General features: G+C 38.5%; 2 protein-coding genes and 1 pseudogene across 2 annotated transcripts; 2 read left to right on the top strand and 1 right to left on the bottom strand.

The window, feature by feature from the left end:
- Positions 1-26,250: 26,250 nt before the first annotated feature.
- EIF3H (eukaryotic translation initiation factor 3 subunit H) lies at positions 26,251-119,105 on the bottom strand. The gene is made up of 8 exons (XM_045805762.2): positions 118,947-119,105; positions 96,967-97,123; positions 40,459-40,626; positions 38,840-38,939; positions 37,468-37,617; positions 29,987-30,107; positions 27,855-27,987; positions 26,251-26,465 (listed from the first exon to the last, which is right to left on the bottom strand). The coding sequence occupies exons 1-8, from the start codon at positions 119,076-119,078 to the stop codon at positions 26,368-26,370; spliced, it is 1,059 nt and encodes a 352-aa protein (XP_045661718.1). The 5' UTR covers positions 119,079-119,105; the 3' UTR covers positions 26,251-26,367.
- Positions 119,106-126,524: 7,419 nt separating this feature from the next.
- On the top strand, positions 126,525-127,099 carry LOC123797662 (large ribosomal subunit protein eL34-like; annotated as a pseudogene).
- Positions 127,100-130,111: 3,012 nt separating this feature from the next.
- Positions 130,112-134,942, top strand: UTP23 (UTP23 small subunit processome component). Its single transcript, XM_045805761.1, has 3 exons — positions 130,112-130,366; positions 133,384-133,558; positions 134,454-134,942. Exons 1-3 carry the CDS (start codon positions 130,179-130,181, stop codon positions 134,835-134,837), a joined length of 747 nt encoding a protein of 248 aa, XP_045661717.1. The 5' UTR covers positions 130,112-130,178; the 3' UTR covers positions 134,838-134,942.
- Positions 134,943-144,179: the final 9,237 nt, after the last annotated feature.

Below are 144,179 nucleotides of genomic sequence, written 5' to 3'. Positions count from 1 at the left end.
CATTTGACCCAACCTTCCCTTCTTCTCTCCTTCACTTGGAGTCAGACTTGCATCATGGTCTGCCAACTCTCCCAAGCTTTTCCAGCTCCCTCCCCATTTTCTCTAACAAACATTTCTCCTAAGAAAATTCTAGCACATTTAATCCTGTCTTGGCATCCGCTTCTTGGGGAATCTGGACTAACATACCAGGCAACATCAGGTACCATGTTCAAGAAAGAACACCAAGCTGGCAAGTAGGAGACTCAGATCATTGTCCCGGTTCTGCCTCTTCCTAGCTGTGTCATTTCCTCACCTGCCAAATGAATTCGCTGGTTTAGATATCTCTAAATCCTTTCCTGACTTCAACGGCCTGGATTCCATAGCTCCCGTCAAGCCATTTATGACTACAGTGTTTCTGGCATCCTAGGAGACAGTATCTCCCAGCATGGTGACATCTCAGATGAGGAGTCACATTTCCATCTACGCCCTTGACCAAGAGAAAACTAAGAGGTGCCCAAGCCCTCGGCAGGTAGTGTTGGGCTGGGCCCTCCTAGAGAACCAAGTGAGTGCAAGATACATTTTGTAGTTCAAGTTGTTGTGCAATACCAGGGCATTGGTATGCTACCCAGCTTGAAGAGATGGTACCCACCTTTAAGAGATGCTTCCCACCTCAGGGAGAGATGAGATGTGCCCCCTTCTGAGCCCCTAGAACCCCACGTCAGACCCTTCTTCAAACATTTAGCACATGAACCTCATGAAGACCTTGGGGTAGGCCAGCTGTAAGGTAAAATCATCGGTGTGCCAGTGAGAGGTGATATCATTTAGGACTAGTATGGCCACCTGTGAGAAGAAAGCCCAAATTAACAGCAGCTTCAACACCCTCGATTTTGTTCTCTCACAAAAAAAGTAGGACTAATGGGGAGGTCTAGGTCCTAGAATCCAGGGTATCTAACCAGCAGGGGCAAACATGAGCGTACCATGTCCTGGAAGAAGCAGGAAAGAATTTGAGGGGGGAAAAGATTAACAGAAAGATGCAGCACAGATCCCTTGCTCTCCTTACTATCTTCTCAAGAGTATTTCAGAATGTAGAGCCCTTCCATCAACATGGCGGTAATGCAGAGATGAGCATCTCCTCCAGACTGATGGGAAGGGATGCAAAACTCTTACGCCTTTTGCGGGGCCAGCTTAGCTTATTCCCTTTGAAGCGACACTTGTTAACAAGTTGGCATTCATCTTACTCTTGTGAGTTTATTTTATCACAGACTCACTGAAGGAAAAAAAAAAAACATCACAACTTACCACAGTAAAGTAAATATCACAAGATAAATGACAATGTTGGAATGGAAACCACTTAGGGCCTCAGAACGGTCAGTCGCAAACAGTTTCTAGACTATTAGCTGTTAAAGGTTATGCCTTATGTCACCCAAAAGGGTTTTCCCCTAGATTTATAGCATGGTCTCGAGGAAGATTTATTGCCATCTTAATTTTTTACCCCATTTTAACTTTGTGAACCGTCAGCCTGGAATTCCTCCTAAGTTATTTAAGAATGAGGAGTCGCTGGTTTTTAAGAAATGCTTGTGGTACATTTTCTGCGCTGTTAGTATCCTTCTTATGAATCAGATTATAATGCACTTGAGCGGGGACCAAACCATCCTCCTTTTCCCCTCCAGTTTCACTCTATGACATTTTCCATCCTGCTCCCTGTCCCAGGAAACTAACCGGCAAAGACACAGAAGCAGCTCTCTTGCCTTTGGCTTCCAGGCGGGTGCAGAACCCAGGAGAACTGGCCAGATGTGGAAAGAAGGGAGGAGTTGGGCTTGAGGCATTTATCCCCCCAAATCCCTCCTCTGTGCTCCATGGCTGGCTGCACCCTGGCCGCAAAGTGGCAGCTCCCACCAGGCAGCCCTCGCCTCACAGTACTGTCTCCAGTTTCCGGTAACCACTCCCTTCCTTTTGTATCATTTGTTCACAGATTCCCACTTTCTCTCTCCAGGCAGATTACCCCACCCCACTGATTTGAGACGGCCATTTGACTTGCTTTGGCCAATGGAACATAAGCAGGCGGGCCGCTCTCTTCCAAGCAGAAGCATTTGGAGTGCTTTTGCGCGGTTGGGTTCTGCCCCTCTCCTTCTGCCCTCTGTAATGGGAACAGCATGTCTCAATAAGAAACCACCATGGGCCTGGGCTCTCAAATAAGAAGATATGTGCAGCTTGGCTACGTCAGCCACACCTAGCTAAGCCCACTTGAGCCCAACCGAACCCAGCTGAGCCTGGCAGAGTCAAGCAGAAACACAGCCTAGAGCCCTCAGTAACGGTAAGCACAGGAAACCCATGTTTGTTGCCATAAGCCACTGAGATATTGCGGTTGTCTGTTATCACAGCAAAAATCAACCGATATGTTCTCAGTGCCCCTTCAGATCTAGGGGCATTACTGGCACCTGCTTCCTCTGGTTTACTAACCCTTTATAAATAGAGCCTTTATTAAAGACTCTTCAATTTACCTAATATGATAATATCATCTGTTTTTTGCTGAGACCCTGACTGATACATGTCCTGTTTAGAGCAGAGAGGAAACCACAAAGAGACTTGATATAGGTTGATGTCTACCAAACTCTACAAATAAATAATACTAAGGAGAAAAAGAAGGGGAGGAGGGAGGAAGAAGAGAAGGAGGAGGAAGAGGAGGAGGAGGAACACAAGGAGAAGGAGAAGAAAGATGGGGGAGGAGGGAAAGGAGAAGAAGAGGCAGAGAAATCACGGAGAACAGGGAGGGTAAGGAGGGATAAGTGGCAGGTACGGGGGTTTCCTCTGTGTCAGACACTGAGCTGAGAACTTAGAGATGGCCTCCCTGCTACTATTAATGATGTTCCTTTTGTAAAGAAAGAAGATAGAGTAAGCAGCTTCTTCAAGGTTACTCTCAGCAAAGCCCAGATAAATTGTTCTAGAGCCTCGAGAGAGAAAACATCTGGTAACGGGTGGTGGGAAGGCCTCATGATGACAGCATCTGAGAGGGCCTTCAAGGATGGTGGCGCGAGGCGGGTTATTCACAGCTCTTGGGCACTGCATGCCAGAAGGCTGTGCTAGCCCAGGGAAGTACACCAAAACTACGGTTTGCAAAATACCAACAGAGAAGCAAGTCAGGCTCTTGCTTTTCATAAAGTTTGAGTCTCCGGGTACATCCAGAATTCACGGGTCCTGCGAAGGAAGCTCCATTAAACTGCCAGATACGTGCCCGGGATGAGCTTCTTGTGATGCTGGGACCGTCCACTGCCGAGCAAACTAAAGTGAATCCCGGGGCTCTCCTCTGAGTCAGGAATTCACAGACACGTTCCCGCTGTCCCTTGCAGCCTTATTGCTGCTTCAAGATTGTCCTCACGAAAGTGACAGTTTAAAAGAGGCCTCCACCTTGAACCCCCAGTCACACGCTGTCCCTTCACTAGTCTTGCATGGATGTCCGTCTCTACAAGTACGGGCCGGTGAGCCATTATTCGATTCTAATGAGCCTTTTGGAGGAAGCCACGCCCCATCAGCTCTGCCGTGTCACAAACGGCCACCTACAACCAGCACCACATTATCCACGGAGCTGCGGACTCCGCTGTTGGGATCACGTGAATCCTTGATCCCGTTCAGTTTCGCATCCTGGCTTGTAAAGGCTTCGTCACTAGTACATCTGCCACACTCCTCCACCTTCAAAGTGCCACCCCAGCCCCCGGACGAGTCCCTACCGAGCTGGGCTCAGTGCCGGTAACCCCAGCCCTGCGACTGACCCACTGTGTGGCCAGACGCAAGTCACTTCACTCCTCTTTGGCTCAGTTTCCTCATCTAATGCATTTTAAACGTTGAGGACTAAGCCAAAGAGCGTTTAAGTCCTCTGGACCCAGTAAGGCATTAATGCGCACCTCACAGGGTTGTCCTAAGAAAGAAATGTTACTCTACGCAGAGAGCTCAGAACAGCGCCTGGCACACGGTGCGTGCCGTTGAAATGTGTGCTGTTATTCGCGTTTACCTGAGCTCCTAAAAACTGGGCTCATTCGGTCTGTCTTTCCAGAGAGACTTCGGGAGGGATTCCGTGTGTCTTACGCATCTCCGTACCCCTAGCTCCTTGCCTGGTATGTAGTAGGTTTGGGGTTAGTATTTCTTCTCTGCTGGTGATTTTGAGCCTCACTCGGCCTCTCCCCGGGCCCCACGCTGGCGCTGGCCCCTCCAGCCTCCTGGGGAAACCGAACACGTCAGGCCGCTTTGAGGTACGACAGACCACGCGGATCTGATGACAGCTAACCCACCCAAGCACAGTCTTCCCTTTTTGAGACAAATCATCACCCTGCTACTCTAGCTACTCCTGGGTGGACCACGTGTGCTATGTCTCAAACCCAGAGGCCTGCAGGGGCCAGGAAGGAAACATGCTGGAGCGCGCCAGGATGGATGAGGACGGTGGCAAGCGGGCAAGTGGGGGGCTGCCCGGCGAAGGCAGCTCCCGCTCACCTCCAGCTCCTCACCGCCAGAAAAGTCTCCTGGTCTGACGGTGCCGTACTCTGATGTTTCAAGAGAAGCCACGTTTATGGGCCAACTCCTGATGTTTAAATATTTGGGACAAGGTCAAAAAGTTTGAAAGTATTTTGGAGATCAAATAACACACATCTGGGAAAAATATAAATCTGTAAGATGACAGATGGGTTCATTAGCTGGGGGGGGATTCCTTTTATAATATGTAAGTATATCGAATCATCACAGTGTATACTTTAAGTAGCTTACCACTTTATTTGTCAATTATTCCTCAGTAAAGCTGGAAAAAAAAATTACACACCTCCGTACTAGTTAGCAACTTGTGATTTAGTAGCAGTAGCTACTAACCAGCCCAGGTACAGTCTGAGTACATAGCACCTAACTGCCAGCACAGGACCCACCTTCAGGTCCAATGCTAACGGACTGACAAACTAGTTCTGAAGATAGCCTGGTTCTGCACTCAAGGTCTTACTCTGTCCTGGGGCATACAGCCCCTCCCAGCAAATGCCAGTGATTTTATTTACCTTTGTTCACAGCCCCGTTTTTCTCTCACTCTTTATTTTGCTCAGTATTTACTGAGCAACTACTACGTGCTGGATTTTAGAAACTAGGAATGTAGCAGCATACACAACAGATGATCTGTGGCCACAGAAAGCTGGCAGTTTCAAATAATAGGCTTCTGTGTCTTGTTCCTCATTTTTAAATACTGATAACAAATTTAAAAAGATGAAAAGTCTTCTATGAACCAAACGTATTTTTTAAATCTATAATCCCAAAAATATTTCCTGAAATCCTAATACATGAACAAGGTGGGAAGACAGATTTTTCTATGGAAAATATATTTATAAATATCCCGGAAATTCTCAGTAGTACAGGTTAGCATAAAAAGCCCACGAAAAGGGTTAGAGAAAAGAAAAAGGTTTTGCTTTATCTAATCCAGCATTTCCCATTTACTTGTCCAGGGAACTCTGCTTCCCTTGAATGCCAGTTAACTTTTGATGTATAACAAATCATCCCTGAAGTGAGATTTTTAACAATAACCATTGATTTGGTGGGTGATTCTGCATATCAGAAATCTGGGCGGGGCTCATGTGAACGGTTCCAGTCTCAGCTGACCTTGCTCATGAGTCCGAGGTTACCTGCCAGGTGAACAGGTGGCTGGCTGATCTAGGATGGCCTCGATGGGAACAACTTCCCTTTCCTCCATGTGGTCGCTCATCTCCCAGCAAGCTAGTGCTGGTGGCTGGGCAGAGCTCCATAGAGCAGCTGGAAGCATGCAAGGACTACTCTTGAGACGTAAGCTCACAACTGGGACAGTATCACTTCTTCTGCATTCTAGGGACCAAAGCAAAGCAGAGGGCTGGTGCAAGTTCAATGGGAGGAAAAATACATTTCATCTCTTGATGGGAGAAGCTCAAAGTCACGTTGCAAAGGACATGATATAGGGAGGAGTCAAGAATGACGACCACGTTTGCCCTCTACCGTGTCACGCCATACCTATAAACGGGCCTTGGAACCTACCTTATGTGGAAACCATACTGAGAAACCCTTGTCTAATTCATTTTCAAAGGAAGTTGTTTTTTTTTTTTAATATTTTATTTATTTATTTGACAGAGAGAAAGACAGCCAGAGAGAGAGGGAACACAAGCAGGGGGAGTGGGAGAGGAAGAAGCAGGCTCCCAGTGGAGGAGCCTGACGCGGGGCTTGATCCCATAACGCCGGGATCACGCTCTGAGTCGAAGGCAGACGCTTAATGACTGAGCCACCCAGGCGCCCCTCAAAGGAAGTTTTGATATATAATTATTCTGCTTGGGACCAGTGGTTTTTCAACCACCCCCAATAACAGCTTAAATATTCTTCCACCATGTCTGCTCCAAAATACCTATGAAATAACCCTGTGCACAGAGGAAATATATAATCCTCAATTCTTTTCTGCTGAAAAACCCTTGGGTCCAGCTGACAGCATTCCAAATAAGCAGACATATAACTAAGCAAAGATGCAGTGAAGAAACATGAGAGCTTATTTTCACTTTGTGTGTGTTTTTTAAAAATAATTAATTAATTAATTTGACAGAGGGAGAGTTGGGGGAGGGCTAGAGGGGAAGAGGGAGAGAATATCCAGCAGACTCCTTAGTGAGCGTGGAGCCCGATGTGGGATAGATCCCATGACCCTGGGAGAGATCATGACCCCAGCTGAAACCAAGAGTGGGACGCTGAACCGACAAAGCCACCTAGGCGCCCCACCTTGTGGGTTTTTTTTTTTTTTAATTTTTTTTTAATGGAACACATCTCCGGTTCATTACTAGATCATTTCTCTTAACAGTTTTATCCAAATTGAATATATGCTCTGAAAATTGGGAAAAGTAGAACTCTGATTCAGGAGGAGGGGGAGAAACATAACATTGGTTGACTGCTGGGTGTGTACACCCCTCTGTCTACAATCTCCCTGGATCCTCAACAACCCTGAGAGGAAGATATTATTGCCTTCATTTTACCAATGCGGAGGCAGGATCACGGAGGTTAGGTAACCCCACAGTAGCACAGCTCCTGGTGTTACTACTGCATGCTCCTGCCCCAGTACAGACTACAGGGCACCGGCCATGCACCTGCCAAGTCTAAGGCCAGAATTGTCCTGGGGGTGGTAAAGCCTCATGGTCATCCATACTGATATTCAAAAGCATCTAATGCCCTCCTTGGAGAAAGATTTATTTCCCTGCCCTGTTGGCAGTGGCTTTGGCCATGGGACTCGATGTTGCCAGAGAAACATGAGCAGAAAAGATGTGTGACATTTCCAAGCAGAAAGGCCAGCTTAGAGTTCCCCGTATAAACAACACAACTTTCAAGGTCGAGGCTGTTCCATCAGCCTGGGTCATGCAGTGATGCTGCCCACGAGGAACATGAAGCATGACTGCAAGATAAGCCACTGGCTCGCAGATCACTGAGATGGGGTCATTCGTCACTGCAGCATGACCCAGACTATTCAGGTCTTGGAAACTCCAACGGGCAGATCTACTGCCTGACGTTTGTTAGTCATCTTTTTTAAATGTATGATAAATACTAGAGTGGGCCCCGGGTCGACAGGTTGAGTTGGGTCTGAATCCTAAACTTGCCATCTTTGCCCTGCGCCATCTTGGCAAGCTGTGCAGCCCTTCTTAGCCTTCATTTCCTCATGTATAAAAATGAGAGTAATAATGCCGACTACATACACATTTGAGGTGAAGTCTAAATGAGATAACAAACGGAGAGCCCCTTGCTCTGTCTCTGGTACTCCAGAAACATCCCCTCAACCTTTCTCCATCCCAAGTGCCACCCCAGCTCACAAACACGTGTGCACATGTGCACAGCCGCATACCTTCTTCCGGTTCTCACAGCACCTCCCTTTGCCTGTGAGCCCTTTCTTCCCTGTCCTGTCCGAATGACCAGTGCTCAGGCCATCCCTGTCCTCCTCTACACTTGGGGAATTTCTCTCCTGTTGCCTCTCTCTTTCCTAGCACTTCGCTGTTCTCTGCACGCACACCCAGACACTCATCTTCCTTCTGACGCCTTCCCTTCCTCCCTCCTCTGGCAACAACTGTCTTACTTGAGAGCCTCGACCTCCTTCCCCGCATCTGTAATCATCAGTGAAATGCTGAGCACAGCTGGATTTTCAAAGCCAATGGTTAATTGCAGGGAGCTGAGGGTGACCCAATGGCAGTTTCAAGTATTTGGAGTGTGAAATAATGAAGACGCTGGTGAGCAGACAGCCTGAAAATCAGCGTAAACCCCCCCTGAACAGCTTCCAAGGGTTCTGATGAAAGCTGCCTCTCCCCAGCTGCTGAGGCTTGTGCTCGAGCTGGGAGGCAGACAAGAGCCAGAGACCACCCCAGGGAGACGTGCGGCAGGAGAGTGCATCCTCAGACCTGCAGAAGGATTTTGATAACTTCCCAGTTACCATGGTAGCTGGGCTCGGAGAGGATTACACAGGAACTAGCAGCAGAATCTTTAATGAGGTGCTGACCTTGAGGACCTAGGTCTCCTCTAGCCACAACAGTGATCTCTTGATCCCCATCACCGTTAATGAGTGACCCTCCCTAAGACCCTCCACCCAAAGAACGGGCCTCACCGCGTCACGGATGACGGGGGAGCCTAATCAATCATGTCATTACCTTGGCTCTGTACTCTCAAAACCAGGAGGACCACCAGTCTGCACCCCCATCATATCTTTCTTTGCCCAGTCCACAATCCAGATTGACAGTGGGCAAATACCCCAAAAGACCACTCTACAGGCCATCATGTGGTCCTGTGGGTTTATATACACAGACGGAATTTCCTGAAGAGTCTTCAACTTCGAAGACACAGCATTGTGTTAAGTATTTTTACTCTGTGCCAGCACTGGGGACAAAACAATGAAAATATCTAGGTCCCTGCTTTCAGGGGGGTTATAGTCGAAGGGAAAGAAACACAAACCAACAAGCAATTTTAATAGTGAGGTAAGCCCCAGGTGTTGAGCGTGGGGAGAGGCAAAAAGTCCTGATCATATATGATAAGTGCTCAGTAAATGGAATCAACACACCGGGCACCTCCTACCACAGAATATTTGTACTTGTTATTCCTCTGTCTGGAACATTCTCCCCCATTACCTGTGTAAGGGCTTCCTATTGTTGCTTTACCACCTCCTAGAGGCCATCGATACTCCTTGACTCCTGGCTGGTCCTCACATCACTTCAGCTTCTTACTTTGGTCATAATATCTCCTACCTCTCTGACTCTGACTCTTTTTGTCTTCCTCTTATAAGCACCCTTGATGACACTGGGTCCGCCAAGAAAATCCAAAACCAACGGCCCATCTCAAACCTTTCATTGAATCACATCTGCACAGTCCCTTTACCATGTAAGGTAATAGTCACAGGTTGTGGAGACTGGGATGTGGACATACTTGGGGGGCCGTTATTCGGTGTATAGCAACCCTCATGACTCCTGGACTTAAAATCTCTGTTTAGACACTACTTATTTCTGAGGGCTTTTTGGCCAAAGTAGCATAAAACATAGACACACCACCCTTTCCTCTGGCACTCCCTGTCTTGCCCACCTTGATTAATTTTTCTCCACTTTTTACATCCCTATCTGCAGTACTATTATATGCTCATTTATCTATTTTTGACCCCTCTCCCCCCAACTAGAATGTAAGTTCCATGAAGGTAGGTACTTGGTTGGCTCTGTGTCACCAGAGCCTAGAACAGTGCCTGGCAGTTAAAATGAAAGACCCTAACCTACAGATATGATGGCATTGATGAGAACTCACCCAGGCAAAAGGGTAGTAAAGAGAAAAAGGGGGTGGGGAGGGCCACAGGCAAAGAGAAAACATGAACATGCAAGAAACATCGTGCGTTCCACAGACAGAAAGAGATTCGGCATCACTCTGAGGTGGACACTTTTGGTTGCCCAACCACCATCCATTTCCCCACACCCCTTCTAGTAGAAGCCCAATTGTGAGCACATGGACACACGCACCCAACACAACTCAACCCAACACTGACCCCAGGCTTTGTCTTTATCACTCAGGCCTGGCCCCTGGAGGCTGCATTTCCCAGCTTCTGTGTCAACAATTGGTTTGACCCATGGGAGGTCCTGGTAGGAGACAGAAAGCATCATGGACTGGAGTGTTTCCCCTCAAAATGCAGATGTGGAAGCCCTAACCCCCGAAGTGATTGTATCTGGAGGTAGGGCCCCGAGATGAAAGGGTAGGGCCTTAATCTGAAAGGACTGGTGTTCATATAGGAGGAAGGGACTCCAGAGCATTCATTCTCTCTCTCTCACTCTCTCTCTCTCTCTCTCTCTCTCTCTCTCTCTCTCTCTCCGCACACAGGGGAAAGGCCAGGTGGTCTTAGACACCCAGCCTCTAGGACTGTGAGAAAATAAATGTCTGTTGTGTAAGCCACCCCGTTTGTGGTATTCTGTTATGGCAGCCCGAGCTAACCGAGACAGGAAGGAAGGAGAAAGAAAAAGCCAGCATATTTCTCTCTCTCTCTCTCTGCTTCCCTGACTCGGGCAGCTCTGTCTCATCAGTGACTTCTGCTGGACAGGCTTACATGATCTCGGCCTCTGCCAGGTGACCAAGGCCCAATTTGCGGCCTTTGTCCCTACACCTATGCCTTTCTGTTTGCTAATATCTTGAGAGCCACACCACCCTCTGTTAGCTTCTCAGCCCTCCTTTACCGATGGAGGTAATTCCCTGCATACAATGCCTTCTGTTGTAAGAACTCACAGAGTTCCAACTTCCCTGGTTGGACCCCGCTCGACACCTCATAGGCACAGTAGGTGTGTGTGAGGGAAGCAGGGCCAGAGGATGGTGAAGGGCACTGCGGGGGGCAGTTCACCGAGTTCCTTGCCTCTGAAATTGCAGGGGACACTGTCAGATCTCAGAGTGGGGCATATCCAGGGGCCATGGGAGTCGACACAGAACACCTTCAGCAGGGGGAAGGCCATCTGAAGGTTCTGTTTCAGAAAGATCATGTCATAAAAGGCATCAACCTCCACCACCTGGAGAATTACTCTGTGGGGCTTACATTTTCCATCTGGTTTCTCTAATGCTGTGTAGACACCACCTAAGGCTTGTCTTCCAGAAGGAATGGTAGTGGGAAAGAGAAAAGAGACAACTAAGTGAACAGAGGTGAGAGCTGGCCCTCCCACCCTCTCTGGATCTAGACTGTGTCTAAACCACCATTTACATGGCGGGGCGCACCGCAGAAACCAAGGTATCCCCACGCCCACCCTCCCTCCCTTACAAACCCCAGATTCTTGTGCTTCGAAGCCAAGCAGGGGCTGAGAAAATGCAAGCCAGAAACATCCCAGTCAGCACTTTAAATACAGAATTTATCTGTTCCAAATACGGGTGTCATATGGGTGATGCAGCGAGCGCCAGCTGGTAGCTGTAACTCAAAAGGCCAGCGTCTTGGTCGGCACCATCAATCACACGCAGCAGGCAGAGGCCGACTGGCTCTTTGTCATTCTTCAGCGAAACCGCTCTCTCCCTCTCTCTTACTTGCTTTGCTTTTCTCCCTTTCTTTCCTCTTCCCTTTCGTTCTTTTTTCTTTTTAAAATATTCTTGGAAACACTTTTCTGCCAATCACTGTCAGCGGCTACTCAGGCCTGGGTAAAGCAACAGCAGATGCACGACGAGATGCGCAGACTTGGAAACGAGCTACGGAGGGTGCGTGGGAGGGAGTAGTCCTCTCTCACCAGAAAGAGCAGCTAAAACACGAGACGCTAATACAGCCGAAGACAGATTCTAATCTAATGAGAATCATTCTTCAGGTGCGCAGGCGGCGGAGAACCGAATTGAACGCTTCATCACACGGAGCTGATTTCTTTTAAGTAATATTAAAAATGTTATTCTCCTACAAGAGAAGGCTGAGATTTATACATATTGCTAATATATTTAAGGCAGAAGAGGAAAAGACAACGGTCTCCAACAGGGGCACAGAAACTGAATGGAAACAATGTCAGAGGTCAAGGTAGGGCCTCCTGTCCCAAAGGGCCAGGAATCATCCGAGACACTCTGATGACTGGCGTCCTTGATTATCCAGGTCAGAGGGTCCGGCTGGGGCATTTAGGTGAAGGAAAGCAGGTTTTAAGGGTACTAGCCTATTTTAGAAATCAGCTAAGGTTTCTAGTGTTTAAGAAAAGCCATGGATTTCAGAGAAAGTCTCATAGGAAAATCAGGAGATCTCTCTCTCTCTCCTGGCCCGACTCACTCAACACCGACCCGCGTGAATCTGGGCCCCTTCTGTCATCTCCGCGACCCGCGCAGAGCTACCCCACACGGAGGACCGGACAGAGCCTGTGGCTGGGAGGCCGCAGGGGGTCAGGTGGACAGGACACCATCAACCTCATGCTTAGACTCTCGCTGTCCATCTTCCAACATTAAAGTGGCATATTGTGTCCTTGAGATACACCCACAGGACTAATTTATAACCTATTTCTGCACTTCATCACTTTTCAATACAGGGGAGATGACTGGAGCCTCTCCTCAACACCGAGAGGACCTTGGTATCAGTGGCCTGATAAATTCTTCATCAATAAGGCCAGCATGTCCTAGTCCCCCAAGAAGTGGATAAATGCAGACTTCTTTGATAGTTGATGTATAAAGTCTCAGTTGGGTCTCCTTAACAATGTATGCTTGGTAGGGCAGGGGCCAGTTCTCTTTTCCAGGAAAAAAAAATGCCACCATTCAATCCCAAAGGAAAGAACATTAGGAAATAACAGAAATGATCCTTTTTTGAGCCCCCAGAATTTCCAGGGCCATTTGTCAGACATCAAGTCTACTGTCTCTCCCTGGAACACCTCTCACTCTGTCTGGAATATGTCGCCAGCCCCTCTCCACCTGGCCAAACTCTGCTTGTCTTTCTAACCTCGGTCCCAGGAAATCCTTTCCTCTAGGAAGTCTTCCCAACCTTTCATATCAGGCTCTCTGTGATACCGTCTCATGGTCTCCTGGGCTTCTCTTCCGTGGCTCCAACCACAGCTGCGAATAATGCATCGTTTCTGCGATGATTTGTTTAATGCCTGTCTCCCCCTCCAAACTGCAAACTTTACGAAGGCAGAGTGGCAGCCCTAAAAATGGGCCACCCGAGTCTCCCGCGGCCCCAGCTGCTGTGCTCCAAATCCGCCAAAGTGCTGTGCCTCGGCCTCGCTTCCCACAGGCTACGCCCAGCCACTGACCTGGGAAGCACCGAACGCAGGTCATTCCTGCCAGATGGGGGACTCCTCTGACAGGCCAAAATGTTCTTAGAACTGGGCAGCAGTCTGAGACTCTTGCTACCCATGTTCCTTCCTTTTCTCTCTCCTTCACAGGGCTCTCTGAAGGCTCTCCCCATCCCTCCAGCTCCCTCCCCTTTTTCTCTCAAAGGGCATCTGCTTCCCTGAGCGCCCGGAGGACTCACACTTCTGCAGGCAGTAACTCCCTCTTGTTCCCCAGTTTCTCCTGGGCCTGTCACAAGGCCTGGAGTGTAAGAGCTAATCAATTAACATGCATAAAATGAATATATGCTTGCAGACATGGTGAAGCCTGAGCAAATCTAACTCATCCTCTGGGACATCAACTCCAAGGACACACCCTACAGAGCTGATATCAAATGCCCCATTTTTTAGAGCCTTTATAAGTGACCACAACAATGGCTGAAGGAACACGCTGTCCTCAACACTGTAACGTGGTGTTCACACGGTACCAACATGGCTACCTTTTACTGAGCACCTTGTACATAGAAGGCATTGACAACGCAATTCATAAACGTGAATTCACTGAATTCTCACAACGGCCCTATGAGGTTAATCTTACTCCCATTTTGCAGATGAGAAAATGAAGGTTCAGTAAGTCAGAACAGTTTAAGTTTTGCTGTGGTGACAAGAACTCCCAAATCTTGGTGGCTTGAAACTATTGTATGTAAATACGAGTTCTCCACCTCCTGCTAAACTTTCAAAGAAGTCAAACAAGCTTTGAACAGCACCAGGTGCTAAGTGTGACCTCTACATCCCGAGTTGGTGAGGCCCTGCTTCTCCTGGACCTCGCATCACCCCAGGAACATCTACAACTTCCTTGCTGGAATTAAGCTTCGGGGATCTGCAGTCATGGCAACAGATCTGCCCTGACACTCCCAACTCTCACAAGGTCTGGCCAACCCAGATCAGCTGGCTTTCTAAACACAATGCAAAGCCCACTCATGAACCATTCTTGTCACTGGTGAAAGCTGGGACAGCCCTTTCAAAGACATGGCATTTTATTATTTTTAGTCTTCACATTATTGCTGTGACTGTGTCCAGAATCCCCATCTCTGGGCTTGTTGTTTCAGCCAGGCAACTTGAAAAGAGTCTATTTTTATTTCAGTCTTTTTTTTTTTCCCTTAATAAACATTAAAATCTCCCAGTCTCCCAACAATTTTTAGAATGACTGGTTATCCCAAGTGGCCAAGAAAATCTGAATGAGCTTCACTTTTGGTCATTCACGCAGGCAAACGCCAAGACGGGCAAATCACAAAACCAACAGATTCTCTTTATAATGTCCAAAGTACGAAATTAGACTATACTATCACGTAAGTTTGTTGGAACTACACCGTATACACGTCCCGCTCCCCCAGCCCCTTGGGGCCCCTGTGGGAGGGTCTGACACGCCCTCCTGGTCAGTGACCCCACCACAGACTGCGGTCAAGGGTGAGACATTTTGCTCCACCTCTGGACATGCTTAGTGAAACTGAGAGTGACAAATGATACCACAACCTTCTAGACAGGAATCCACTTTGGTTTCAGGATGTGTCTCCACTGAGAGGCAACCTCGATATGGGCCACTCCAGGGACACTAGAAACCAGCTAGCGAAAGGAAGAAGCGAGACCCAGCTTCCACACGTCCAGCTTGTCCCTGACAGACTGCAGCCCGGGACTTAGAGCTCTGACGCTGCCGGAGCTCTTGCGCCCTGAAGCAACATCTGGTTTTCCTGATTCAAGCCTCTCTTTGTCAAAACACGTTCTCTCCCGGCAGGGTCTCGAGCCCCTCTAATATTTCTTAAGCCTAATTGGAGGCGGGGGTCTGAGAAGCCTCAGCCATTCTTGAGAGTCAGGGAGTCCCAGGGAGGGAGACCTTGGTCCCATTCCTAGGACCTGCCAATTGTGTTGGCCAGAGTCCTACATCCAGCAACTTGTGATCTGAGCCAATCCCATAACCAATTTCAGTACCTCAGTTTCCCTACCCATAAAACTTAGCTCTGGGACTTGGGAGCCTTAATGAGCACTGGCCTTTCCTGGATAAATTAACCAGGTGCCGGAAACATCTGTGGCTGGAGGCAGAGTCTGCTGTATAAACAGAATATAGTATTCTTATACACAAGACTGCAGCTAGAGCTCCAATACCTACCCAGCCTGACTTCATCCTAAGTCCTAGTCAGGAAGTATCTTGGGAAAAGTCAGTCCCTTCTCTGTGCTAACGTTCTATTTGAAGAACTCACCTCCTCGTTTACCTTTCTCTATTCTTCTCAAGACAAAGGGTTTTCTGTAAAAAGTGAAGTCAATAATTCTTATAGCACCACTTTCCATTTAAATCATAACAACACTCCAAAAATGAATAGCCCAAGAGAACGCATGCTCTGTATGGACAAGGGCAATATCTTATTCACAAACATACCCACGAAGTACTGATCCGTAGAGGATACTAAAAAAGAACTTGTTGAACAAATGAATTAAGTGAAGAGATAATAGCCCTACAAAAATACTGCCATCTGTCTGCAGAGGTTTTAGACTGCCTTTCCGGCATCTCCTTCCCTGCTGTCCTTAGTTTATGACTTTATTGGGGCAGAAAATACAAAGTCACTTGGTAAGCCAGATAAGGCTCAAAGAAGTCAACTTGACAGGCAGTGGCAGATCTGGAAACAAAATCTAGCTCTCCAAACACCCAATTCAGTCTTCTTATCTTTACAACTCACTGTTTTCCTTTACCTAAAGTGAGGGTCAGAAGACTATAGACCGGGGGCCAAAGACAGACCAGTGCCTGATTTTTATGAATAAAGTTTTATTGGAACACAGCCACACCCGCCTTCTTACATATGATCTGTGGCTGTTTTCCCACTGTAATAGCAGGGCTGAGTCGTTGCCATAGAGACCTTCTGGCCCACAAAGCCTAAAACATTTACTATGTGGTTCTTTATAGAAGAAAGCATTCTGACCCCAGCTCTCAAGCAACCTTCCCTGGAATCCACAGCCGTCCCTGGAGCTACTGCTGGAGATGAGGGCTGGTTGGTCACATTGCTTTGGTCACATAGTCCACACAACACTAGTCCATGAATGCTTGCTTCTGTGAGTGTGAAGAGCTTTACACCCATCACCTTGTGCAATTCTCCCAACAATCCTATGTGCTGGGCATCACTCTACACATACATAGTATGCTAATGGAACTGGGCTGAATCAGGTGTAATCGCCATTTATTGTTGGCCGAATCCTAGCAATTTCCATTTTGAAGATACGAAAACATCAGCAGAGCTAAGTGAAAGTACTCAGATGCTAACCAGCTCTGTGCCAAGGGCAGCCAGAGCTATACTGTTGCTTCCCGAAACTTTACACTTCGCTTTTTGTATTAAAGGCTGTGCGAATCCTGAAGAACCCAATCTAATGCTGTTTAAGCAAGCTTTTCCCAAGTTTATGTGGCCGGAAAAGTTCTCGGGATTTCCTCCCCAGGTAGCACCTATAAATATCCCACAAAACTAGTCTTCCTTGGGACACATTAGGGCAACACCTCCAGTCCCTCCATCCCCATCTGAGAGGCTGCAACATTTCATAGGAGCTGCAGTCCCCGTCCCCCTGAATGCCACCATCTCCTGCTCCCCTTAGAACGCCCACACAACTGCTTGGGGCATGACCAATTTGAGACACACTGTACCTTGCTCCTCGGGCAAATGGAACTCCATTTTCACTAAAGTAACCTGAATAGTCCATGCTGTTGCTGCAGGTTAATTCCATTTACAGGAATAATGAAACTCCACCCTTGTGTGGTGTTGGGTGTTCATTTAATACACTTTAACCACCCCATACCTCCCATTTGTAATGCAAATAAACTGCATCTTCCATCAGAACTGCTCACTCTCCCTCTAAGTCCAAGTTCTTAGGATTTATGTGCCGAATCAGTTGCAGGCTTTTTTCCAAAGGTAGTATCCAAAATCCGAGGCTGCCTTTTAGTCCAGGTCAATTAAACAATGTGCTTGGCTGTTTTCCCCTCACTTTTTAAGAGAATAATTGCTAGTATATGTAAAGTTTACAGTTGGGGCCTCATTTATTACAAATTTTGTCCAGGAATAATATTTAATTCCATAACTTATCATAAGCATCCTCCCCTACCCCCCTCCTAAAATATCAACTTGGTAGGGAGGTTAGAAATCTATCATAACCAATGACAGACATTCATGCACAAAAATAGCAAGTCTCAAGTTTAATATTTTATTGCCATATTTTGAAACAACTGGTTAGGCAGCTGCTACTGTTATCTTCCAATTATTTCTCATTTTTCCAGAGTTTTAAATGCAAGCTGTAACAAATTAAATCTAAATTTCTATATGCTTCCTTAAAAAAAAAAAAGACAGTTTCAGAAAACACTACAAAAAAAGTTGAAGTAGAGAGGAAGAAAGGGGTATTGGCAGCAAGAAAGAGAACTCTATTTTTAATGTCTACAATGATTTGTTTCTATTGCCTCCAGGTATGTGGATATGCCTTCCCACAGGTGGCCCATGCAGACTCCATTCTGAATAGGCTCTTAGGCTGAGACTTTGCAGTTTGCTAAAAATGCATTTCTCACTGCCATTTTTCTTAAGGTGAAGAAATCCCTTCACTGAATGTTGAGTATTTTGCATGCTCTGGTGTCACACTACCAATGGTGTTCAAATACCTAAGAAATTTCTCCCAAGAATAAATGGGTCATATTTTGGCGATATCAGGTCCAACAGGATTGCATGTGATTTTGAATAAATACAATGGCAGAGAACAGTGTGATTATTTTTTTTTCCAACATCAACATGCTTTTCATCATAAATTATGGGCCTTGGGTTTAACAATTACATTTTTGCTAAAAATAATAATAATAATAATTAATACCTATTTGAATCTTGTTTTGTTTCCTTTTGAAAAATAACTGTCTCCTTGACCCTAATTAGGGAAAGCCAAGTGTGAACATAGGAGGCAGACTGTCACAGTGCCTCTCCCTCCCGCTGCCAAGATTCAACAGAGATTTCATGTCACTGCGGCTTTGTTGAGCGCAAGGCTGCGGAGTGGCTCACACTTGCTATTCTTGCTGGTTTACATGACGTGGCTGCTTGCAGGTGGCCCCTGAGATCACTGTCGGGTAAACGAAGCCCTGCTATTGTATCAGGTTCCTTGTACGCCTGGTTTCAAATGCTGGTGACTCCGGGAGAAGGCCCCCTGGCACGGCACACAAGTCCCTGGACCCGTAACACCTTCCACCCTTTGTCTCCTCCCCCCCCAGGCCCGAGTTCTTTCTGCTCGAATCCCCTTCCTTCTCCATGACCTGGCCTGTTACTCTCCACTTCCAACAGAAGTGGCTACTCTATACTATATTGCAATGTTTTCCCCAAATCATCCCTGGCAACTTAAAAAACAAAACAAAGCAGAAAAACAAAACGAACAAAGAGATTCCCAGGCCTTATTTCACTGACTACTTAAAAAACTCTCCGGGCATTGACCCCAGAGCCAGACTCCGGAACCACTGCTCCGGAGCAAACTCCACCAAGCAAGGAATCACCCTGGGTGGCTGTCACAGTGCAGGTTTGAGCATGCGCATTGCGGACAAGCTCTGGGTGACGCTCCTCCAGGGGCCACACTTAGGGAAACACTTGTCCTTGGGTAAACCCCCTGAGGGTCAGGACACGTACTACCCTATCATTCCCAGTGCTGAATGGGATCTGGCACATTTGTCTGATGAACCCCGGAAGCTGCTCTGTCATTAATACGGCACCCAGGACAACCCATGGTGATCCCCATTTTTAAAGGGTTAAGTCTATGATTGTACTTTCATCCCACAGTGATGCTCCACTTGCAGATCTAAAACCCAGTTACCAATTTAGAATAAAGAGAAACTCAAAAGTGCTCAACGGACAGGGTAAGCAACACTCGATTCTCTTTAAGGAAAAATGCCACTCTTGTTGGTTGGCTGGTAGGTTGGTTGACTTTTCTTCTGAGAGGTAATGAGAGGCAAGCGTCTAGTACATGAAAGCATCAGGAGAAAAATATCGTTTTGTCCAAGTGTGCTTTAAATCGGGAGCAATGATTTACTGCTAACACTGCATTTATTCAGAATCCTGGGAGGATTTGCATGGCCAGCCTCTAATCACTTTCAGCAGAGCGCCCCACGACTGCCACAGTCCACTAAAACAAAATGAGAGATTGTCATCTGAGATTTGCCACATTAGGGCTTCATGAAAATACAAAATCAACACCTTTCTTTTCTCCCTCTCCTACCCCAGATGATTTCTGAATTTCTGTACATTTGTGAATTCACAGAAGCATGAACAGAATGACGTGAACATCACAAATGCAAATGTCTTTGTTCCTAACAAATTGCTCTAGCTTCCCTCCTTCCCTAAGTTTGGGAGTGGGAGGGAATGGACTCTACACAGCGTTTCATCTTAAGTTCAGAAGGCAAAGGCAAAGGCGAGTTATACTTTTCTAAAGCGTTTTGTTAGGAGTAGCTCTTACACACACACACACACACACACACCCTCAACTATTTTTTTTTGCAATGCTGCTTTGTACTTATAAAACTGACATCTGCATCTCTAAAGAAATAGTTTACTGTCAAAAGAATCTAGCTTAGTTGCATTTGCCTGAAATGTTTTCATCTCAGACCAAATTTAGAATACCCCACCACCTGTTTACACCACCAATCTCCAGCAAAGAAGCAAAAACTCACCTCTTCCATCCACTTCCCAGATGCAACAGTCAAGGTGACTCAGATATCCAAGAGGTTTTTAATTAGCCCCTAACTCCTTCTTGAGAATGTGCAACCTTTGTGCTCCAAACATTGCAGAAACACACATCTACTCCACAGTGCATCAGAGAGCATTTCCCTAACGGAAAGGTTCAGTGTATACTGGGCAGCATTTGAGCTCTCTACGAAATGCTGACGGGGGTACAACAGGGTTAGCAAACCGGGCGTAAGGGGTCAAAAGGTACAGTTATAAGTAAAGTCACGGGGATGTCATTTACAGCTTGGTGGCTACAGTTCATACTATATTGTATATTTCAAAGATCCTGACAGAATAGATCTTAAAGTCTTCACCACAAGAAAAAAAAATTTTCTATGTATGGTGACAAATGTTAACTAGACTTACTCACTTTGATCATATCAACTCAAGAAAAAGAAAAAAATACTGAGACAGAATAATACTAAAAAACAGTGAACAATCTAGGCTATTTTGGAAACAATATTTAACACTCTTGGAGCCTGTTTCCACATCTGTGAATGGGAGGTTTGTGGTGGCCAAGAGATCAGGCTAGGTCCCCTCCCACTCTAAAATTCTATTAAAATATTTGCAAAGTAACTTTTATTTTCCTATTACCGCACAAGGTTGCACCTTCTCAAATCTGTTAGGCCTCATAGCAGATAAGCCTTGACATATACAGGAGTTGGGTTAGGTATTTTTGAGGCTGAAAGCAACAGAAACCAAGTCAAAGGTGCTTAAATAAAAGAAAAAAAAAAGGCAGTGTTATTAAGAAGATTCAAATATGCTTTTATGAGACCCAAGGGCAGGAAGACAAACAGGGATGGAAAGGGACTGGAAACAGAAAATCCAAGTGTTAAGAACCTGGAGACATATTTTCATTTTTGTGCCTCTCTGCTTCTTCCCCTGCACTCCACTGCGCTACTCAGCCCTGTTACCGCAAATGGTTACACAAGGTTAGATATTCATTCTCTACTCAAGGAATGAGCCTGAATGGACACTAGAATCCCTGAACTCACTTCTGGTACATCAATAAGAAAAGGGTCCAATGATAAACACAGACACTGGGAGCTCACCACTGCAGCCCACACATTTAGGGGTTGCAGTGAATGAAGAGGGTGAATGAAGCAGTTCCTGAAATTGGTGGGGGAGGGGAGAGAGTGGTTCACCACAGAGGGGAAGATCCAAGACGAACGGAAATCTATGTTGGAATAAGAACTATGTGCCTCGAACTGGGTTGAGAAGGGAAGTTGTGCCCAGGACTGGTAAGAGACTCAAGACCTGAGCTCCAGTCCTAGTCCTGGCACCTAGGAATATGCTTGCTTTAATCAATCACCTTTTTGAAGTCTGGTTTCATCATCTTTGAGCAGGAATTGTATGTTTCTCAGTCCCTTAGTATTCTTAGTACCAAGCACGTTGGCTTCATAATGCATTTGTCCTCCTTTCCCATTCTAAATGAGAAAATATACGAGCAAGTACTTTGTGGGCTGTAAAATAATATATTAACGCAAGGGATCATTCTTAAAAGCTGACTCAAATGCAGTGTAACTAGTCTATTCACTTTCTCCAAGTAGCTGGGTCTTTCGCCTCCATAATAAAGGTCCCCCTTGGCAGGTATAGAATACCAGAGACTATAAGCCAAAACAATACCACCCGGCCATTAAGACCGGATAAGACTAGATATTTTATGTAGGCAGCACATGCATTTTGTTTCTTTGGCCCATTGCCTCCTGAGAGTGCATTTCTGTTATAGTACAGCGGGCTAGAAGTGGAAATCGTCAGCTGCAATTCCTCTCTGTATCTCATTAGAGGTCTAGTTTCCCCTTAATGCACATGAAGACCTTTCATTAGCAATAATGGGAGCTGCACGCATCAAAGAAAAAAATAGACCCTCACCATTGTGATCTAGGAGATGAGGTTACTGGGACACTTGCCTGCCTGACTGGAGAATTATGACATTCAGAGATGCATGATCAGATCAAGGAAAAATTAAAATCTTTGTGACGATTTTAAAAAATAAAGTGCAATTTAAAAACTTCAAAATGGAAAAGGGCAACAATCAAAACTAAAAAATCACAGGCAGACTGAATCTAGGAATGAGTTAAGCAAGTGAAAGCCAAATGACAAGATAAACAAAGGTGGGGAAAGATTACTCGGGGGATCTGACAAAATAAGAGCTGTTTCCAATACATACAAAGTAAAACATTGGCAAGAGAGACTATGGTCCAAGAAGAAAAGGCAAGGACCATTTACCGTCAGAAGCAGTAAACACTGCTGAAAAGTTAAACAAATCCTTTGCCTCCATGTCCACAAAGGAAGATGGAAGATGCCAGAAATGGCTGTGCCCTGGAGAAAGGTCAATGAAAAAAAAATATGACTGAAGGAAATAGAAGTGACACCTGAGTTTATGTCTTGAGGTTGACACAAGTGCCAGAAGCAATATTTTCCCACTGCAATCAACTCAACTATAAATAAGGAGAAATGGGCCACCCTGTATTGTTACAGGTCTGACAAAGAAGTGGTAGAATCCTTCACTCTAGTCCAAATGTAAAAACAGTAATTTGGGGATTAAAAGAAGAGAAAGTCATTTTTACCTTTCTTTATAGTATAACATCAGTGGATTAGGACTTTTTTTTATAGTTTATTCCTGGAAGGGAAGCTATATATAGAAAGAAGACCAAAGATGTATCTGCAACCTACTGAAAAGGGCTTCCAGCAAGTCCTACTATAAGCATCTACTAACCCCTCACCTCCTGAAGGTTCCAGGGAATACTTATTTAATAAGACTGAGGCTACATTCAATCTTTTCAATCAAAGAATTGAAAAGGAGTTGCCTAACTCACAGTTCTAAGAAAATGCAACTGACGTCAACATCAATCCTATGGAATCAAATTTGACTCTAATAAACTGATCATATGACAATTGATGTGAGGGCCTAACAGCCTCTGAGAACAAGAATACAGGTAATGAAAGAATTGTCTGGGATAGACCAAACCCCTATGGATTGGCCCGAACTCCCCAAGCTGGGGGTGGTGGCTCTTGAAAACCATTTCTGCATCTATGGATTTTATCCCTCAAATCACTATTGAGGCTTTGGTACAGTCAGTTATGGGTTCTACTTTAGGGCCAACCAGGCTTAAGGTACATTAAATTACAGTCTTTTTTCTACATGAAAAGAAAGCTCGAGGCAATGGTATTAGGCCACAGCTGTTTGCTCCAGCAAACTATAATTTCCCAGTATCTCTGGCTCCCCAGGCTCTCCCTCTCTCCCTGTCTCAAATAATCTGGAGTCAGATCAATCTCTGTTCCAATCCATGCAAAAAGGTTCAGGCTCTAATTTGGAAGTCACCACACAGTAAGCCAGCTCTAACTCCCCCACTGCACAGTCTTGGCTATGGGACGCAGAACCCACCCACTGCTTTTCCCCCATCTTTGTAAACATTTAAGAGACTCAGGATCTTCATCTTTCCCCTCATTATTCATCTACTCACTGCTGTCACAACAGAAGGAATCCTCTGCTGAGATAGACCAAAGCACTGTCTCAGGCACTGACGACTTGACCAGGCTCTCTACAGACGGGCACTTGGGTCGTTTGCTAAAATAGGCCCCATAGGCATTTGGCTTGACCCCAGTTTTGTATCACCTCTCTAAATACCCTTGCCCCATTTCTATGATAGGACTATCACAGAAAGAGATGCCCAATGAGAAGATTAAGGGAAAAACTTGAGAAATGGTATACATTTAATATGAATGAGAAATGTTTACTATAAAAATGGAGTTTAAAACTCAAATAATTCTTTCATAATACACAAGAGTTCAATGCCAGCATGGTTTGAAAGTGAAGGTTTAACTTAGGTTTTCCAAAGACTATCACAAAAATACAGTGTGGACAAAGTAGACACATTTTAGAAGACACTAAAATTTGAAATTTCAAGAGAACTAGGTTAACATTAAATAACCACATCTCAATTTCCAAGCTTCCAAAAACGAAGAAAAAAGTTCTTTTAGTTTACCTCAATATTTAAAAAATCAGGTTATCTGGGGCAGCCTAAAGATTCATTCTCAAGAATTTTCAATTAAGAATAATGCTGTCTTCTAGAAACTCATAAAGCATTATCAATGATTATGGGGTCAATTTCAAGTATGTTTTACTGTTCTGGTTTGTCACATTTAATTTTCCATTACATTAACATGCTAGCTTTTTCTGTGTTTTTGTTCTTGGGTAAGTGAATGATTTATTAGACCTGGTACTCAGTTTATGAGCTTTTCTCATTTCAACTTGAAGAAACTGCAAATATTTATAGAAGATGAACCATACGTATTTGTTCCTGAAAAATGTCAGAATATAGCACTCAAATCAAATGCCGAACAGAAGCTATTCCCTAACACTACATACTGTGCAGATTTAATTTCCATTGACATATTTCCCTAAACAGTTTTCCCCACTACAGTAATTCCTAACCCAAAAACTCCTGAAATCTTCCGTTAAGTGTGCACTCACACATTACTCTGAGTTATGGGTATCTAACAGTCATATGGAATTTAATAAGTAACCACATCTTTAAATAACATAATTGAATCCTATTAATCTTACACCAGGAGGAAAAATAATAATAATGTTTGAACTGATTTTCCTTCCTTTTATTTTGCTCTTTGATACTTCAAGAGTGTTTTAACTCACAATATAATTCCAAATCTAGGCAATTAGAATGCAAGGAAATAAACCAACAGAGTACACAATTCACAAGACAGGCACCATGACTGGTTTTGTTTATCAATACGTCTCATCTGTGTAACACAGTCACACTCAAATATGTGTTAACTCAAGGAAGCACCATGGGTGGGAGTGCAAATCAGTATAAACTTTCTTGAAGGCAATTTGGAAATATAGGTAAAAAGCCTTAGCATTTTATATACTCTTTGACCACTAAGTCCATTTCTAGGACTTTATCCTAGAAAAATTAATTCATGTGGGCAAGTACCTTAATTCTAGAATGGTCAAAGGCCAAAGCTTTTTAAAAGCAAAACCCTGCCAACAGCCCAATATCCTGAATAAGAACTTAAGAGTGTAGCTGTCGTCATAGTACGTACTGAGCATCTGCTATGTACCAACCACTGTTCTAGGTGCTTTACCCCAATCTTCAATACACTTCAACACTCCCACCCTCCCTCCCTATAGGGTAATAACCCTTGTCCCCTTTTCTCCTCTCATTTAGATGAGGTAAGTGAAGCACAGGGAGGGTAAGCAACTAGTTTAAGGACACCTGAGAGGGAAAAAGAGTCAGGCTGCAATCCAGCTGCCTGATCCCAGATCCCCAGTGGTATCTCCAAAACAATGTTGCCGGGGGGGGGGGGGGAGGATTTCTCAAGTCTCCTTACCCCTTACCCATTCTTTCTGATTTTCCTATGGCCATGTCTTCAAGGTGAAAATCACAAAATAAAAGTCTCACAGGCACAATTCCACAGCTGTAGATCGCACTGATTTTGGTGTTACAAATAGCAGGATTTTTATGATTTTTTTTTTTAAAAGATTTTATTTAAAGAGACAGAGAGTGACAGAGAGAACACAAGCAGGGAGAGAGGCAGAGGGAGATGGAGAAGCAGACTCCCCACTAAGCAAGGAGCCAGACACAGGGCTCGATCCCAGGACGCCAGGATTAAGACCTGAGCCGAAGGCAGACACTTCACCAACTGAGCCACCCAGGTGCCCCTTGATTGTCATTCAAATATGAAATTAAAAGGTTTTTTTTCTCCCCTCAATGTAGTACTGTCCTTCCAATTCTTCCTTCCCCATTTATAAAACATGTCAGCAGAACTGTGTTTCATTGTATGGAAAAGATAAACAAAGAAGTCCTAAATAAAAGAAAAAAAATACATACTGAATTTGATTTTCATATAAAATATGGCTTTTTTTGATGAAGTTTAAAAAAAAAAATTCTAGTGCCTGATTAATGACCTATGAGCATGGGGACTGGCTGACCATCACCTGTGGAAACGAAAAGGCAGACCAACAAGAAGCACGCCCATGAAGCCTGGGCTTCCAGGGGTACTAATTTGGGATCAATGTAGTAAAGGATTCCCAGGAGGTGGCAGGGCCGCTGGGTCAGGGGTTAGGACAAGCAGCACTGGACGGTATGTTGAAATGCGGCACCTCAGAGCAGCAAAGGTGACGGAGCCTGAAGGTGTGAGCCTGATGTAGCTTCTGGTCAAATCTGGTTAGTCCTTTGGAGATAAATAGTATAAGCAAAACAAAAATAAAAAGCTAGATATAGTATGTGTAAAATCAAATGAGCAAGCAGTCAAGGTTGTTTTATTTTTATTTTATTATTAGCTAGAAAGTAGGCAAGCGTATTTCTCCCAAGAATTGGCCCCATGTGATCTCAAGAGTCCATGTTAACTCCTTTTCTGGAAACTTCCTTTTCTCAGTTGTTGTATTCTTGAAGAGCCTGGGCCATGAAGAGTTTGCCCAAGTTTTGGGCAGTGAACTCCTTGATGTTCTGGCAGTAAGTGTTAATCTGGCCTGTGCATTTGGGAAAGTGAGAAAGAGTCACAATGTTCGACAAATTATAAAATGACCTAGAACACTAGGCAAGCAAGAAAATCAGCACAATACACAATCACCAGAATTTTACTTTGTTTTGTTTTGAATCAAGAGTTTACAGGAATCAATTCTGTTTGTCCATACCCTTATAATAAAGAATGTAAATTCTTCTGAAAATAAGCTATCTTCCACTCCTGGTTACGTGGAGACGGAAGAAAAATGACAGCAATTAAGTGCATATTAGCTATCAATCAAAAGGTACTGACCATGGAGCTCGGACGCACGCTGTTACTAAGACAAGTGAGAAAACAGCACTGGCTCTCCTCAGCCAGGTACAAAGGAGATACCAAATCACAGAACTGCAAATGAAATGGACCCACCTGACCCAGATGTGCACAAGTACAGTTGTTTTCAGGCTGTGCTCTGGAAATATTAAGGGATCCTTTTCTGAGCCAAGACGGAGCAGAAGCAGAGAGTCCCCATGAAGAAAGGGGTCCATCACTGCTATTTAAGTCTTAAAACTAATTATCTAATCTGATGCAACATTTGTGCAAGGTATTTTATATATATGATACAATTCTGCTTGAATTGGACCTTCAGTAAGGAGTGTGTCTTGGTTTCCTGAATTTAGTTTACATGTGTTCTAAAAGTTTTAAGAATTTGGAATCTGACTCCCCCCCACCAACACACACACACACACACTGAAAATGTATATATAGAATTGAGAAATTGTGGAATATTAGCTTTTCTTTGAGTGGGATTCTCACTCTAAAAATTCTCACAGGCAACAAGCTGATTGAATCAAACAGTACTTAGCAACGTTTATACAGAAATAAGGTTATCACAGCTAAGTAAGAGCAAACTCCTACCAAGACTCCACCGCTGAAAGACAGTGTTACAATGGTAGATGCTTCCAAAGTACATCCAGAACCGCATGCCTATGGCTACGGTATAAGTCAGCGCAGGGGATCCAAGCACCCATACAGACATGGGTGCTGCGCTACGCTGGAACATGAAAAGCAAGCAGCTTGAGCTGAATGATCTTCTGCGTCATGGAACGTAAACATTTTTCCCTGGTTTCTATGAAAGATGACTCAAATAAAACCTTCCCACTTTAGAAAGTTTATAATGCCATCTCAAAAACGTTTAGATAAACACGGAGTGAAGAAGCACTGAAAGGACCTTAGAAATAACAAAGACTGACAAATTCTTATATTTCAGAAATTATAGGTGCTAGATTCAAATTCATCAGTCAGCCATTTTAAATACACTAGATTTAGGATTTAGTTTTGTGTTTCTAAATCTCTTCTTGTCTTCTGCTCCCTGAGGAGCAGAGGAACCAGCCGTGTCCACAGGGGCTAACGGTACCTGCAATGAGCAGCGAGTCCATCCTGGCAGGAGGCTGAGGGGGCTTGAAAAGCTTGGACAAATCCTCCTCAGGCAGTGGGGGTTCTCCTCGACTCTGGCGCTGCATATTCTCCTGCTGGCGACGCTGCTGATACTGAAATTCAGAGAAGAAATGATTTGGTTATTTTTCTCTACTTGAGGAGAAAAAAAAAAGGTCTCCATCAATTATGCAATCGGCAAAACCCCACTGCCCTGAATTTCAACCTCAGTTTTATAAACGGTAACCCACGGTAAACCCTCCTCCTAAGAAGCCAATAAATATGGCAACAAAGGAAATTTCTTTGTTGGAAACTCTAATGTCACTTTGAGCTCTAAGAGCCTACAACTAATGATATGGAAAAAGCAAACTGGTTATGTGGGAAACTGGAGGCTTAAAAGGCAAAGAAGCTCGTGATTAGTGAGTGAAGGGGAGTGATTTTGCCATTTATGACAATGGAGTAGATGAGAGCATTATAAGTATGACTCATCTTAACTGTAGTCACAAGGTAATTAACCACCACATTGGGGATTTTTTCAACTTTATTCCTACTGACCAAAACAACAATAATGCTGATGATGTTGATACTGTAACACCATCACCATCACTATTATTATTATAGTAGTAAATACTTCTACTAATCAGCTGTGCTTTTAGCTCTATAACTAAGAATGAATATTAGCTTAGATAACGCTTCAGAAACTGCCAAACTGTGGATTCCTAGGATTCTCAGAAGAGAAGGTGGGGATACATCTAAAGGTACGGATCAACTACAAACTTACTGAGCAAATTACAATTAAGAGGTAATACCTATGGGTTCCTTACAATGGCAGAGGGAAAATACCCCACATGGAACCTTTAAAAGGTCAGGTAATGAGAAACCAAGGTGGGGTAGTAAAAAATTTAGTCGTTGGGCTCCTAATGAAAGGAGTACCTTGCTTTTTGCAAAGATTTCTATACTCCTTATAGGGTCTGAGGGTAGAAGCTGGACAAATCTAAAAAGGGTTATGAATGGTGCTGGTACAAATAAAAATCAAATGCAAAATTTGAAGACTCGTAAGACTAGTTTCCAGAATCAACTGTCTCATAGGTAAGATTTTCAATCTGATACTTCAGATTGCATCCTTTCCCTACCGGAAGAGCCAGCAGGAGAATGGAATCAAGTGAGGTTCTTTCTGTCCTTCCCCCCACCACCCTCTATAAGTTTTTCACTATTGCCATCTTTACCACCCATCCTCTTTTCAGTTAAAACGTATATACTTTATAGATTTACATGTGTTTTTTAAATTCCTAAGCACGGTAGAAACAAAGTATTTTAAATTTCACTATATATGAAGATTGATATTAAAATTTTTAAAAAAAATAATATTCTCAGAGCCATTTAAGTTGTAGTTGAGCTGAGAACTGTCTAGTTAACACCACCTAGTTTAAACTACATTTTAATGAACACACAAGTAGTCCTATACAAATGCTTTCACAGATAAACATTCTAGAATCAACTTATCTATGAATCAAATGCTATAAGAACAGTTCAGAGCAATACAGTCCAGAAACAATACTCCAGGAACTGTGAAAATCACACAGCCTTCAAGAAACAAGAATAAAGAGAAGGTTAAGTGGCCACAGCAGTGTATATGTGCATACGAGAATATTCAGGTAGTTCCAGGGTTTTATCTGTATTATACCATCTATTTCACAGCAGTTGGTCTATTATTTCCTATCAAAATTGCTTGCTCTTAATCACAATTGCTCAGTTTTTCAAATGAACTGAAGATTGCTAACTATGCTGCAATGAGCCACTACCAAACCAATTATAGTTAGTAAAGAAATGAGCTGTGACACTCCAGAATCTCTTTTGCCTCTGATTTTCTCAATAAATGTATCTCTTATTTGCATAACACCGCCATCGCGATCTAAGCTTAATATACCGGCTCTCTTTAAAACAGGTATTTTTAAGTACAACTTATAAATAGTATGTGATGATAAACTAAATATGATAGAGTTACCAATACTCAATGCTTTATCAAATATAATTTTGATCATTTTGAAGATAACTCTTAAAGCACCATACTTAGAAATGAATTCTGTGTTTGTCGAATATTCCCATAACACCAACCTGATGTTTCTGCTGCTGCTGTTTACTCGTGTTCCTCATGTATGTGTTATATTTAACTATATCTTGGCTCATTTCATCCACTCTGTCCATCAGCAACTGTAGATTCTTCCCCAAATGGTTGCTGAAATGTAAAGTAAATATACTGACATGTTATACTTTAAAGCAATAGGTCTGCTACTGCTCTAAACACTTCTAAGATATTAAATTGATTTGCCATTTGCTAAAAGAATGAGAGAGCACACATCCACATAAAAGCAAGGGGACAGGAAAGAATCGGAGTCAGCCAGTTATTAAACTTTCCATACTGAACCCACACCTGTAACCACCAGAGCATCTGAAATAGCTCAGCTTCTTATTATCAGAGCATACATGTATTAGAGTGGGAGCTGTTAAATGTATCTAGCAGGTTATCTCTAATGTACATTTTCTGAACAACCAAGTTCAACCTAAGCTCAGTACTCCTGCACCCTTTTCCTTAGCACCACCCCCTCCCCAACTGTGCTCCAGAGCATTTAAATGAGGAGCCATGGAAAGGAGGAGCCATGCAAACACACTAAGACCTCTGGTACATGACTCCTCTATCGAGCAGGTTCTAAAAGAACAACAACAGCATTTATTCTGTAAAGCTAAATGAACAAAAAAAAAAGAGGGCTCCTTTCCTCTTGCCCTTCCTAGAATCCATATACAGTCATTCACACTTCTTTTTCTCTCCAGAAATTCCTACTGCAACTCATCTACCAAAATCATCTTATAAAGAGCTCATGGTTAGTACGATGACCACCATATTCACTGATTTCTGCCTCCAACTATCTCCTGTGGTAAAGCCTGCTATTATGTATATGTACTTTAAAAATAACTAGTTAACAAACAGTATTCATTCATTCATTTCAAACAAGTATTAAGCACCTATTATGTTCTGACTTTAGTGTTAACAAACAGAGAAATGATAATGAATGAGACATTCATGGTCTCTATCTTCACTGAACTTACAAATGATGGGGACTGGGGAGGAGAAAAAAGGTAGAAACACTTTAGATAGTATGGTTGCCCTATCTCTTTCCCTTATGGAGAGGACAGGCTGAAAGCAAATGTTTAGAAGGAATCAGCCAAGCAAAAAAGTATTCTAAGCAGAAGACAGCATCAGTGCTGAATGCCTGAGATGGGCAAGAACGAGGCAGATGAAAAGAAGAGGTCTGGAACGGCTAGAGCACAGTGATAGGTTACAGAGGTCAGACAGAGATGGGAAGCCTCTAGCTGAACCACAGATCACCCCACAACAGTTAGTGTGAATGAGACCCCTCAACTCCAACATAAATGGTGCCCTTGAGTTGTACCTGTATGTGATTTATTTTGTCTTAAATTTTAAAATGACCACTCTGGCTGCTATGCAGACAACAGACTGGAGAGTAGAAGCCAGGAGATGAGTTAAGGGCCTATTGTGGAGTGCTGGCAAGGATGTAGAGAAACTGGACACCCATACATTGCGGTGGGAACGTAAAATAATGGTTAAGATGGCAGACTTTGTTACGTAAATTTTATCTCTACTTTAAAAACTACACACACACACACACACTCATACACACACAGAATCTACTGTGGTATTACAGAGAGAACAGTGGTGGCTTGGACGAGGATGGTGGCAGTAACATGGGAAAGCATGAGAAAAATGGGCAGAAGTGAGAGAGAAATCAAGAGTGACTCCCAGTTTCCTGGCTTGAGCAGCCAAATGCTGGTTATGGCATTTACAGAGAAGGGGCAGGCTGAGGAAGGAACAGACAGGGAAAGTTGGGAATAAATGAAAGTAAATTCAGTTACAATATGGATCCTAAATGGACTGTATCTGTAACCTGGAGAAAATTAGCAAGTTTTAGCTCTTTCTTAAAGAGCAGAAAAGCACAGAATGGGTGTGTGTGTGTGTGTGTGTGTGTGTAAATAAATGTACCCTTTAATCCCAGGTCTGGCACTATCTACATAACCTTGGCCCAGTGACTTGGCCTAATGACTTAATCTTTTTTTCAAATGTTTCGCTTTTTTGAAAAAGTGCTTTTTTCAAATTAAGTTTTCATATTTTTCTTATTCCATTTTAATTTTGTGAATCGTTTTTTAACTTGAAAATATTTCTTTTTCTTTGGAAACAAAATTAAGTATTTGTTTCTGTTTTCTTCTAATTTCTTACCAGTTTGATTTTAGCTCACCTCTAATTAAGTGTCTGGGCCTATGTGAAAGGTGAGCAAATAAAACAGTTTTTTCTACGAAGTAGCTAGTCAAATGTCCAGGTCCACTGATTATATAGCCACACGGTGTTCTAAACACCTTCAAGATTAAAATTTAACAATACTCTGTCGTCTAAATTCACTCTTTCAAGACACTCTGTTGAGTACATGCTTACTTTGCTAGTCACTCTGTCGGAAACTAAGGATTAAACTATGTAGACACTGTTGCACTCCACCCATCCTGGTGAGAAGACAGGAATGCAAACAGATAAACATAGCACAATGGTGTCATTGCTCTAAGAGAATGGAAACATAAAAGATAGTATGGCAGAACCAGATGAGAGTTTCCAGATTATCTAACAGCTGAATTTAGAGTTTTCGAAGAGGAGGTGGAGACAAGGAAGGTAGGAGGGACACTGCCAGACACTGGGTGAAGGCAGTGTGTTCGGACACTCTGGCATGAAAAGCATAATGCCTTTGAGAACTGCACAGAAGGGAAGGACTGGGAAAAAAGAGAGCAGTGAAACTAAGACGCAGACAACGGTCACAGCACAGAGAGTCTTGGAAGCCAGGACTAGAAGTTTGGATTCCATTCTAAGGACAATGCGGAATCAGCCAGAAAGTTAAGCAAAGGAGTAATATGATCATAGAATTTGCATTTAGCAAGATCACTACAATGAAAGAGGAAAAGGTTAAAAGCAGGAAGTTAGGAGACTGCTAAAGTAATCAGGAATAGAAATAATGAGGCTCTGGCCTGAGGTAGCAGAAGATACACAAATAAGATGAAATCACCCCAGCAATGTACACATGAGGAGACAGACCCGAGGAACACTGATATTTAGGGATGAGCAAAGAGGGCTTATGGAGAATGAGAAGGAACCTAACAATTGCAGTTGCAAAGACTCCCAAAAAAGGTATTTCAGGAAGAAGGAGTCATCAACATATTACATGTTTAATTGTCTACAACAACACCCAGTAACACAGTGATAAAGCTGTCCTCTGTGACTTAAGTGAGAGCTCTGACAGCATAGAATAGATGGAACACGAAGAAGTCTGACTATAAAAACAGATGAATACAGGGCGCCTGGGTGGCTCAGTCGGTTAACCACCAAACTCTTTGATTTCGGCTCAGGTCATGATCTCAGGGTCCTGAGACTGAGCCCTGCATCAGGCTCCGCCCTCAGAGTGGAGTCTGCTTAAGACTCTCTCCTCCCTCTGCTCCGTTGCCCTACCCACACTCGCTTGCATACACTCTCTCTCTCTCTCAAATAAATAAATGAATCTTTAAAACAAAAACAAAACAAAACAGGTGGATATGAACCAAAAGGTGAAAGGAAATGGATAATAATGGTATGCGATCAAAAAGTGCTTTTTGTTGTAACTTTGTTTTTTAAGATGAGAGAGACTTAAATTTAAACATCCTTATTCTTGGGAGATGTATGTTCAAATATTTAGGGGTTAAAAGTCATGTCAGGAATTTACTTTCAAATGGTTCAGAAAAAAAAAAAAGTTACACATTTATGTATATAGATAGAGAGCAGGTACAAATGTGGCAAGATAGACCACTGGTGAATCTAGGCAAAAGGTTTATGTGTGTTCATTAGATTGTTTTTCAATTTTTCTGAGGAGTTGAACATTTTCATTTTTTTTTTTAATGGGGAAAACAAATCAAGAAACCTAACAGAGGGACGCCTGGGTGGCTTGGTCATTAAGCGTCTGCCTTCAGCTCAGGGCGTGATCCCAGAGTCCTGGGATCGAGCCCCACATCAGGCTCCTCCGCTGGGAGCCTGCTTCTTCCTCTCCCACCCCCCCTGCTTGTGTGTTCCCTCTCTCACTGGCTGTCTCTCTGTCAAATAAATAAATAAAATCTTTAAGAAAAGAAAAGAAAAGAAAAGAAAAGAAAAGAAAAGAAAAGAAAAAGAAAAGAAAAGAAACCTAATAGAAAAGAACCAATATGGAGAGCAACTGAAGATACCTGAGGTAAGAAAGTATAGGAAGAGCCCAGTTGGATCCCAAGAAGGCAGGATGGACAGGAATGGGACAGTCCTAAGGAAGAGGGCACCAACCCTTCCATCTCTACCAGTGGAAGAACTGAGGCCCAGAGAGCTAGCATCAGATAGAAATGCTATCATTACTATACAATTAGTTGTTAAATAAGTCATTTAAATATATGCTGAAGTGCAAAAGGAATTCAGAGAAGAGAAAGAGCCTACAAACCCTACAACTGGGTGATGGGGAATGGGGTAGTGATATTGGAGAAAATCATAAAGGAGAGCTACTGCCATATGCAGAGAGAGATCTATTATTTGTTCCCACACCTTAAATCCTAGAGACTGACTACACTGATTATAAGCAATAAGAAAGGTGCTACCAGAATAGACCCTCTGATTCTACACCAAAAAATGTCTTTAATATAAAGTACTATTGTTATGTATTGTTAAATATATGTAATTAGTGAAAAAACAAAAGCACAGATACATGGTCTTTAAACATTTCATAACATTTTTATTACTACAATGTCCTTCAAAAAATATACCCAATAAGATACACTCAAAAATCTGTACAACAGATCTTGAAGGGCAAAAGGAATTAAAATAATACCCATTTCACAGATAACATTCACAGGAAATCAGGTCCATTACCAAGAACAACTTTATGGGGATCTTTTCAGTACCAATTCAACTAGAATACTGAACCAGGGAGTTACTGTTAGGAGTTTCAATAATACAGCCTTTTCTTTTATTGTCAAGGAAACAAAGAACTGAAAAACAGCTCACTTAAACAGATGTGAACCAAGACATGCAGTGAGAAGTCTGCTCTGGCTAAAGTATCAATTTATTCTTAATGTATAATGCCCACCCTTAGTTTACTTGTGTAAAGAGGAAATAAAAACAGAATTGTTTCTTCACGTGTGAAAAGCTGAAGGATTGGGTAACACATTTTTTAAAATTAATAAAGGCTGTTACGAAACAGCCATTGCTAGAACTTCCATCCAATAAAATTAAAACTGAAAATTAAAAAAAATTTTAAATGAAAGGAAATGTAGTATGTTTTATTCACAGCCTAAGACAAATATATCAGGTAAACCAAAAAAGTGGTATCCACATACGGGTTGTGAAAAGCAAGACCAAGCAAAATTTGAGGAGCTTCTTGGGCATGATTTCTGAAGTGGTTTCTTAGAAAAAATTTTATGGTGACTGGCCTGACTACCATCATGCTATTGATGCAAGAAATTAAAATCCGAAGGGTACCCGGGGGGCTCAGTCAGTTAAGTGTTGGACTCTTGATTTCGGCTCAGGCCATGATCTCAGGGTTGTGAGATGGAGACCATGTCAGGCTCCACACTCAGTGAGCGTCTGCCTGACATTCTCTTTCCCTCTCCCTCAGCGCCCCCCCCCCCCGCCCCGCGCTTGCCTGTTCTCTCGCTCTCAAATAAATAAATCTTAAAAATAAGTTAAAATTTGATACGTACAAAGGTTATATTTCAGTCTTTTAAAATAGTATTATCAGTCTGGATGAGTATAACAGCCCATCAGTATCGGCACTGCCTTCAGGGTTGCTTCATTTTTTTCCTTCCAACAGGAACACAAATTTACCTTTAAATAATTTCACTTGAAAAGGAAAGGGCCCCTCTTTCTATTTCACATAAAATACAGAAGATAAAAACTATAATAAAATATTTGTCTAGATCTTAGTTGCAATGGCAAACTAGGAGCATTTTCTTGGTTATTATAAATGCTGTTTTGGACAAACAGGCATTACAGACCAGCTCATTGGTAATTTAAAGCACAAAAGGGCTATATTTGTTTTGCATGCTCAATACGCTTGGGAAAAGGTGAAGGCATAAATTATATAAGCAAACACTTTCATGTAGTAAATTTAAAATTATTGTGTAACTATATGTACTTAATACATCAAATTGTAACCTTGCATGCTAAAGAATGTTCTTAGTGCAAATGCTTTAAATACAGGTGTGCTGAGTGTGTTTGTAAAAGCAATAAAGAAAAGTATGACCTTCTAAAAGAGACAAATTAAAGGACTATTATGAGTGTATGTTTGCAGTCAACAGTATACTCTTCAGTGCCAAATTAGTCATGCAAGCTGGCTGTATCACTTAGCACTCCGCTTACCATGCAGTTGCCTCTCCTTTCTCTACACAGACTTTCTAGTGGCCCTATGATGGATTCATGCGATACAAAGTGGCACTTCAAGCACGGTCCTATCCATCCCAGAGCACGGACAACAATGCTGGGCTCTCTGGTCCTCCTGGGTTCACGCTACTTGTCTTCTAACAAAGAAGTACAGAGTCTGTATGTTCTTTTGTACAAGCTTCTATCTGGGATTAGAGAAATCTGACAAACAACTGAGCCTCTATTCCAAACTGGTTGCTTTAAGAAAACACACTTTTTTTTTTTTTTCAGCCATCCAACAAATGCTTATAGACTGACTACCTACTCTATTTAATTTCATTGTACAGGTCTGCTGCTAGCATTCTCCTACCACAAAACAATCACTAAGACCAAGCTTAAAGGGCACTTAGGAGTAGCTATCTATACGATTCTGCCTATATTTCTGGAAAGAGCAATAAATGCTAGGAAAAGAAACATTAATTCCATAAAGGAAATAATCTGTTTGGAACACCTCAGTCAGCACTTTACCAATACAATAAACAATATGTAGCAACTAGACAGCTAAAGCAGTCACAATGGAGGAAGTTATGTCACCACTGTCTAAGACAGCAAAAGCCAGTGTCAGGTTCAGAAAATTCTAATTTTACTAGAAAATCCACATTGAAAATTCACTACTAATAGGGTCTGCATCTGAACAAGGGCAAGTGCCACCAGTAAAACAAAGAAGCATTTTCATATTTTTCCTGAGCATTATTAAATATTCAGACATAATACTATAAGCCTCCAATGACAGTGTACAATAAATAAAGCTAATAAGCCCCCCAACAACAACAAAAAAAAACCCTCCCCCATGGGCATTTATGCTATCAAAGCAAAAATGATACAGTAAAGGAAAGGCATCAGAAGGTTCTTAAACAGGAATTATTAGTATTCAAACACTGTTTCACTTTATCAGTTTGACCTTTCTCCTGGGATCTTAGCAGCGCTGGACTAATTCTACATGTCGTTACATAGGTCTCAAGAACCTCAAAATGTGCTTGGGTAATTTTTTTCTTGATCCATGGGTTAAATTCTAAGTGAAAGAATCTTTTACAGAAAGTGATTAAAAAAGGACTTTTCATTAGACAGGGCCACTTACCTGCTAGCAAGACTGAGCAATTCATGTTTATCTGCTACAGCTGACTTCTTCTCAAGCTCCCACATTAGGACGTTGATCAGATGTGAATTTTTAATTACAATCGGCACTTCTTCAAACATGTGCTCAAAGGTGATATTTCCCTTTTTCAATCTGTGAAGCATGTTAAAAATACTTTAGTCTGGTGGTCAGAAGTAAGTGTTAAATTGACTATTTCATACATTTTCCCTAATTACAGGCCCTCTCCAAGATCTTTGTTTCATTAGCACTCTTTAAAAAAGAGAGAGAAACTAGTTTTACAGAGTCAAGCGTAAGTCGAATGATTTGAATAACACTGAAAACAATCCAAGTTTGAGCTATAAAGCCCAGAAAACAAGATTCTTGGCAGAAGAAACTATTCTTTCTTAGTAATCAGGTATCTTCAAAATTTCACTGATACTAAAATGTAAATGTCATGGGAAGTTATGCTATATAATCTTTATCTAAAACATTTAAAATAAATAGCTAGAACAGAGAAATACTCAGTTCTTGGAAAGTTCATTTCAAAAGCCTACCCAACTAAAGAAATTAACAACTAGCAAAATACTCACAGGATATCCTATATACAATAGTTCAGAACACAGCAAGAATGCAATTTCTCATTAATTTAGTTGTAACTATCATACCCAGGAATTGTTCATGAGTTAGCTTTTAAAATCTTTTGCACCTTAATTTCTTTAGAAGTTATTAGGAAACTAGCAAAAACTGTCTGTCCTGCATGAAATCAAAGCCACTAACTTTAATTTAATAAATCAAAATTCCCATAATTAACAGAAAATGAAAGAATTTTGAATTTTTTAAAATTTTAATGTAAATATTCCAATGCCATTATGTAAGATCATAAAACAGTTTTACTGATCAATTCTGTGCATACTTATCACCCATAAAATTTCCAAAATGCCACATTCCTTACTGATACTTTAAAATGTTTATGTCTTTCCCATCCCCACCCCCATGAAACAGGAGCTCAGAAAGTAAGACATACAGCTCACAATCATCCTGACACAGAGTGCACAGTCTGACAGCCGCTGATCACTCGTCCCATCTCCTTTATTTAATCATCTATTTCTTCAAATTCAGTAGCTAATTAATTTCCACTCCAACTGAATTCACCCACAGTGAGAACAACAGATGAGACATTCCATAAAGAACAGTTTAAACATGGAAAGGGAGAAATCAAGTGGCACTCGGCCACGCAAAAGACTTCTACCGTCCACATGGCAAAAGCATTACCACACCACCACCACCAAGGATTCAATAAATGTGGCAAACTAAAATCTTAAAAGGAAAACAGCCAATGCTTTACCATTCGCCGCACAGGCCCCCAAACACTTACGCTTCAGGAGAAAAATCCTTCTCTTTACAAACTTCCATCAGTTTAGGAGTCAGTCTGTATGCTTTCAGCGAGAGAGACCCTTGGGCAGTTTTTATGGGATCTCAAATAGGCAAAAGAGAAAGAAATTACTAACAATTCTGCCAGTGCTCTGCCTGAATGACACTGGTTCTAGGCACGCTGTTACTTATACAATCTTTGCAAAATGAAGATCAAAATAAAAGATGAAAACTCAATTTGAAGCAGACTAAAAACAGTATAGTGAACATTTAAGTGAAAATGTAGGAATCCTATCATCCTACTTGTAACTGGTAGAGTAACTTTCTCCCTGACGTAAAACAGAAGATTCAAAATGAAGTTATTTTCAAATCCATTTGTCAGCTTGAATCAGAAATCTTGATGAAAATTAAACATCTCATATGTTCTCTACACCTTATATTCATATTGTGTAATTAGAAGAAAAATACTAATGACTATTCAATGTGAAAATACACTGCATGCATTTGTGTACTTGAGTCGACTAATTTAAATGAATAGCCCCGCGAACAAAATGTATCCATCTTAGTAATCACTGTCCAAATTTTTTAGTAAAAACAGATTCTAAAAACGAAATGACTAAAAAGTGCTATCACAAAAGTGTCTTTTTAGTTTCAGAGAAACTCATTTTGTCAAAACTAGCTGCTTACACACTCCATGAGTAAGGGAGCTTAGCACTTGCTGCATGATAACGGCTCCGGCATGCCAATATTCGCCTAAAACCTGTGTTAACATTCATGTTGTCTGAAACTTAACACAGTGAAACTTTTAGCAATAGGTGATAAAATGAAAACCAAAATAGATTGAAACAAGTGGAAAATTCATCAAGGTCTGATGATGCAATGTTTCCAGCCAATATAAGTACACTTTAACAACTTGTTCTTTACTGTAATCCAATTGTTAACATACTGAAACAATTTTGGGGCAGCTCATAAGATTGATCGTATTCATTAGTATTTTTTCTGACAGATACTCAGGACGTTACATTTACTTCTCAGCTGGAAACTATATGCAAGTCTGCCAGATATGGCAAACTGTGAGTGTTTGGGGAGGGGGAAGGCTATAAAGCTGTTAAATTGCCTACAGTTCTGATACAGCACAGAACATCTGGTCTGGAGAGCTTGAGGAAACACCATTAAATAGGCCGAAAAGAAAAAAATCTTTGTGCTAAGAAACAGTCCAGGTTTTGTACGCTGCTGTCAGAGGTATAAAAAAAATTTGGCACGCTGTGTTATGATTGGTCAGTCACGTACAGAGCCAGACACTCTAGCAATTGGGGTTTGTTAGACATCTGGTCTAGTTCCACCAGCCCCTTCACATGAGGGAGGGGAGATGGAGGAATAAAAATGAAGCAGCTACTCCAGCATTCCAAAATGTACACATCAGGGCTCTGATAGCAAGAAAAATAAACAGAAAGAAGGAAACCCTGTCTAGACTTAGCTGCTGCTGAGGCTGCTGCAGAAACAGGGTTGGTATTTACTTGCGAAGGCCTGCCAGGCTGCTCTTAGAGGCAAAAAGACAGAAAGCAAAAATAGTAGTAATAACATTAAGGGAAGAAAAGAATAATAAAGGAAACTCCTACTAACCGTAAATGAGAACGACAGATTCTTCAATGGCATGCTGGTAACTGAACTGAGAATCCAGGAGCGCTCGAGTGACGAACGAGCCATAGTACGTGGACTGGTACCAGCCCACATGGAGGTGATCGATGTTGACATGGCGGAGGCTGCGCATCATTTCCATCTGATATTGGACTAGATGACAGGGAGGAACGGGTAAAAGAAAAACTATTTAGTGATGCCACAAATAGCAAAAACAAGACTTTTTGGAAACGGGTTTTTACACAACTATTTATTAGCTAAAGGGAACAGGTTTCCAGATTCAAAATTCATTCAGTTCACATATACCGAAAATGAATTTAAGCTTTCAAATCATTTCAAATCACTGAAGCTTTCCGTTTTTCATTAATGAGATAACATACTGTAGGAAAGTCACTAAAAACACACAATAATAATGCCTTGTTCTAAACAAGAAATTATTAAATGTGGTTTCCACTCCTTTCTTAAAACTCTTAAAAATAGTAAATGTTTAAGAAAAAATTTGTATAATTGCTAAACTGGCTGGTTTTAAGACCTTTCATTTGAATTAATAAAGTGAGAATACTTATCAATGTCTCCTTCAACACAGCTTTTAGAACTGAGAAGTTAAAATCATCAAGAAAATGAATAGGGAAACAATTAACTACCACATTATTTAAATGTGAACAGAATACAAGCTGTAGCTGATTTAAAATGTAAGAATTCATTTTTGCCTTCATCTGGTGCCCCCTGCTGCATATGCTAAATTTTTAAAAGAATTCTTTTTTCTTGTTTGTGTGTTTTTTTGTATTAAGTAACAGATATTAATTTTTCATTAGAGTTATAGGTTAATCACCATGTATAGAATGAAAAGGTTGAAAGACTTTTACTTTCATCAAATTAATGACTATAATGTATATTATTAACCTAAAGCAGTATTATTAAATAGGTGCAAACTGAGACTACAATTAATAAAAGATTTTAAAAAGCAATATAGCCCAATAATGAGTAGCAAATATGCAATACAGGAGAAAATTTTATACTCGACATAATACCCACGTTATTCCTATTATAATGAAATGTACAACTATGTGGAGTAACTATATTGGCTTAACTTGGAATCTAATCATTTCATCAGGTTTTAGAAAAAGTAAAGTTATATGCCTGCCATTTCCTTGGTTATAGCACTATGGTTTTATAAAGCAAACAAGACTCAGGATCATAAAGTACAAAAGAACCTCCCTCAGATCGTCACAATCTTATTTTCCAACATTTGTTACTAGGCAAAGAAATTATAAATCTGCTTATTCCAAGGAAGGTTGTATTTCTCATGATAAATATGGCAGCCAACTTTTCAACTATTCAAGATAGGTTTTTCAGTTTTTCTGTTTATATACAACATGATGGCCTCAAGAAGAAGCAGCAGAAAAATAATGATAATCTTATGTCAATTATCTTTTATCTTAAATTTTTGTCTCTCTAGCACATGAGAGACCTCCTTCCCAGGTAGTTTAACAGATTCGTACATATCAACCACATAAATATGGTATAGAACCATTGCTATGGCCTCTTTCTGCTTTAAAATTCCCTCTTTTAAATTAAAATAAAATCACTCATTTGACTAAAAAGTTCCAATATCACAAGTTTAAAACAGGAGCCAATACTATTCGTTTTAAAGGAAAAGAGAGAAGGAGATGGAGAGAGATTACCAAGCAATTGACAGTACAAACATGATTTTATAAGATGATTTTTTAAAAATCAGTATTTCCAAAATATCCGCCAATGTACAATTTAGGTGTAATATAAGCAGAAGTTAGATTCAATTTGCAACAGTAGAAAAAAGGAAAGACTTGGAATCTTGAGATCTAGGTTCTCGTCCTAGCTCTTACATTTTTCCCATGGGGAATCTTGCTGTCCAGTTACTGATCCTTTTCTGATGCTCAGCCTTCCCGTCTCCAGAAAGATCGGAGAGCACATCACAGTCAAAATGCAACTCCACCGTGTTCATTAAATATGCTACTCCTAAGTAATAATTTTTCTAGAGACTAAAGCAGAGCCTTCAGCATGTATTAATACTTAAAAAATCCATTTCTCTGGAAGAGAGTCTGTAATCTTACTAAGTCTCTCCCCAAATAGCCTGAATACAATAGGTTTTATGACAGCATTTTCGGGATGCAGGAGGTAAAACAAACTCTATGATTAGTAGCAAACCTCTAAATTCCTTCTTCACCCAGAATCTTATCTACTTTATAGCCCCTTGGACAAGAATGAAAATGAAGTATTCCTCTCAGCTAGAAAGAGACTAAGGGATAGGAGGCGTGTAGCTCTATGGGAAATACCACCGCTCCCGTGTATTTACTTCTTGAGAATTGAGAAGTAGAGACATGAGCTTGCAAGGCTCTAATAAAAATTTATTTTTAAGGTTTATAAGAGTTTTCATATGACCTAAATATGGCAAATGAATATTAAAATGTAAGGGGTAGAACAAGACAGGTAAGCTCATAAACTGCTTCTAAAAATCTACAAGGTACTGGGATTTCACTATTACACAAAAAATATAGTCTGGGCCTATTCTATGTGAAATGTCCAGATATTCTCTATTTTGGTTTGGACTTACCACCCCAACTTTAAAAATTAAAAAACACAACTTAATGTCCTCTTGGGTGTCACACACAGAAAGAAAGGATCTTAAAGGGCTGCAAGTGATGGGGCATCTGGGTGGCGCAGTCTGTTCAGTATCCAACTCTGGTTTCGCTTCAGGTTGTGGTCTCAGGGTCGTGAGATCAAGCCCCACATCAGGCCCCATGCTGAGCTCTGTGTAGAGTTCCATGTAGGGCTCCACAGTCAGGACAGAGTCTGCTTAAGGTTCTCTCTTCCTCTCCCTCTGCCCCTTCTCCTCATGATCTCTCTAAAATAAATAAATAAATCTTTAAAAAATAAAGGACTGTAAGTGATCTGTGGAAAGAATGAGCTTCAAAGTAAAGCTGGGGTGCACTAAGGCCCAGGCCTCACCAAGACTATTCATATGAGCCTCCAGTAAGTGCACAGTTCAAAGAGGTAAGTTTAATTCAATAACAACAAAAAAATTTAAGTGACATGTTTTTCCATATATATAAGCTGAGGAACAAGAAAAACCTCACAGCCCACCAAGTGAATTGCTTTGTCTGCAGACTTTTCAGTCTGTGTCCTCCCTTTTAATGGTGACAAAGACGTGTGACTCTTATCTCCCTTCACCCACACAGTGTTGCCTTTCTTCCTCCTCCAACCCAAGTTTTCAAAAAACACAGAACCAAACCCTGCAAAAGTATCCTCGCAAACCTAAGTAAGGATAAGAGAAACACAGCAGACTATCCCACTAATACAGTCTCAAAACCAAGCTCCTGGCAGCTACCACCAGTCAAATGATCTGAGCTGCCACACAGCTAACACCTGTCTACCCCTCTGGCCTATGGAAGACACAAGGAAAAAATCGTGAAATGGTGAGATGCCAGTAAATTTCACCCAGGAAATAAGGAACGACCATTGCAGATTCTAACCTCCCAGGTGAACGCCACTGCTTTTGTGGCTATGCTAGTTTCTCTCAGGAGTTATACTGGGGGTGGGCACTTAAGGCACACACAAGAGACCCAATTTAGCTACAACACTAAGGTAACAGGGGAGGGGAGGAAGCTCATGCTTTCCGGAAATGGCTCTGAGGATGCCTTGTCCCAGCCCACAACTTCTCGGTGAGTGGGAGGTAGAGCCATACTTGCCTTCTCCTGCCCAGCTGGACTCACTTTATTGGGCTGGAGTTTTTCCAGGAGGGCATAAAAGATGTGCGTAGGCAGAGATAAGGTTCACCCCTGTCTAGGGAGTACCTCGCACCTCAGAACGCAAGAGGATCACAGCAAAAGAAACAAAAGGAAAAAAGAGAAGGAAAAGAAAAAATGAGGCTCCTTGATACAAAGTACCACACTCTCTACTGTTGAGTTAATGCCAGTCAATGAATTAAGAAATAAGCACTTCCTGGCATCTCTGTAGAGTTGGTCCAGGGTTAGGCACGCTTTCACTTTTATTCTAAAGTTCTCATATTTAACAAAAAGAAGCCCAAAAGCAGCAATTTCAACCAATGACATTCACTTCTGAATTAATAACCAAATATTCCTGGGGGAGTTTTCAAAGATGAATAGCAAGAGGAAAACTGTTTTGGAGGGGAACTATTTTTAAATCATGGTAATATCCAACAGAAGGGTTCAGCTCAGAACTGTATAGTGAAAAGTTCAGTAAAGAACTTTTTAATTTTTAAGCATTCTTAGTCTAAAAAGCAAACACCCTACTGACTGAGGAGAAACATTGCAAAGCAAACGAATTTCAAAAACAAATTGATAGTTACTATTAAGCCAACTCAAATTACTAATACAAAAACAATACTTAACATGCGACTAAGGTGGTGCTATGAAATTTGGAAGGATGATAAAAATGAGCTGCAGTTTTATAAATCTCTTCAACCTCTACAATTGTCTTAATTGGTTAAGCCTCTCCCTAGCAAAGGAGAGCCTGGTTTACAACACTGAATAACTGTTCGAAGTTTGGCACCAGTATATTCATATTCACTTTTTCCAGATATCCTCTTTGCAAAACAGTCAATTTTAAATTGCCTAGAGCTAAAATTGTCTTAACTGAGGCAGGCTGCCCAATAACTATTCCTTTCAAAAATCCACCACATTTGTTAGGCTTTCTCTTGTTTTTATCTCCAAATATGAAAACACTGAAAATAATATGTTGTTTTATATTTAAATGCTATATCTGGAGTTACACTGGCAAACAACAAAAAAGCTTAAGATCTGATTTCTCCTGAAGATCACTGAGAAGGACAAGGAAGTAGAAGTTTTTTAGTTCAGTGGAATAATTAACCAGCATTCTTTCTCCTTCAATTCCTCACCCTCATCTTTAAAATCACCTTTTTTATTTGATTATTGTAAGTGAGCCTTACAAAAATACAATTTCTCAGTGAAAAACAAGAACAAAGAATTGCCACAGTTGGCTAGGATGCGAGGAGCTGCAGGCAGAAAGTTAAAGCTGTAACATAGTCCAAAACTCGAGATAATGTCTGTCAGATTAAGGGGGGGGGGAGTGTTTTATAGATTTATTAGGGAACTTTTAAAAGACAAAGTGACCTAATTTAAATTTTAGAAATTAAAGACAATTTAATAGACGTACTGTTTCATTTAATGACTTAATACTATATCGAATAAATCCAAATTATTTTTTAAAAATTATGACAAAAATATATAAAGTATATATATGGCCTAGAGGGAAAGGCTAGAGCTAAATACCAGAAGAGAAACTAGCACTTAGTGAGCATTTATTATATCAGACTTCTTGAGAAGTGGTCTACATATGTCATCTGAATTAATTCCTCACAATAACTCTAATGGGCTGATCACCGTTATTGAAATCCTCTTAGAAAAACTGTTCATCACAGCTTGTAAAGTGGCAGGACTCAATCTAACATCAGACTCTCTGACTCCAAAGCCCAGGCAACCACCCACTTACAGAATTTCATCTCTTCTTATTGGTAGAGTGTAAATTATTTCGGAGCCAATAAAGCATAACACATAAACACAACAGAAATATACAATTTCTAGGTTTTGAGAAAACACAGCTTGTGCCATGTTTGACCACTAAATCAACCAGTAATATAGCAATACCAGTAAGATTTTAAGTGGTAAAACTACCTAAAAAGATTTGTAAATGTCAAAATCCATAGTTATCACAAATATGTAATCAAACTCCTAAAACACTGCTATGTTACTATTTGAAACTTATGCCCATACTACTTTGTAACTAAGAACTGGCTTAGATCATAGGTGACTTGCACAAACACATCAAGTAAGGGAACAGAAACCAGATCTAGCAGATGCTCTTGGCAGCAAAGAAACCTACTAAGTTCAATCAAGAGATGCAAATGGCTTTTAAAGCAAACAAACAAACAAAACCCCCACAACTCTGAAACAAATCAATGATTTCAACAAACATGACAGAGAAGTGGAATACCTCAAAAATCTCCTATTTGTTTTATCATGAGGGCTAACCTAAGTAGGACTTTTAAGAAAATAATTGTAAGCCTCTTTCCCAGCAGCACCATGGGATACCAGAGAACGACGACAGGCTATGAACTGTGAAGGCGTTGCCTCCTTATTTAACAAGACAAACTATTCTGTGCTTTCCTCTTCATATCAGACTTTCTGCCAAGCTGCACATACGTTTCAGGCAGTATTCAAAGCTAGTAGCAGATGCAGACTTAAGCAAACAGAATGTGCATTTGAAAAAAGACTTAAATAAGAGTCTACTTTGGGTGGAGAGAACTATGGAGTACACATTTAAGATTTCCGTATTCTCTTCACCCAGTCTGTATCATATATTCATCCTTTTTTCCAATTAATACATGTTATTAAGGTCACCCCTGTGAATGCTTAAGGATTTTGGTTAACAGTTCATTTTTCACATTAAGTGCCTGATATATGTTCTCCTCTACCTAGAAACTAATTTGTTTTATTTTAAAAGAAATAGGAAAAATACTGCCTTTCTTAAAAATCTTACAGAAATGTTTTTTTAATAGTTCATTTGTCCTGGGTGGTTTAATTTCTTCCTTAAAGTGTTTATGAATTCTGACAAATAATTTCTTCTGAGTGCCAAGCTGAAGATAAGGGAAGTGGGGGAGGGAGGGAGGGCAACCTCTCTATCTTTTAAAACTAGTAAGAGCTTTGAAAATTAGAGGAAATCAGGTTTTTTGAGGTTTTAATGTTTCTCAAAAAGTATTTTATGAAATAAACTGGACTCTACAGAAAATAACATGTACATCCTGTAACAAATTCATATTATCTTCTCAACCAAATCATGAAACATAGCCAAGAGATCCTATTTCTTTGAGGTAATGAGATTTAAAATGTATATACATTTATGCTTTTGGTCATGAAAGTACATGCAGGTAAGTGGATGATAGAAAGCAACTAGTAAGTTAACTATAGATCATCTGAGATCTGTTTATACAAAGTGAATTCACCAGGACAGGACCAAAGTCTACAGACCTCTTTACCCATCATCATCAAGAATTCTCTCCTGAAGAATAGCCTACTGACCACTGCTACCTCTTGTTAAAATTAAGAGGATGATATGTTAGAAGATCAAAGCAGAATCTCTGGATTTAGAAAAATACACATTTCATACTAGGTTACAGGCTCTTTTGTGAGGACAAGTAACACCTCTGTCATATTTACAGCTATATATCAGGTACTAGACGAATTCTGGCCCAAAATTAAGTACTGAAAGTATTCAGGAAAAAAATGGAATATCTCAAAAACATGATTGTCATTAATGTACTAGAAAGTCACAATTATTCGTAAATTTTACACACACACACACACACACACATATATAATTTTATAAATATATATCCATGTTACTATGTCCACAAAGGACATGAGTTATCTTGCTTTAAAACACATAAAATCATCAGAAATCAAGACTAGGTAAAGTATAAATTAGAATACATAAAGCAGAAATTGCAGGTGAGGCAGACACCTGAACAAAATGAAGTAAACCACAGATATTTTTATTAAAATACACAAATTTGGCTCTAAGCATTCTGGCAATCAAAGCAATAGGGGAAACTTGGTCATTTACATTATCCAAAGGGAGAAAAACATCAGATCTCAAAGTCAGTAAGACTTTCTCCAGGACTTAACCCTAGTATAAAGTTTTCATGTGGGGTTTCAAAGCAAAACTAGGATGTACTTTTTGAGAAATAAAAGACATTTCTGTAATAGAATAATCACACTTGATTTACCTTTCCTAGAAATCTGAGTTTTTAATGTAAAACAAGGAAAGAATGGCCTCATGAGTACTTGTTGTAACACACAAAATATTCTATACAAGTTGAAGAAGAAGAAGAAGGAGAAGAAGAAGAAGAACAACAACAACAACAACAACAACAACAACAACAACAACAACAACGGGGGGGGGGGGGAGAGAAGGGGGAGGGGGAGGGGAGGAGAAAGTGCTGACAAAATGAATTAATAGTTTCATCCGCAGGGGCGCCTGGGTGGCACAGTCAGTTGGGAGTCTGACTCTTGGTTTCAGCTCAGGTCGTGATCTCGGGGTTGTGGGATCAAGCCCTACGTTGGGCTCTGTGCTCAGCAGAGAGTCTGCTTAGAGTTTTTCTCTCCCTCTCCCCCCGCCCCTCCACCCCGCACTCACTCTCTCCCTCTAATAAATAAATAAATTTTAAAAAAAGAAAGTTTCATCCCCTATCATGTCAAACTCCGGTTGTGCACAAAATAGAATGAGATGCTTTAGCAGTGAGCAGTAAATATTCAAAATAGAGAACAAATGATCGCTTTTGGGAGGTACTGTTTGCAATGCACAAACAAAACTGTTTGTACTGAAACCATTTACTGAGCACCCTGTGCTGGGAGACTCATAAAGTTATAGTGACACCATTTTCTAAAAAGTACCCTCTTCAACATGGCTGCCCAACAAGCTGTGGTAGTTAATGCGTTTATCTCCCTGAGCTTTAATTTCCCCAGCTGGAAAACGGTGATTTCCACTTCCAACCATATGATGATGGCAATTTAAAAAATCAACCTCTAGTCCACATGGCTTTGTGCTTACTGACCATTTTCAGGGGAAAGTCTCATAGATACTACATACTCCAAACACATACACTGACTTTATCCATGCCACTCACAAACCCTACTACTTCTGTGTTTTCTCCCTCACTAAGGGGGTACTCTGAGTCATGAATCTTGACCACACTCAGTTCATATAGCCATTTACCTTCTGAACTGGTCTCAAATTTATTTTCTCCAAGGCATTTAGAATGTTTCTAAAAAATTTATAAATGGCATGGGAAAATGTTCATGAGATGCTACTAGGAAAAAAAGAAGAATATAAAACTATAAACCATATAAATGCCACTATGTAAACAACCTGGATTGCTCCCTCCTTGTAAGAAGAAAGAATAGAAAGAAACATGCTAAAATGGTAATGGCAGTAATTCTCCAGGGAGTGACATCACACATGATTTTTGTTTTCTTACTTATTCTTGCCCTTATTTTCCATGTTTTTTGACAAAAGAAGTATGCATTACATATGACATGAAAGGTGTATGTGCAAACATATCAAGAGAATTTTCTACTGCTGGCTAACTTGCCTACCTTTACCATGGTCATCAAATAACCTGGGTACACTCCTAAACTGTGGGAGCAGGGAATAGAACAGGGTACCAGACTACTTAGAATCTGAGGCAGCCAACCTGGTCTAAATACCGTCTGCTATAGACTGAATTATGACCCACCCCAAATTCTTATGTTAAAGCCCTAACACCCCAACTTGATGGTATTTAGAGATAGGGTCTTTAGAAAGTAATTGGGTTCAGTTGAGGCCATGAGGGTGGGGCCCTCACAATGGGATTAGTGCCCTTTAGCCACCACATAAGAGACACCATGGAGTTTGCTTCCTCCCTCTCCCTCTCTCTCTTTCTCCCTCTCTCTCTCTCTCTCCCAATTCCATCTCCATCCACAGGCAGTACTGGGGCCATGTGAAGTCACAGGGAAAAGTGCCAACCCTGCTGCACCCTGATCTTGGACTTCCAGTCTCCTAAACTGTGAGAAATAAATTCCTGTTGTTTAAATCACCCAGTCTACTGTACTTGTCATGGCATCCTGAGCCAAGACACCATCATTAATACACTTTAGTTGTGTAACCTACAACAAAATTATTTTGACCTAGGTCTCCTCTGTTGTAAAATTAAGAGAAAAAAACAGTACCTACTTCAGAAAGTAGTTAAAAGAGGATTAAATGAAATCATTCACAGCAAGAGTGTGGTGTACTAAATAACCTTGAGAAGAATTCAATACGACTTCACCAACACTATTATTCAGAAGTGCTATATGGAATCAAGAAGTCATGGCACTTATCTCGAGCAAAGAAAAAGTTTTTGGAAAATTGGCCTTGATTAACTTGGTCTCCAAGTGTTGTATAAACTCCTCTTTGCCCATCTCCATATGAGGAGTGGGGGGGAAGCAGGAAAACAGAGAAGGGAATTAGAGGTTGTATGTGTGACTACAAAAATAAAGTATGAATCTATAATATCCATTTCATGAAACCGAATTTATATGTACGAATACGAATATGATAAAAAACAATCTAGCATGAAAAAGGATTACAAAACGAAAAAAATACTTCTTAGATACTAAAACTATAAGCTAACTATATTCTATACAATAAAGAATAGATTCAATAAAGAAAGAGACAAGCTACAGAAATTAGATTTCAAGAAAAGGTAATCTTGGGTGTTCTTTATTACTGTGTATATAACAATATAATTGCATTGTACTATATAAGTTTCTATCTCCTGATTCCATTTATAACTCTTCCAAAGAAAGAAAATAAACTCCATGCCCCCTCCCAACAGGTGACTTTAAAAACAACACTGAGAATGAGGGCAGGGATGGAATGGAGGAGGGAGCAGTAATGCCAGCTTACATGGGGACGAGGCGAAGGCTACTGGAAATACTGCCACCCCAAGTAAAATAGTAAACTCAGATACGCAAACAGCTTTATAGCATACCCCTATTGCTTAGAGAGATGATCCACTCTGGCAGTCTCAACTTTTCAAAGATAGTTTCCTTCACCTTCAAACATCAGGACAATGTGAACTAGAAAACCAGTATAAAACATGTTGTAAGAAAAAAGCCTAAGGGACACAATCTTTTAAGAATATCCTTAACTACAAATTAAAGGGAAAGCTGGCTAGAATGGCAAATGACCAGAGTTAAAGAAAAGGTTAGGAAGGACAAATAATTTCCTATGGATTACTTAAATCAGAGACACAGAAGTACTTACAACCACATTCTCCATTCACCCCTTTTTTGTCCCCCACCTATTTCCCAGCACGCTCTGCTTTGTCCAAACTTATTTTTATAGGATAAGGAATACAGAGTTCTATGCTGAGAAAATGATCAAGCAGAAATCCTTATGGCAGCCACAATAAATCTGAGGTTAGGAAACCCGTGGCTCATTTTTAAGGAGGCCATGTTGCCTTTCCCGTTACAATCTCTTTTTCCCAAAACCACATGCATATGCACTTTGTGGAGAGAAGATCTAAAACTTTCACCAAATTCTCAAAGGGACTCAAGATCAAAAAGATGAGTAACAAGTACTGAAGGGTAGTGGAGAACAAGCCAAACGTGGTCCCACTTAGGGATTCCCATTCCTCTGTACGAATATTCGTAGGAGAGGAGGAGAGGTTAGGTGTGAAGCAATAATCAATTCACTTCAGGGTAGCCAAATAGCACAGATAGCACTGAGATCACTAAAAATAACACTATCCGGAAGAGTCAGAATGACAGGCCAAAGGACCAGAGAAAACTCCAGCTTTCAGCAAGATACCCAACAATGTCACTCTTACCGTTGTCCTACCAAGACCAGGACTCCAGCATGGAGAAGGCTGGATGGAGGCTCCACCTAAACTACTCTGTGACCAAGACTAGTAATTCCCAAAATGGACAAGAGAAAACACATGCCCTTACCCACACAGTGACAGTGACTAGGGCTTATAAACTAAGAAGACTGTTCTAAAGGCAGGGACAGAATTGGGATCCTAACAGAGAGATAATCCTCCTCTATTTGAAAAGACGAAACTTTCTGGGGAAGGGCTGGCATACAGCCTGGAGGTATACAGCTCTATAGACATACACGAACACCATCCTCAAGCAACTCAGTACTCCTGTAATCTTTTAGAGTTTTTACAGAGAGATCTCTACATGCCATTACTGAGACATGTGTAATCAGCTGTCACTATGTAATCTGAAGCTCCTAAAGATGTTTTTCTAGGGAAGGCCTCTTGGATTAGTGAAGAAGATGAAATACAGTGTGTAGGGGGAAGTAAATATCATTGAAAGGCAAGAAAATTACTATAGAAAGATGTTGGAAGGCTACAAAACAGACCAAATAATTCTCTTCCGCAATTGGCAGGCAAGATCCTGCCAGATGTTTGAAATAGAATTAACCTCTATGGGCTACAATGATAGAAATAAACTGCATAACTATAAATAAATAAATATCTAGGGAAGCATAAATAACCACCTAAGCAGCACTAGCTTTGTTTTACTTTCCCTGAATTTGCTTCAGATAGATTATTTCTCCCATCCCACTAAAAATAAAAAAAATTAAAAATTTGTCCCTCACAGCAGTGTCCACAGATACTGAGAGTCAGCAGCTCATGCCAAGGCTTTTGAAATTGTGCCAAAGGCAAACCAAACAGTATCTCCTTAAAAAGCTGAGTTTAATCAGAGTATCTGCAATGTTCCAAAGCATTTTCAAACCAGGTAATATCACCTTAACAACTTAACAACAACAAAAACTCTCCTTTATCCTCCAAAGACATATATATAAGTAGATGGGGTTTTTTCCTTGCAGAAAAGATTACAATAGTCAGTTAGATAAAGGCATTACAAATGGCTTACAGATGCTTCCTCCTTATATTTTGGGGAAGAAAAATCTTAAACAGCAAATTCATGCATTCATCCCTTCATATATTCATACAAGCATTTATTCTGAGCTATAATGTGCCAGGGTTTTAGGTGCTGTCCAGCACTGGGCAATGAAGACAGAAAAGGTTCCTGCAGCTGACATTCTAGTAGAGAAGAGCAGATACGACACACATGGTGACGGCCAGCATTCCTGGCTCTACACAAATGCTTAAATGTTCCCTAAAGAAAATATCTGGGCAATCCCATACAGTTCTCCGTGCATTTAAAATGAACAAACTATCTCTGTTAATAATAACCAGGAAATCAAGTTTGGGAGTCAAAGACCTGGCTTCTTACCCTGCCAAATAATGCAGTGCAGAAGAATAGTCGCAGGCTGGGAAAACAAGAGACCTGAATTGCTATTTTGGCTTTGCCAGTAAATATAATAAAATAAAGCAGGGGAAAGCCTCCAAATAACCACACTGCCCTTAAAAGATATAGTTTTAAAACCATCTAGACTTTATCTCAAATGAAAAAATTACTTGGTTTAATGCTTATCACATGGTAATGATGACAAAGAGTTTTAAACCAAGGACCAGATAAATATCCTCCCTGAATATAATTTCATGTGTTTCTTTGCTAAGCTTTGGAGTTGGAATCAATTATCTCTATAGTGCTTTTATTTTTTTAAGATTTTATTTATTTATTTGACACAGACAGCCAGTGAGACAGCCAGTGAGAGAGAGACAAGCAGGGGGAGTGGGAGAGGAAGAAGCAGGCTCCCAGCAGAGGAGCCTGATGTGGGGCTCGATCCCAGACCGCTGGGATCACGCCCTGAGCTGAAGGCAGACGCTTAATGACTACGCCATCCAGGCGCCCCTATAGTGCTTTTAGATGCTAATATTCCACAGAGATAAATTTAAAAAGTCAGTTTCCCTCAAAAATACAGTCTAGAAACCCTAACGACAAGCGTAGTCAGAAACACAGGGGCAGTAACAAGGATCACAGCCTAAGAAGTGACAAGAGTTCTAGACTAACGAGTATATATGGGTTCCCCATACAGAAAAGGGGACTTGGGCTAACCCGGAAGAAGGAGGAGGTTCAAGAGAGTCATCAGATTTCCTTCCCAACACTTACTTCATTTCAGACAAATATACACTGGAACAGTGTCTCTCTAACTTATATCATCTGAAGATCACTTAATGGACATTTGGCCTCATGAAAACCACCAATTTCAATTTTTTAAAAAAAGGTGTTATCCGAATTTTAATTATATAAATAAAAGTTTGATTAAAATTAAAACCATAACAAATCTACTGTGTATCTGTGATAGAGTTGCTGTGCATGATGCCCAAGGTTTAAACACACAACCTGGAGAGGATGATGTGGATGACAGACTGTGTACCTAAGAGGCTGCTTTTCTCATTCTAGTTGTACTAAATTAGAAGCTCCTTATGCAGACTTAGAGGTTATAAGAAAATGCAACAAGCGTTTTGTTACTGTCAGATGATCCTACATATATGCATATATATGTACGTATGTGTATATATACACACACACAAATCTCTGTCCAAGGAACGCATTATACCTAAAAATTACTATTTCAATTAGGGAAACTCTAGAAACTAGATTTTAACCCTTGATTTTATTAAGCTCTGGAGCTATTCATATCCTACTGCCATATTTAGATATAGTTTTGAAAATATGCACAGCAATGTCATCAACTTCCTCAAATAAATTAAAATTATCAAGGCTTAGTAAAATGGGAACACTTTACTCATCCCAGAATCACAATTTCAATGTTAAAAATTGCAATTTTTTTTCTACTCACGTAATACTGCAAAGCTACTTAGCATACTACATGTTTAGCTAAAACATGCTACTTTCAGCAAATTATTTGAAGCTATCGAAATAGCTTTTATTGGCATTGACTGTGTCATAAAGAAGGTATAAAAATGTAATCTCTTCTATAAAGTCAAAGATTCACACAGACATCCTTCTCACAGGCAGTATTGGAAAAGCAGGGTCAGATTTTTCATTCAGCATATTCTAAAGACAAATACTCAGGGGTTGAAATTTTAATTTTATTATTTTCACTATTTCCCTCCATACTAAATTAAGATTAGAAAGCAATTAACATTATTTCATGAAATCTAAAATTCCACTGAGTATAAAAAGAAGGAGGAAAGAGGGCTGTATTTTAATTATAAGACACCATGGATTTAAAAAAATGCAACCCACTTTCACAGATGTCCAGGTATAAGAAAGGAGGATGTGAGAGGAAAACTCTAGAGCCAATGAAGCTGTTCCCTGTAAACAAAGAGGTGCATGGGTGAGCACTCTGGTAGCAACGCCCTTTTCCTGCTAAAAACACAACTGTACTCTATCAGTACTGATTCTAACACATTTTTTCCAGTCTATATCACAGCTCACAAAATAATTGTTAAATAAAAACTCTCTCCTCTTCAACCATGGATTTTCCAGGATGAACAAGAAAATCACGTAGCACTTGTCTGTTATATAAGAACAGCATACACGCTAAGAAGGAATGCTTCTGTGCACATCAATTGTGAAGCTGAAGGAATATCTAGTAACGTCCACACATTTCACGGTAAGCGCTTTTACATACTGTATGCAACCGATATTAGGCAATATTATTTAACAGTCATTTTGTAAAAGAAACAACATAGCTACTCCGCATTCTCCCCAAACATGGTATTTGTCATTAACTCTGCAGCTGTTTGACAAAGTTCACTGCAATAGTGTGACTTCTGCTTGTTTCTGCTTTTAAAAAAGTGCTGCTATAAATGATGCTCTGGTAGTCGCGACCTGACCATTTTTAGCTACAAAATTCATTATTTCTGGAAATAATTCTGTGGAAAGTATTATTTTACATTTGTCCTGGAAAAAAACTTTATTGATTTACCCCCCCCCAAAAAAGTCACTGTAGTTCATTTTTAAATACACAATATTTTGATGGCATTATGTCACCACTTGGAAAAGTTTCACAAATGACCAAAAACTTTGGGGGCAAGGGGAAAATGACTCAAGAAGTCAATAAAACCTACTCTGAGGCAGTCATAGTAATAATAATTGTGTCACGGTAATTTCTAATTACTTACTGAGCACCTGTTTTTCGATCAATAAATCAGATACTCCCCATATTTCATATTAAAGTAGGTATTCGTTTTTCCATTTGTCACATAAGTAACTTGCTCATAAAAAAATAATCACCAGCACTCAAAGACAGCCTTTCCCAGCTATCAAACCCTTCCTTTCAATATTCCACAAAAATGTTTATGTCCTATTATTGATTCTTCTGCTAGATATCAGAAGTAAGATTATAATTCAAATTCTGTTTTAAAAAGTTACATTATTAAGTGGTCATCAAAAATTAGAAACTACCTAGTATGTCTGGTGACAGGAAGATTTAACTATGATATGTTCATGCCTTCAAGTGTTTACAATACAGCTTTAACAATGATGGTGAAGATCATTTAATAACACGATATGAACTACAATGTGAGGCAGATACAAAAGGTAAAAACACTAAAATTAAAATTCTTAGGCATTTTAAATTTTAAAAAAGCATTCTAAGTTGAAGGAAATATATGAAATTATTAACAATCACTGTTAAAGATATAAGATGAATAACTTTTTCTGTTTTCCAAATTTTATAAAATATATTCTATTAACTTTTTATAATTCAAAAAAACATTTAAAAAAGAAAGACTTAGCTAAAAGTTCAAAGAAAGTACATTCTGTTCTTTAATTCATAACAAAATTCACATGCTCACAAAAGTGATAGTTAAGTTTAAAGATACAGATAAGATAGGAAGAGAAAAAGCAAAAGAGATGCAAGAATTTGAGGAGTTCAGCAACAGAAGCATTTCAAGAGGTAAACCAGATGTTCCTATGGAATTGCAGCAGAGGTTCTAGGAGACAGAAATTCATAATGTCAAAGGCTATATTCAGATCAAAGAGCATAAACTAGGGTCCATTTACTACAGAACTGTCCATTACACAGAAGGGATCAAGCCACACTACGCTCCCAGCAAAATGCAAAATTAAAATCAGTTGAAGGCTGATGAGTAAGAAAGTACCGGAAAGATGAGAAGAGTGCTTCCTCAAGCATTTCACTGGGGAAAGGAAGTTTAGCAATCAGGTCGAAACAGAGGTCAAAAGCATAATTTAAGTAAACAGTATCTCGAGGCAGTAAAAAGTTACCAACAATAATTACAAATATCTACTTTATTTGATTTCACTGCCACCATGTCTTTCTAAGAATCTCTCTCCTGTGTTACTTTTATACAGATTAAGCAATGTTACAGACACTTTCTCCAAGGACTTCTCAAAACCAGATTTAAAAAACTCTTCGGGGCACCTGGGTAGCGCAGTCGTTGGGCGTCTGCCTTCCGCTCAGGGCGTGATCCCAGCATTATGGGATCAAGCCCCACATCAGGCTCCTCCGCTGGAAGCCTGCTTCTTCCTCTCCCACTCCCCCTGCTTGTGTTCCCTATCTGGCTTTCTCTCTGTCAAATAAATAAATAAAATCTTAAAAAAAAAAAAAACAAAAAAAACACCTCTTTAAAAAGATATTCCTGGGGCGCCTGGGTGGCTCAGTTGTTAAGTGTCTGCCTTCAGCTCAGGGCATGATCCCAGCGTTCTGGGATCTAGCCCGGCATAGGGCTCCCTGCTCCGCTGGGAGCCTGCCTCTTCCTCTCCCACTCCCCCTGCTTGTGTTCCGTCTCTCTCTGGCTGTCTCTCTCTCTCTCTCTGGCTGTCTGTCTCTCTCTCTCCCTCTCTCTGTCAAATAAATAAATATATAAAATCTTTAAACAAAACAAAAAAGATATTCCTGTCTCCAGAGGCAACACAGTTCCAATGCCCTCACAAGACACTTCACACGTTGCATTTGAAGAGAGCAGAAGGTACATACTCTGGTTAAATTATTCGCAACAGATAAAAAGTAAAAATTATTCTAAGTGGTCTGTATCTAATAAATTTACCTTCCCTACAAAATTAAAATGAAATTTTACTAAAGATATGCAAAGTGGTATGAATCCATTTGAGCAGGAAATATTTGATTTCTTAGGAACAAAAGTCTTACCTTTCAATTGCCTGTTACTTCTATTCAACAACCTAATCAAGAGAATCTATAAAAAACGAAATGCTGTGGTATGTTCTTGCTAGAGTTGTGATGCATGAACTTTTCCAAAAAGACCTCTGCTCAGATGATAATCATCTGGCACTGAATTAAGACTAGTACGTTAAATTGCCTGTCCAGAGAAATTAACTAAACTTGCATGAATATTTAAGGTCAAAACATCTCACAGTACCTACCATCTACTAAACAATAACATTTTACAGATGGCATCATAAAACAAAAACTTCCAATAGCTGCAGATAGAGCCATACACAGTAAATAAAATGCCTTTTCGTTGTCCCAGTGCCCTATATATCTCCTTAGTATGAGAGATTAGCCTACCTCATACCTGACTATTACCTCCAATTTTGAGCTTCGCTTGTTTATATATTACTGTGTGGGCAGCCATAACAAAATACCATAGACTGGGTGGCTTAAACAACAGAACTTTATTATCTCACAGTTCTGGAGGCTGGGAAGTCCAATATCAAAAGTGCTGGCTCCTTCAGTTCCTGGTAAGAGCCCTTTCCTTGCCCTACTTCTCCCTGTGCCCTCGCATGATGGAAAGAATGACTGCACACGTTTTCCAGTGTTTCTTCTTGTAAGGACCAAATCATATCAGACTATGGCCCAAGCCTCAGCATTACATCTAACTCTAGTTACCTCCCAATGGCCCTACCTCCAAGTACCATCACACTGGGGGTTAGGGCTTCAACATATAAAATTTGGAGGACACAAACAACAAAATTTGTTAGCCCATAACAATTTCTATTTAGCTTTCTCAATTTGGCAATGGTGTGTGTACATAGAGATGAATGATTAAATCATGAAGTTTTTAAATAAAAAATGGTTGATATCAAAATATTCACAGAAAAGACTAAAAAAAAAAACAGTAACAAAACTGGGCAAAAGCAAAAAACAATCTCTAGCTATAATGAAGTTGCTGTTTTATAAATGCTAAGGTCATACCAGCACTGACTGATTAATATAACCATGCAGGTTACATATGTTGAGTTGTTTTTAATTATAGCTATCTTTATTTTTTTTAAAGCCACAAGATGACTAATAATAGCTTCCATTGATTGGTAGCTTACAAACCTCCCATTATTTGTGATAAACCCCCCAACAGTTCTATCATGTGGTACTGTTATTACTCTCATTTTACAGACAAGGAAAGTGTAAGCATTGTTCATCACAGTAGTACTATTTTAAAATAGAGTTCAAAGGAATAAAATATGACCTATCTCTAATAATTCCCTATCTGGAGGGGAGCCTGGGTGGCTCAGTTGGTTTAGCATCTGCCTTTGGCTCAGGTGGTGATCCCAGGGTCCTGGGATGGAGCCCTGCATTGGGCTCCCTGCTCAGTGGGGAGCCTGTGGCTCCATCTCCATCTGCCCCTCCCCCTGCTTGTGCTCACTCATGCTTTCTCTCCCTCCCTCTCTCTCTAATAAACAAATAAAATCTTTAAAAATAAATAAATAAATTTTAAAAATAATTCCCTATCTGGAAAAAGAACTAATCAGAAATCTGTAAACCTTCATTTGATTATTAATAAAAAGAGCCTGTCTTGGTTCTGTTTTAATCTCAAAGAGAAGCTATTATGCTACAACCACTGGCGAGAGCCAAGATGAAACTGGGCGGAAAGGATCAAGTTCTCACCAGATGGAAGTCTTGCAGACATGAGAGTTTTTCCCAAAATATTTGATTCGAAGTAGAAAGAACAGAAAGTGTATCTTCTCAAATAATACATCTACTTTAAAACTATTCTTGCTGAATCTCCCCTTAAGTGAAGATGTAGAATGAACACAAAGTTTCCAAAAGAAAAGTCAGTGTGATTTTCCCTTTTCTCAATTAACACACATTTTAAAATTACTTTGCGGCTATTCTATTCCTACTATTCCAAAGAAACAAGATGATGTGTTTCTCCTTAGATACTACTGCTATTTTTACAAAACAACACTCCTTAATGTTACATAAAACTGCTAGACCATTATTGATGGGAAGGAAAAACACAAAAATTTAGAATATCATGAAATCTTTTCCAGACTCAAAATTATGACTAGTGCTAAAATTCAAAGACTGAAGGAAATAGATAAGGAAATAATTCTTTTGAACTGTAAGCATACACTACAGGAAGTGTGCATAGCATGAAAACAACACAGCATTTTACAGTGTTTATAAATCAACGTCCTGCAGATGTTATGATTAAGAGTATCCACAATTTGTTCAATTATAAATTGTTTTAAATTGTCAAATTAGCAAGAACTCATATCTTCTTCAAATGCTCTTTTGGAAGGAGTATGCAAATCATAAATATATGCAGCACAATCAACAAGGAATACTATTTTACTACTTATTTCATGAGAGATACTTCTTGAAACGTATGTATTTCTCAAACATTTCATACAGAATGCAAATGTAATATCGACTAGAAAAATATTTATAAAATGTAGCTGCAGCACAACTTATTTGATATTATGCAAATTTTCCAGTCTTTGAGATTATAAAAGGCTGTGCCTTTGCCTTTCGTCTCTCTTATAAACAACCACAGTATGTCTAAAGTAAACTTCAAATTCTGATTTCTTAGAGTGTTTGATACAAGAAACTAACCAGAAGTTTGCCCTAAAGAGAAACGGAACATCTGGTGAAATGTAACGTGCTTCAGGATCACATCTGTTGCTAAGGTTAGTATTCCAATGTGATAGCTGTAATCTCCATGCTAAGTGGTACAGGCATAATGGAGAATAAAAAGGTACTAAAAAAGCACCTTCTTCAGCCACAGAGTGCTTTCTTTTTCTCAGCAACGTGCTAAAACTAGGCCTCACAGGGTCCTCGGAGAAATATTTCTGTAATAAGTACACACTTCAGCTCAAAACACATACCTACTCAATAAACTCTGTCTACCATGTGATTGCTGATTACATCCCTCCCCCAAGTACATTAACCTAGGCATTAATCAAGACAGGATGTATGCTATTTCTTGTCTGTGATTCATCAATCTATTCTGCTTTTATTTTCAATCCACCAACAAGAGTATTTGGAGTAGAAGAAAACAGGAAAGGAAAACTAACAAGTCCAGATAACCAGAAGTGATGGCATTACTAACTCAAAAAAAGGCAGCTTTCACAAGCACACCATGCTCAGCAGCCTTTCTCCTCCATTTACTTTGAACTTCCAATTTTCTGCCATAAACAGCAACAACAAAATTCTACGCTTACTGCAGTATAAATTGCCTTACATTTGTGACACTTTTAAAAGCCCCTACTGTGCCATCAAAGGTTCCCAAACAAGGAAAGATCTGCACAGCAGGAGAAGAACCCAGTTACATTTTCTAACAGCTGTGAAGGATCAGTCCCCTAGAGTAATAGAAATCAACTGCAAACTGAGAAGTGTTTAGAACTAAAATGTTTCCATCACCTCACACTATCAGCTACTTCCATTAGTACTCATGAAAGAGACAGGGCATTTTACCCCACATTTTAATACAATAAACCTTACTGACAGTAGAAAAGAGAACACAATTACAGACTAATCCTACTATTAAACACAGGAAGTTATCAATGAGGAGAAAGAATACTTAACTTCCCATTTCTGCTGAACTACCGGACTAAAGAACTAATCACAAAAGCTTTAGGGGATAGTTTACAAATGTTATTTACAAAACTTATTTTGGGTTCCATATTCTGGATTAAAATCATGTTACTTAAAATAAAAAACATTTAGCATGACATCAGGAATTTATTTTACACCAAGTTCAAAGTCAATGACAAGCCCTGTGGAGTGAATTTTATGTGTGGTGGTTCCATGCACATCTTGACTACCTACTAACCACCAGAAAGAATAATACAGTCCACATATCCTAGAAAATAAAAAATGAGTGACCAAATGGGCTCAAATCACCCATTTTACAGTAAAAACAGGAGAATGTGAAAAGATAATCAAAATCATTACAGAGTGAATTCCAACTCCAATTCCAGATGATTTCCACAGCATTTCCTGAGAACCCATCTCTATTTCTAGGCATTATGGTAAAAGCTGACAGCCAGCCTTGACTAGAGACACAGGCATTGCCTTCAAGCAGTTCACAGCAGGTAAGAAAGTCATATTAACAATACCCTGTGATAAATTCAATAGATACACAGGGTACAGAATTAATGCACAGGGGACTATGGGAACAGGGGCAATGGAAAAGACTTTACAGAGGTTCAAATACCTGTGCTGTGCCAGTTTCTGAAGGATGGGAAAGAGCTTGCCAGGCAGAAAAAGTGAGAGCAGTATTCTGGCCTGAAAAAAACCACTATGCAAAGGCAGAGAAGTGTGAAAGACAGAATTTTTAGGGAACTCTATAAACAATTTCATACTATATCATGGGCACAGGAGAAAGAACAAGAAATAGGGCAGAAACATAGGCCTGAGCCAAATCTCAAAGGGCCACAGGCCAGGGAGAATTGGACTTTACTGTGCTGGCAAGAAGATGCCAGAGAAGAGTTTTAAGGGAGAGGAAGAGGGGGAGTGACACTGTCAGACTTCTGTTTTAAGGCATCATTTTGGAGTGGAAGATGGAATAAAAAGGGAAAGACTTGGGCAAGGAAATTCATTATGGGGCTACTGCAGTAATTCAGGCCAGAGACGATAAGAAAGGCCTGAAGTTAGGTATGTGGACACCCTCAGCAGTTAACACGAAAAATGGAATACGCTCAACAGCTTTACATGTTACATTTAAAGGGGGCTCATGGAAAGTGTGCCATCAAGAAAATATCAAAATTCCAAAAAAGCATTTTAAGTTGTATACCATATTAACAGATTATCTCAAAACAATTTTAATTCATAAGAATCAACAAAGTTTACATTCAAGAAGAGGACTAGAAATCCACATCCTGCCTGCCCCACCCTTGGAGGACCAGCTAAGAGACACAAATCACAAACTGGTATCATAAAATCCACAAATCAACAGTGCAACCAGCAAGTTTTCAAATCAACTGCTACAATTTATAATTACATTATTTTGTTACTACATCATCTAAAGACAAATAGATGTAGGAATTCAAGAAAAATTAATGCAGCCATTTGACAGGCTTTATGAAGTGTTTTCTACTTTGCTCTAATTTTTTTTAAGTTAGAAGGGCCAGGAGACCTTTGTTTAATCTGGAGCATTTTTATAGGCTTTTAAAACTGCGCCGTTTCCAAACTGTCTTTCCCACGGCTGCTTCCATTTCTGGAATAATTTTCAAATTTATTGAAAACCACCTAAATTTTAAAAACCTCTATCAATGAGAGTTGCTAAATTATGTATGTACTTCATGATTCCTTTTAAAGTTACTTATAATAGAAACTTGCTCACAAAAGCAATCATTCACTCATATAAGAAACCTACAATGCCCAAGACACTAATCTAGAATGAATCCGGTCTGACTACTGCCCATACATACTTATACAAGTTAAGGATAGTTAAAAATAAAGTTCTTCAAAAGGTCAAGAGACACATTCTGACACAGTTTAAATGCAATACAACAAAATGTTACTGTCAGTCCAAAGCAATAAAAAAATAAAGATAAATACCATATTTAGTCAGTCCAATTTAACTCCTCATTTCCCTTACTTTAATCTATGATATTCATACCACTGGGAAAAACTAAAGAAACATTTGAATAACAAGGGAAAAGTTCCAAAAATTTTGTAACAAACAACTACTGTCAAACTCACCATAAACATATTAGACAATAGTGAAATGCCTTCCTCTGAACATGCTCAAGTACTAGCTCTAAACACAGAATGGAGTCTAATCTCTCTGGTATTCATACTGTAAATAAGGGTTGTAAATGGCCAACTTTAGCATACAAAATGTCCTGATATGTGCCGTGCTTTCAAAAATGTAGAAATTTCACATAAAAACTGGGAACAATTCAAATGCCCAGTGAGGACAGAATTAAACATAAAATGTGATATACTCACACAATAGAATACAGCAGTAGAAAATTAATAAACTGCAGAAGATGGACCTCACAAATATAATGCTGAATAAAAGAAGCAAGAATAAAGAAAATACCTGCTGTCATTACATTTATGAAGTTCAAAATCAAACAAAACTGAATTCATAATAGATACAACATAGCTGGCACAACAATAAAAGATTAAGTCCAGAACTGTCAGAAAACTGGAAAACTAGTTGCTTCTGGGGGAAACACAAGGAAGATGTGATTAGGCCATAACACTAAGGCAGATTCAGTGTGCTATCCATGCTCTATTTCTTGACCAAAGTATTGGTTATGTGGATGATGGCTTTATAATCATCCATCAAACAGCATTTGTTTTATGTACTTCTCCTGTAAATATATTATGCATTAAACATGTTGTTAAATGGGACATGAGAAGTAATGTTTTTTTAAAGGAGACAAATAGCTCAAAATTAGTGAGTACCTTGATATTTTAAAACAATGTGTAAAGGGTTCAGTCACTTTAGAAAAGTCTGGTACTTCTTAATTGATTAGACACAGTTACCATACAACCCAGCAATTCCCTCTGACGTATATACCCAAGAGAAATCACAAAATAACGTCCACACAGAAACTTGTATACAAATGCTTACAGCAGCATTATAGCCCAATATCCAACCACTAATAATTAAACAAAATGTGGAATATTACTCAGCCACAACAAAGACATTCTGATAAATGCTACAATAAGGATAAACATGAAAAAATGCTGAAAGAAATAAGCCAGACACAAATGGACAAATACTGTATGATTCTACTTATAGGAGGTAGCTAGAAAAGTCAAATTCACACAGAAAGTAGAATAAAGGTTATCAGGGGCTGCAGGGAAAACAAATGAGACATTATTGCTAAACAGGCACAAAGTTTTGGAAATAGTGCTAATGGTTGTACAACATAATGACTATAATGCCACTTAATTGTACATTTAAAAATTGTTTAAATGACAAGTTTGGTTATATGTGTATTTTATTATTTAAAAATATGTATACCAAAAGAAATGAAGTACTAACACATGCTACAATAGAGATGAACCTTTAAAACATACTAAGTGAAAGAAGTAAATCACAAAGACCACACAATATAGGATTCCATTCATATGAAATGTACAAGACAGGAGCATACATAGAAACAGAAAGATTAGCGGTTGCTTAAGGCTAGAGGTGGAGGGTGGGGGACAGGCGGATGATAGCTAATGGTACAAGGTTTCTTTGTGAGGTAATGAAAATGTTCTAAAATTGACTGCTGTGATGCTGCACGTATCTGTGGATATACTAAAAAACAATGGATTGTACACTTTAAATGAGTGAATTGTATGGTACAGGAATCATACCCCAAAAAGTTGTTCAAGGGGCACCTGGGTGGCTCAGGTCATGATCTCGGGGTCATGGGATCAAGACCTGCATGGGCTTCATGCTGGGTGTGGAGTCTGCTTAAGATTCTCTCTCTCCCGGGGCGCCTGGGTGGCACAGCGGTTAAGCGTCTGCCTTCGGCTCAGGGCGTGATCCCGGCGTTATGGGATCGAGCCCCACATCAGGCTCCTCCGCTATGAGCCTGCTTCTTCCTCTCCCACTCCCCCTGCTTGTGTTCCCTCTCTCTCTGGCTGTCTCTCTCTGTCAAATAAATAAAATCTTAAAAAAAAAAAAAAAAGATTCTCTCTCTCCCTCTCCCTCTGTCCCTCCCCACCCTCTCTCACTCTCTCTCTCTCTCTACCTCTCTTAAAAAAACAACAGTAAGGTGTAAAATGCGTTAATACAGACAAGAACAATTTTTCTAGCCTCACCTGTTTAGAAGTAATAATGTAGATGGTGGAATAACTCAAACTATGTTTTTAAATGACTACAAATTTCTGAATTAAACAATCAAAAAGAAAAACAGCTCCTTTCTTCCTTTAACCCTCAACTCCACCAATAATAGCACTTACTGGAATTATACTAGAAGAGAAAACAAGAAGTTTGAAAAGAAGTTCTGAATTGAGGCGACTCCCTGAAGGTTGCTATAACAGACATTTCATAAGCCTAGGAAAGGGAGTACTAGATTATTAATTCTTCCAGATTGCTGAAACATTACTCTCAACCTAACTATCATATCTGGACTGATTTACACTGGGATTTAATTATAACCTACTTTTCTTCAAATTTTTAGCATATAGAATAAAAATGTCTAATATAATTAGATAAGCAAATACTCAAAGATTAGTTCTGCTCTCTGCATTCATCTTAAATAAAAACTGAAAATGCAGGTAGAAAATGTTTTAAGGATATTTGCTACATTAAGCAAGTGAATACAAAACCCATCATTCTCCATATTAAAGGCTCTGAGAAGCAAATAAAATGTGAGAACAATATGAATATGTATCATGGCTAAGTCCATAGTAATTGTCATCAAAATTAGTGATAATGTTGTGTCTCGGAGCATATATTCAACCCCAGTGCTTATTATTCAGGTAAACTTTGCTGTTTCCCAGCATTCTTAGATCAAAGAGTAATATCCTTAGTGTAAACATAGTTTACTACATTACTAAGTTTGATGGCCAGTCCTAATGAGATCAAACATTTGGTTAAACTAAGTTAGGAAATACAAGAACAAATCTGATTTTCCATTTATAAGTAACAACCCATTTGCACATTGTATCCATGATATATACCATATATTTAATGAAATGCTAAATATGGACTCCAGTTCAAGACCAAAATGCCACCTTTCAGTTCTGACTTACTCCCCATTCTCTACAAACCTGGCTTTCAGTAGAGGAAAGGTGTACTTAAAAAGCTCTAAGGACACTCAAACTATATGTGCTCTCACATGTACTTTTTTGGTTGCTCAACATGTACTAAACCTGCATTTCCTGCCTACCACATTATATTCTTCAGCTGTTTAAGTTTTGCCTCAAAACACCACTACCGATAAGCTCTTACTAAAAACATAAACTTTAATGAATCCTACAAAAGAAATGCCCATCTAATTAAAAATGGGGGAAGGGGGTGTATAAGGTTTCTATTTTCAATTTTTAAGTCTGATACATTAGACAGTAATTTTTTTATTTCGTTTTTATTTTAGGTCCGGTATAGTTAACAGTGTTATATTAGTTTCAGGTGTACAATATAATGATTCAAAAATTCTATACATTACTCGGTGCTCATCAAGTAAGTGTACTCTTAATCCCTTGCCCTATTTTACCCACCCCCCCCCCCCCACTTTCCAGTAACCCTCAGTCTTTTCTCTATAATTAAGAGTTTGTTTTTTGGTTTATATCTTTTTTGCTTCATTTCTTTTTCTTAAATTCCACATGAGTGAAATCATGTGTTATTTGTCTTTCTCTGAGTGCCTTATTTCACTTAGCATTATACTCCATTGATCATCCATGTTGTTGCAAATGCCAAGAGTTCATTCACTTATATGGCTGAGTAATATTCCATTGTGTATATATACCATTATCTTCTTTATCCATTCATCTTTTGATGGACACTTGGGCTGCTTCCATAATTTGTCTTACATATAAAAAATGCTGCCAAAAACATAAGAGTGCATGTATCCCTTTGAATTAGTTTTTATATTTTGTGGGTAAATACCCAGTAGTGCAATCACCGAATAACAATTTTATTTTTAACTTTTTAAGGAACCTTCATACAGTTTTCCACAGTGGCTGCACCAGTTTGCATTCCCACCAACAGTGCACAATGGTTCTTTTCTCCACATCCTCCTCAACACTTATTTTTTGTGTTTTTGATTTTAGCCATTCTGACGGATGTAAGGTAATATCTAATCGTGGTTTTGATTTGCATTTCCCTGATAATTAGTGACACTGAGCATCTTTTCATGTGTCTGTTGGCCATCTATATGTGTTCTTAAGAGAAATGTCTGTTCCTGTCTTCTGCCCATTTTTCGGGGCGCCTGGGTTATTTGCTTTCTGGGTGCTGAGTTGTAGAAGCTCTTTATATAGACACTAACCCTTTATCAGATATGTCATTTGCAAGTATCTTCTCCCATACAGTAGGCTGTCTTTTAGTTTTGTTGATGGTTTCCTTCGCTGTACAGGTTTTATTTTGATGTAGTTCCAATAGTTTATTTTTGCTTTTGTTTCCCTTGCCTTAGGAAACATATCTAGAAAAAAATGCTGCTAATTGCCAATGCCAAGAAATTACTGCCTGTGCTCTCTTCTAGGATTTTTATGGTTCCAGGTCTCACATTTAGTTCCTTAATCCATTTTGAGTTTATTTTTGTCTATGGTGTAACAAAGTAGTCCAGTTTCACTCTTTTGCACATAGCTGTCCAGATTTCCCAACACCATTTGTTGAAGAGACCTTTCCCATTGTATATTCTTTCCTGCTTTGTCAAAGATTAATTGACCATGTAACTATGAGTTTATTTCTAGGCTCTCCAATCTGTTCCATTCACATCTACCTATTTTTGTGCCAGTACCATACTGTTTTGATTACTATAGTTTTGTAGTATAACTTGAAATTTGTGATTATGATATAACCAGTTTTGTTCTTTTTCAAGATTGCTTTGGCTATTCAGGGTCTTTTGTAGGTCCATACAAATTTTAGGATTGTCTGTTCTAGTTCTGCGAAAAATGCTGTTGGTATTTTGACAGGAATTGCATTACATCTATAGATTCCTTTGGGTAGGGATAGTATGGGCATTTTAACAACATTAATTCTTCCAACCCATAAGCATGGAATATTTCCCATTTGTTTGTGTCATCTTCAACTTCTTTCATCAATGTTTTACAGTTTACAGAGTACAGGTCTTTCACCTCTTTGGTGAAATTTATTCCTCCATGTTTCATTATTTTTGGTGTAACTGTAAATGGGACTGTTTTCTTAGTTTCTCTTTCTGATGCTTCATTATTTGTGTATAGAAATGCAATGGATTTCTGTGTAGGAAATTGATTTTGTATCCTGTGACCTTACTGAATTCATTTATCAGTTCTAGTAGCTTTTTGGTGGAGTCTTCAGAGTTTTCCATATATAGTATCAGTCACCCACAAATAGTGAAAGTTTTACTTCTTCCTTACCAATCCAGATGCCCTGTATTTCTTTGTCTTGCCCAACTGCTGTGGCTAGGAATTCCAGTACTACGTTGAGTTAAAGTGGTAAAAGTGGACATCCCTGTCTTGTTCCTGACCTTAGGGGATAAGCTCTCAGTTTTTCCCCACTATGATATCAGCTGTGGGTTTTTCATATGTTGAGGTATGTTCCCTCTAAATCTAGTTTATTGAGGGTTTTTATCATGAATGGATGTTGTACTTTGTCAAATGCTTTTTCTGTATCTCTTGAAATGATCATATGGTTTTTGTCCTTTCTCTTGTTGATGTGATGTATCACACTGATTGATTTGTGAATACTGAAGCACCCTTGCGTCCCAGGAATAAATCCCACTTGATCATGGTGAATAATTTTCTATATAGTTGGATTCAATTTCCTAATATTTTGTTAAGGACTTTTGTTAAGGATCTATATTCAGAGATATTGACCTTTAGTTCTTTTTTATAGTGTTCTTATCTGATTCTGGTATCAGATGGTTTGCACAATGGTTAGCATCATACAATGAATTTGGAAGGTTTCTTTCCTCTTCCTCTTCTATTTTTGGGAACAGTCTGATAATGGTAGGTATTAACTCTCTGCTAAATCTTTAGAAGAATTCACTTGTGAAGCTGTCTGGTCCTGAACTACTACTTATTAGGAGTTTTTCCAATTATTGATTCAGTTTCATTGCTGGTAATCAGTCTATTCAAATTTTCTATTTCTTCCTGCTTCAGTTTTGGGAGATTATACGTTTTGAGAAATTTATCCATTTCTTCTAGGTTGTCCAATTTGTTGGCATAAAATTTTTCATAACATTCTCTATAATCCTTTGTTTTTCTATGGTGTTGGTTGTTACTTCATCTTCTTTCATTTCTGATTTTGAGTCTTTTTTTTTTTTTCTTTTTTTTTGAGCCTGGCTAAAAGTTTATCAATTTTGTTGATCTTTTTAAAGAACCAGCTCCTGGTTTCACCGATCTTTTTTTTTTTTTTCCAGTTTCTATTTTGTTTATTTCTGCTCAAATCTTTATTACTTCTTTCCTTCTGCTGGTTTTAAGTTTTGTTTATTCTTCTCTTTCTAGCTCCTTTAGTAAGATTAGGTTGTTTATTTGAGATTTTTCTTGCTTCTTGAGGTACACCTGTATTGCTATAAACTTCCCTCTTAGAACCACTTTTGCTGCATCCCAAAGATTTTAGACCATTGTTTTTTCATTTTCATTTGTCTCCATGTATTATTTTTATTTCCTCTTTGATTTCTTGGTTGACTCATTCACTGTTTAGTAGCATGTTATTTAACCTCCATGTATTTGTGATCTTTCCAGATTTTTTCTTGTGGTTATTTTCTAGTTTCATAGCATTGCAGTCAGAAAGATGCATGGTATGATTTCAATCTTTTTAAATTTGTTGAGACTCATTTTGTGGCCTAATATGTGGTCTGTTCTGGAGAATGTTCCATTTGCACTTGAAAAGAAAGTATATTCTGGTGTTTTAGGATGGAACGTTCTGTTAGATGCATCTGTTTCCTGATTTTCTGATTGGATGGCCTATCCATTGACATAAGTGAGGTGTTAAAGTCCCTTACTATTACTGTATTACTATTAATTACTTTCCTTATGTTTGTTATTAATGCTTTATGTACCTGAGTGCTCCCATGTTGGGTGCATAAATATTTACAAGTGTTATATCCTCTTGTTGAAATTTAGTGTCTTTGTCTCTTGTTAGAGTCTTAGTTTTAAAGTCTATTTTGTCCAATATAAATACAAACACGATAATTTGTATATTATTCCAATTCAGTGAGAGGTTCTCTCACAGCTAGTGAAATCATGAATATGAACTCCCTTTACCCAATGCTCGCTGTTTTACACTGGTGGATAAGGTCTTGCTTTCTAGTAACAACCTCCTATGAACCCTCCCATGCACTCTAGCACCATGTATTTTACCTACTGGACCAAACTAAATCTAACAGATCTAAGGATAAGCAAAGAAAAATATACACATAATTTTGCAAGCACTCTGAAAGGCTCCCTAAATCTAATAAACATTCAATATGATTTCAACAATATGAAATAAACTAAGAGAAACTGAAGGAAAGAATCATCCCCTTCATAAAGACTTAACCAAGATTCCTCTTGATGGCAAATTTTCAGTACATTTTAAAATACCATGAGATTTACAAAAGTACAAACTATGCATTTTTTTCAGGATCTTGATTTTATATATACATATATAAATATGCTATAATAGATGCCTTTATATATATAATACATATGTAAATACATAATATATATAAAAGTATCAATACAGTTATAAAGACCAATTACATCTATTGATTCATAGAAAAGACCACCTAGCTTATTACCTTTGACTAAAAGTAAATATAGTTTTCAAAGCTAACCTAACTGGAACTTAGGCAAAACATTTAGAGGATGTTTGGGTACAACAGTAAGAATTAAACCAAGGTTCCACAAGCACAATTAGGAAGCATGCCAGAAAAAAGCATAATCTGTCCTTCAAAAAAGAAACCCTTTTCCTGCCACTCTCACTGCATTTTCATTTTACACTGTGACAGACATTTATTTAGAAATACTGTTCACAATAATATGCTTAACGAGTATGCTCTCCAAGGTAAAGTATTAAAATAGTTCAATATCAAATTTAAGAGATACTAAGAGAACAGCAAGTCTTCAATTTGGTTTTTATAATCCACTGTGTCTTCTTAATAAATTCCAAGTTCTTCTATCTGGCATAGAGCTTAAATTAACTTTACCTTTAAGTCAATTTCTGCTTACCTCTTTCTACTTGGGAATAAAGTGAAGTCAATTTATATGCCAAAGTAACTAACTTTGTAAAAAAGATTTCTTAAGGCCCAAATCTTTAAATATCCAAAGTTCATGTCCAGAAAAGCATGCAATTAAACAAAAATGTTATGCCTCCTGAAAACTAGGTAAGTTTTGGCCTTCAGTAACAATGATGCAAGAATATATTAGGAAGTCAAAATAAGAAATTGGGTGTTACATTACCAAACAGAGGTAAAGTATATCCAAAAATATAGTGAATGTTCAATCTGTGGAAAAGTACATTTTTAATCTCATTAATCTTATAAGTACATTAGCATCATTTATATCAGCAAATTTTAGTAACTGTTTGTTCATAATTATAAGTGATAGCTTAACAGAACAACCTCCTAAGAGTAAGGGGTGGCTATTTTCAGGACCACTTTTCCAGAAATAAAGTTTTAATGCTTTTCAAACGGCATCACCTACAATATGATAATGAACAGAGAATCACACTGCTGCAATGATAAGTGGATGCTGAATACGAAACTGGGCAGCCTGCTAGGACAATTCACTAAATCACCTTGAACCCATGATAGAAGTAAGAATTACAAATCTGTGAATGTCAGGAGTCCACCACAGTGCAGTTTAAATGGAAATTTATATTTTTTTACATAAAATTTGTTTTATCTATTAAAGCTCTCCTCCCAAGACACAGACACAGACTCAAAAAATAAAGTTTCAACCAACAAATGGAAAGTCACTTATGCTTAAGATAGACACTAAGCAGTAACCAAGGAAATAGCCTGAGACATCAACATCAGAATAGGTCAACGTAAAATTATTTGCCCAGTTACATTCATTAATTCAATAAGTTTTCCCCACAAGTTACACATGCCTATATTTCAAAATTCAGAAGGTACAAAATGAAAAGTAGATTCTCCTCGCACTCCTTCCTATTCCCCTCATTCAGACTTCACCCTTTTTCTAGTGTATTTATCCTTAAAGAGGCAGTTTATATTTATTCAATCCTATTACCTGTAAGGATACATAAATTCATTTTTTCAACATAAGTGGTAGCAAACCAAAAAAAAAAAAAAAAAAAAAAAGCCTCCCCAAAACTATTCCCTTAAAAATATATCTCACAGATTTTCCACACATGTTCATAAAATTTTTCATATTTCTGTACAGATGTGTGGCATCCCACTGATGGATATAAAATATTTTAATCATTCTCCTAATGGTGGACACTAAAGTTTTTCAATCTTCTGATATTACACATTCCTGTAATAAATATTCTTTTTTTTTTTTTTTAAGATTTATTTATTTATTTATTTGACAGAGATAGAGACAGCCAGCGAGAGAGGGAACACAAGCAGGGGGAGTGGGAGAGGAAGAAGCAGGCTCACAGCGGAGGAGCCTGATGTGGGGCTCGATCCCATAACGCCGGGATCACGCCCTGAGCCGAAGGCAGACGCCCAACCGCTGTGCCACCTAGGCGCCCCTGTAATAAATATTCTTTGTATGTACATCACTTCACGTATGTGTAAGAAAATATGTAAATCAAATTCCTTGAAGGGACATTTCAAGGTAAAGAACTGTGGCAAATGTTTCCATTTTTGATACTGGTATCCCCCACTTTTCGAAAGTTTATGTTACACTACTTCACTTTTACAAAAGACCTACTAAAAGAAATTCAAACAAGATTTTCACTTTTACAGAAAAAGGCAAAAAGTAAAAACTGTTCAGATTGTTTTACCAACAAGTACCCAAAGCAGTGAGAGTGGCACCTCCAAGCTCCTTCCCCAGGACCTACATTCAGCATCTCAGCATCAAGTCACCACTGTTCTGAATTGTGTCTGTGAGCATCTATGTTTTATCTTGATTTTGCGCACCCATTAGCAAGATGTGTCCTAAAGTATCCAAACAGCCTAAGAGATTATTTTTTGGGTCTGGGAACACTCAGAAATTTCTCCATATGAATTAATGGTGATTACTTTTTCCACTTCCTATCATTTCGGCTTAAAAAAGGTTTCACAGAAACACTACTTTCTGAAAGAGGAAAAAACTTGTATTGCCAAATTTCTCTTCATATAGTTTGTACCAACTTAAACCCCCATCAGCAATGTAAGAGTGGCCCTTTTTTCCTACACAGTGTTTGTCAAATTCAGTGTAGTACAAAACTTTCTAATCTTTGCAAATCTAAAGGGTGACAAGTGATATTTTGTTGTAATTTTAAATTGCATCTCTTATATCATGAATAACATTGAGCTATTTGCAGATCTTTTCCTGTGAACTGTCTTGAATCATTTTTGGCCCACTGTTTCTGGTGGTCTACTTGCTTTCTTTTTTCCCCCATTTGATTTATAAAAGTGATTTACACACAATTAAGAAATCAGCCTTTTGTCAGTGCTGAACTATAATTTTTTCTTTCACTTTGCCATACAGATGTTTTAATTTTTATTTTTCTGAATTATCAACCATGTATTTTATGCCTTCTGGGTTCTGTGTCATACACCGAAAGATCTTATCCTAATCTGAGACTGCATATTATATAATTCACTCATGTTTTCTTTAGTTCTTTCATGATTTTATTTTTTGTTTTGTTTTTATTACAATGAAATCTTTGGCCTATATGTAAATTATTCTTGAGAAGTAGTTCTATTACCTCTCCCTATAAGTTTTCCTAAAACTAAATTATGTTCAGATGAGACAGAGATACTATGTGATGCAGACAGCTTAATAATTCAAAGGAAGCATGAGCTAAAACTAACTCATGGAGGTGTATTCCAACATAGTAACAGGGAATGAGAAAATAAAAGTTTCTCTCCGTACCTCCTTTATTCATCCCATGATCATGCCTACACCATCTTTAAACACCAATAAGAAAATCCATCTAAGGCAAAGGCCTTAAAAACTAGGATCAACCTCATAAATTCTTTTGCTTAACTATGCACAGTACAATTTTTCTAAAGAAAAGGTCCACACCTTGGGGGACAGACGGTTGTACAATGGCCCAAAGCAGAGTGTTACAGCCCAAGCAGGTGAAGAGCTTGTGAATTAAACTGGCATTATAAGGAGGTTCCTTAAAACCACTACAAAGAGTGATGTTCCCATTGCATTATATTACAAACTTATTTTTTTACCCCCTTTAACCAGAAACCTCTAGCTAAGCCTGTCCTCCTCACACTGAATTAGTAATGGTTTATGTTTCTTCCCTCAAGGCCTAAACCTTTATTTGTTCCTATTAAATATCATACTGTTTAAAAATCTAAATTTCAACTTACCCTGATTACTTTGTATTATACAATGCAAATTAGTCTACTCAATAAGGCTTGATCTTAAAATTTGATAAGCATAATCTCAACTGATTAAATTATGCTATGGTGGAAGTCAGATCCTATATACTTCATATGGCTCCAGGCATACAATGAACCCAAAATCGTACCCCAAATTGTGAAAAATAACAGTTATCTACTGCTCACTGAGTGTTTACCATGAGTCAGGCACTGCACCTGTTTTAGAAGCATTCCTACTTAATCCCCAGAACAACCATGAATGGTAAATGGTGTTATCACACTCACAAATCAGATCAGATTCAAATGCAGACAAGTCTGTTTAACATCAGAGCCACTGCCTTGACCACTGCACCAGAGGGCCATAATCATGGCTACTGGGTAGCTCTGATTTCACATACCAAATAATTATAATAGCAGTTATTTTTACCACAGCTTTATTTTATTTTATTTTTGAGAGAGAGAGAGAGTGTGGGGGAGGGGGGACAGGGAGAGAGAGAATCTCAAGCAGGCTCCACATTCAGCACAAAGACTGACACGGGGCTCAATCGAAGGTCTCTGAGATCATGACCTGAGCAGGAATCAAAAGTCCGATCCTCAACCAACTGCGCCACCCAGGTGCTCCTACTTTTACCATAGCTTTAATAAACTGATCAATCTGATAAAAAATAAATGTGACAAAGGCTGATTATTCAAAGAAATAACCTGTATACATGTCATTCAAAATGAGTTTAACCCACAATTTCCAGATCCTCATAAGCCTAGCCTCCAAGTTAGCTGTCACTCACTAATGCAAACCACCCCTTTACTCAGTAGAAAACATCAAATTTCTCATATCTACCCCTTCTTTTCATTCTCACTACCAATACTCTGATGGAGTTCCTCTAATATTTTTTCTTAAAACAGATTTGAATATTATCATAATACTCACAAAAAGCCTTCATAGTTGCTCACAGTCAATGGTATAAAGGCCAAACTGTTTAACAAAATGGTCCCAACTAATAGACACTACATTGTAAGTCAATTGTCTCCATTTTACAAATGAGAAAACTGAAGCTAAAAGACTATTAGCACAACCTGCATCTCTTAGTACATTCGGACACCCAACAGTCTTTACTTCTAAACGGCTCGCCATCACCAAGACCTCTTCCCCACCCCCCATTTTAAGAAATCCTAATCTCTCACGTCAATTCCTACCTCTTAAATGTTTCCTACCCCTAAATTTCATTGTTCAATACTCTTTTCCACTGAGAGATGCAAGACATTTTTCGTATCAGAAACAGAAGTGTGGCTGTTAAGAATTTAGATATAAATTTTACATACACACACATTTTTGTTATATAAATGAGTTATATGTTATATAAATGAGCTATAGGTCCACCATTATTAAGTCGCTCAACTGTGTCATTTTATGAATTACAAAAAATATTGATCTGATGGTGTTTATTTACATTTCCACCCATTTCACAGTTCTATTTCCAAATAATTTTTGTCATCAGTAACACTGGACATTTGAAGTCTCCAAACTTCACAAACTTTTTCCTTAAATTTCACCATAACTGCAAATTTAAATGAACACACAAATTGAAATGCTCTGATAATTCTCTTTTAAAGATATATATGTATTTTTAGGGGCACCTGGGTGGCTCAGTTGGTTAAGCATCTGTCTTCAGCTCAGGTCATGATCCCAGGGTCCTGGGATTGAGCCCTAAGTCAGGCTCCCTGCTCTCCTCCCCTACTTGTACTCTCTAGCCTCTCTCTGTCTCTAAAATAAATAAAATCAGAGAGAAAGAGAGAGAGAAAGAAAAGAAAAGAAAAGAAAAGAAAAGAAAAGAAAAGAAAAGAAAAGAAAAAAGAGAAAGAGGAAGGGAGGGAGGGTGGAAGGAAGAGGGGAGGGAGGGAAAGAGAAAAGAAAGAAAAGTTTTTTAAGATTTTAATTTATTTATTTTGGGGGGAGGGGCAGAGGGAGAGGGAGAGTCTCAAGCAGACTCTCCACTGAGTGTGGAGCCCCTGTGGGGCTGGATCTTACAACTCTGAGATCAGGACCCAAGCTGAAACCAAGGGTCCGACATTTAACCAACTGTGACACCCAGGCACCCCTCTGATTATTCTCTTTTAAAGGTAAAGGCCCTGAAGATCAATCACAAATGACAATGTAGAATTTTTTTTTAATGGAAATAATGCAGTAGAACACAAAGTATTTTAACAATCTTAAGTAGCCACTGACAATCTGGCCCTGGAGCAAGAACTGCTGAACAGCCTACAGAAAAAAGCAGGCGAGCACACACACCCTTGTGGGGTGGTGGCCATAGCAGCTGATACATAAGATAAAAGCCAACTGTCAATCTCCTAAAGCCTTCAAATTCTTCCGGAAGAAACTTCTTCACTTCTTAGCTATTCTTTATCAAAAACGCCAATGGTCAAATGCAAGCATGGCTTACTGTTCCTTTCTAGTGGATCAAACATTCTTAAAAAAAAAAACAAAACAAAACAGATTTAAGACAGCTTGAAAGGAACCTACAAAGGCATCCATAAGTAAAACTACCATCCAATACGGAAGTTAAATTTAGCATGCTTAGGGCTCAGAGTCCATTTTTAATGTGAAAACTAGGTTAAACATAACATTGGTACTTTTAAACACCTTTTTTGAGAAATGGGAAGGGATTTTTCTATCACTGCTAATTTACTTAGAAATTATATGCTTTCCCAAGTTAAGTCCACCCTTCTAAACATAGGGTATGCTCAAAACATTCAAATGGTACCTTTAATCATAAAATAAAGACTGCTGGTCTAAATTTATTTTGTTAAATTGCTTTAATCAGTCTTCCTTCAAAGCTATGAAGAAAAAAATACTTTTTTCTAAATATGTTAAAATTAGGGAAGAATACATTCCCTAATCACAAACAAAATTAAAACAAAGAAAACTGAAATTTTTTTATCATATCATTCAAACACCGTTAAACGGTGCCACTCACTACTATAGGATCAAGCTTAGCTACTTCAGCTTTGTAAACAATCCACAAACTCCCTGTTTCAGTTCTACCCATTCAATAAATATTTCACTATTTACCACATGCCACTGTTCCACATTCAAGGGAAACAATAAATTGGTGAGAATCCAGGCCAGAAAAAGTGAATGATAATAACTGAAAAGATAATTAAGATACAGCCCAACAGCCCTCATAATATTTATTAACTACTGGGAGTATTTTTCACATACTCCAGAAATTCTCTGATACTCCTCCCATCGGGGTGGAATTCAGCTCCCCTCCTCTTGAGTATAGGCTGGACTTAGGACTCACTTCTAGGGAAAACATTCACTATTCAGTGGAGAAACGTGGCAGTAATCATCTAAACCAAGTAACCAAGGTTAATATCACCATGTTGAGTTAATGTAGCCCCTGATAAGGTGATGAGAAGGGCACTTCACTTGTATTCTTCCTCAAAATCCATAATCTTAATCTGATCATGAGAAAATGTCAAACTCAAAATGACAGACAAGAGGCCTAACAGCTAAGAGTACTTTTCAAAAATGTCAAAGGCAGGAAAAAGAAGGAGAAGATACAGATTGGAGGAGACTGAAGAGATATGACAACTTAAGGGCACATGGTATCTTGGGTCGAATCCTAAAACAGAAAACACAAATAGGAAAACTGGAGAAATCTAAATAAAATCTGCAGTTTAGTTAATGGTTTTATACCAATTTTTAGTTTTGACAAATGCACCACGGTTATATAAGGTGTTAATATTAAAAGGGAAGCTGGATAAAGGGTTCCTTTGTATAAAAGGCATTGTGTCCTGGAAACAAACTACGCCAGTAACACTGTGTCATATTACACATGGGAAATGTTAATCGCTGTCATCAAATATTCCTGGTATTGAAGTGCTGATAAGCTACAAGGAATGTTCTGCAACATCTAATTCAGATTCGATCAGAGGTGGATCCTAACTCACCTGTATGAAGTTAAATACCCAACAGTATGTGCAAGATGGTATACAGTATATAAGCAAAAGCAAAAGTATCATCTCATCTGTGTGAAAAGTTACATAGTAAGGCACATAATATATAACATTTACCTATGTGGTTTAAATATTAAACTATTAGGAATACAGTATAAGGAGGAAAATTATTCAAGCTCTTTCTTCCAAGAGAGATTTTTCAACCAAAACATTTGTGTCTGAGTGGTTCCTCAGGTTACAACGATTTCTAAGATAGTATGCTAATTCAAAAAGGATGTCAACCACCACCTTACCAAGAGCTCAAAATTAGCATCACTAGTGGTGTCATGAGGGTATCATTCTACCCTCTAATAGAATGTAATGAGAAGGGTTCTTCATCACTTGAGGTTTTCCCTCAAAATCTGTAACTCTCATCTAACCATGAAAAAATATCAACAAACTCAAACCGAGGGACATTCTATAGAACACTTACCCAGTACTCCCCAAAGCTACCCAGATCATGAAAAACAAGGAAAGACTAAGAAATGATCACAGACCAGAGGGTACTAACAGGACATGCTAAATGCAGTGTGGGATTATGACCTGGATCCCAGAAAAATAAAGGACATTAATGGAAAAAATCGGTGCCATCTGGATAAAGTCTGGAGTTCCATTAACAGTAATATACCTTATATACCTTGCTTTCTTAATTAAATTAATGTACCACGGTAAAGTAAGATAACATTAGGGGAAGCCTGGTTGTGAGCTTTAGGGGAACACTCTGCATTATCTTTGTAACTTTTTAGTATAACTAAATTGATTCCAAAATGAAAAATTTACAGATTTTTTATTTCTTCATTTGAGAGAGAGAGAGAGAGAGAGAGAGCGTGCGCGCACAGGAGCAGGGGGGAGGGTCAAAGGGAAAAGGGGAAGCAGGCTCCCCCACTGAGCAGGAAGCCCAACTCGGGGGCTGGATCCCAGGACCCCAAGATCATGACCTAGCCGAAGGCAGATACTTAACCGACTGAGCCACCCAGGTGCCCCCAAAATGAAAAATTTATAAAAAATGAAGACTGCAGACAAACTTCATGTTTTATGTTTAGGAAGGTTATCTAGTAGCCGTGGATATACTTTCTTGGAGTAAACACTATCACCAATGAATCCAATCACCAAGCCAAGTTTCCATAAATATGTCAAACGGAACACCAAAAGTCCTGATTAGGTCACAGAATGATAAAGAACATGATAATCATCAATTCAATTAGATTACTACATATACTTAAAAATCTTCAATTCAACAGCCTCTTGTTGCTTAATTAATAAAACCCAAACTACTACAAGGCTCTCAATGACATAGCCCCTTGTTTCTCATTCAGGAGGATTTATTCAGACACACACTAGCTTTCTGAGAGTCGCTAAACAATGCTAAGCTCATTCCCACCTCAGGGGTGGCTTTTGCACTTGGTTATCTTCTACTCCTGGCTCTTCACCCAGCCTATCTTCACCCTTATCCTTCACCTCAACTGAATATACTTTATCCTTCAGCCGAATATACCTCCATATCAGAGAGTCTTTGAAGGGACCTGCTTAAGGCAGGACGCCACCCATTAAAGCATCTGCTTATTTTTCCCATGGTACTTAGCGCAACTTGTTATTATTTGGTTAACCATCAATGTCTTTCTCCTCCACTTGTTCATTCTGTTATCCCTCAATATCTGGCAAAATTCCTGAGATAGCTAGCACAAAGTGAATATCTGGGGTTTTTTTAAATTTTACTTATTTGAGAAAGAGAGACGGCGCGTGTGCGCGTGCGCACGCACACACACACACGGGGCAGTATGGCGGCGGGGGGGGCGGGGGGGGGGGGACATGCAGAGGGACAGGGAGGGAGAATCTCGAGCAGCCTCCATGCTGAGCACAGAGCCCTACACAAGGCTCAAGACCCTGAGACCCCACGACCCTGATATCATGACCTGAGCCAAAACCAAGAGTCAGATACTGAGCCAACTGAGGCATACAGGCACCCCGATGTCTGTTAAATGAATGAATCCAACAAGTTGCAAAAGCTATCACTAAGAAAGGGCGTAACTGTCTAAGGAATCCCATCCCATGAATGGACTATTCCATTCAAAGAGTGAAGTAGATTTCCCTTTATTTCTGTTTTTAGATCTTAGGATCTTTATAATAAAGATTAATCTTCTCAATGTCACCAGCTAGAACACAAGACCTGACCTTTACTGCCCACTTGCTTTACCACACCGACCTCTGTCCCACATTTTTCCTTAAGCTCTTCTTTCCGGCTAATCTCCTAACACAGGCAAATGGAAACTGGAACCATCCTTCAAATGATGGCAACTGCCCTAACAAGATCCTCCGCTGGCCCAGACCACTCAGACCACTAACTCACGCTGTGCAGATGGACCATTAAGTGACCCTAGAATAACCGACAACTACCTTTACCTCATTATAAGACTAAAATTTCTACCCAAGGCAGAGCACAAGCCTCATCTACATAACATGCAATGTATGTATAGGCACATTTTCTTAAGGTATATGTGCAGCCTTATGCCCGCCTCTAGATAGAGGACAAGGCTTCCCTGTATGAATATTCATACTAACCCTAAATAAAAGGAGCCCATTCACCCTTGCTCAGGGAGTCATGACTTTGGAAGTTATTCCCAGTGATCTCCTTATTTGCTACAAATAGTTTCCTTTGTGAGGCAATTCACCTAGTATAGTTTCTATCTGTGACTCACCAAAGAGCAAACTCATGTTGGTCGGATTACAGTAAGACACAACTAAAAATATCATTTCACATCAACTATTCCAAACAGTGTATGTACTTTCAAAATGGAACAAACAACTCCCTGAATTGAAAAATCTTAAATATTTAAAATTTTAGTAATGCTGGTATTGTAAGTACAGGAATCCCCCTGCTGGTTATCAACAGCTTACACTTACTATTATACCCATCTGCTCTGTCGTACGTACCATCATCACAGAACAGGTCCTTTTTACAAACTATTCGAGAAGGAAAGGGATGACAAACAGAAATTTAATTCTTCTAGACTATGTCAGATATTAATTATTTCATATCTGAAGTCAAACCCTCAAAGTGTGTGTATACCCTGGATCTCAATCGCTTGCCATTTCTTACATCTCTCTAGTACTCACCTTTTCATTCTTACTGCTATGCCCATATTTCATTCAAACCCTCATTACCCGTTTTTCCTGCCTCTAGCCACAAAATATTGATTTTATTCTAACACACCTCTGCTGGAGAACCTATAATGATTCACAGCTGCTTCATGTCCATGCTTTTTTCAAGTGTCCAAAGTCTTCCATAATCCGCCGAACCAAGCTTTTGCTCTAATTGACAGATCTTCTCATTTTTCTCTGCCTGTATCACATGATTGTTCCTGAATCTATGCTTCTCTGCTTTTTATGAGTTCATCTTTCCTGAATCAATGAGTCACATATTCCTAAAATTACAAGTACTTCCCTATATTCCCAAAATAAGAATGTTACAAACTCCCAGTAAGCAACTCTTCCCATGTTCACATCGTTTCCTATTTTTAATACTTTTCTCCTTTGTCTTATCAGGCAGGAGAAAGTGCTGTTGATTGCCACTTCCATATACTCCTTTCACTGCCAAGAGCAAATAACATTTACTAAAAGAAGACCATTACATTTTTAAGTGCCCCTAACGAGGCTTAAAAGTTACACTGGACATGGAAACTTCAAGCCAAATTACAACAGTTATAGGAGTTCTCAACAATCGAAACAGTGAAAATTAATGAGCACATGAATACATGTACAAAGCATTTTAAACGTAAATTTTCAAAATGGTACTTAACAATGATTATTATATATTAGGCTAAGGACAACAAAAAGTTACTAAATTACTGTTCTTCCCCCTTACTAGTCAAAATGAATATTTATTTTCCCAAGCCAAAATATTTGCTTAAATACATAACAAAGATGTCCTTAAATACCTGTGAAAGACTATATAGTAAAGAAAATTAGTGGACAGAGAGTGTGTTAATTTTGATAACTAAAAATGTCATTTCAGGGGCGCCTGGGTGGCACAGCGGTTAAGCGTCTGCCTTCGGCTCAGGGCGTGATCCCGGTGTTATGGGATCGAGCCCCACATCAGGCTCCTCTGCTATGAGCCTGCTTCTTCCTCTCCCACTCCCCCTGCTTGTGTTCCCTCTCTCGCTGGCTGTCTCTATCTCTGTCGAATAAATAAAATCTTTAAAAAAAAAAAAAAAAAATGTCATTTCATCTATACCAGACAAAAGTTTAAAATTTCGAGTTCAAAGACAAAGCAAGATAATTTATCAAACAAATAAATTCTGTGATTGGTATATAATTCATTCATTATGGGTGAAATAGTTCAAATCTTTCCATAAATCCTCAAAGATGTTCATCAAAACTGCTTAATAACGGCTTAAGGAAAACTGACAGCAGTACTACATTCTCAAAGCATGAAACCTGTATTTTAAATGCACATACTTATATCAAACAATAATTAATTCAATTATGCCAAATGTCCTTATAGTACTCCACTATCGTATGATAAACAAAAATATAGGGAGGCCTGAGTGGCTCAGTCGGTTAAGCATCTGCCTTCAACCCAGGTCATGATCCCAGGGTCCTGGGATTGAGTCCTGTATCAGGTTCCTTGCTCAGCAGGGAGCCTGCTTCCTCTCTCCCCCTCTGCCTGCTGCTCCCCCTGCTTGTGCATGCTCTAACAAATAAATTTAAAAAATCTTTTTTTAAAAAAAGTGTAATTATGATCCATGCAAAAAACTAAAGAGGTCAAATGAACTCGATATTCAACTGCTATACTTTCCAGCTTTTAATTTTGTGTTTAACAGGTTTTCTCATTCTATGGCTCATTTAGCTGTTGAACTTGCACCTCCCTTGCACCTCCCTAGAATTTTGGCTTGAGCAGAGCCTTTCTTAAAAAAAAAATCTCTTCACAGTGAAAAAAATTATGGTCTAAATCACAAAGATGACAAGAAACCTTAGCCATTTAAATAGACAAGCCTTGAAATAATATTGTGATCAAAGTATCAAGCAGCCTAATAAAATCCAGGTGGCTCAGGCTTATCATACATGGTACTCATTACCACAATTACACTATTTAATCTACTTCCTGGTGACAACAAAAACTTTGTTATTAATTCCCCCCAGTTATGGATCTGCTTAAGTTACTGCAGTTCTGATAAGACAACTCTTCGTCCAAAAAAATTTAAAAAGAGAGAGTGGGTCTCCTTTTAAATGTTTTAGAACTGGAGCTATGGCGGGTAAAACCACAGAAACCACGGTGGCTTTGTATTATTAGTCATCTATATAAGTATATGTTAACTCCTACTAAGGTACCAGATGACTCATGGTTAACACAGTTTTATAAGGGCTCACATGTTTACATCAAAAAGGTAACCACATGCACATAAAAAGAACTGTTTACTAATTATAAACCTCAGATTCAAATAAGAGATTTATCCACTGACAAAGGTACACAGGTAGGATTCTACCAGTCAGTTCCTCTCCCCCATACAAAACTTTTCCATCATTCATATGATTCTCTGTTGGTTACAACTTGTAAGATTTTGAAGTAATTTTCCTATCTTACTGACTTTTTTCAAAAGTACTTAAGTATTTCTCAGGAAACTTGTTTTATAGCATAATTTGTTTCCAAAATTCCATTTAGGCACAATAAACATGCTAGGAATATTACATCTACCTCAATATTGGTGCCAAACACCAAAGTAGCAAAAAGATTACAACCAAAGATAGAGAAAAATAAGAAAAGGGTAGCACAAAGTTACAGTCCCCGGATTTCCTAGTTGGTAGCAACCATAGGTACGCACCATGACATCCAAAAGGTAAAGTGAGAAGTGTATATGTTGTACACCTCCTGTTTACAGACAGCTAATTGTACTGGTTACAAAGGAAAACCACTAACTGCTCAGTGTTTCGTTAGTGGCACCCAGCGTTCACACAGATTCTTTACAACTAACTAACTGATCCCATTTCCTTTCCATGCTCTCTTCTCTTTCATTCCACTTGTACAGATGGCAGTCACAGCAGACTGGAAACAGTGCACAACATACCACTTAACAATGCTGTGTACTCAGTAAAGATGGAAATTCACATGACAGTCTTTATCACTACTGTCTGTTTAAGTCATCTGCAAAGCAATGTATTCTAAAAGTTTTCCTGTGTCAGTCAACACCGCTTTCCTAAGTTAAATTGGAACCATCTATTCAACCTTTTGTTTGTAATTGCATTCAGTGGCATTTAATATGAACTATTTTCCTCCCTTAATCTACCCAAATTAACCTATAGTTAATTAACTATATTCTCCATTCCATTTAGCAAAATATGAGAAGTTGTGCTTTCAGTATTTAAAGGTTCCTACTGTCTGAGCTTAATGTATATACTCAATGACCATTAATTTTCTGTTGACCCGAAGGTTAAAATTGCCCTTTATTTTTATGTAATACCTAGTATACATATACAAACTTAGGAAACTTTCTGAAGTTTAACATTAAATTCAAACAATCATTTGATTCCAGTAGCACTGACAGTAACTGATAACACTAAGAAGTAAACTTTTATGTAAATATATCACACCTGGGGCACCTGGGTGGCTCAGTCGGTTAAGTGTGGGCCTTTGGCTCAGGTCATGATCCCAGGATTCTCGGATGGAGCCTGCTTCTCCCTCTCCCTCTGCCTGCTGCTCCCCTTGCTTGTGCTCTCCCTCTCTCTGTCAAATAAATAAATAAAATCTTAAAAAAAAAAAACATGCCTACAAGTCACAACTGCAGGCATCTTATCACTCACTCATAGTGATTCTGACAAAATACTGGGATTACTGACAACCCTCCTAAACTGCAGTGGATTACACATTTCATGTTGGGGTTTCTAGTTCTGAATTTACTACTGATTTTAACTTGGGCCTCTCTGAGCCCCAGTCTCCTATCTGTTAAAAGAATTACAAAAGTTCCTATTGTCAGCTACTCTGCAAATATGAAAACTGAGGCTGGAGAGACCCATGATTTCAATTAGTAGTAAGCCAGAGCTTTATCAGAACTTTACCAGAACTTTAGCCAGAACTCAGTCTAACTGTCCTTCCTTTTACACCTTTCAGAAAAGTTTGGAAGATCTATGAATGATTTTAGGAATTCTCTTAACTAAGTCTATAATGGTATTTATATGTACACACATCATTTCCATGTATGTGGAATTGGCTATTATTTTTTATCAGGCTGCCCGTAGAATAGAGAGACAATTCGAAAGAAATTCAAGCCTGGATTCTGATAAAACATCAGTCTCACTGTTTAGTTATATCAAATATCTCCTAAAGGAACATGGAAATAACCCAGATATGGCTTACACTGATCTTAATATTTCATATTATGTACATACCATCCCATTCCTCATGAGATCACCAGAGAATATGGCTAAAACCCATCAGAGTATTATGTCAGCACTCTTCATAAAACCTTTCACTCTCTTCTGGTACTAAATCTTTTTAAGTGTTTTGTCTTGACTATGTTTTCAGGGCAGGAGTGGTGATGGAAGTGATAGAAGAAATTTTAAATCTAAGGAGAAGAATTCACATTACCAAAAGAGTCTTGGTAACAGACTTTTTAAACCACGTACATTTATTTACAGAATAAATTGCTGACAGAAAAGCTTTCATCTAAAATTCTGGGAGTCGCTACTAATGAGATCAAAAGTAAAAATAAAATATTTCCACTATGAAAGTGAATCAGAATACATGACAATGTATACATTTTTAGAACAAAATTATTTTAACAAAACGACAGAAACAATCTGAATTGCAAACCTGGAGATCTAGATTTGCCGATATATACTGGTAAACCCAAGTCATTCTACACCTGCACAAAAATATTTTCTGGACACTTTCACCTGAATAGCAACATAATCTTTCCTTTATAATAATAGAACCTAACTCACTAAAATAAAGTGCTAACAAATCTTCCCATGCTCCAAGTCAAATATACTGCTTAGAATAGCTAAGTTCTTTAAATAATGAACACTTCAGAAAACATCCTTAGTAGAAATACAGGTACACAACAGCCAGTGGAAATGCCTGGCACCTGGTTCCCACTGAAATACTGATTTGATGAAATTAATAACAAAGAAATAAAGAAAAGGAAAGGGGAAGGTAAAGTGAGAGCAGACGAGCCTGAGCCTGGAAGCTCCAGTGGCTTGAGGACAACTGCCTTGCTGCCTGCTGGGGTTGTTAAGGCCATGCTGCAAGTCCAAAGAACCACACGGAGGACTCTGCTGCTGGACTCCTACAGCCACAGTTGCTCGTTGTGGGGTTAGTAACCGGACATCAAAAACGATCTCTATGAAGTCAGCACTATCCAATTCTACAAAACAGTCATTAGACAGATATATTTCTGCAAAGACCACTGGAATAATTTTGTGATCTTCTCACCAATCAAGTGGGGAAGAAAGATTGTCTGTATATTAAAATGTCTGCAGGTTCTACGTTAGAAGAAAACAAAGGGTGAATGTGTATGGGGCTGAGGGTAGTGGGGAGATACAGGGTTGCATTATAATGCACCAAGTAACCATTATATTGTTACTTAAACCAAATATAAGGTTGCCTTTGTTTTCAAATATATTAAAAAGCATCTAAAATGCACTGGGTAAAAATTACCACTGGGTAAAAATTACCACCAAAAAATAAAAGCAGCAAATAACCCCCAAGGTGGAAAGAGATAAAAAGTAGGAAAACACCACTTGGAAAGTGGACTAGGTAAGCCATGAAGAGTAATCGCAAATGGATAAAAGTTTCAAGATCTATCTTACCTAATGAGATAAGCTAGTTAGCATTTCTGGGCAAGATAGAAGCAAGCTTGAACTGTGTTGCTTAGGACAATTTTTGGAAAAACAGAAACAGCAAAGATCTTTGGTTATACACTGTAACTGTGGTTTTTTGACATTTTAATTAGTGCCAAAACAGTTCATTTTTAATGGTTATTACCTTAAAGTTCAGTAATAAATTCAAATATCTATACCTAAAGTTGTTGTGGTTCAAAAGTAAGACAATTTTTATTTAATTAAAATGTAAACCACTGGGAATAGTAATTTAAGGATTACACTTTTAGACTTGGGAAACTTAGGAATTTTAAATACTATTTAAGTACTGTATCCACCTGTAATTTTCAAATCTTAAAGTATTACTTTAAGTCTGCACAAAATTTGAACACGTTTTACTTGGCTTCTTTCCAAACCATAGCACTTACACTTTAGGGACCAAGGGAGGGTATAGTGTAAAGCGCTTTAATTTCTTTAAGCAGAAAAATCTTTTACCTTGACCACATTTTCAATAGTGTATATCCTTCCATGCACAGGAATTCCTCAACTCATTTAAAAGGGAAAAAAACCCTAAATTTTAAAACATTAAACAAATGCAAAAAATTTCTTCAAACTTTTAAAATGAAGCTAGACTTTATTCCTACTTTTGTATTTAATATCTTGAGACAGCCAAACTAAAAGAACAAAAAAGGCACAAAAACATTGGGGCTGATGCTTCACATTTGGGTTGTATGTCTCATATTCTAATCACCTTAATAAACCAAAGACTAAACATATAAAGTAAGACTCTTAAGTTAGTTTCAAATCACAAACCATAGGCTTTCTGAGCAATCAAAATAATTTAAGTAAGCAATAATCTAAAGTTCATTGCCCTGAATATTCAGTGATAAGCCATTAAATACGAATGGTTTAACATTTTCAAAATACTACCATGAATATCAACAAAGAGATCAGTACCCAGGAGAATTATATAATAATTCAGTGTACAGATTCTCTCTAGTTACCTACCTACACACTGTTTCATTTAAAATGAAATACATATGAAATGTTTTTATTAAATATTTACAATTCATTAAATATCATATTTAAATATTTATTAAATATTTTACATTGAGCTAAGTGCAGCATGGGTCCTAGGTTTCTATAAACATGGCACTAAATTATTGTCAGGAGTCTTTTATGTATCAAAAGAGCCTAGACGGCAAAAGCAGCTTCCTCACCTGGATACAAAATCAGCAACAAAATTTGAAAAATATTGTCAAGGAACATAATTATCACTGAACAAAAAAAGATGCCAAGTTGAATATATATTAAATCATTTGTTCTTTATTTCTAGAGATGCCTGTTATTTATGAGGGCCCAGAAATGTGAATAATTTGAACAAACTCACAAGACATATCTTCCTTAAAAATTACTTAAAATACAAACAACCCCCACTTACAAAATCAAACTTCACCTCTCCTATGAAGTCATACCCCAAAAGGAATTAGTAGCTTGTACCTGAGTGTTCCCATCACTTTTTGTCCTCCCTCACTCTAGACTTTTATCAAGTCTGTTTCACAATTCTTTACATTTTTCTCTCCCACTTAAAATCTTTCAAAGCAGTAACCAGATTTCCTATCTTTGGATCCTTTTCACCACCCATTCAATGTAATTTGCTGAAAAATGCTAAAATGAATTATTAAGAACTAATTTTTTTCTGAGATATTTCAAACATTTTATCATACTTCTTAATGATCTGAGGTCACAAAGTAAACACCCTTCTATTTCTCCAATAAGGTTCAAAACACACTCCAAAATGGTCTGTATATATTTCCAATATTTGCACCAAGAAAAGCTCTTTGAAAAAAATGCAGTGAAACAGGATGTTTAAAAAAGTGAATCTGTCAAACAGATCACAACGATTACTGATTATTCACATAGAAAATAATACAAAATAAGTAAACATCATATCTTGTCACAAAATGTCCCCATCTGCATAAAAAAAAAAAAATACTAAAGCTTTCTCTATCCTGACTCAACTCCTCCCTGAACCGGAAAGCAATACAAAGCCGAAACAGTAATTATCGGGAAGGTTTCAAGCAGTTTTGCCCTGGGTGTGGGCTGCAGGCAAACTAAGAAGAAAGAGAAGGAAGGTGAGAGTTCAGGAAGCAATTGATTAAGGAGAGATTTTCCCCAATGCAACTATGGCTTACTAATGTGGAGAGTGCTGCAAATAAGGCAGCTAGATAAAACCTACTCTCTCTGAGCCCAGTGATACGCAAATAACACCTACGCAGTGAAAAATCACTCCCAGTACATTTTATTGTAAATTACATTTTTGCCAAATCATATTTAGCCTTTGAAAAGTCTGTTTAATACTCTACACGACTGTTTTTCTTCTGGAAGTTTAATGATAACAAAATAATTGTACATAACAGTCTAAAGTATTATTTCTTGTCTAACACCAAGCTTTAATAATAAAAAATAACTTTCAAGTACCTGAAAATGAACAAAAAAGCCAAAAGCTATCTGTGTCTATATCACGTCAGTGTGTAGAATTACTTCAGAAATTCTACATGCTACACACGTTCATACTGAGTAAGTTAGGCATCATTTCATTCCCCTAACTGCATTTTAGTAGTACAATATAGTCTTCATGCTTCGTTTTTGAAGAAAACTTATTTGAAGTCTAAAGATCATCCTTTGGACTGACTTAAAGAGAGCAAAATAAAAAATCTGACCATTACAAATATGAAAATTATGGATTTGGCTCTGATGCAGAATAAAGTAAGCTTCTTATATCACCTGCAATATTAAATTGATTTAGTCTGCTGAAAAATAAGACAGTGAGTTATTGGATCTGTGTTTAATTCAGTGCACTTTATAACATATTTAAGGAATTCAGTTGTATAAAACAGTATCTGAATCTTATCAGATGAAAATATTTTCCCTTTTAGCAAGCCTCGGGTTGCACATCTGAGAAAACAAATTAGTCTCCAGTTCTCCTAAGCTTGATAATAGTGCCCCCTAATGGGAATTTTAATATGAGTCTTTCTACTCAGTTTTTAAAAAGCATATATATTCTCTAATATGAGCAAGTTATCTCGCTTTTAACTACAAAGTAAATCCTGTAATGTAAGTGTATGAGTGTATCTAGATTTAAGCCACTTAAGGGAGAGTTATCATGTGAAAAAACAAAAAGTGAATTCATGGAGAGAAACAAAAAAGAAAAACTTCATGCCACAGTTTTCTTGGTTTTGAATCACCCTATTGTAACATAATCCAAGGTGGCACTGATCTCATAAAGAAATTATCCTTCAGCTACGTTTCTAGTACTAAGTAAGCAATTAACACGTGCTAAATGAGAGATAGTACAGAGTCAGGAAAAAACTAGTTCAGAACTGAAGTCATTCAATGTCACATAGATCTAAGTATAGAGCTGAGATTCCCACCCAAGGTTTCTGGCCTCATACCATTCATTACCTTTCCATAATACAGGCATACCCTGCTTTTGGAAGTTTGCGGTATACCACTTCACTTTTCCAAAAGACCTACTGAAAGAAATCCAAAGAGAATTTTCACTTTTACAAAAAAGGCAAAAAGCGAAAATAACACTTGGCATTTGTTTTGCAGTGAGCTGTTAGAGGCAGCACACATGCCAACCAGCGAGAGTGGCCCTGACAGTCTTCCCCCAGCATCAAGTCACCACAGCTTTGAACTGTGCCTGTGAGCATCTGTGCTTTATCTTGATTTATCTTGTGCATCCACTAACAAGATGTGTACTAAGGTACCAGAAAAGCCTAAGAGAAGTTTTTTTTTGGGTCTGGGAGTGCTCAAATTTTTCTCCATATAAATTAATGGTAACTGCTACTTCACTTTGCAACAAAGGTTTCACAGCAACGGTCTACTTTCACAGAAACGTGTACCTGGCTCACAAGTCTGCAACCGTGAACTGAATGCTTTCCTTCCCTATTATCTGTAGACAGTTCCCCTAAACATCAACAACTCAATGGGATGATTAAACCCCATTAAATAATTAAATAAAGGACAAACTACATATTCTGATACTTTCCAGATGCACCAGTAAAACAAATACCCAATAATACCATATTTTTATTACAGTGACCACAATACATTCTGGACTCAGAGTCAATGTTAAAGACAACATCTAGGAGGAATAAGCAACAAACAAAAAGTCATCTATTTATGACAGAAAGAGACATTACCTTATTTTTTAACCTTATGAGAAAGGGAAAATAACATAATAACACATATACACACACATACACACACACACACACACATACACACACACACACACACTAAAAAAAGTGGCCAAACTTTCTTAAAGGGCCGGACGGTTAAAAAAAAAAATTCAGGTTTGGTGCCCATATGGTCTCTGTCACAACTAGCCAACTATGCCACTGTAGCAGGAACACAGCCACAGAAAATACATAAAAGAATGATCATGGCAGTGTTCCAATAAAACTTTACATGCAGAAGCAGGCCCACAGATTGTAGCCTGTCAGCCCCTAATTTAAAACATTTCACTTTGGAACCACAGATTAAAAATCTCCACTTTACATGAGGCACCAAAACAAAAACACAGAAACAAACAAACACCTAAGCAACTCAAAGTATGTAATCATTAAGATTACGAATATTTAGTGAGAACTTTATTTCCATAAGGTGAAGGGCAGAAAAAAGGTCCTTTCCCAAAATAAATACTAGTTTTAGTAGGCATAAAATAACAGAAAAGCAGTACATAAAACAATGGATGTTTAGAATGATTAAAAATACTCAACATGCAGGGCTCCTCTATTCCAAGAGGTATCCATATAATGAGAAAATTTAGCTTTTACCTATGTTTGATAAAAACCTAATGGTGACTACACAGTATAACCTATTCAGATAAATGAACTATGTGAGAGAACCTAAAATTCCAGACTGACATGTAAGGGCAGAAAGAACTATAGAGTATTACCGTAGATTTTTCACATGTATAAGAAAAATGGCAAATCCTACTCGCTTCTGAAGATAAATCAAGAAAAACAAATTTAGTTGTTTTACCCAAAAAGCAGATTTCAGTTACAAAATAATGATGCTCCCCATTCTATACTCTTTAATCACTGGCTTCCACTTCACTAAGTGTCCAAAAGCAACAACAGGAAAATCATGAGACTTGGAACCAGGCAGCCAAAGATTTCAAGCCCTAATTCTATAAATTCCCAGTTAAATGATTTTTGACAAGTTACCTGTCTTATTGAGGATCAGTTTCCTAATTTGGAAAAAGGAACTGATAAAACCTTCAAATGTGCTGAGTAACAACTAATTATAGACAATATACATATAGTACACAGCACACAATGCCCAGCAATTTTTTTATTACTTAATGCTAAATAGAAATTTCTTATGTCCATGTTGTTAAAACACTTTTTAATGAGCTTTTTAAAGTACATGTTAATAAAATACAATATTGGTCAATTACCTGAAAGCCCATAAGAGAAGTCAGCATCCAATGATCAAGATCTAAAGATAATAATACATTCTGCTTTTTGTTCACCTGCCATAATTACACTGAACATTTCTTGTACATATTCTAAATTGAGAACGTTCTAAGACAAAATTATTTAGAGAAAACTACGTGACAATATAAACTGTTCTGGAAAGGATTCTACTCCCAACTATGCCACTAACACAGTAACTAATAAGTCACTTCAAGTGAACCCCTCAAACTCCTCACTTACAAACCAAAAAAACTGTTAACAATCCCTTGTCTTCTCCTCTAGTCTTCTAGCTCAAAAAGAGTTATTACTGCAATATAATTAAGAATCTCCAGATATGCTTGTAAAGAGAGGAACTGAGATATCCTAATACCGCCAGATTGGAGTGCAGAGAAATCCCAACCATAATCTGATAGTATTACAGTAGTTCAGATGAAATATTACAATTTAGATGAAACAAGGAGAGCTTGGTCAGCTTAAAAACGAAAAGGTGTATACTGCACAAAAGTTTTTAAAAATGTAAATACTCAAGTGTCTAGAATAAAATAGCCTTGGTTAGTTTCTAAAGGCATTACCTTAATGAAAAAAATGATTTTTGTAGACCAAATTGCAATATCAAGGTACTAACCTTAGCAAGAATATGTTCGGTGTCTATTAGATCGTCAAGGTACTATGAGTATGTGAAATCATTACATAAGTAACATTTTATCCAAATGTAAAGTCATCAGTTAAAAGTTACACAGAAAACAAATAACAAATTTTTTTTAAATCTCATTTAAAATAGCACAAAAATGAATAAAACACCTGAGAATAACTTGTACACTGAAAACTACAAAACAGCTGGAAGAAAGTAAAGACAACACAAAGAAATGGAAAGATATCCTGTGTTCATAGACTGAAGATTTAATACTGTTAAAATGCCTGTACTAACCAATGTGATCTACAAATTCAGTAAAATCCCTATCAAAATCCCAACGGCATTTTTATGGAAATAGGAAAAAAATCTTAAAATTCATATGGAATTTCAAAGAACCCTAAATAGTCAAAATCTTGAGAAAGAAAAACAAAGCTGGATGCCTCACACTTCCTGATTTCAAAATATATTACAAAACAACAGTAATCAAAGCAGAATGGTAACAGCATAAAATTCCTAGAGGAAAATATAAGGAAGATGCTTCCTATCATTGGTCATGGCAGTAATTTCTTGCATATTATACCAAAAGCACTAGCTACAAAAGCAAAAACAGACAATATCGATTGCATCAAACTAAAAAGCTTCAGTAAAGGAAACAATCAACAGAGTAAAAAAGTATCCTACAGAATGGGAGAAAATATCTGCAAACCATACATATGATAAGGTGTTAATATCCAGAATATACCAAGAACTTCAACTCACAACAATCCTAAAAAACAGGCAAAGAACCTATAGACATTCCTTAAAAGAATACATACAGACAACAAACACGAAAAGATGCTCAACATCACTATCTGTCAGGGAAATGGAAATCAAAACCACAATGAGAAATCACCTCACACCTGTTAGAAGGATCGCTATCAAAAAAATAAATAACCAGAAAATAACAAATTTGGGTGAGGATGTGAAGAAATCAGAACCCTTGCACACTACTGGTGCGGAATGTCAAAACTGGTGTAACCACTATGAAAAACAGTGTGGAAGTTCTTCAAAAAATTAAATAAAGAATTACTATATGATCCAGCAAATCCCATTTCTGGGTATATACCCAAGAGAACTGAAAACAGGACCTTGAAGAGATATCTGCAACATTATTCAAAAGAGCCAAGAGATAGAAACAATCTAAATATTTATCAACAGATGAATGGATAAAATGGTATATACGTACCACAGAATATTATTCGGCCTTAAAAAAGGATATCCTGTCATATGCTATAACATGGATAAACCTTGAGAACATTAAGTGAAGTAAGCCAGTCTCTAAAAAGACAAATATTACATGATTTCACTTTTATGAAATATTTAAAGGAGTCAAACTCTTAGAAACAGAAAGCAGATGGGGCACCTGGTTGGCTCAGTCAGTGGAGTATGTGACTCTTGATCTTGAGGTCATGGGTCTTGAGCTCTATACTTTGGGTATAGGGATTACTTAAAAATAAAATCTTTTTTAAAAAAAGAAAAAGGAAGGGAGGAAGGAAGCAAGCAAGCAGAATGGTGGTTGCAAGAGGCTGGCAAGGGGGAAAAAAGGAGGAACTAGTCAAAGGATGTAGAGTTTCAGTTTTTTGCAAGATGAAAAAGTTCTAGAGATCTGTTCCAGAACAACCTGCATATAGATAACACTCTATACTATACACTTGAAAATGGTTTAGGATGGTAAATTATACTACTTGTTCTTACCACAATAAAAAAAAGTTATATAGAAAATGATCGAGTGTTCAGACAAGTGGGAAATTATTTTTAACTAGATTTTTTAAAAAATCTTTCAGGTTATTGACCTTGGCCTTTAGTGTGAACTTTAACTACTAATGGCCTTTGCTAACAAAGCAATTATACCTGTAGTGCATGTGTACACACACACGCACGCATGTGCACACATACATACACACACACAGACCTCCTGAAAAGCTCAGTGTCTTCTTTCTGAAATAGATAGTTAAGCTCATCTTCTTAAACATTAAGTCAAAACACTACAGAAGAAAATTAACGTTGGACACATTATGATGATCCCTACCCTTCACAGTGTAAGTTGTTTGCAAGCTGATTTCATCATGGAAAAGTTAACAACAGCGCAGCGCCTATCCAAATTACTAAAATCAGAACGTCAAATTCCAAATAAGGCCAAACTAATGAAGCTTTTTATAGAAATCCTCATTTCAAAGAATTTGCATTAATTTTTTCAAGAAACTCAGTAATCAGGGGCGCCTGGGTGGCACAGCAGTTAAGCGTCTGCCTTCGGCTCAGGGCATGATCCCAGCGTTCTGGGATCGAGCCCCACATCAGGCTCCTCTGCTATGAGCCTGCTTCTTCCTCTCCCACTCCCCCTGCTTGTGTTCCCTCTCTCGCTGGCTGTCTCTATCTCTGTCAAATAAATAAATAAAATATTAAAAAAAAAAAAAAAAAGAAACTCAGTAATCAAGTGAACTAGGCTGGCCTGATAGACTCCCAATAAGAGATAACTAAGGTTATGGTGAGAACTATATTAAAAACCATTTATGGGGGCACGTAGGTGGCTCAGTCGGTTAACCATCAGACTCTTGATTTCAGGTGAGGTCATGATCCCAGGGTCGTGACAGCAAACCCAGCACTGGGCTCTGCGTTTGGCACAAAATCTGCTTGAGATTCTCTGTCTCTCTCTCCCTCCGCCCCTCCCTCCACTCACATGCATTCTCTCCCTCTCTAAAATAAAAATAAATAAAATCTCTCAAAAAAATTTTTTGAAAAATTAAAAATAAAAACCATTTGTGTATACTGCAAAGACACATGAAAGGAGTACCCTTACCTTCATCAAAGTCAGCATCATCTTCCGTGTGCTGAGGGAAAGGAAAGCAGTTGGTAATTTCAAGACGATCTTCTACAACCAAGCCCAATAGCACTCCTTGAACCACTTCAGTTCCTTGTCCTTCTTCTTGATAATGTTTGATTATTTTTAATACCACCTAAAAGAAAATACAGAAGTAAGCTTAACAACCATCCTTACAGTTTATATTTCCTTTATTTCAAAGGAAGAAATCAGTCGTATTATGGTTTACAAAAATCACAAAATTATATAAGAGAACTAACCAAGTTTCTTAAAGATCAATTCCTTTACTCTGACACAAATAATAAAAGTCACATAATCTAAATGTACATCTGTAACTCCTGGAGTTTGAAGACATGTCCAAAATGTCCACATACAGCATTCATGACCTTCAGGTCAAAGCTCCCAAAAGGTCTGGCATCCAGGAGCTCCTTCAAACAGTATTACCTCAACCCAAAGTTATTACAGAGGAAGTGATCCTATTAATGTCTGTTAACAGCATATAATTTCCTGACACGGATGATAAAACCATCAATAAGACACAGAGATAAAAAAACTCAATTACCTGAAAACCTGAAAGCAGACCGTTCCCTTGACAATTTCTCAACATTTCAAGATGGTTCCTGAACAGAACATCTCATTAAGCCAAAGGAAGCAACAATGGGAACATTTGGTAACAGAGAAAACAAAGAGAACAAAGTCTCCAGCACTACCTAATTTTCCTCAACCAGGATACATCACATAACCTCTAATGGAAAACTGGCTCTTACATTACTCTCTCCCTTAACATTTCCATAAAGATAAAGAGGTAACACTGTAAGGCTGGACAGGCAATTAATTTAAAAGTTCAGAATAACAATAAGCATTAGTTATACTTCCTAGAAAATAAGGTTTTTAATAAAGGTTAAATGCTTGGAATGGCACTTGGCACATAGTATTTATTATTAGTAGTAACAGTACCTAGTATAAGTTCATGGCCTGAAGACTAAAGGGCAACACAATCTAAAATACAGTAAGTCCTCAGAGGGGAAAATAAATACACCAACAAAATGCTAATTAGTATTTTGTTGATTAGTGTTTCACTTAAAACAAATACATTATGACAAAAATTAATCATCAATAACCAGTTAATAACAAAAGGTTACAATTAGTGAACATTATGTGCCAGGCAATATTCTAATTATTTCATGTGTATTATCACATCATGTAATTCTCACAACTATGTTAAGAGAAAGGAATATAATTGGTCTACAAGTAAGACAACAAAAGCAGTGGGGCACCTGGATGGCACAGTCAGGTGAGCATCTGACTCTTGGTTTTGGCTCAGGTGGAGATCTCAAGGTCATGGGATTGAGCCCCATATATGGTTCCACGGTGGTTGGGCATAGAGTTGGCTTAAGACTCTATCTCTCCCCTCCCTTTGCCCCTCCCCCTTCTCTAAAATAAATAAATAAATCTTTAAAAACAAAAGCAGAGAGAAAGTAAATGGCTAAAGGTCACACATCCAGGAAGTAGAAGAGCCAAGATTTAAAACAAGTCAAGTTCCAAAGTTGTGTGAGTACGTTAACTTTAATAACAAGAAAATTGATTTTCATATCAATAATTCAGTAATTAAAACAATGATTAGTCATAGGCTTTGTGATGAACAGACCCCAAAAAGATTTTAGACCAATAATATCCAGACCTCTTAAGGATAGCAAGGAGTGAGCAGGGAAAAGAGCTTAACGTGGAAGAACACCAACCAATTAAGACTTTCAATACTGTGAAATGAAGAAAGTGCACCATCTTACACATCCCTACATAAAAGACCTTTCCACTTTCGAAAGGTACAAAATGAGCTTTAAGAGTCATGCAGGTATGGGTACAAGTTCCAGCGCTAACATTTACTAGCTGTGACCCTGGGAAAGCTATTTGTTCTTCCTAAGTCTTTGATTTCTAATTTGCAACATCAAGCTATTCTAAAGCAACATTAACACTATGAGAAACGAGAGAATGTATGGTAAATACTTCACACAGGGTCCAACATGTAATAAATGTTCAATAAATTAATATTATTGATTTTTGTCAATAAAAAGCAGAACTATTTAACTCCTACTCAACTTACCTTCTGAGAAGGGCAATTATTGCAAAAAGAAACAGGGGTGACTTAGAAGGGATAAACAGAACTAATTAAAAGTTATTACAAACACACCTACCAGCTTGTCTAAGTTACCTAGGTTCCTAGACACTTACCCCTATTAATGAGATCACTGAACCACTGTTGAAATCAAAGTAAATGACATGCTAGAAGACAGAAGAGCTTAATGTAGATCTTCAGACAAACTCTAGAATTAATTCCTCAACAGCAGGCAGTCATGTGCGCAAAAAGGAATGTTGATGACTAGGACCCAGCAATTTCACAAAGAAGCCAGGCCAAAATAACCTCGTTTTCTTTTTCAAAGAAAACCAAGTTAAGAAAAAATTATTATATTTAAAAATGAGTTATCACAGTACAAAAATAACTTCTACTGAAACACTGTCTTAACTCTAATAAAAATGAACTGTAAAGGGATGGGGGGTAGGAGGGCAATGTAACCAAACAGCACGCAGCTTGCTATGCCTGGCCAAAGAATCAATGCAGCTTCATACAGCATCAACAGAAGTACGGTGCTCCAAGTAAGAGAAATTATCATCTCACTCTTCAGCATCACTGACCTGTTATATTCAGTTCAGAGAAAATTTACAGGAACAGTATCCAACTGAGAGATGGGAAAAGCTTGGTGGTTTAACTATCTGCTAGAAACAATAAACATAAGTAAGTATACAAAGAAAGGGGTAATGGTAAGAGAGAAAGCCTAAAACCCTGTGATGAGAACTAGTTCAATGAATTCAAACCTTTCTCTAGAGCAGGGACAATCACAAAGAGCACTTTCTAAATAGTGAGGCACTAGGGGATGGGTCTTACTTTGAAAGGCAAACTAAAGACCACAGGTGATGATAGCAGCAGAAAGAAGGCTTAAATTTTAAGGATAAATTCTCTCTTAGCATTTAAGGCTATCCAAAATAAAGAGACTTTGGTGATCACTAAAATAATTTCCAACTCTAACATTTATGATTTTGCCACTGTAATATAGTCTGATAAAGCATTCAAAACTATAAAAAAAATTTTATGAAAACTAAGCAAACTCATTCTTCAGTTTGACATCTTATGCCCTTATTTCCTACATACATGCAAAAATCGCAATTCTTTAGTTCAAAAAGTAACATAATGGGCTTGCAATTCAAACTTGAAAGATGTCAAAAGGAAATTCCTCATCAGAAATAACAAATTCACATACAAGCTTTTGATATCCTATAGAAATAACTAAGAACTTATAAATAAAAACATTCCACAGCTGTTTCATATTTACAAGACAAAAATCCATGTTCTGCCCATGGTCTCCCCTCTTAAATATTCTTGTGGAAACGAAGACATGTGTTATTCACCACATCTTCAACCCCCAACACAGGTCCTGGCACATAAAAGATACTCAGAATCTATTTGCTGAAGGAGTGAACATTAAACATTTATCGTTCACTTACATCAAGCACTCCACAGTGTCTTACACGCAATGACTCGTTCAATCCCGTAACTACTGCATGAAGTGAGAAATAGCATTTCCTCATTTATTTGCCAGATGAGGAAAGAGACAATTTGACACAGAATTATTAAATCAGGGAGGTGAGATATGAATTTGGACTTCGAGGTACTTGTAATTACTTCATAGTAACTGAGTAACTTTGTTTGTAATAACAAGGCTGAAACCTAAAGAATGCAGGGGCAACAGCTCTGGAAGAAGTCACTGTAGCAGGGCTGCAGAAGCAGGGTTTTGTGCATGAAGTAGAACAGTTCAGTGTAAGATCACAGGGTCAGGCAGCAAAAGACCGTAAGGGAATGGTGCTAGAGGTCAAATTTTTTGCGCCCTGATCACTAGACATCAAGTAGCATCAACAGGAAACTGCCACTAGTTCCTATAATGCAATACAGCTTCTAATCTTTAGCAGCACTATTCTCACAAGCCACAAGATGGGAATGTTCCACCACAAAAGTCCTGTTTCAGTCAAGCTCATCCCCTTTCATTTTCTCTCCCTCCAACCAACCATATGCCTCTGTCCCTAAAACAGTGCTGATATATTTTTAATTAATTCTGTTTACGTCATGCTTCCTCTTACTTTTAAAAATAGATACATGAAAGCTTAATAGTCTCCAAAACAAAAACATACTCCTATATTTTGTTTATAAGCGTCACATATGATCCCACATACTCCCAGCTCTACATCACTTGTTCTCAGCTTATCAAAATGGCCTGTGGAGCTTTTTTTAAATGAATGAAAAGAGGTCTTCACCCTGGCTATATATTAGAGCCATCAGTATTTAAAAAAACAAAACCAAAACCAAAACAAAATACAAAAAGCTAATGGCCTAAATCCAACCTCTTAATTCAGAGGTAATTGATCTGGGCTAAGAATCCTATATTGGGGGGCGCCTGGGGGGCGCACTCGTTAAGCGTCTGCCTTCAGCTCAGGGCGTGATCCCAGCGTTCTGGGATCAAGCCCCACATGAGGCTCTTGTGCTGGGAGCCTGCTTCTTCCTCTCCCACTCCCCCTACTTGTGTTCCCTCTCTCGCTGGCTGTCTGTCAAATAAATTAAAAAAAAGAAAAGAAAAAAAAAGAATCCTATATTGGTTTTGAGGGGATTTTATTTCTTTTCGTTTTTGTTTTAGAGTCTCCAGGTGATTCTAACATCCTACTTCATTCTAACTTTTAATGAGGTAGTATGGACCAGCCTTCCTTTTTTTAACTCTGCAGAGGACTGCAATGCACACAACTGGTTAAAACAAAGTTTCCTTTCCTCTGGTTTAAGACTCCCTGTGTTGAGGAAAAGTGAGTACACAGAAAAACACAGACCCAAAAGTGAACATTTTATTTATAAAAGCATAAATATCACCCCCTCATAAGGGGAACTCAAGCCCTACTTGGAAGAATCTCCAGAGCACAGCAATGAGAGGGAGAGTAACGCCAGCAATCCACCTGAGAAACATCGAGAGTTCTGTAAGACGTATGCTTTATAGCTTGACCCCATATTTAAGACTCTTTATGAACGCTGACCAGGTTTGTTTATCCTATAAATTCATGGGTAAATAAAGATTTTCCTACAAATTATGCCTAAAGGATGGCAACAAACTGGCCTGTAGAATTCTAAATTACCAAATTCTTCTACACTCCCCCCCAAACTTAGTCATACTCTGGGTCTAAGTGTTTATTAACCTACTTGATTTGCCCTGCACAGTCAGTATTGGTCTCTGAATATATCAACTATCTCTAGATCAGTCTCCCAGCATTCTGAGGTTTGCACATTCTCAAGCCGGGCGGATCTTAGCAAGGAATAGTAAACAGATGTCCAGTCCGCTGAAATTACCCTAGAGGAACCATTTTTTCTACTACTGTTTATTATTCAGTGCAATTTGAAAGAGCAAAGCAGACTATTTTGTAATCTCTAATGAACACAATACTATTTTTTAAAAGTGTCTTTTTAAAAAATGAAAACCTAACTTTGCCCAAAAGGCTAAACACACATAGTATTTAACTTCAAAGACACAAAGTATTCTCAATACTATAGGATAAAAATAAATAACAACCTAAAATATCCAAAGAAATTAATTATACCAGAAATCAACAAATCTGAAATTTGTTAATAAGCATGATGAATAAAATCTTCCATCCTCCCTAAAATGGAACATTTAGCAGAATCTCTAAGTCCTCTCTATCAAAATTATATCAAAAACTTCCAATCCCATACTAGGGAACAATTTAAATCTGACCGAAACAAAGATTATGATGTCTGCAAAGACCAGTTACTACAGAAAGATTTGGAAGCTATGCATAGAATCACCAGAATTCTGTTATTTTTGGCTTCTTTCATTCACTCATTAATCCATTCACCTAGGTATGTGTTTAGTGACTCTATAGGACAGTTACCTCTGACAGGACTATTGGGAAAATGAAACTAAAATCAAACATATCAGAGTCTTTACTTTCATGAGGTTTATATTTTAAAATTGCAAGTCTCAAAAGTTTTTGATCCTGAGGCCCTTTTAACACTCTTAAAAATTACTAAGGATCCCAAAGAATTTTTATATTGATATTTATGTGTTAGAAATTCAAACTGAAATATGTTCAAAATATTTATTCACTTAAAAACAATAACAAATATATTACATAATATCATAAATGACATTTATGAAAAATAACTTAATTTTTCAAAATAAAAACAATCAGGATGGAAAAAATGACACCATTTCTTTCACATTTTTGTAAAACATTTACATTTTCAGAAAGAAATTTTAATCAGGATAGAAGAATAATATTGTGGGGCACCTGGGTGGCTCAGGCAGTTAAGTGTCTGCCTTCAGCTCAGGTCATGATCCCAGGTTCCTGGAATCTGAGCTGCACAGAACCCCGTATGCAGCTCCCTGCTGAGCAGGGAATCCGCTTCTCCCTCTCCCTCTCCCTCTCCCTCTCCCTCTCCCTCTCCCTCTGCCTGCGTGCGACATGCGCAGCACACTCTCTCTCTAATAAATAAATCTTAAAAAAAAAAAAAAGAATAACATTGTTTCACAGTTTTTGTAAATCCTGTTAATGTCTAGTTTAATAAAAGACAATTGGATTCACATATCTCCTTCTGCATCAATCTTCTAATATCACACAGCATGTATCGAGAAACCTCCATTTAACACTCATAAAGAATGAGTAAAAATGACAAATGATGTTTAAATATTATTATAAAAATAGTTTTGACCTCAGAGACCCTCTATAAAGGTGTTGGGGATTCTCCCACTTTACCATTATTCCAGAATGACAATTAAGAAAGTGAATGAAAATTATAGATAGTGAAGCACACTCTGAAGAAAATAAACAGATGAACTGAAAAGAAGATAACCTTAACTGGCATGACCCAGGAAAGGCCCCTCTCCGAGATGACAACTGAGCAGAGAAGTGAAGATCAAGCAGTTGGCTTGGGTGAAGAAAATACTTGCCAGCTATGGATTTCAAATTAAAATGCTAATATTTACTTTTCACAAAGTACACAAGTCATACTTTACAGAACAAAAAGGCCTAAAGATGGATGAACACTAGGATGGGAGTAGACTTTCATGTTTTTACCAAAAGCAGTGCCATATAAATAATAAATCCAATCTACTCACAGAAATAGTTGTGTCTTAAGATACCATTACATGATTCAAAATGAGCAATTTCATATAATTTTTGTTGATGAATTATGAAATACAATATATTAACAAAATCCTTTCAGGAAATACTACATGACTTTTAATCAGCAGTATTTCTAACATCAGTGTCAGAGCCAATCTTCACCTGGTAAAATAAGGGCTATGAAGCTACCACACAAAATCCCTCTATTAAAGCAACTCTAATAAAGTTCAGGGTTAAAAAGTAAACTATTTAAGAAATATAATCTGGAATTTTTAGGCCTTGCAATATGCCAATTTCAAGTACCTGAATCCCCTCTACCCCTGCAGACATACAGAAATGCTGAATATACTGCATTTCTAAAAAGCTGAAATAACCAATCAAGCAAGACAAGCAAAGGAACAACCGGAGCATTAACCCTGTGAGTTAACACAGCAGTACCCAAAGGTACAACAGACCAAGATAAAATACCCAGGAGCCAGGAGCTGGATTGCAATCCATTCTCTGTCCTGGATCAAAAAATGGAGTCCTGGACTTCTGAGTTAGGAAAGTGGAAATTAAGACAATTCCAAAAAGCTAGAACCCCATAAAAAGTGTTGGTGGAAAGGTAGAAAACAGTAATTGCGGCATCTTCTAGCTAAATACGAACTTACTACATGACCCAAATTGCTATTCCTAGGAATTCACCAAGAAAAATGAAAATATACCCACAAAAAGATACGTCCACAACTGCTCATAACAGCATCATTCATACTAGCTAAAAGCTGAAAGCAACCCAAAGGCCACCAAACTTAGGTAAACAAATTGTAGTATATCCATTCTATGTACTACTACTACTCAGCAATAAAAAGGAACGAAATAGCAGTACAACAGAGAGGAATCTCGAAAACATCATTCTAACTGAAAGAAGTCAAACAAAATGCTATGTACTATATGACTTCATTTACATGGAGTTCTAGAAAAGGCAAAACAAAACCCCTAAGTAGTTGCGGGGGAGGGGGGCGGCAAGGTGAGATGAGGGGAGGATACTGACTGCAGATCGGCACACTCTTTAGGGTGAAGCAACTATTCTACACCTTGATGTGGTGGCAAATGTACAGCTGTTTACAACTACAAAAGGTCATCATACCATACATTTTAAAGAGGTGGATTTTATTCTGTATAAATAATACCTGAACTTTAAAAACCTGTACACATTTTTTAAAATCTGAAGAAACAATTCATACACGTACCCACTTCCAATTTTTCTCAATTCAAAGATTCCGAGTTGCTTATAAGGAACTAGGTAAAAAACCGCTGCTATATCCCTGCATTATGTATAACATATGTTTTACATAACTATATATAAACTCAAATTTATAACAACTCACATTTATAAGCCCAGGCAATCAAGAATAAATTAAACTATACTGTTTTAGAAGCCAAAAAAGTATAACATTTAGAATTTTGCCATTATTTTAAAGTATTTTGGAATTTAATGGGATTAACTAGGTATTTTACCAATAATTTCTATACACTTAAAGGCATTTTCCTGGAAGAAAGATCCGTGGCATTCATCAGATTCCCAAAGAGCCACAACACACAAAGGGTTAGAGTTTTAAAAATTATTAGTAATAAAAATTTATTATATACATGCAGTTATGCTTTTATGTTTGCATGAACAAGAATGGTGTGGAAGGACATATCTTTTATGAATCTTTGTTATTATTTAGTTATAATAAGCATGTATTTGTTTTCAATTCAAAAAACATCAAATGTTAAGAAAAAGTTAACAGAAAAGATTTTAAAATCCAGCAATTACAGCAATTTACCACATGAAGTTTCACCAAAAAACCCCGCTAATTTCTTTTTGACAATGCTACTGAGCTGACAGAATGATGTGGACGTATCTTTTTTTTTTTAAGATTTTATTTATTTATTTATTTGACAGAGACAGAGACAGCCAGCGAGAGAGGGAACACAAGCAGGGGGAGTGGGAGAGGAAGAAGCAGGCTCCTAGCAGAGGAGACTGATGTGGGGCTCGATCCCAGAACCCTGGGATCACGCCCCGAGCCGAAGGCAGACGCTTAAGGACTGCGCCACCCAGGCGCCCCTGATGTGGACGTATCTTGATTCTAGCATGTTCTTTAAGGTACGTAAAAAAGGGGGGGGGGGGGAATAAGTGGCTTTGAAAGGAGGAGAAAGTAAAAAAATACAACTATAAGCCTGAGCACCTGCTGACTTTAATTCTAATCTCTTGTTGATATGGTTACTCCTCACCTCTATTCACAGATGTCACTGTACTCACATACACAAATGACTAGACAATACATATATGTACACACCACCAAGGTCAAAGAGGAACTTCTGGCTATACAGACTGATTTTCAACAAGCAGAGAGAGCTGTTTGAGGGAAGCCTAACACAAGCCAATTATAAATCAGCAAAAATATCAACTCAAACTTTGAGCAAACTAACAGCAATAAATTTTCACCAAGAAAAGCAGCAGGTTTTCCACTGTCCCTGTAGTAGACATAAAAAGGATCTGTTCAAAGCCCAGTTCAAATTAGAGACATAAGTAGTTTTAAATTGCTGGAACTATACCATCATTTTTAATCTTCCTATATAAAGCCAAGTTCATAGGGAATGTCCAGAGGTTGCAACCTGTATTGTGCACCTAGAATAAGAAATACTAAATCCACTTGTTCATCTTTTTTAAACAGCTCACAGATAAAAGAAATGCTGAATGTATATAAATGTTTTACCACTAAAGCCAATAAGCCAACAATAAAAAAGTAAATCTAGTGGTATTTAATAATCACAGTAGTATTTTATACACGGTTCTATTAAATATTATTAGACTCTGGTTACAGGAAGATGCTATTAGCTAAAATAGGTATGCAAATAGTTTATAACAGGTCTTCTCAGACTATCTGTGGTGAAGAACTTATTTTCTTCCAGTCCCTCACAGACCAATACTATAGTAAAAAAAGAAAACTTAGAAGAAAAGTGACTTTTTTAAAAAAGAGAAAATACAAGCCCAGGGATCACACTCTTGGCTATCACAGCAATATCATACTGCTATAAAAGTTTCTAAACACTCAATCTCAATTCCGTGCTTATCTCATACAGACAGTGGACAGTTCACAGACCACACCCATACTTTAGGTAGCACTGGTTTATGGAAGCTGTAACATTAAGCAGGTAGACCATTCTCTCTAATTCCAAAAGGTGAACATTCAGACTTTATAATCAAACACTTCTTAATTTATGTTACTGATATGAAATCTTTCAAAATATGACAATATTTCAATAGATGTGAACTCCAAACTGTGTGGCTCACAAGCCCATAGTTCCTCTCCCACCCCATGCTGCTTCTACGGGAGAGGACAGGCATTCTCCTTACATGGGGTCAAACCACTATTCTCTTAGCTCTGATTCCAATCTGAACACTGTATTTTTACGAGGGGTAAAAACAAAGTTATTTCAGGAGCAGGAGCTACAAGCTTTATAGAACAGAGGTAAGAAAGTAAATTATTTATCCAGTAAGTGAGCCCAGCTGAAGCCCCAACATTCGTTGTCTTCCACTTGTTGTACATAGTAACTCTAGAACTAACCTTTCTTTGTGAAAAAAAATAATGTTCAAGTGAGAAAGAAAGCTTTAGTAAATAAAAGCTTTAAAATTAATTCTTATGATTGTATACACAAATGTGAACCTCTGGTCTGTACCACAGAAAAAAATATATGGTATACAGAGGCTGAAGCACTAGAATCCAAAATAAAGTTTGCCAGTTCTGTGGCCTTAGACAAGGTATCTTATCTATCCTAGCCTCACCTACCTCCTGTGGAGATAAGTTAGTCAGTGCCTATCTCACAGCACTGTTGCAAGGATTAAAAAATAACCCACCCAAAGTACCTAGCACACAGTGCCTAGTAAATTCTCAGTAACATTAGCTACTATAATAAACTTTTCACCTAATCCATTCACTCATCCCTCCACCTATCCAACAAATATTTAGTGAGTGACTAAAATATGCCAGGTATTTTCATGGCATTGACACTTGCCTCCCCAGAATGTTCAGTTTATTCCTCAGAGATTTTTTTTCAGTCTAATAAGATGTACATATAACTTATTAAAAATCAACTACCTGACACCAAACTTCCAGTTTTGTTAAGACTTATCAGTCATGTTGATCTAGAGCGATCTCTTATAACAACCAATACCACGGTGTTTCAAAACAAGATTTTTAAAATCTGCATCGAAGAGTCAAAGTTGAGAATAATGGTCTTCATTCACAACAGCGTGTATGGGGCGCCTGGGTGACACAGTCCTTGAGGGTCTGCCTTTGGCTCAGGGCGTGATCCCAGAGTTCCGGGATCGAGCCCCACATCAGGCTCCTCCGCTATGAGCCTGCTTCTTCCTCTACCACTCCCCCTGCTTGTGTTCTCTCGTGCTGGCTGTCTGTCTCTGTCAAATAAATAAATAAAATCTTTAAAAAAAAAAAAAAGCGGTGTATACGTGTGCTTATGTATGTATGCAGGTTCCCTTAAATACATCATTATCCTTGCTAAAAATAAAGACTAGACCCACTCCAAGAGTTTCTTAGAAGTCTGAAATAAAAAGGCAAAGCCCAACTGCACCAGTTTCTGGCCATTTGGAGAAGAGGTCAGGCGGGATGCATGATTCCTAGGCTGGCTTTATTCCAGTTTTGTAGATTCTGGGAGGTAGGGTCCACAGCCTGAATTTCTCACATCAATCACAAAGAATAGCTATTACCATAGAAGAATTTTAGTCTCAAAGAAACTGTAATGCCACAGAATCTCCCCTTAGCATATTCTGTAAAGTCAATAACTAGACTTTCATTTAATTCTGGCTTCTTTCACTGACTGATCTGTGAACTTGGCAGTTTTCTTATTTGGTTAAGCCTAGATCATTTTTTTCTAACACTGAACAAAGAAGGTAGTTACTGCCAAAATGTAAATTCAAAAAGCAGAAAGTAGTATTAGTCTTAAATTTAACACATTTTATGGCTCAAGTGGGATAGGGGTTCCATTTCATAACTGGCTGTGTCAAATAATAAATAGGATTTAAATCACTGCTGTTCAGTTTTGATGTGAAAGAAATTTAAGTAACTTCAATAGCAAAAAAAAAAGATATTTTGCTCCTGACACATATGGGATTAGTTGCAATGCTCCAAAACACTTAATCAATATCACCTCTATAATATTTCAGTTGAAAGAGCACACTTCATTATTATTCTCTTGGATCTAATACTCATCAATGGTCCACAATTTTAAAGTTAAATCAACTAATAATTGTTGGGAAAAGGGGGAGAAGGGCAAAGTAGTCTCAAGAAATTCAACAGACTAGCACTGCTCTCCTCATAAAAATTGGTCATGGGATAGTTCAATGATACAATCAAACATACAAATGTATAACAATTAAATGTTAAGTCATGAGGATGTTTTATTTTTAACATTAAGTTTTTACTTTACCAACTCAATATACATAACTGATCTGCAAATTTTCCCACATGTAGCTGGAAAATAATTTTTCCCAAGTAAAATGAGTGATAAAAAAAGCTCTGCTGGAACAAAATTCATTTCCTCTGTCATACAAAACAAACCAAAAAATTTCAAAACTGTTATGAGCTATCTACTCCTAACATGTTTTAAGTTTGTTATACTGAGGAGCATGGACCACTGCTTAATTAGAAGGCCTTTAGGTGATTTGGGGGCACTGCAATTATAGTTTGTTTCTGTTTCCTTAACAGGAGGCAGTGCTTGCTAAAGTCCAGAAGGAAACATTAAAAAGAGTAACTGTGACTGCCTCTGGGAAGAGGGTGGTTGAAGACAGGGATGAAAAGTGAGAGCTTCTTTTCACTCCATACTCTTTTTTGCTTTTTGATTTATGTACCATGTGTACCCAAATGGCTGTTTAATTAAACAGGGTTAATATAATAAAAAGACTTCAGTTTTTAAAAAGCACACCACAGTAATACCAGAAGGTGATTATTCACCTTTCTCAAGAGGTCCCTCAGAACCAAACTGAAGATTATGCATTTCTGCACAAAATGTAAAACAGGGGTTTTCTTCTATCCAAAGGAAAATATTTGGGTTTCAATTGCTTTAAAGGCTATCCTTAAACCAAACTTGAAAACGGTTATCTAAAAGCCCTCATTTGAAGGCTAAAAACAGAAGGTAAAGAAGATCTTAACAGTCAGGCTATCAAGTTTGATTTGATTTTGTGTAATGAGGATTTTCCAATGGGTTTTTGCATTCTAGGACTACAGATGTCCTTTAAAAATAATTATTTACTCAGCAGCATTGTGTGTGATGGCCAAGTACAAGACAGAATCTGTAAGACCAGTCACATGAAACTGTAGCAATAATTCAGAAAGGAGAGTGAGAAATGAAAAGCAGAGACAACACCAAGTTAGAGACTCACAAACTATGTTAAGTGATCCTAAGCGAATCCGAGGGAAACCCTGTAGAGCAATCAAAGATGATACCAGAAGCCTGGTTGACTTGGGCAGATGTGGTATCACTAACAGAGGACAGGAAATACTTTACTGACTTGAATCACTGTTAACGAGTATATTAGCATACTAATAGGCACAGGGAATTTTAAAAATAAAGACTAAGATTTTTAAAAATCCTAACTCCTTTGGCAATGGTGCCAAGAAGCAGTACTCCAATATTCTGTACACGGGAAAATAAACTGTATTATACAACGATTCTGGAGAGCAATTTGGCAACATTCTTAAAATCATGCATGACCTTTAAGCCATTAACTGCAGCTACAGGTATTTATTAAAGCACAGGAAAAACACTAGAAAAGTAAACCCCCAAATCTTAATGTTGCTATCCACCCTCATGCTATGAGCTTATAAACTGAGTAATTTTCTTTCTGGTTGGTCTGTGCGTGTGTGTGTGTGTGTGTGTGTGTGTGTGTGTGTGAGAGAGAGAGAGAGAGAGAGAAAGAGAGAGAGAGAGAGATATCTCCAAACTTACCTTACAACGAATACATATGTTTTTTGTTTTAAAAAATCGTATTTTAACACATAACTCTTGTTCCACAGATAAACAAACATTTGCTACTTATATCAAATGAAATTAGTTGGGGACAGGGATAGAGGTATAGAAGGTACTAAGAAAAAAAATTCACATTAATCATCAGGATACAATGAATATCTGTGGTGTTTAGGTGCTATTTGGAATAAAACTAAAACTTTAAAATATTATGCCAAAATATAGCTGATGAATTCAGACTCAAACAGTAAAAAAGTTTTATATTTTGACTAAGTTAATACTGAGTTACCACTCTTTTGCTGAATCAATTTTTTCTCCTCTATTTTTGGGCCTGGTGCCAACATCAACAAAAATACATACACCAGTGTCCACTTCAGCTCTTTTGGTTTTAATAAAACAAGTACAGTTTGTCACTATATAGATGGAGATGTACATTATGCTGTACTTTTTGCTACTAAAGCTAATCTTTACAAGATATAACCATTTTACATAATGATCTTCTACAAATAGTTTATGAGAAAAAATAAAGCTACTTTCTCTTTAAGTATATTTTCTCATACATTGCCAAAGGAAATACCCAAGTACCATAATTTAAATATTTTACAAAAGAAAAATTATGAACTAATCTCCAAGAGAAAAGCAAATGCAACCAAGCTTTCGTGTAAGTGCTGAAATCAGAAGCTTTCATCTAAGAAACTAGGGTAGACGTGGTAAAGTACAAATGAGAATATTTGACCACAAAATAAAACCTGGCAAAGACCCTTGCCAAAGGCTAACGCTTCGTAAAGGCTTGTCTCCCCTGTATCACAGCAAGGACTGAACTAAAAGTTCAGAAAAATGCAAAGAAGACTTAAAACACTGATGTTGCTCAGCAAAGCTCTTGAAGTCTCAGATATTAAGCTGAAGATCAGAATTTATAATTATGCAGGAGCTAGTTGAAGCCAAAGGTGACAAGAAAACAAAAGAAACGAAACCAGCAAATACTGTGCACCCACACCTTTTAATGTCAAAATAGGCATTTGAAGAGTACATATGCCATTTCATCTGGGCCAGATATGCTACAACTGAAGTTAAAATTTTTCATTATCTTCCATTTACGTGGTAAAGCATCAAGTTTGGAATCCCACTGTAACTATTAAAATCAATACCAACGACTAAATCTGTTACTACAATAATTAAACATCAATAAAAATAATATATATTAAGCTTCTATTCATTACAGAAGGAAGGCCATGCATTATCCTCATATTAAAGAAGAAAACTAAGGCCCAGAGATGCTGATTTATTAAATCATCTCCCCCATGAGAAATACCATGTATGCTAGGCTCAAGTTATCCCAAGATAGCTACAAGAAACAACGCTAATACAGTTTGTCATCACTGATGTATATGCCATAAACACAGGAAGCACGATCAGAAAACTTTCTCAAAAAGGCAATGGATTTCAATAAGCCCTCTGACCTTAAGGGAAAGGAACAAAATCCAGGATGTCTCCAGGGTTACATGAATCTTAAAAGCATCCTAAGAAGTCAGACAGACTTAGATTTGCCTACCCTAAGGCAAGTAAATTACCTTACTTAGGAATATCTACCAGTACTCCTCAATACTCTTTAGCTTACCTCCTATTTTCTTCAATGTTGATTCCCCAATATCTTATATCTGGGCGACCCATTGGCTAAAAGTCATTTTTTTTCCAAATGAGAACATTTACTAAATTGACTTCTATTAGCTACAAATCTTCTCCCCAAATACAACAGATTATTAAATATAAAGATTCTGATACATTCGCTTTCTTGTACATTTTAAAGTTCTAAGTCTGTAAGAGACCTAAGTTTTGGAAAATACACTTCCTGATGCTTGAGCAAGAAACACTGGATTAATTCTTCTGTGAACACTACTTCTATTTCCCCTTATCCTGACATTCATTAAGTCACATAATCTATTATATGAGCTTCCTCATTTGTAAAATGGGGATAATAATGGTTCCCAAATCAGAGTTGTTATATGGCTTCAATGCTGTAATACATACAAAGTACTCTGAATAGTACCTGGCACATAGTAAGAGCTAACATCTATTGAGTCCTTATACTGTATGAAGCAGTTGTAATAATGGAAAGCAAAATGAATCAAAGACAGCAATTTCTGATTTGAGTCCAAACTCTAGAAAAAATTCACTTTATGCCCTAGAAAACCCACTCAGTTTCTCTAAAATATAAATCATGCATTTAATTCAGCTAATACTGGTTCTATTAGCTCCTGGATTTCCTAGGATATAATAACGAATGTCAAATGTTTTTATCTACTATAAAAAAAACTATTACTTACAATTAGTAACATCTTACTTGCCAAAGCAAAAATATAACGAAGTGGTCAAAATGTCAGACAGCATACTCAATTTAATCCTCATTCAGAGTGTACTTAGCTTCGTGTTAAAAATAATGCTAACAATACTGCTTATCTGGTTTACCATCCATAGCAAATGAAAAGCTGGAAATAAAAGGGGTAAAAGACATACAAGCTTAACAACAAAAACAGTAAGAAAAAAAGACAGCCAACTAGAAAGACAAATTGCTCAAGGCACCTCAAAGACGGGACATTATAGAAATAAACAGATGTAAATACCCAAAGGGATTCTCGAGGACCACTGTCCAGTACGGGGCAATAAATTATGTTCTTAAAAGTAATACTAAGTCATCAAAACACGGCTAAGCTGTGTTCAATATTCTCTGACTAAAGAGGCAGAAATTTATGTAATACACTTCAGAAAGATTTACAATTAAAATGGCGAAAATGTAAAAAATTTGGTGCTTGAAAGAATTTCAAGTTATCTGACTGAAATATCCACACATGTGAAGCAATTTACTCTTTACTGAAGTCAGAAAACTGAAAGGAGGAGCCAAAAGCCACACAATTTTTTGTTGTTAAAACATTAAAAAGGCCAAATTGTATTCTACTTGAGATTTGGATTTTAGACTAGGGCTTCCATTTCATAGTTTAACAAGCACCATTTAGTCTCTATAACTTCATATAGTGTCACACACACACACACACACACACACACACACACTACACAGTGATATATGTCATAGCCTAGCATAAGCCCTTTACAAACTTGAATTATTGATTTCAGTTCACAGAGCACCGCCACCAACATTTTCTCATCAGCTCTGAATAACCACCAGGTAAGTAAGGCAGATAACATCTACCCTTAGAGCTGTTGTGAGAATCAGACATAATCTAACCAAACTTTCCTTCACAGGGTCTTGTAAATAGCAGGTGCTCAATTAATATTAGTGATTTTTCTTACAGATAAGACACTGACACTTTAAAAAAAGAAAGAAATATGAGCAAGTTTATAAAGCTCACTGGTCTCCCAGCCTCACTCCTGTGTTTCTCACCCAACACACCATTTCTACAAAGCATTTACCGACCCAGTGTCCTCATGATTCATTTTCAAGAAAATTTCTTGTACCCAGAACTGTATTAACTCATTCACAGTATCTGAGTGTTTTCTATGTAACAGTCACTGTTAACATTGCAGTGAACAAACCTGACACTGGTCCTGCTCTCAGGAAGTTGATATTTTAGTGTGAGAAGACAAGCAACAAATAAATAAGAGAATTTTGACAGTAATAAGGGCCCAACTGGGTGATAAAAGGGTCAATGAACTGATGGGGCCACTTAAGAGCAGTTGGAAAGTACCTGTGAGGTAACATCTGAAAGACACCTGAATGACAAAGTATATGGAACTCTGACTTTTTCACTTATTAATAACATACTCTACCTTATTCCAATAAAGGAAGAATGAGGTAGTTAACAATTTTAAACAATACGATAACTTTTTACATAAAGGGAAAAACAAAATTTAAAAGGAAATAAATTTCGATGGTCATCAGTTTTAAGCACTGGAACTATGAACGATAACAAGTATTTTACAATCTGGGGCACCTGGGTGGCAGAGTTGGTTAAGCATCCAACTCTTGGTTTTGGCTCAGGTCGTGATCTCAGGGTCAAGATCAAGCCCTCCATCTGGCTCCACTCTCAGAGCTCAGCACAGAGTCTGTTTGTCCCTCTTCATACCCCTTGGGCCCCTCCGCCCCCACACGTGCTTGCTGGCTCACTCTCTCTCTAAAATAAATAAACAAAATCTTTTTAAAAAATTTTACAATTTTGCCTTCAAATTATCATCTCAGTGAGAAAAGAAAACAGTAAACCATTAGGGAAGAGTCTATGATCCTGTGCCAAGATGAGTGATACAAGTTGTCATCATTAAAAGTTCAGATAAAGGAAGAAATCAGTGTGGACCAGAACACTACTCCTCAAATATTAATAGGCTATAAATCAACTGATAAGGTAGATCAAGATGGGGCCCTAAGAGTCTGAGATACTGTATTTCTGCTTTCTAACAAGGTACCAGGTGAGGCCAATTCCACTTGTCTCGCTGATCCATGGAAAGATTCAGATTGGTTTAGGGGAACGACATGGGTTTTACATGAAAAGTTCAACAGGAAAGATTAGTTTTGATCGTTTCTAGGAACAACGAGATCACTTGACTGCAATGAAAATCCATTCCTCCATTCCAAGAGGATAAACTGAACACTGACTCTGTGCAAGGAACAGTAAAAGTCTCATTGACAAGTCTAATGGAATGGACAATTAAAAGTTCTTGAGAGATACCATTTCACACAAGAAAAACAAGCCATCTAATTGTCCATTAATGGTCAGATGAGGACAATTATGTCATATTCATACAATGAGGTGCTCTATAGTAATGAAAAGGAATGAATTATAGCCACAGTCTAGAATGGACTAATCTCAAAAACAATGTGAGATACGCATATGTGACTCAAGACACTGGAGAACATGTACTGTGATTTAATTCACATTTCATTTATATTATTAATATAAACAGGCAAAACTAAACAAATTGTTTAGAAATACTCTGTATGGTGAAGCTATAAAGAAAACCCAATCCTTGGAACAAACCTCACAATAGTGATTACAAGGTGGGGTTTAGGGATGGGAGAAAGGATGAAATAGGGAGAGGCTTCAAAGCTATTCATAATGTTCTATTTCTCACGTTGAATGGCAGGTAACTGGATGTTTATTTTGTGATTATTTAAATTATGTATCATAGATACTATTTTGCATGTGTGATATATTCTCATATTTTGTATAGTTCTTTGCGAATGCTATCAATGATTTTTCTAAAAACTAAATCAGGGAATTATTGGTGATGGAGATTCTAACAACAGTGAGTTGAAAAAAGAAAGGAAGACTACCAATTCAGATAATTCTTTAACCGCTGACTTCAAGAGGAAAAAAGTGGAGACTAAGAATGGAACACAGAGCGTTAAGTGAAAAAGAGAACTGAACACTGTAATATGGGAAAGTCCTGACAATGCTCACCTGTTAAGGGGAAGGTAATATTAAAGATACAGAAGATTTGATGAAACAGAACCAAAGGTAGGAAAGGAAAGGTTCAATACAAGAAGAAAAACAGGTCTTGACCACTAACAAGATGCCAGGAACAAATGTGATTAAACATCAGACTAACCAAATACCCTTTGTAACTGGAACGTACACTTCCTATGAGGCTTGGAAATAGTAGGAAATTAACCTGAACACAAAGGCAAGGACAACATCTTAGTAGGCCTTGAATTCACTGCAATATCACTGTAAGCATTTCAGGAAGGAAGTTAACAAAATCTAACTTTTCACATTACATGAATTTTTTAATTAAAGTATGAAGGATGGACTGAACAGGTTTAAGAGAACAATTCAAGATACCATTAGAATAATCTATAAAAGATATCAGGACACGAAGTAGGAGCAGTATAAAAATGAGGGGCGCCTGGGTGGATCAGGCGGTGGGTCCAACTCTTGATTTTGGCTCAGGTCATGATCTCAGGGTCGTGGGATCAAGCCCCATGGCTGGTTTGTACTCAGTGGGGAATCTGCATCTCTCCCTCTCCCTCTGACCCTCCCCCTGGCCCTGCTTGCGTCCCCTACTCTTAAAATAAATAAATCTTAAAAAAAAAAAAAAAAGAAATCTTTCATGCATTCATTTATTCTACCTGTATCAGTTAAAAGGTTCTGTACTGGAAATATAACACGTGAAAAAGCACAGTCCCTTACCTGCCCTCAGTAGCTTACGTTCTGGTGGGCGAATCAAACAAGAAAACGAACAAGACAGTCACAGGCAGTGGAAAATGTTATGAAACAGAGTGGTGTGATGGAGGATGATGGGAACGGAGCTACATTCAACAGGGCTGGTAGGCAAGGCCTTTCTTAAAATGGGGCATTTAAGACAAGGACCTAAAGAATCAAAAGAAGCCATCAAGTAGGAAGAAATACTTGAGTTATTTCAGTTAGAGAAAACAACTAAAATGTCACTGTGAATGGAGCCTAGAATAAAGTAGGAGGTGAGTTTGGAGAAAGAGACGGTAGCAGGACCTTGAAAATGTCGTAGAAGTCTGTATTTTATTGCAAGTGGATATGGTTGATGGCATAGAGATAGATGAGAAGCAGATGAATTTGATATATTTTGGAGGTGGAACCAACAGCATTTGCTGAGGGGAAAAAACAAGAACAAATGTTAAGTTAATGCCTAGGTTTTCTGACTTGTTCAAATGGTTAGATGGTAGTTCCATTCACCAAGATGGGAGAGACTGAGGTAAGACCAAGGATAGGGAGAGAGGAAGGAAGGGGAGATGGCAACAATCTTATTCTGGACAAGTTAAATTTGAGATACCTATAAGATAGCCAAAAGCGATGTCAAGGCAGGCAGCAGGGTATTTAAGAGTGGCATGCAAAAACCAAGTCTGGCAAGAAATATAATTCTAAATGTTATCAGAATATAAATAATATTTAAAGCCACAAGAAAGGAACTTAAGGAGGGTCTACTACTGTAACTTTTTGTAACATATAATAACACTGAAGCAACTAAGATTAAATGGTGACTTACTATGTCTCAGACACTGTTCTAGTTATTGACACATATTCAGCCAATTTTAATCCTCAAAACAACTAAAGTGAGGAAAATAAGTATAAAGAGATTAACTTAACCAATGGCATTCAGCTAATTTTAGAGAGAGGACTGAAACCCAAGCAGTCTGGCTCCAGGAGTGTGCTTTTACCTACTCTTGTTACACTATGTCAAGCAGAGACCTGCTAGAAGGATGCCTAAACCCAAATCCTGAGGCACTCCAACATTCACAGATGGGGAAAGGAGAAGCCAACATAAGAGATGATTATTCCTAGTACATAGTTTCAGATAAACGCTGAACCACAGGCTCAGAAGTGGCTACGAAGCAAATCTCCACTTGGGAAGTTACAGATGTCAGGTCCCAGCAGAGAAGCAATGAAGTTTACCTTACCTTCCAAAAGCCCTAGATTCCTAGATCCTTCTCGACACCTCCTTCACCTATTTGTCTTCTAAAGAGTCTTTCTTCAAATCCAGGCATCTCAAAACAAGACCCCAAGAATCTGTTACACACACCCCGAGCCTCTGTTCCCTATCTCAGCCTCAACTCCCCCAATAGGTGGCAGAGAAAGCTGTTGCGCCTCCCAACAAAAAGTAAAGATGAAAAAGAAAGGTTTTAGGGGAAAACCTTGTCCCACTCTCAACAGGCTCAGGGGGAGGCTGCCAAGCAGTGCGTCTGGCGGAACTGGAATAAGAAATGAGCTCCCCACGTGGGCCTGGGGAAACGGAACCCCACTCACCAAGCCATCTATCTGCACTTGCTTCACGGCCGAATCTCCGGACCCGCCTTTGCCTTTGCCTTTCCCCGCCGGGCCGGTGGTGGAGCTGGAAGAAGTGGCAGCAGAGCCGGTGCCTTCCTTGCGAGACGCCATCTTTTTAGCCAGACAGGAAAAAAGAAAAACGTGAGTGACCGGAAGCGGAAGTACGGACTTTACGTGACGTCATGCACAGTCCGAGGGGCGGAGATGGGAGGACAAACTGGAGCGGGGCTCCGCCTCCCTTCTCTTTTCCAGCCTCGCCTCCTTCGCCGAGATAATCCTCTGCGCATGTGCGTTCTGCCTTTGAGGCTTTTTCTCACCGAAAGCTTTAAAACAAACGTAGGCTTTTTAAAATATTTTCCACCATATGTTTAGTCAGTCTCCATTAGTCAGTTGACCATAACAGCGTTATAGCTCATTAATGTAGCATCTCGCCTAAAAACTATTTCACTTTTTTTCTTTTTATTAATCCCCAATCCCAATCTCCTAAACTACGAAGAGCTGTGCTAACTCCATCACACATACTTGGAAACTGAGACGTGATTTGTCCAACGTCACTCTGTTAATTAGTGGCAAGCTGGTATTGCAGTTTGTTTTAGGTAATTTTATGTAGCGGTCTCTAACCACTTAGATTATACAGAAATTAATTAGAATATGGGAACTCTGATCAGAATAACGAGTATTAATAGCCCTTTGCTGCTATTAGTTTCATGCAGGATTTCCATGAGTAAAGTACCAAGGAAGCTATTTTATGTACAGTGTTCAAGAATAATGCAGAACACACTACCTAAAAATTATGCTTATTTATAACATAGTTCTCTGAAATATAGAACTGAAGTCTTTAAAGCAACTTCAGCAAATAATTTTAGATAAGGAATTTAAGACATTCTTTCCACGTTTCCAAATTTTTCCTATTGCTTATTTTTGAAATGTTTACTCATTCAAAAGAGGTCTATGCAGAACTGATAATTCCCAAATTAATTTTTCCCTAGACCTCTCCACTGAAGTCCACACCAGCATGTCCACCTTCCTATGCAACTTCTCTGCTTAAATGTTCAACATGCACCACCAACTTAACATTTCCAAAACTGAGCCCCAAATATTACCCCCCCCTACAGTCTTCCTCATCGCATTTGATGACAGCTTGATTCTTCCAGTTGATTAGACCAAAAACCTTGGAGTCATCTTTGACTTCTCTGTTTCCCTCACACCCCTGCGGGCAACCCTAGCTCAGACTATACAGGAAAGGGAATTTGAGGAAGTATGAGTCCAGCTTAGCAAAGTTGACATAGTACAAATCCACCCAACTACAGGCTGTCTAAAAGAATCTCATTTCAAATATAATGATATAGGCACATTGAAAGTAAAATGATGGACAAAACCATATCACGCAAGCATTAAGCAAAAGAATGAAGGAGTGGTTATATTAATATTAGATAAAGGAGAATTTGGAGCAAAGGAAATCACCAGAGACGGAGGGAGACATTATATAATGAAAAAATGGCCAATCAACAAAAACACATAGTAATTCTAAATGTGTATGTCCTAGTAACAAAGCTGAGCTTCTGTAAAGAAAAAACTCCTAGAACTCAAAGAACAAATAGACAAATACACAGTCACAGTTAGAGATGTCAACTCCCTTCTCTCAACAACTGACAGAACAACTAGAGAGAAAATCAGCTAGGTTACAAAGAAACTCAGCAATACCATCAACAGGATCTAATCAACATTTATAGAACATTCCACCCGACAACAGAATACACATTCATTTCATTATTTTCAAATGCCCATGGAACATATAAACCATATCCTAAGCCATAAACAAACCTCAACAAATTTAAAAGAACTGAAATTGCACAGAGTGTGTTCTCCAACCACAATGGATTCAAACGAGAAGCCAAAACATAAAGGTAACAGAAAATTTTCCAAATACTTGGAAACTAAACAACATGCTTCCAATAATCCATGGATCAAAGAGGAAGTCTTGAGGGAACTTTAAAACACACACACACACACACACACACACACACACACACACATTAAACTGAATGAATATGAAAATACAAAATGTCAAAAGCTGTGAGACACAGGTACATCAGTGCTAAGAGAAAAGTTTAGAGCTAAATGCATACGTTATGAAAGAAGAAATATCTCAAATCAATAACCAAAGCTCCCTCCTCAACCTCTTAGAAGAATAAGAGCCACATAAAACTAAAGCATGCAGAAAATTATAAATAACAGATTATAGCAGAATACTGAATATTCTGTACTGATCATCCAAAGAAGATTGGCCACAATCATTACATTGTATTTCTGCCTCCGGGAAAAAAAAAATACCCGATGTTGCGGGTATTAATGCCATTGTAGCTATTCATTTACCGGCCAAAATAAATGTACCCTGATTTGTAACAATACATTCTTCATTTTTTCTGTCACAGGAACTCAAGTTTTTAGCATACTTCTACATTTGCTGAAAATATTTCAAATCCAGTCAGAGGCAAAAAGAGAGAGGATGGTGAGGGCCTTCCAAAGCAAGCTGTGGGCTGTGCCATGGGTGACTACCACCTAGGGACAGGAAGCAAAGAATAGCCTGTCATACCTGAATGAAAAAATGAAAAAATAAACAGTCTGACTAGTTCTGCCTTTGTGGCATAGTAACTCTACCCACTAGGAAAACACAGCCCAGCGAGTGTCAGACTGACCCGTCCAGCCATGCCTTAGAACCAGCCAGTGTTGGAGCTGCTTTCCCTCACTTGGCTAAGGCTTCCTTAAACCCCTTTCAATGTAATAAAATGACAGTCAAGACACCAAAGATGAACCAAAGGATTTTTTTAAATGTCACTTTATCCCTATTTGGTATACAGATGAGCCCAAGGATTTTTTTTAATATCAATTTATTCCTATTCAGTTGTTGCCTGCTTCCAGACCTCTATGGAAAGCAAGGTTCCTTTGAACATCTGATAAGTCTTGGGGCCTGAGCTGAGCAGCGTTCTTGGTCATGGGGTAGATAGATTTAGAGCGGGCTCTGTGTCTGTGTCTGTGTCTGCTCAGGGCTCACAGCTAACTTCCATAGGATCAACTTAGCATTTATTCTAACTTTTGCTGAAGAAAGAGGGTAAAAAGTGATCTGATCTTTCTAATTACTGTCCCTTCGGGAAGTAACTGTATATTCATGACATAGAGCTAAGGGGTCCTCCTTCTCTAGTATTCATTGGAAACAAAAGAAGCAAGGAAACTTTCAAAGCTTTCAGCAAGAGATTCTGTGGGAGGTGTACGTTCTTACCTCTTCTATATAGATTATTTTCTAGGAAAGGAACACAAACATCTTTTTTTCCCTTGGGAAGGAGATGTGGTTATGCGATGTTTGAGATCTCCAAAAATATCAGATTAGCCCTTCCTTCTTTCAGGAGTCACAAGTAACAGGGAATGGAGAGAAACAGGAAGTCTACCCTACCCTCCAACGATACTTACTCATGAGGAGGGGATCAGAAACTCTCTCTTCTATGGAAATGGGAGGAAAGAGCAATTTCTCCCCCTGCCTGAGAGACTATATGGTGTCATCATAATTAACAAGCCAGATCTACAATACAAAAATTAGACATAAGCAAAGCCAGAAGAAACAACATATAAATAGGGAAAAACTAAAGTTCTGGATTAAGCTAGTATACTTTTTAGAAGTCCACAAATATTCATTTGGCCAAAGAAAATCATCCGGCTTAAAACACTAAACACTTTGCTTAATATTTAACCAAAATGGAAAAGATACCTTTGGGAGATGCCAAAAGCAGCTAATAGCAACAGGTTTCCACATCCCAGCCTCTTCAAAATGTTGTCCAGCATAAAACAAGAACAAATGCAGTACATCTTAAATTTCCTTAAAGCAAGGTATTACACAGGCAATACCATCTTTCCTTTTACTTATTTTTTTAAAGTAAGCTCTCTGCCCAAAATGGGGCCTAAACTCACAACTCTGAGACCAAGAGTCGCACATTCCACCAACCTTGCCAGCCAGGCACCCCTATCATTTTTCCTTTTAAAATACATTTGGGGGGGGATGGTTTTAGCAAATATTCCATCAGTTAGGTCACTTTGGGCTGCAAGTACCAAAAAACAAATAAGTACACAAAAACCCCAATTTTAATTATTTTTTTAAAGATTATTTATTTATTTATTTATTCGACAGAGATAGAGACAGCCAGCGAGAGAGGGAACACAGCAGGGGAGTGGGAGAGGAAGAAGGCAGGCTCCCAGCAGAGGAGCCCGATGTGGGACTCGATCCCGGAACGCCGGGATCACGCCCTGAGCCGAAGGCAGACGCTTAACCACTGTGCCACCCAGGCGCCCCCCCCCAATTTTAATTATTTTAAACAAGGAGATGTACTCTGTCACAAAACCAAATGTCTAGAGAGGGGCATATTGCAAATGAAGTAGCATAAAGTCTCCAGTTCCATATCATTATGATTCTCTTGACTCTGGCTTCTAACATGTTTTGGTTCTGTCCATAGACTGGCTACCCCCATAATTTCAAAACAGCTGCCAGTAGCAATGGACACAGCACACTTCTTTTTTTATCTTTATTGCAAGAAAAAGAAAACCTCTCCCCCAACCATGGGGAAAAAAGATCTTTCTCTTTAGTCTGATTGGGATCAGTTTAAATCATATGCTTCCGTCTGTGTATATGTGGAATGAGACTGTGTGAGGCCATTGTTTGAAGAGCTAAGTGATTTGCTCAGTATCATGAAAGGAACAATAGAGAGGGTAAAGAAAGAGCCAATAAAAAGAAAATAATATTCATTTATACATGTGACCCAGCATGGGGGCATTTTTTATATGTTTGCTAAAATAATAATAATTAAAAAAACAGTTCGCCTTCTCATCCCAGTATTTTGATTATGAATTACCAGCTAATATTCAAACAAGGTGATCTAACATTGAAAACATTTGCACAGATTCTAAGAGTGACTTTTATTTTGAATAATATCACATAATTAATACCTTGTATTGGTGTAATTTAATTATAAATATGAGACTTTGAAATAATATTCTACTGGATTATTGAAAGTCTGTTTAATTTTTTGCCACCAGGAGTTCAGTTTCTGACCTGAAGTCCTCCTGCTGCTTAAAAATATATACGAAAGCATGAGTGAAATGGTTCTCTTCAACATTTTGTTCAATATAAATAAATAGCGTTTGTAGAAAATCCTTTTAATGCTATAATCTGACATAATTTTTGATCTTCAAACTCCTTTAAGTAACAGGAATAATATTTGCTTACCTAGAGTAATTTTACAAGGATTCATTAATCTCCTAAAATGCTTTAATAAGTTAAAATGAAAGACCCCATACGGTCGCTACGAACTTCTCAACCACTTTCAGTTATGATTTAATTAAATTGGAAAGGGCAGTTTGTCATGCATCAAAGTAAAACAGCTTGCACATTGCTGCCACTTTTTAACTTTTCCTCTTCTCTACCAGTTTTCGGTTTTACCACTTTCATTAATACCATTAAACATTTTGTAGTAACATCCAATGTAGAACACCATTCAGATCTGTTACAGTGAAATACTGAATTCCTTTTGACTTAATTCCCATGGCAGTATTTGTTCTCTGTATGATTTCATTCAAATAGACTATTACAACAAGCAAATTTGCTAGTCCAATTTTACAGCCATCTGATAACCAATGGTGGATACTTCTTGATTACTGTCTGGTTTAAAAATATCCTTGACAAACAGAAATCCCTTGAAACTTTTTTTCTGAGAGACACTTTCTTTATTGTCATAAACCCTGGAGGAAGAGCTCACTGGTACTAGCTAGGCCAACAGACAGAAATCCTACTTGCTTTCTTTCATTGACAACTGGATAACAGTAACATGTCCTTGACGTTTCTTGCCTAAGTAGCTGGGGGGGTCTTCATATTTAACTAACTTTACTCAACAGAGGATTCACCCCACTGACACACCCAATTCAAATCAAATTGTTTATATTTTCAAAAGAAAAAAATGTCCAGATAGCTTTTATAGTATGTAAAAGAATTTATTTTATTTTACTTTGAAAAACTATTGCACCTTTTATGGAAAACACATAAACGTGGATTTTGAACCTGTTCAAAGAAAGGGCACTTGTATTGGCAAACACTAACCGACATCGAAGTTTCATCAAAGATATCTGCCGATATAAAATTCTGGCAGGTAGTTTTAACTTTATCAATTAGAACTGGGTTTGGCTGCATATAAGAGAAACTGAATGTGCCATTGTAAGTTCATCCTGAAAAAAATAAAGTACCATTCTGGTGAGTGATGTTGATAATGAGGGAGGCTGTGTATGTGTTGCGGGGTTGGTATATGAGCAATCTCTGTATCTTCCTTTTAATTTTGTTGTAAAGCTAATGTTGCTCTAAAATAAAGTCTCAAAAAGTGAAAAAAACCTTAAAATAATATTTTTAAAACCAAGGTAAAAGTTTATTTTTCTTCTCCTGTAAAACAAGCCCAGACATAGAAAGCCTGGATTTGGAAAGATGGTTTCACAAATGACACAGACTCCTTCCTTTAGCTGCTTTGCCAGCTTAGCACATGGCCCCCATGCTCAAGGTTACCTCATGGACTAAAATAGGCTTCTGGTGTTCCATTCATCACATCCAAATTCCAGTAGGAAGGAAGAAAGTGGAAAGAAACCAAAGTGCCAATCGCTGAGCTAAGTTGGCATGTTTTAAGCAGCCTTCCCAAAAGTCCCTTGTAACGTTTATACTTACATATCCTTGGCTAGAACTTAACCATATGACTATACTTAACTGCACAGAAGTCTGGGAAATGGATTCTTTTCTCTGAGCACATATTCATGTCCAGAATAAAATTAAAATTCTATTACTAAAAAAAAGAGAGATTGGATAACAATTCACAGTCTGTGTCACATCCACTATGTTATATGCGATGATTTTGTGGGAAATGTCATGCAGCCATTAAAAATAATGAATTGAGAGCTATGCCAATTGACTTTGGGGAGCGTGGCAGGGGAAGATTTCCACAAGGATTGCTGGATGAGAAAAGCAAAATGTATAAAAGTGATAAAATATGATTCCATTTTTGAATAACATAAAGTGGCAAAAATCTCTAACTATATGTATGCAAACGATGTGTAAGTATATGAATATGGGAAATTGCTGAAGGATACACAGTAGGTTGTCAACGTTTTTTCTGGGCAAGGGGAGAAGGGATGAGTATCTTTGTGTTGTTCCATTGTTCCACTTGTTATGATAGGCATTTTTGTAATTTGAAAAATAGAAAAATGCTTTAAAAAGTGGAGCAGCCTCCAGATCCAACCTTCAAAACACTGCCTGCCATATACGAAAATTCACAGTAAGCAATTCCAGGATGAGTCTATCATAGGGGATCCTAGTGAAGAACTTGGTAGGCCCTCAATACAGTTTACCTAAGTTGCTTTAAATGATTTATTTAGGGAAATTATTTACTCAGAACACGTGTTAGCGAGCCATAGTTAACCTTTAAACTTGCAAGCGCTTCTTTTTTTCTCTTCTGGGGATGGTGTCCATAGGCATTCAGAATGGTCCAGTGTTTGACCTACCATCGTAGGCTGTCCAACAAAACAGCCTCTAACAAAAGTAAGCTGTCCCAAACCCCTGGTAATAGAATCATTTACCTTTATCCAAAAAGGTTGGGAAATCACCAAAATCTGCATGTCGTGTGTGCCCAGGCCGACTTTGAGGAGTTTGTGCTGTGAGACCTAAAGTACTTATGAGGTTGTCTAAAACGAAAAAACAGGAGCACCTGGGTGGCACAGCAGTTAAGCGTTTGCCTTCGGCTCAGGGCGTGATCCCGGCGATCTGGGATCGAGCCCCACATCAGGCTCTTCCACTATGAGCCTGCTTCTTCCTCTCCCACTCCCCCTGCTTGTGTTCCCTCTCTCGCTGGCTGTCTCTATCTCTGTCGAATAAATAAATAAAATCTTTTAAAAAAAAATAAAAAAATAAAACGAAAAAACAGGTCAGCAGGGCCTATGGTGGTTCCATGTGTGCTCAGTGTGTTCGTGACAGGATCAAGCATGCTTTCCTTATCGAGGAGCAGAAAATTGTTGTTAAAGTGTTGAAGGCACAAGCACAGAGTCAGAAAGCTAAATAAAGAAGCTTGAGTAATAAAAAAAATCAAAAGGCAAAAAAAATAAAAACGTGTTAGCTACATGATGTTAGAAGGAACATTGTATTCTTTTTGAACTAATGGATGTTAACCAATGTTTATAAATATTTAAATATGAATGTAAGGCACAATAATGTCACAATAGATCTTTGTGAATTATCTGGAATACTAACATTTATGAAATTAAACAAAATAACCTTTATGAATTGTATTTAATGTTTACCTATTTAATTCCATTTAGGCCATGAATCTTTCATGAAAAAGTCTTGTTTGGGAATTAGTCACACCTTACAAGAATAAATCATTCTGTCAACTTGGCTTCATCAAAATTTCATGAAGAAAAAACTTCAAAATCATGTACAACAAATCATATTATAAATTATATTTGATCCAGACATAATAAAGAATATGAAGAGCATGAAAAAATAAAGAAAAATAAATTAATTCACTACCTACCTGAGCTGAATGTCTATTTGGCATGGAAAATGTCCAGTGTAGTGACCTAAGAAACAAGCTAGCAGCTAGCAAGGCTGAGACATTATTGTTCCAGCACTATAAGGTCAAAATTATTTTCAATGACTATTTAACAATGATATCGTAATAATTTTCAAAGTAAAATTTCAGATTTAAATTTATACCTAAATAGTTCAACCCATAATGGCAATATTTGTCTTCTGCCTTGGTTGTGGCCAAATATTGATTTTCTAATACTAGGTCATTGACCATCAGACCAAAAAGTATTCATTGGACTACTTACCGAAAAGGTCTTATTGGATAAACAGTGATGCTTGACTGCAAACCTCACAACATTAATATGCGTAATAACGACTTGGGAAGATTGTAATAAACGTCACTTCCTTTCTGAATAGGATCCCTATCCCTCAGTACATATTCTGAGCCAGAAATGGGCATTTTAAACAAGCAACAAGGGCTTTTTCTGCATGTCCCAGGATCATGTTTTGAGAAATACTGCTGTAACAGAAAACTCTGTTTTAAACTTGGTAATCACCGTTATAGACTATCTTCATGTTTGTGAAATAAGGATCTGGTATGCAAATGGCACTGTCATATACATAGAACTTGGAAAATTATTATGTTGTAGTTCAGTACATTAAAAAAAAAAAAACCAATAACTAGAATAGGACTCAAACGTCTAGTCCTACACCACACATTTTGCTCACTGGTTAACTTTAAAAATCAAATCAGTTATTTTAAGCCAGTTATTTGCCCACAGGCAAATCTGGGGGACAAAGAAGAGGTACTGCTCTTTTATAGAGGTAATCAGGGGGTTGGAAAGACTGGTATAAACAAAAAGTCCATTGGAGTAAACTGAGAACTTGTAGTGGCTTCTCGTTGGCTAAGTTGTGACCATCTCTCATTGGCTGGGCTGTTGGTGGGGCACTGGGTAAGGAAAGACTTTCTTCTTCCTGCTGGAGTAGTAAAGTAGTATCCACACACAAGGTCTGTCTCTTCCTGTTGCGTCTGTTATTCAATGAGCAGCGGGGTGTGAGAGCTCTCTCCGCCCAACTTCCCAACTCCATTACAGTGAGGTTTCCCCTTTATTATCACAAGTGAAATATGACGAATGGAATGGAGTTGGTAGATAAATCAGTGAATCTTTTTTTTTTTTGAATGTTTTAACAGTTTTGCAAGACGAGGGTGGTATAATTTCTCTGTGGTGGGAGTATAACTGGGGTGGGGAGTTGGCATACAGGAATAAAGAAGAATAAAACTGGAAAGCAGTGAGCAATTATACTCAAGGACCATGAATCCAATCCCATAATAACACCTTATAGCTTCCAGTTCCTAAATTTATTTTCAGTGAAATAAAAGCACCCATGTAAGTAACGTGCTGGGAATCAGGACGTGGGAACCATTATAGAATATATTAGTTCCAATTCCATAAACCTGTATCTTCAAATAAAACCCCAAATGCAAATAATACATCTCAATCATTTTGCAAATCACTTTTCTGTATTGGTTCTTTCTCTCAATCATTAGCCAAAACTAGATCTGGGACAGATTCCAGGCTAGGACAAAAATGCAAAATTTTATTTTCCCCATTATTTGATTATCTTGCTCTGAACTGAAGCAGATGCTTGGCAATTAGCTGCTGGGGAACAAATTTTTCTGATTAACTCTTCATTAATCAAGTTGACCAAGAAACTTGTAAACTTTCAGTCATCTTTTTCGTTTCCTGTTATTAGTCCAATATGTAGTCTTCATATCTCAGAGACCATAGACATATAAAGGGTTTTTAAAAATAGTCTAATCCTGCCAAACAGTTTGACAGTGCAGAACTGAACCCAGCTTTTTTGAATTGTTGCTCAAAGTGAAATGACTTGGGTTAGTGGCAGAACTAGGACTCAAGTTTAGGGATTCTGACACTTAGAAAGCGAAGCTCTTGAGAGTTTTTTTTTCCAAAACACTCCGTCTAAGTGATTTAGAATGGTCTTAAGGGGTGGAGGAGATGCAAAATGGTGCGATCTTCTGCCTTAAGTTTGACACTCAGTAACACTAGTTCCTATGGAGGATGGGTAGCAAGAACATTTGAACTACGAGCAGCTCTTAACGTCAGTCCTGGTTTCCAGTGATAGTTCTAACACTAAGGAACCATGTGCCCTTAGCCCTCCCTTCTTTGAAGGGAGGCAACCAGGACAAATCTGCCCAGTCAGACAGAGTTGTCCAATTGCTCTGATCCCTTCCCTTTCCCTACTTGGGAATTATAAACATTAAAGGAAATAATACGTGGTAAATAACTTAGAATAATGCCTGTAGCATATTAAGGTTCGATATTTTCGTTATCATTATACTGCCCATCTCTGAAAGGCAGACTACATGCACAGAAACGCTCCAGGCGCAAGCACTGGCCCGAGGGCACGCACCTGAAAGCGCGGGCACTGTGAATGAAACGCGCGCTCGCCTGGGCGTGACGTAACCAGGGGCAGGCCCAGCAGATGGGGGGCGTTTGCTTCCGGGGGCAAAGGGGCTTTACTTCCGGGAGGAGCAGGCGGTGGGGTAGGCGTCTTCTACCGACTCAGGTCTCGGTCCCTGTAACCCAGGCATGAAGATTACGAGGCAGAAACATGCCAAGAAGCATCTCGGCTTCTTCCGCAATAATTTTGGAGTTCGCGAGCCGTACCAGATCCTCCTGGACGGTACCTTCTGTCAGGCGGCGCTGCGCGGCCGTATCCAGCTGCGGGAGCAGCTGCCCCGCTACCTGATGGGGGAGACGCAGCTTTGCACCACCAGGTGGGCCAGGCGGGTTCGGGGAGGAAACCCGGGGATCCTGCGGGTGTGGTAGAGGCGAGGCCACGACGTGCAAAACGCCCCACCCACGAGGAGTTGACAGTGGAGTGAAGGCCCTAAGGAGGTCAGGCGATGTCTGCAATGTAGGTAGAAAGTACAATGCCCTGCAAATATTCGCGTCGTTGTCCTGGCAGATAGGACCAGTGCTTGGTAGTGCGACCTGCTTCGAATCTAGGTCCCAGACTCACCAGCTTTGTGATTTCCTGCGAGTTCATCTGTAAGGAAGAGACCGTAACAAGTAATGTTGCTGTAAGGATCAAACGAGGTACAGTGTATGTAGAGCACTTGCTGGTATTCAGAACCTACTCCCCTTTAAATGGTTGCTGTTATTTGCATAGCTTTTTCTAGTGTAAATGAAAAAATTTCGAGCCTCACAACTCCTCCGTGAGGTAACATCTTCGAATCCCAGAAAGGTAATTCAGAACTCGAGGTTAGGATCTTTGCCCGTGGTCATTTGTTTATTCAGCTGTTTTTACTAAGTTCCAGCCTTATGGCAGGCACTGCTCTAACCCTTGAGCATAGCTTGGTGAACAGGACAAACTTCCAGCCATCTGGCCAGTAAAGTGCGTAAGTCAACCTCCATGGGTGTGTTTTGACTCCCTCAGTGTGGGAACACTTAAGATGGAACCTCCTGGAGATTTGAGGGAGGATAGAATCATGTAAGGTTTCATAAAGGAGATAACTTTTGGGCCTAGTCCCCTGTCAGTTCTGAGGGGAAGGACTATTTTGAGTGACAGAAAAGAAAGAAGTTGACTTGTGGAGGCCTCTTGAATAAAGAAGTGGAGTTGTGCCTGGAAGAGGTTAGAATGCAGGATGTAATTGAAAGTGAAGCTGGGAAGAAGGTAAATCAAACAACATGAACTACTAAGAAACTTAGGGGGTTTCCCCTCATGGTAGATTATTTACTTTGAAAAAGTGGAAAAAATTAAAATGACCCATAATACCACACCAATGAATTACCACTGTCAACGTGCTATATCAGTCCATCCAGTTCTTTATCTACACACACACACACACACACACACACACACAGAGGAATGGGCTCTTACTGGGCATACGATATCATTGGCCTGCTTTTCTCACATAATACTGCTTCATGAACAGCTTTCCATATTCAAGTAGTGCCTCAAAATGGTTATAGACACCTCACAATGTTTTATCCCCTTAGCCTTCAGGGCTGCCAGACAAGTCCTTCGTTGGCTTATGCCCGGACTTCATCACTCTGGCTACACAAAACCTGTTCATTTACCCCTGTGTGCCATAGAAATATTAACATTTTTAATAGGGTGTTACAACAAAAAAGTTTGGGAAGTACTGCATGAAATTATATTCTATAGCATTTTTTCCCTGAAGAATTTAACTTCCAGAATATTTTATACATACACAAAAGTAGAGTAGTATAATGAAATGTCTATTACCCAGCTTTTGGAATTATTGACATGGCTAGTCTTGTTTCATTTACCACCCCCCCCCAACACACACACAGCTTACTGATGGTTTATTTTAAAGCATATTATTCTATCAATTCTTGGTGTGCATCATGAAGAGATAAATGCTATCAGACCTAACAGCTGTCTTTTAGAAAAGCTGATTGCAGCCGTGTGAGGGCTAAGTTGGAGAAGCAAGAGCGTGAAGGCAGGCAAACTCATTTTGTGGTTGTCCAATCAAGAAATAATGGGAGCCTGAACTTCAGAGAGGAAAGGCAGGAACCCAAGGGTTCTACAAAAGGACATTATGAGATAGATACCAACAGCCAAGAGAGGACTAACAGCTGATGGGGAGGGGAGGGATGAAGAAGAAAAGGTCAGTTAGGGTTTCTGACTTAAACTCAGCATCTGGGAACTTCATATATTCAAAGAGATAGCATGCCCTCGAGGAGAAGCTTGGAGGCAGGGAAATACTTGATTTTAGACGTGAATTTGAAGAGCTGATATACATCCATAGGAAATATTCAATAAATACTTGGCAGTTTGGGCCTAAAACTCCAAAAAAGAGTTCAAAACTAATGACTAGAAAGCAAAATCTCTTCTTAAAAACTAAAGGGATGATAAAGGGAGTGAGGCAAGGTAGAGTCTGACAAGGGCTGGCTAGAGCCTAAGAAATTTTTGGCTCAGTACTTTGTTTGTTTGTTTGTTTGTTTGTTTGTTTGTTTGTTTGTTTCTTTCTTTCTTTCTTTCTTTCTTTCTTTCTTTCTTTCTTCCTTTCTTTCTTCCTTTGATGTAAGAAGTGCCTGGGGAGCTTATTAAAATGCTATTATTTGGCTCCTCAAGAGGCGCAGATTTGGGGATGAGAAAGGTGTAGAAATTAGTGCGATTATCACTATGTCATTTGATATGAGTAGTTTTTAGCTGACACTTCGAAAAACACTGACTTACATTAATATGAAAATGCAGAGTGAAAAAAAGGAAGTTGTGATTGTTATTAAACTGGTGACTTGAAAATTTTTACTTTTCTGTACTGAAAATAGTTTATAGGTGTACCAGTTTGTACTTGAAGCAGAAGCATATAGCACTAAGATTGGGGCAAGACATCTGTTGTCAACTGCTTGGATTCACATTTCGGCTCTACCACTTATTAGTTGTGTTTGAGCATGTTACTTGAAATCTCTCAGAGTGAGTTGCTCTAAAATACGGATAATTTTCAAGTAAGGTGCCTACCTCTGGGATGTTTTGAGATTTAAGCGAGAAGTTATGTAAAGAGCAATTAGCATGCTGCCGGACACATAATAAATGCTCAGTAAATTTTAAATGTTATTCCTTCTACTCAGTGGTTGTATTTTCCAGGTTTTTTAAAGAGTGAAATGGCTACCATATGATTGGCGCCAACACATGACAAATTCAGATTGTAATGTAAATGTAAATTCAGATTTAATTTCTTAAATTTAATTTCTTGAATTTTATGTGAACAACTGATATGTATCTGTTATAATATTGAGCTGTTAATAACTTTTTTTTTCCCAGGTGTGTGTTAAAAGAGTTAGAAACATTGGGAAAAGACTTATATGGAGCAAAACTGATTGCACAAAAATGCCAAGTCCGAAATTGTCCCCATTTCAAGAACGCAGTGAGTGGCTCAGAATGTCTGCTCTCCATGGTTGAAGAGGGAAATCCTCATCATTATTTTATGGCAACACAGGTGATACTACTTTTAAAACCAGAGTCCATTTTAATCATTTCTATCTATAGTTCATATGGAGCTGTATATAATCAGAAAAAAATTAGGTGGAAGTGCTTTGTTAAAATGTTTCGACTTTTTAAAATGCAGGCTTGTAAGTTAATTTGCAGTCAGTAAAAGCAGTTGTCATTGGAGAATTTAAGGAGAGAACCTTAAGCATTTTGATTTTTCTTCTTTCTGAAGTTTTTTTTTTTAAATAAAATTGACAAAGAGATATGATTGTATATTTCAGGGCTCTTGAAGGGAAAATAAGTAGAACAAAGATTTTGTATTCTGTGTTCATCAGTGTTTTCTTGTGTTCCTTTATTTAATATTTTTCCTTAAAAAGTCATGTTTCATATTATTTGCAGTTGTGCTACCAATATGGAACGGTTTTGGACTTTTAAAGACTGGGAGGGGGAAAGAGAGACTCTCAGTGTTGATATCCTCAAATAAGTTCATGTACATACAGATTTGCTTAAATATGCTTTTAGAATTATTAAACCACACAATTAGCTGCAGAGCTGAATCTAGAATTACTTTATTGCTATTCCTACAACCTCTGTTAACATTCTTAACCCTTTTTGAAGCATGCCTTAGAGTAGAAACATGGGACATTGCCTAACATATTTACCTTTGCCTTACTTTGTGATTTGTGGTCCTAGAGTACTGATAAGTGTAGTTCACATTGTTGCCTCTTAACTGTGCACAGATTTCATGTTTGTCTTCCTTTTTTTTAAATCATAAAGTATATTCCCATTAGTGAGACATACTGATTTGAAAAGTAAAACTTGTGATCTCTTTTATTTTTACTATTTAAGGCCTCTTATTTAATTGTCATATTTGAACTAAACAATTCTATTTTTCCTTTTAATAGGATCAGAATTTGTCTGTGAAAGTGAAGAAGAAGCCTGGAGTTCCTCTCATGTTTATTATTCAGAACACTATAGTCTTGGACAAACCTTCTCCCAAAACAGTTGCTTTTGTTAAAGCAGTAGAGTCAGGTCAGCTTGTGTCTGCGCACGAGAAACAAAGTATCAAGCAACTCAAAGAAGAGCAGGGTTTAGTGAAAAACCCCAAACAGAGAAGAAGAAAAAAACACAAGAAAATAAGTGGCCCCAATCCTCTTAGCTGTTTGAAGAAAAAGAAAAAAGCACAGGATACAAAATCATCAGCCTCTGAAAAGAAAAGAAAAAGAAAAAGAATCCGGAACAGATCTACCTCAAAAGTACTTTCTGAAAAGCAGAATGATAATGAATGAATTCTTTAAATACTTCTAAAGACATTCAAATGTGAAAAGCAAATTTTTTTAAAACCGTGGAAATACTTAAAAGTCTTATTTTTATAAATAAATATTGACCCATAAGCCTTTGCCTAAAATTATTTCTTAAAAAAAAAAAAAAAAAGAGAACAAACCAGTGTGGATGGGTTTAGGCATTCTGGAGATTATTTTTCAGTGTAAAATTGTTGTATCTTTCTGTCTCACCACTGTCCCTACCCTCAACATTATATGCAAATATTGTACAAAAATCAAGTACAAAAAGCTTGTGACAAGAGGTGGTCCTCTTTCACATTCACAGAGGAAAATTGCTTATTCAATTCATGTAGCAGTTGTAGAATTTATATTTCCAAATAATATGACTATGCTGCTACCTTTTGGTCCATCCATTATTAGACTTTCTACTAGAAAGTGGAAATTTTGCTTACTTATATGACTCCTCCATTTTTCTACTATAGTAGTAGTTCAGTCTTTATACATCCCAAATAAAGTATTTTCATTATTAAGACTATAAACTTTCTTCCCCACTGAACCAAGTAGCCATGCTATGATTGAATTTATTTCTTATACTACTTTGTTCTTATTCTGGAAGTTAATAATGCCCTTATTTTCTTTAAGCATCTCACTTGGTTTTGCCACATTTTCCAATAACTCTGTAAAGGAACTTTGAGGTAATTCCTCACCCCTAGAGATACTTCTAGAGTCCTCTGTCCTTCAATGTGGAAAGGTTTTCTGCCAACTGTATTGCTCAGCTGCCATCCAAGCACTTCTTGCCCTTATCCAGAAATATACTTTGTCATTTCTGTTTCCCAGATTCTTTTACTCTTCTTTTTTGCTCTGAGGCAGCCAAGCTACCCTAGCAAGGTAATTCTTGATTAAAGATCATATCACTCAGTTCCACTAGAGAGTCTCTTAATTGTTTATAGAGTCCTAGGGAGGAAAAACAATTTTTTTGAGTTCCATTTGTCCACTAAGGATGACTATTTTCTTTAAAAGGAAATGTTAAATTCAATAGCAAAAATTCCAAAATAACACTCTCTTTAAGATTGCCTATGAATGTTATTTAAAAGGTGTCTAAAGGGTCACCAGAATTTTAACAGATTATGTAGTATATACATATTTTAAATATATACACATTTTAAATTTTTTAATAAAATGTCTAAAGGGCTGATTCTATTAGGAATTGAATAATCAAACTTGTCTTTTTCAGCCCTCTCCCCAGTTGTTTGAGTTATTCATCAGACCAAAACTGCAATGTTTCTGTGCTATAATATTGAAGTGTAAAGTTGGAAAAGTGGAATCCGATCATTAGCTTCTGACTTTGTGCTGCCTGTGACACCTTTGAGTAGTGGTTCTGAATCTGTATCATTAGGGTTTCACGATCAGGTATAAAGTACATCATGAACAACTTCTTGTAATGGCTAAAATAAACGATCTTTCTTAAATTTGAGACCATTTACATTTTCTACAGAAATATTTTCAATTGAGTTCAGAGATGCTGTTTTGGGTGGAAAGTGAAGTTATACAGCCTTAATTAAGTACACTAGGAATAACAGGTTGTATTACCTAGCAAGCCAGGTTAGTGCTTGATTGTCATTTCATGATTCTGTTTTCAATTCTTAACAGGAACATTTTTTAAAAAGAAGGCAAAGATACTAGGAAAAAGTGAATATAGCTCTATAGTTTTTGTGAGGAAAAAAAAAATTGTCCAAGAATTATGAGAGTTAGGGGGCGCCTGGGTGGCTCACTTGGTTAAGCGTTAAGTGTCTGCCTTGAGCTCAGGTCATGATCTCGGGGTCCCTGGATTGGGCCTGGCATCAGACTCCCTGCTCAGCGGGGTGTCTGCTTCTCCCCCGCCCTGTGCAGCCCCCTCCCCAAGCTCATGCACTTTCTCTCTCTCATAAATAAAAGCTTTAAGAAAAGGATGATGAGAGGATTACCAAATCAAATGTAGACAAAGTGATAAAGCAGGTGAAATGAACACTGATGATATTTTCAATATGCTAAAATGAATAAATTTTAGGTATTTCTCTTTTTAAAAAACAAGTTTTTTTGTGATTTATAAGTAGATAAATATTTGGTTTTTGTTCATGGTTCTTGGCTCACAGCTCTCAAAACTGCTGGAATTTCCTAAGTGATGAGAGCTTAAAGGTATCTCTTATGTTAATGAGATGGTTTCGGAAAAACATCTCAGGACGACAGCTGGTTACCTTTGGAGCCAGTCCTGTGATCAGAGGTTTGAAACTTCCAGTCCCCACCCCACCCCCAACCTCTGGGGCGGGGTTAGGGGCAGGAGAATGGCCATCGATTTAATCAATCATGCTTATGTAATGAAGCCTCCATAAAACCCACAGGGACAGGATTTGGAGAGCTTCCAAGTTAATAAGTGCAGACTGGGGAGAGTGACCCACCTGAAGAGGGCTTGGGAGCTCCTGCCCTTTCCCCACACCTTGCCCTATGCATTTCTTCCATCTGGCTGTTCCTGAGTCATATCTTTTTATAATGAACTTGTAATGTAGTAAGTAAAATGTTTCTTTGAGTTCTGTGAGCCACTGTAGCAAATTAATGGAGAAGAGCGTTATGGGAACACCTGATTTAAAGCCAGAGGTCAGAAGCAGGGGTAACAGCCTATATGAGTCTGAAGTGGGGAGGGAGGGAGGTGGCAGTCTTGAAGGACTGAACCCTTAACCTGTGGAATCTAATACTATCTCCAGGTAGATAATGTCAGAATTGAGTTGAGTTGTAAGATGCCCAGCTGGGCACTGCTTGTATGTGTAAGGACTAAGCCCCCAATATGCATTGAAATTGCGTCCAGGAAACGGAAATATGTATATTTATTCAGTGCTATCTGGTCACCTATTAATAGTGTCTGAACTGGAGACCTAGAAAAGTCGACTTATTTTTATAAAATAGTAACTTTTAAATCAAAATACTGAAAATACAATGTATTACAGTAATGTATTATTTAATATTTTAAAAGTGATTAATCGTATATATGAATTTGTACATTTATAAATTACTTTTAAAATATTTTAACAAAAGGATCTCAAATCTTTGTACAATTCTTTTGTGAATAGTACTCTCCTAACACTACCCCAGAAATCCTTAGTGCTACTTGCTTTATTTTTCTCCATATGACTTGGGGAAGGGGGCATGGCACCATGGCAGTGAACACATGTGATCATAATCCATTTTTGGCAAAAAGAAAATGTTGAGAGCCTCTGCTTTAGAGGGTAGGTACTAGTTTTGTTGGGGATAAAAGTGGAGTACATGTGCTTTTGAACTCTGAAGTTTGCCAGACCGAAAAATAGTGTTTCTTTTCTTTTTTTTTTTTTAAGATTTTATTTATTTATTTGACAGAGAGAGACAGCCAGTGAGAGAGGGAACACAAGCAGGGGGAGTGAGAGAGGAAGAAGCAGGCTCCCAGTGGAAGAGCCTGATGTGGGGCTCGATCCCAGAACGCCGGGATCATGCCCTGAGCCGAAGGCAGACGCTTAACAACTGCGCCACCCAGGCGCCCCGAAAAATAGTGTTTCTGAAAACCAGTTTTTTTTATGAACACTTCAAAAAAGTATTTGTAGTTGAGTTTGGGCAGGATTCTGTACTCCCTACATTTTCGAAGCCCTCCAGCCATTTCTCATCCCCACAGGTATGTAAATTAAAACTAGAAGTCATTTCAGAGCAGCTGAGTTTCAAAAGTAAAATTTCTTGTTTTCTATTTATGCACAGAGTTAAGAGAGTATTTTATGTCTCTGCACCTGATGAAGCAAGTTGTCTGTGATTTGACAGGTTTAATTAATAGATTTTCATGGGTGGATAGGATGAATAGTTTGTATTCTTAAAAATATTTTAAAAATATGTCATTGTACTATAGCTTTTCTTAAGAGTTCTAGTTTAGATGTAAATGAAAAAATACAGTAACTTGGTATAACTCTACCTGTCTGTATATTTTGAGATCCAGAACTAATTAGGAATAAAGGCAAAAGTGTCTGGACTGAGCTTAGGAACTGATTTCTCATATGATCCTAGATTGGAGGCCCCTGAATATTTAATCTTATATTCTTGTCAGTAAAAGAACTTCTGTGTATACCTATAAATGTATGTTTATAAACTACATAGGTTTACTACTGTGCATTATAAAATACACACAGAAAAAAAAATCCTAAAATGTAAAGGATGGTGAAGATAGAAGAAATTATTTAAAAATCTTTGCCATTAAATGGCTTCATTAAGCCAATATTTCAAGACAGAAGTTTTATCAATAATATTAGATATGAATCCACTTGAAGTACTTTTTACAATTACATTTTTTGTGAGGTCTGACTAGATCATTGGTTTTCCTTTATAATACTTATGACAATGTACCAGGCAAAAAAAAAAAAAAAAGAAGAAAGGAAAAGAAAGAAGGAGTGTACTAAGAGTAGGATGTCTCAATACGTATTTGTCAAATAGGTGGGAATGAAGTCACATCTATCAGAAAGGATAGCCATAGCCTGTCATCCAGTTTCCAGACCTAATGAGTTCAGAGGCCCAGAGCCCTCAATTTAAGGGGAGGCTGGGTTATTTTGAGCAAAGACCCTGAAGTGTTTCTATAGATTCCCTGTGGCCATTCTCTAGGGTGAATGTGCACCAGGGAATAGAAAACCCAGACTTTGGGGGAATTATTAGATACTGGTTCTCAACTGATGCTAATTGCTAGGAACCCAAATTTTGCTGCGCCTACGTTCGAAGTAGGGATTTATAGGGGTCAGGTGAGTAATTGAGCTATAGGCCAAGTTTGAATCACAGTGGGCTCATGGACCTGTGTTTTCTCCCCAGCTCCAGAACATATAATTGGGAAAGACACACTAGGCAACTGGTGTGTCCCCACGTTAGCTCCCTCATTTATGGACTAAGGGTTGCTAGGGTATGAAGAGTCAAGGGGAAGCTGTTGGAATTTCTCCTCCCTACCAGGATAGTAAACCCAAAGAACAGATGTCATCAGAGTGATTGCAGGGATTACTACCATCCTCAAACACTTGATTGATGCAGAAAGGTTGACTCCTATTGCATCTCCATTTAACTCACCTATTTGGTCTCTGCAGGAGGCAGATGGATTTTAAAGCATGACTACATTGTTTTGATGCTGATCAGAGGGTGACTCATTTGAAGCAGCTCTTCCAGATGTATCATCTTTGGTGGAACGAATCCACACAGTTCCTTGAACCTGATAGGGAAAATGCTTTCCTCTCTCCTGCCCCCCCACCGCCCAGTTTTTAACCATTTGCTAGGACCACCAAAAGCAGTATGTTTTTCCTTGACAGAGTCCACAGTACACCTTCACAGTCTTGCTTCATACTAAGTCAGCTTCCCTGCTCTCAGCCATAACACAGTCTTCAGAGATCGTGACCATCTTGATATTGCATAAAACATCACCATGACCCGCAACAATGATGGCATTATACAAATTAAATCTGAGGAGCAGGAAGTAGCGAATACTACAGATGTCTTTGTCAAGCTTTATGAACTAGAGGGTGGGAGATAGACCCTATGAAAAATCAGGGGTCTGCTGCCTCAGTGACGTTTCTGAGAGTCCAGTGCTCTTTAGCATGTCAAAATAACCTCTTGATGAAACTTTGCTACACCACAACCATACACCCAGGAAGAGGTGGGGGGCACAAAAGCTTGGCAGGCTGTTTTGAGTATTGGAGACAACCCATGCCGCATGCTAATTTGTTACTTTGACCCAATTTCTAAGTAACCCGTAGGACTGAGAGTTTGTGGACTAGAGCAAAATAAGGTCCTGTAGCAAGTCTAGGCTGCAGTGCAAGCTGTTTTTCTAAGCTTGCTACTGGGTTCTAGCCATAGGACATCAGATGACCAGGTCACCTGAACTTCCTGTAATTAACTGGATTCTATCTGCCCATTAAGCCATGAGGTTGGGTGTGTGCATCAAGTGGAAATGGTGCATAAGAGATCCGGCTTAGGTAGGTACAGCACCTACAAGTAAGGTGCGTGAGTGAGATTTCTCATACTCCTTTGACACTAACCTGTGCTGCATTGCCATCTCTCCCCCAGTTCATACTTATGACCTCAAGGAATTTTCCTATGATCAGTTGATCGAGGAAGAAAAATACTTGAGTCTGGTTTATATATGTTTTCATGCTATATGCTGCCCCAAACCAAAAGTGAACAGCTGCAGCATTAAGCCCCATTTACTGATGGCCCAGAAAGAGCAATGGAGGGAAATTCCCCTATTGGTGGAACTTTGAACAATACATCTGATTGTCCCACTTTGTCTGGATTCAGAAATGGTCTATTTTTTTTTATTTTTTTATTTTTTTAAAGATTGTATTTATTTATTTGTGAGAGAGAGAAAGCGCGCACACACACAGCTGGGGGAGAGGCAGAGGGAGAGGAAGGAGCAGGCTCCCCACTGAGCAGGGAGCCTGACGTGGGGCTCCATCCCAGGACCCTGAGGCAGATGCTTAACTGCCGGAGCCCCCTGGCGCCACAGAAATAGTCTATTTCATCGTTAAGTCACAGAATTCCAGTTGGGACTGAGACTGAAATTGAGGGGTAATTAGTATAGCTTAGAGATAGCTACAGTGAGCATGAGGACTGTGCATCTTCTCGTTTTGTGAAAAGGGTGAAAATATTTTCATTGGTATGAAAGATTGTAACATCACTTTAGGTGACACGGGGAGTCGTTTCATTGTTACATAAAAGTTAAAATTTGTACAGGAGGGTGTGTATGGATGCTGAATAGCCAAAGGGGTTTATTGTGCCAGCTCCAAGCTCACCTTTCTATACCCTACATGGTGATGATGGGGCCGGAACACTGCAAACCACAACTCCTTGGGGGCAGCTGCGTTCTCTTAGATTCTGCCAATGAGGGGTGCCAGGCAGGACCTGGAAGGAGGGTAGAGAAAGGAAGAACATGCTTCTTCCTGTGAGCTTCCTGTGAGCTTACTGAGACTCCTTGAGGTTCCTGTGAGTGTCACCATGGCGCTGTAGCAGCAGGCATTTCTTTCTCACCAATGGTCCCTAAATCCGGTTTGCAGCACTTACAGAAACAGCTGTATTGCTTCCCCCCCTCCCCCAACCAGAGAACCAGACATCAGCACTAGCTGCCTGGAGTCCGCACTTCTGAGATCTGCCTGGGTAGCAGACCCATGGGGCTCCTCCCGTGAACTGAGAGACATCAGCACCAATGAATTAGAGCCTAACTCCTCAGAGGTTTCAGCCCCACAGGGCTCCTTCTCCAAGTTTTTAAGTTTTAATAATTCTAATCTCTTCCCTTTCTTCCCTTGCCCTAAGGGCAGAAGCTCCTTCTTGCAGTTGCTACCTCCAGAATTCTTAGTTATCTTTTTACCTATTTAGTTACCTGGTTAACTACTTGATACCTATTAATACCTGTTTCTATTAAATTCTCTCTGTTCACATAACTGATGTGCTTTCTCTCTCCTGACTAGACCCCAATCTAATATACAGTTTCCAATTAGCCAGCCTGATTCATGGGCCCATTTAGGAACTAGGGAGAAGAGGTCAGCTCTACTCAAATTATATAGACTGGAATTGGACAAAGGATAGTTCACCAAAGAAAAACATGGGGGTCCTATTACAAAGAGAGGTGGGAGGGACCAGGCCAAAAAGAAAACAAAAAACAAAAAACAAAACCAAACCCACATCTAAACATTAAGATAGTCTTTAAAGTTTATAAAACACTGCCCCACAACCTTTCTCTGCCCTCCAAACACCTTCTTAATAAAATCATTGTAAAGGTAAAAAGACAAATGGAAGTGAGATACCATTTTCACCTACGAAGATGGTCATAAACAAATAAACAGAAAATAACAAGTGTTGTCAAAGATGTGGAGAAATTTGAACCCACAGACGTTGCTGGGGGGAATGCAAAATGGTATAGCTACTTTGAAAAACAGTCTGGCAAATCCTCAAATGGTTAAACATAGGACTATCATATTACCTCATAATTGTGCTCCTAGGTATTACCCAAGAGAAATGAAGACCTATGTCCACGCAGAAACTTTCATGGGAGAATTCGTAGCAGCATTATTCATAATACCAAAAAGTGGAGACAACCCAACAGTCCATTAACTGATGAATGGATAAACAAAATGTGGTATGTCCATACAATGGGATTTATCTTGTAGCCAAAACCAATGAAATAGTGATACATATTACAACATGGATGAACCTTGAAAACATGCTAAGTGAAAGAAACCAATCACAAAGGATCGTATGTGATTCCATTTATATGAAATATTCAAAATAGACAAATCCGTAGAGACTGACATAGGTTAGTGGATACCCAGGACTGGGAGACATGGGGGTGGTTGGGGGGGTAAGGGGTGTCAGGTTTCTTTTCAGTATAATGAAAAAATTCTAAAGTTGACTGTGCTTATGGATGTACAACAATGTGAATATATTAAACCACTGAATTTGTACACTTTAAGTGGGTGAATTATGCTATGTGAATTACATCTCAACAAAGCTATTTTTAAAAGTATATACCATAGGTATATATTACATGCTTATTCATGAATTCGTCATGTACCTGAGTGAATTGAACAAAATATTCTTTCACACCTTAGATGTTTTTGGTGGCATGTAAAGAAGAAAAGAAACTGTATGAATGTTTCCATTTTCTTTTAAGGAAAATAATTATTGACAAGCTATTTGGGTGCTAATGCTTCATTTCTGTTTCTCCTATGAATTAATCTCAGGTGGATCTCTGCCAACTGGCTAATGCTCCCTGTCCACTCCCTGATGTGGTCAGAAAGGTGCCATCTGTTCCCTTCAGCTGCCAAAATTTTACAAATTATCTAAAGCTTTCTACAGGCAGCAAATGCTCATCACTTTGCACAACAATTTCACAATAGTGTTTTGTCCAACTTGAGGTGAAAATGATAATCCCTAGGTAATGAAACATTTTAATCTCTAAAACTGAATTAGCACAAGTAAATCTCTCGCGTGGTAAGCAACACGAGCCTGATGCTGTTTAACTATATGATGTGATAACATTCATAGTTGCCATTAGAGTTTCCACATTCAGAATGAGCAGAGGCACGAGAGGAAACTGTGAAGGAATGGCACGGCGGTTTAGAAGACCCATGTTTATTGGTGCACGTAGTGTCCACATGGGTGTTCCTCTTAGAATGGTGGTGAGCCCAGAACATGGGTCAGGTAGGTAGCAGCCCTAACCCTGACAGCTTCTGGGTTTTTCTGTCTCATCATCATTTCCTGAAACAATACATTTAGACACTCAGTTGTCACTAGGTTTTTCTTTGGTTAAACTTCAAAGCCTTTTTTTTATTCCACCCT

The sequence above is a fragment of the Ursus americanus genome, chromosome 9 (assembly GCF_024610735.1).
Source record: "Ursus americanus isolate L20-20 chromosome 9, mUrsAme1.1.p, whole genome shotgun sequence".
In the NCBI taxonomy this organism is placed as follows: domain Eukaryota; kingdom Metazoa; phylum Chordata; class Mammalia; order Carnivora; family Ursidae; genus Ursus; species Ursus americanus.
The sequence above is the reverse complement of the archived record's forward strand: the minus strand, read 5'-3'. Positions and strand labels throughout refer to the sequence as shown.

Bases quoted from the DNA above. Each gene is read 5' to 3' on its own strand.
- EIF3H (XM_045805762.2), bottom strand. From the start codon at position 119,078: ATGGCGTCTCGCAAGGAAGGCACCGGCTCTGCTGCCACTTCTTCCAGC. The intron at 38,940-40,458 runs GTTAGTAGGAGT...TGCCTATTTGAG, and splicing joins ATCTGTCGTTCTCATTTACG to ATCCCATAAAAACTGCCCAA. The intron at 27,988-29,986 runs GTTGGTGTTATG...TCTGAATTTCAG, and splicing joins AGCAGCAGCAGAAACATCAG to TATCAGCAGCGTCGCCAGCA.
- UTP23 (XM_045805761.1), top strand. From the start codon at position 130,179: ATGAAGATTACGAGGCAGAAACATGCCAAGAAGCATCTCGGCTTCTTC. The intron at 130,367-133,383 runs GTGGGCCAGGCG...TTTTTTTCCCAG, and splicing joins ACGCAGCTTTGCACCACCAG to GTGTGTGTTAAAAGAGTTAG. The intron at 133,559-134,453 runs GTGATACTACTT...TCCTTTTAATAG, and splicing joins ATTATTTTATGGCAACACAG to GATCAGAATTTGTCTGTGAA.